Source organism: Blennius ocellaris (genome assembly GCF_963422515.1).
Source record: "Blennius ocellaris genome assembly, chromosome: 8".
NCBI classification, from domain to species: domain Eukaryota; kingdom Metazoa; phylum Chordata; class Actinopteri; order Blenniiformes; family Blenniidae; genus Blennius; species Blennius ocellaris.
Window position 1 is genome coordinate 18,222,369 of NC_137657.1, and position 114,474 is coordinate 18,336,842.

At 40.0% G+C, this 114,474-nt stretch overlaps 5 protein-coding genes across 6 annotated transcripts in view; 2 read left to right on the forward strand and 3 right to left on the reverse strand.

The window, feature by feature from the left end:
* triob (trio Rho guanine nucleotide exchange factor b) overlaps positions 1-23,368 on the forward strand; it is a 98,994-nt gene extending 75,626 nt beyond the window's left edge. For both annotated transcript variants that reach the window (XM_080500618.1, XM_080500617.1), the window contains exons 36-60: positions 85-337; positions 8,384-8,670; positions 8,777-8,947; positions 10,220-10,315; positions 10,760-10,908; positions 11,059-11,125; positions 11,226-11,329; positions 11,474-11,543; positions 12,248-12,337; positions 12,437-12,529; positions 12,663-12,713; positions 12,835-12,912; positions 13,153-13,344; positions 13,483-13,660; positions 14,256-15,130; positions 16,049-16,302; positions 16,454-16,583; positions 17,079-17,106; positions 17,279-17,441; positions 17,524-17,645; positions 18,424-18,502; positions 18,863-19,063; positions 19,146-19,284; positions 19,405-19,591; positions 20,593-23,368. In XM_080500618.1, coding sequence (XP_080356744.1) covers positions 85-337; positions 8,384-8,670; positions 8,777-8,947; positions 10,220-10,315; positions 10,760-10,908; positions 11,059-11,125; positions 11,226-11,329; positions 11,474-11,543; positions 12,248-12,337; positions 12,437-12,529; positions 12,663-12,713; positions 12,835-12,912; positions 13,153-13,344; positions 13,483-13,660; positions 14,256-15,130; positions 16,049-16,302; positions 16,454-16,583; positions 17,079-17,106; positions 17,279-17,441; positions 17,524-17,645; positions 18,424-18,502; positions 18,863-19,063; positions 19,146-19,284; positions 19,405-19,591; positions 20,593-20,993 — 4,458 coding nt within the window. In that variant the 3' untranslated portion in view covers positions 20,994-23,368. The remainder of the gene's footprint in view (positions 1-84; positions 338-8,383; positions 8,671-8,776; positions 8,948-10,219; positions 10,316-10,759; positions 10,909-11,058; positions 11,126-11,225; positions 11,330-11,473; positions 11,544-12,247; positions 12,338-12,436; positions 12,530-12,662; positions 12,714-12,834; positions 12,913-13,152; positions 13,345-13,482; positions 13,661-14,255; positions 15,131-16,048; positions 16,303-16,453; positions 16,584-17,078; positions 17,107-17,278; positions 17,442-17,523; positions 17,646-18,423; positions 18,503-18,862; positions 19,064-19,145; positions 19,285-19,404; positions 19,592-20,592) is intronic.
* A 9,015-nt stretch (positions 23,369-32,383) lies between these two features.
* On the reverse strand, positions 32,384-34,324 carry LOC308133095 (C-C chemokine receptor type 5-like; the record flags this gene model as incomplete). Its single annotated transcript, XM_080500373.1, has 2 exons — positions 34,250-34,324; positions 32,384-33,473 (listed from the first exon to the last, which is right to left on the reverse strand). Exons 1-2 carry the CDS (start codon positions 34,303-34,305, stop codon positions 32,384-32,386), a joined length of 1,146 nt encoding a protein of 381 aa, XP_080356499.1. The 5' UTR covers positions 34,306-34,324.
* A 1,942-nt stretch (positions 34,325-36,266) lies between these two features.
* Positions 36,267-37,909, reverse strand: LOC308133223 (C-C chemokine receptor type 4; the record flags this gene model as incomplete). The annotated part of the gene is made up of 2 exons (XM_080500524.1): positions 37,772-37,909; positions 36,267-36,974 (listed from the first exon to the last, which is right to left on the reverse strand). Exons 1-2 carry the CDS (start codon positions 37,892-37,894, stop codon positions 36,267-36,269), a joined length of 831 nt encoding a protein of 276 aa, XP_080356650.1. The 5' UTR covers positions 37,895-37,909.
* A 2,720-nt stretch (positions 37,910-40,629) lies between these two features.
* Positions 40,630-43,664, reverse strand: LOC308133224 (C-C chemokine receptor type 2-like; the record flags this gene model as incomplete). The annotated part of the gene is made up of 3 exons (XM_080500525.1): positions 40,630-41,507; positions 42,217-42,396; positions 43,658-43,664. The coding sequence occupies 3 exons, from the start codon at positions 43,662-43,664 to the stop codon at positions 40,630-40,632; spliced, it is 1,065 nt and encodes a 354-aa protein (XP_080356651.1).
* A 2,702-nt stretch (positions 43,665-46,366) lies between these two features.
* cobl (cordon-bleu WH2 repeat protein) lies at positions 46,367-100,079 on the forward strand. Its single transcript, XM_080500526.1, has 19 exons — positions 46,367-46,476; positions 46,677-46,820; positions 60,403-60,597; positions 63,577-63,787; positions 65,221-65,449; positions 66,897-66,941; positions 67,652-67,740; positions 67,997-68,065; positions 72,988-73,170; positions 83,658-84,258; positions 88,950-89,117; positions 92,426-92,738; positions 93,692-93,807; positions 94,425-94,616; positions 94,719-96,265; positions 96,364-96,597; positions 97,107-97,223; positions 97,858-98,160; positions 99,354-100,079. The coding sequence occupies exons 2-19, from the start codon at positions 46,792-46,794 to the stop codon at positions 99,432-99,434; spliced, it is 4,722 nt and encodes a 1,573-aa protein (XP_080356652.1). The 5' UTR covers positions 46,367-46,476; positions 46,677-46,791; the 3' UTR covers positions 99,435-100,079.
* Positions 100,080-114,474: the final 14,395 nt, after the last annotated feature.

The following is a 114,474-nucleotide window of genomic DNA, read 5'->3' on the forward strand; positions in this document are numbered from 1 at the left end:
ATGCCTAAATCCGAACACCGACTACTGACTGGAGGTGAGCTTGTTGGGAAAAAATAATTAACACCTGTCATGTTTGTGTTTTAGCTCTCCGGTGGCTGTGAGCTGACTGTGGTGATCCATGACTTTGTGGCCAGTAATGGCGGCAGCAACGGGGAGCTAACAGTCCGCCGGGGCCAGACTGTGGAGGTCCTGGAGCGACTCCATGACAAGCCGGACTGGTGCCTGGTTCGCACTACAGACCGCTCCCCGGCCCAGGAGGGCATTGTACCCTGCTCCATGCTCTGCATCGCTCACTCCAGGTCCTCCATGGAGATGGAGGGGCTCTTCAATCACAAAGGTACGAGCAGACTGCTTACTTGCGTCTAATTAACGCCACTATTTCTTTATTACGAGGCACATCTGAGCATTTGAACAACATAACATTTATGTTTGGAAATTAGTTTATTTAGGGGATGCTTGTCACATTCATGCACATATGGACACTTAAAAGAAGAGGTAAAGTTGATAAGATGTTTTTCTTGTTTGCAAACATAACATGGATGACCTGCAAAAACCCTCACTCCTCATTAAACAGCTGCTTCGGAAAGCAGGAATGTGTATTTCTAGGTGTTGCTATGCAACTGTGGAAAGTCCGCTTTGTGCAGAGCTCTCTTTTAATTACCTTGAAATAATTTTAACTTTCAAATTTCCTCCACTTTATACACGTACACAACTTAATAACGTCAGAAACCCTCAACAGCCAGCGCTGCCACTGTGACAATCATGAACTATGTGGGGGTTTTGTAAAGGTGCGCTGCTGGAGGATAAGATGCCAGAATATGCTTCTGTTGCTAAACCCAAAGGATGTTATTATGTGGAGTAAATAGTATGGCTCCCTTGGTTTTCCCCTCACTATGTGTGTGCTTTTTCACACCACACCAGCTCCGGCTGCAGACGAGGAAATATTGCTGAATCATGTCCTGCCACAGTACTAACCAATTACAGTGGAATTCCCCAAGAAAGATATAAAGACCTGAAAAAAATTTAGGGGCCGCACGGAGGTGCAGTGGTTAGACTCACAACAATATAATTTGGTTTGGATTTGGGGCTGTTCACTTGCTTTATGATGTTTCCATGTACGCTCTTCAGTTGCATGTTATTGTCCTGCTTCTCTCCACAGTCCCAAGTCACATGTTAAGTTTAATTAAGCCTGAAGCTTTTTTTGTCCAATGTGACCTCGGAGAGACTGCCACCCCAACAGGACGGTATTGAGTGTGTGACTGCCCCACATGTTAAAGCTCATTCAGTAGCAGCTATCATTCAATGCAATGTGTTCTTGTACTGTACTTGTACTTCCAAGGTGTGCACAGACCCTATCTGGCCTTTTTATCTTTAAATCTAGTAGTGGTCGCTCCTCCCGCTTTGGTTGTTTTTTTGCTGCTCTGACTATCATTGATGATAAGTGCCGAGTTTCATATGTTCTTTCTGGGTGATTCACTTTCAGAAATCTGATAGATCACTTTGTAATATCATTAATTTACATCTGCTATCTTATCGTGTGACTTGATACACAAAGGAAGCCTTGGACAATGTCCTTTTTATGAGAATTCCACAGGCCATGTGGGTTCTGGTTTATTCCTTAATCATAGCTGGATATTGTGACTGTTTTGGTAAAAATTATTTAAAATTAAGATGTGAATATTCAGCACAGTAAACAAAGAATGAAAATGGCTAAGAGATGAGAATTAAAGGAAAAGACTTTCTGCACCCGACTGTTTGACATGTCGTTGGTTGGTGTTATGAGTTGCTGTCGTGCCTTGACAGAAGTTTTTGCTTTCCTCTTTTAAATCTGGAAGAGTGGGTGAGAGTTCTCCTGCCTGTTTCTATGGTGATATACCATACAAATATTTAGCTGGCAGCCTCTTTGCACTCAGTTTGAGAAAGGTCTGTGTTTGTATTTAAAATTATAGGATGCGCCAAGTGCCACACAAGAACTACCCATTCTGACATTAACTGGATGATTTACTCGGAAAAAAAACAACAGTGCACTTTCCCAGCTGTGCTATTTTTCACGTTTGACTCCACTTTTTTGACGTTTCTCATCGCTCTTTTCCTCACAGACGCTTCTGTTCCTGCATGCGCATCTTTTTTTTCCCCCCCTTGCTGCACCTGACTGGTCAGCTTGTATCTGTGAGGCTGTGTGGCCAGAGTGAGTGATGAAAAGAAGTCTTTCACTGCAGGGGTTGCTTTAGTCAGGGGGAGGTTGATGCCGAGGAGGTGGAGGACAAGGATGACACAAACAATGTTTTTTTTTTTTCTATTTCGACCAACCGTGGAGACTGCTTTGTCTGAATTTATAGGGGGGTGACGGTTGAGAGGATTAAAGCCTTGTCCAGGAAATCTCCTTTTTTTTCCCCCACTCTGTTTGACAGCCAGAAATAATTGACTGTTAAGGGTTAATGTCTGTGTCTAGAATAGAGTAGAAATGTTCACATACTGAAGAATAACTCTCTGAGACTCTGTGCTTGGCAGCTGTTTCCTGCTCTGATTATAGGATGTATTGGTGTGAAATAACAGCCATTTTTATCGATGGTATGTATATATGTTTGTTGATTCACACCCTACTGGTGAACAAACCTGCACATTCCTGTCAAATCAGGCAGAGAGCACTCTCATCTTTACACTAATCACATTTTCCATGAATTACTTGAATTTAACTATTTACTAAATATGCAGCTTGGCTCTCGGTCGCTCTCTGAATTATACAAAATACAAAAGCACCGACTTAATGACAGTGTAATTGATAAAAGGAGTCTGTGAGGAGCAGAGAGTAAGTGTGGGCCAATTTGTGTGCATCTGTGAGGCTTCCCTGACAGGAAGGAGAGTGTTTAGAGCTCAGGAAGACACACACACACACGCAAACCAAACACACACTGCCGTACAGAGAAAGCTTTGTGCACTCAGCCGGCAAAGTTGCTTTTGGCTGCTCAGTGCACATAAGGACATTGTCTAATGAAGATGAGTTAGGTCGTTGATAAACCTAGTAGCATTCGCAAAATACCACTGAGGGTTTTGAAAAAGAATATGAAATGTGTGTGTGTGTGTGTGTGTGTGTGTGTGTGTGTGTGTGTGTGTGTGTGTGTGTGTGTGTGTGTGTGTGTGTGTGTGTGTGTGTGTGTGTGTGTGTGTGTGTGTGTGTGTGTGTGTGTGTGTGTGTGTGTGTGTGTGTGTGTGTGATTGCACCCACAGCCAAACACTCAATATGACAGATTTTCTCCAGTAAGCATTTTGCTGTTCATTTCTGTTGGATTTCAATACTACGTCCATATTTGTGAGCATACTGCACAACATGCATGCATCTTAATGCCTGAAAAATATGCGCCCGCCTACGTGAGCTGAGTGGGTGCCTCTACAAAGAGCAATACGGTAGATGTGCTGAATGTTTGTAGACGTCCCCTTGGAAGAGGAGAGGCACTGTGGAGGTTTGCCCAATATCCTTACAGCAGCCCACTCACGAGGGAGGGAGGGAGAGAGGGAGGAAGGAGAGGAGATACAAAGAAAAGAGAGAGAAAACATCCTACTCTCTAATGCTGCATTTGAGTTTTTCTTTCTGCTCTTCACACACGCTCTCTATGGAATTTCAACGACGCAGTGACTGCAGCATTATTTCTATTTATTCCTCTTGTGTAGTACAAGTCATTTTGCGAGCAATCTGACATTCTACATAAGATTTATAAGACTGCTGTCATCCCTGCAACGATGCTCTGAGGAATTATTTGAAGTTTAAAGAATCAGAAGATTGTTTTTTTTTTGGTTGTTGATTTTTTGTTTGTTGGTTTTTTGTTATCAACATGGCTCGTGGAATTGAATCTTTAGTGTCTTTAAACCCATTTTGCTCCATGGACTCTGCTCAGAGAGAACACTCTGACAACTGCAAGTTCTGGCTGTTGGATCTAGGTAGGTGCTTTGATCAGGTGCAACATCTGAGCAATAACATTATCTGTCGGCCACTTTAAAATCTGCCTTCAAATGCACTGTTTTCAATGTGGAGATAAGATTGCATCTCGTAACATAGCAGAAAATGTCAAGCTGACTATAATGATCATGGAGCACAAGCTAATGTGATACAGATTATTGTTGCACTACTACAGTGCCTTTCTATGTTTGCTGGTTTGTGTCTCTTTCATTTCTATTTGTTTGTAATTGTTCTATGCATTGGTCGCATCCATTAACTGCAGTTTATTTGGGAGCGTCACCACAGTGAAAGTAATTTAGTGATTGCACCGTTATGGGATGAATATTAAATCTACTGAAATCACATTGACAAGATTATGTCTTTGCGCCGACCTCAGTGCTGGGTCAGGCGAGCGGTAAGCAGATGTGTAAGACCCTGTGGTGGGAATAGATTATTAAGGTCAAATTCAGTAGTATGGAGGCATGAATAGGGTTGTTCTTTAGGGTCAGAGTTATAATACATTTACGTTTTGTGGTTTACTCTTGTTTGCTCTGTAAAGTCTGATTAAACCTAAAAAAAAATCATCAAAATGTTTGACTTGCTGTGATTAAATGTGTGGTCACATGTCCACACCCGCCCTATCAAGGGCCACTGGTGACAAGCCCCCCTCACATTTCTCCAGAATGGCTCGACAAAACACCTTCAGCTTTTCCCACATGTTGCACATGCGTGCGCCCCTAAAGTCCCATCTCCAAACACACCGTCAGACTTACTGGTATGTCTGACTCTGTGCATTTGTGAGCTCAGATTAGACCACATGAAAGATTCTCCCCTGGCGACACCACTGGAATCCCAGGCATGTATCTGTGGAGCTGCACAGACTTTTAGGACTACTGCAGTCGTACAACTCCACCCCACCCCCAGAACACAACCGCCACCGCTTCCTATTCGGAGACACACTAAGTTGTAAATCTCGCATGTTCTTTACAGCAGTGTGAACGAGCAGTGACTGAATTATGACGTAGCATTGGAAGGTCGCAGATGACTTCGCAAACATCTGAAGAGAACATCTGTTGGGTTTTGTTTTCTTTTTTTTCTCTTCACACGGTCCCAGTCCACACATTTAAAATGACTGATTTAATTTGGTGGTCTCACAAAAAATTGGTCTCCATATTCATTTTGACTAGTTGCGTTTGGTCGATGTGAATAATGGAAACAGTAGAGGGTTATTAAACGTCTGCACCTTCATGTGTACAATGAGTTTCAGATGTATTATATTACACAAGACCACTACAAGAAAATGTTCAGGTCATCATCAACAGAATTATGTTTAATTCATCCCACTGATGATTAAACCAAAATCACGCTTTTTTTGCGTAATTCTTATCGAGATGTCACAATACTAATGGAATTACAAAATGTTTTGCCTGACTGAATTACAGAGACAGGATGGATGATGGATGGATGACAGGATGACATGAAAGCATGATGCATATCAGAGGACAATGACATTAGTCCATTTAGGACTTTGTGACAATATGTGTTTAGATTTCTTTATTTATCAGAGGGACTGTGAAACTTACTGAAAATGCACATTTACTTTTGTAACATTAGATCCAAAGCTCACTCTCCTGTCCCATGGCAGGCCAGTGCCAGACACATACAACAACACACACACAAACGATTATGAAACCAGATCCCATGCAAATGCGAGGTTAGCAACAAAGTAAAAGTTTCTGACAAACCAACAAAACATATTCCCTTCTGTGACTTTTTGTTGTCCTTCATATAATTCCCAAGAGTAACAAGTCCTGACCAGCTGTTGAGGTGTTTCCACAATGAGAGGCTCCCTGTCGGCAGAAAGGGCAAAGATCATGACCTCTTGTGTGTGTGTGTGTCTCTAAAGTTATTTTCCTCTGAAGAGGAATGTGTCAAGGCTGCTGACCCCATGTTTCATCCATTCACACACTTGTTAACACGACCTCTTCAACCGAATCAGAACATGCAGATGCCACTGAATGGACATGACACTGAAATGTGAACACTCAAAATTAATGGATGGGTGAGAAACCTCCTTTACTTGTTTAGAAAAGCATTTTTTTAAATTTTTTTTATGCGACTCTTTAAGACCTCGGAAAACATTTCTGTTTCTCACTTGATAATTATTTTCTTTTTGGTAGAGTTTCTCCCTTTAGTGTGGCATATGCAGGATTTCATCTTTTCCCACATATTATTAGCAGCAGATCAGTGACAAACCTTTGAATTGATGGTTTGATCATTTTTTTAATGTCTTGTCCAACTCAAAAGAGAACAACACAGTTGATGTTGCATGTTTAAATGGGTTAATCACGGCAACTCACAAGCCGAGGTCAACATTTTCCAAATTAATTTACTAATGGTGATAATGTATGCTCGGTCATGGACTTGTGACCTGTTCAAGATGTACCCACCTTTGTCTCATGGATGGATGGATGGATGGATGGAGGGAAGAAGCAAACATGTAGTACATGCACCCTGATATTTTGGGTTTTTACTGAATTGCATCACTTTGAAATACAGGATTACATTACAGATCAGTATTTAGCTAAATCATTGGCCTCGTAGGCACCTGCAGTGCTTCCTTTCATTGGAAGTTATGGATAAAATGTACATGTTCATGGAAACACGTCAAACTCATAAACGAGTGATTTGATGATCTTCAGAGACCAACAAATGCGAGGGTCTCTGAGTCATCACAATTACGGCCTTAAATAGGATCCATGAACGCACCCATGACTAAAACATTCCTGAGCAGAAGCGTAACCAACAGTTGTGACTGGTTTTCATTAAGTTGCGCAGGGGAGATGTTGCACACAGCTTACACGGTATCCTTTTTAAAGAATGTACTTGTATGCAACATCTGGATCAACAAATTGGATTTCCCCCCAGCAAACCTTCTGCAACTCCTGTTATTAAATTGGTCTTATATGTGCAATATTATTTTTTAGAGCTGACAGAGCTTCTATTGTGTGGGAGAAGAAACTGCTTCTGCCTAACTAAAAAAACAATATGTAAAAACAAAATTGTAAGTAAAGCACATGTTCATGTTATTGTTCACCATCAAGTATTACAGGATCGCAGAGAGTTTTAGACTTTTCCCTCTGACACTCTACTGATGATCACTCAATTTGATCTTTTTGAGGAGTCTGAGGCAACACGGCCTCTGTGTCTTTGCAGTTCTGGAAGTGACAGATGCTTACTGTTAGAGCAACTTCTACTATCTTTATCCCATGTAGCTCTTCCACAACCGCCATCCGTAAGAGCAATTCATTTGAGTTATGTGTTTTAATTATTTTGGTACAAATGACTCAATGCAGAGGGATGACAAAAGAGATTATACTGTGAAGATGCATGTGAAGATGTTTAGGTTCTGTGTCTGCTATCACATCAGGCCTTTTTCTGAAATACTTTTGACTTACTTCCACACATTTACTACAGTGCCACTGTACGATTCGAGTTGTGTTTCATTCCTGTACTTCATGAAGAATTCAGTAGCATACGTAGATGACGTACAAGATCATGTTGCTGTTTTTGTGTGGTCAAACTCACTGTCATAGCCAAGTTTATAAAATCTATGTGACACAGTGTGGGAGGTTGTAGTCTTATGATAATTCTAAAACCATCTGCAGAAGTCTTTATCCGAGGTGAAAAGGTTTTGCCCAGGAGATGATATGTTACGTAAGAGTGTGAAAGCTCGCCGCGGACTCAAACCTCCTTGTGAAGACCACCCAGCCAGATAAATTGCTGAGCCACACAGGCTTTGTTTCCTCAACACCAGCATGTTTTGTGAACACTGAAGGGATGAATGAAGCGGTATTGATGAAAAGTGGAAGTGAAGGAGTGACTGAGCAGACAGGTGAGGCAGGCAGGTGAATGCCTTGTTGAAGCATTCACACGGAGCCTCAAGCATCCTGTTTTGTTTTCTTGCCACTTCATTTCTGATCGAAGAGAAGCTTTCCACCTACAGAGTCCCCGAGGAGCCTTCATCACTGTGAGGAGGAGGCCAGTCTGCCTACTGCATAGAACACACACAAAGCCCTAACAAACACACAAACAAACAAACATTAATCTTTATTTTATCACTGCTTTTTTCTTCTGTGTGTTAGTTGTTCTTGCTTCTGCATAGACAGCACATATGATATATTTGACAGTTTAATTTGATGCAGAAAAGCATCATTTTCTGGCATTTGTCATGAACTTGTGATATTTTTGATGAACAAAACAGATTTTGTTTTTACTTAAATGATAATTATGACTCTCAATACTTCTATTACCTGAAGAACCAATCAATGATGAACTGATAAGTTCAAATGTTGTGTTTTGCTTTTTGTTTGGATAACAGGAATGTCTGCTTTGGGAATGTTATAATGTATTGACCTCTTGTTCTTTTTTCCTTTCCTCTTGTTTCAGATACGCTGTCTGTGTCGAGCAATGACGCCCTGCAGCCAGGCTCCAGTCACACGCTGGGCCCTCACAGCTCGCCGGGTCCCAAACGTCCTGGGAACACTTTGAGAAAGTGGTTAACAAGCCCCGTCCGGCGACTCAGCTCCGGTAAAGCCGACGGCCACGTCAAGAAGCTCGCCCACAAGCACAAGAAGAACCGCGACGGCACAAGGAAGAACATGGACTCGATCCCTGGCTCACAGAAGGACTCTGACGATAGCGCCGCCACACCGCAGGACGAGACACTGGAGGAGGTAGGAACAGATGCCGAGTCCCTGTGGCTTACCATGACCCTGTGAAATTGTATTTTTATTGTTTTAAACTACCAGTTGACAGGCGTCGTTTCTTCTCTCTCGCCAGCGTATGCGTAATGAAGGACTGAGCAGTGGCACCCTGTCCAAGTCGTCCTCCTCAGGCATGCAGAGCTGTGGCGAAGAGGAAGGGGAAGAAGGGGCTGATGCTGTCCCTCTACCACCCCCTATGGCCATCCAACAGCACAGCCTGCTGCAGCCGGACTCGCAGGACGACAAGGTGGGTTTCATGGTGATCCACAGATATGCAGACAAATATAGTGCATAATTATACATGGTCAAATACAACAATATGCAAAACTGCACAATAGGCACAATAGGCACAATGCATGACCACAGACAAAAAAAGCTTTTCTGAATTTAAGCCTCACGACCATAACAGGAATAGATTCAATGTGTTTTTGTACCTTAGTTTGAATAAGATATGCATTGTTTTGCTTTTCTGGTACACAAGTACAGACTTTATGTCTATTATTTGGGGCACAGTTCCCCTGTGTTGGATTGGAAACTTGTCCGGACTGCCTTACAATCATTTGGCCGTATCAAGACAAAGTGGGTATAGCAGATGGATGGTAAACTACTTAATTAAATCAGTTTATCTCAAAATAATTAATACATTCTTCGACATGTCATATTAATAATTTCAGCAGCACTTTTTTTTTTCCATGGAGATATGTATAATTATGTATTTTCATCCACTCAAAGCTTACAAGAAAGCAAGCAAATATTTTTGGCACTAACATTTTTTTCTTTCTTTCTCTTTATTCTCATTATACTAAATGGTTGCATGTTCTTTCCTTCAGCATTATGTTGATTTCTGTTCTGCATCTCTTTTGTCCCAGTTTCCCTATCTTTCCATGTAAAACCACTTCATCTCACATCTGGACCCCTCTTTTTTTTGTACTTTTTCATTTTGTTTTCTTTTCACTTACCTAACATCATCATTCCTTTGGAATGATATTATTTTACCTTTGCAAAAAGTGAATACTCCATTCACATATGTCTGCAGCTCCGTGGTCGAAGTGGGTTGAACAGACGATCCTTTTGAATCTTACCCTCTTCCCTTTGACATGGCTGTGTTGCAAAAAACAAATGTCTGCCCCGTGGAGTCTTAAGCAACACTGTTTGCTACGCATTAGTGGTTTGACCAATCGGGATGCATGTGCCTGAGGAGCACTGCAATCCAACAAATTCTTTCCTGATCTGAACCTACCTCATAACCCCCCCCCACCCCGTCTCCCCAACACCAGCCTGTGATTGGCTCCAAACTTGACCCCCAATTAACCCCTCTATTAGGGACATCACCAAGTCCTTTTTGAGACATGTGGAATTTCGACACTACAATGGTGAGCCTGATTGCATATACAGCAGCAATCACTGAGAGTGTCTGACTCCTCAATGCATGTAGCACGCCAAGTTTCACGTCTGTCGCATTTCGTACGTCAACCATTTTTATTGTCTATCTCTTCCATTTTTCTCTGTCTTTTTTCAGTCTGCGTCTCGCCTGTCCGCTCGTCCCAGTAGCTCGGAGACACCCAGTGCTGCTGAACTGGTCAGTGCCATTGAAGAGCTGGTGAAGAGCAAGATGGTGAGCGAGAAAATAATCGAACACACTGACTGAGTACTTGCAAATGTGATGTGACACTCTTGTACACTTGTACACACAGCGCTCGGTAGATGCGCACACACACACACACACACACACACACACACACACACACACACACACACACACACACACACACACACACACACACACACACACACAGACATCATGGCCGACTAGTCATCTGTCAACACTGTGACTAAGTATGCCAGCTGTCCTCTGTTCCAACAAATGGGCGTTGCAAAAAATCTGCAGCATGTTGATCCCCACCGGCCTGCTCACATTATTTCAATGAACAAATGAAACATATGGCAGTTCTTTCTTTCCACCTCCTTATTATTCTCTTCTCATCTTTCCCACTTCTCTCTTGATCTCTTGATCTTCCTCTCCTTGCCTCCTCCTCCTGCACTCCTTCTATTTCTTTAGTCACTGGAGGACCGTCCAAGTTCTCTATCAGTGGAGCAAGGCGACAGCAGCTCACCCTCCTTCAACCCCTCTGATAACTCACTCCTGTCCTCCTCCTCGCCCATCGACGAGGTGGATGAACGCAAATCTGGCTTCCTCAAGAGAAGACAGTGAGTTATAAGCCTCTGGCTTGTCAAGCGTTTTTGACAAGCAAAGACTGCTTGACCTCAATCCGTTGCTCATGTTTGTCCTTATTTGTGTGCTTATAAGAAACATTTTTATGTCCCACAGCATCACAATTTCTGTTTTCTGTCTCCCAGTTATGTGCTTCTGGAGCTGGTCGAGACAGAGAGAGACTATGTCAGAGACTTGGGATCAGTAGTTGAGGTGAAAACAAATTTAAGATATTAAGCTGTCTTCAATGACTTTTTCCAGATGTGTTTTTTGTGACTGTTTTGTTTTACTTTTTTCATCTCTAATCTCTTAGGGCTACATGAGTAGAATGAAAGAGGAAGGAGTTCCAGATGACATGAGAGGAAAAGACAAGATTGTTTTTGGAAACATCCATCAGATCTACGACTGGCACAAAGAGTACGCTTGATGTTCATCTTTAGTAATTGATACCAAGTGAACACAAAACAGTTGCTCATAATTTGTTATACCTATGCCACAAAATATAACTAGCCCCTTTAGACTCCATAGATCATATTTTTTTCTGTCTTTATCTGTCCTCAGTTTATTCCTGGGAGAACTTGAACGGTGTTTGGAGGATCCTGACAGACTGGCTCCTTTATTTGTCAAACAGGTGAATAATTCTGTGACATTGTGGCTGCTGGTAAAGTGAAGACTGTCAACTACATTTTGGGGAATTTCACAGAAGAAAAGAAAAGCATGTATCATGACATAAGGACCATGTGCAAGGCTAGCTTTGCATAGTGTAAAATGTACATATAATATACGTATGACTGCAATTTGTTGCTGCTCCTGCGATTCATACTGTTCAACAGGTGAGAAGGCAACTGTTAGAGACACAGAACTGAAAAGTAAATTATACTAATGAAACAGTAAAACTGCAACTTATTGCTCGTGGAATAACATTAGCATAAAAATCATCCTGAGAGACAGTTTGTGAAAATGGGCTGCAGAACAAACTAATCAAGCTAGAGGCTGCAGAAATCATGCGGCCAAATAAGTGACATTCTTTGGCCAAAATTATACTCTGGAGAGAAAGATTGTGGGAGAACAGATTTTAGATGGCACTCATTTCTCTTAAAAGCTGTTTAGATCACACTGGGCTGTATATTATATATGTATAGTGTATACAGGACACTTTATGTCCTGCATTATATTCAGTGAGTGTGACCACACTCTTCATTTTAGCTCTCTAGGCCCCGATGGAAATTTGTATTGTGAAGTGTATTTTTTGTTTTTCTCAGTGTTTCCTGTGATTTTTTGAAAAAAAGAAAAAAAATTTGACGCCTGTGTTTTTTCCCCCCCCTCCCATTCTAGGAGCGGAGGCTGCACATGTATATCGTGTACTGCCAGAATAAGCCTAAATCTGAGCACATTGTGTCAGAGTATATCGACACTTACTTTGAAGTAAGATTTATATTTCTACTCTTTTTACCCAAAGCCTTTTCTTCATTCTTCATGTTATTAGTTGTTTTGAGCGGTAATATTGACTTTATCTTCCACCAGGACCTTAAGCAGCGATTAGGACACAGACTGCAAATCACCGACCTGCTAATCAAACCTGTGCAGCGCATCATGAAGTACCAGCTACTACTGAAGGTAACATTTTCATTCTTTATTACTTTATTGCTGGACTGAACTAGCCTAAAAATGCATTTTTATATACATCTCTTACATTGAATATGCGGTGTTAATTGGCACACAGTTTGAAACATTTGAAACTGTTTCACAGGATCTTCACAAGCTTTCTAAGAAAGCTGGAGTGGATACGACAGAGCTTGAGGTACAGTAGCAGTACAGTAACTAAAAAGGGTTTATTTGAAATTCTTGATCATATTATGTTATACTTGTCTTTCATTGTGACAGCACTTAGCCTCAAAGTGTTCTCTCATGTTCTTCTGTAGAAAGCTGTAGAAGTGATGTGCGTGGTCCCCAAACGCTGCAACGACATGATGAATGTTGGGCGCCTTCAAGGCTTTGAAGTAAGTCAGCTTTTTATACATTCAAAGTGACTTGGTGTGAATGTATATTAGTAGTGTAAGTAATTTCTAGTTTCTGCCACTAGGTGTCACTGTCCACTTAGGTTTTGTTTTTCTTTCAGCATTGGGCTTTCCCCTTGTCTGTTCCAGGAGTTTATCATAAAGGTTGTTTCTGAAAACTCACCTCCTCTGTCCTCATGCTTTTATTGATATGCTCTTTCACTGCTCTCCCTCCTGCTGCAGGGTAAGATTGTGGCTCAGGGCAGATTACTCCTCCAAGACACCTTCATGGTTTCGGACCAGGATGGAGGACTCCTGTCCAGGATGAAAGAGAGGAGAGTCTTTCTGTTTGAACAGATAGTTATCTTCAGTGAGCCCCTGGACAAGAAAAAGGGCTTCTCTACCCCTGGCTACCTCTTTAAAAACAACATAAAAGTGAGCACAATTCAATGAAATGACCACTGAACAGATAAAGTATAAACATGCCCAACTAAGAGAGTTCATGCTTATTTACTTCACAATACAGTCCCGAGGTTTTTCATATTATTTTGATTTCTCTCCATTTCACTCCAGGTGAGCTGGCTTGGTCTTGAAGAAAATGCAGATGATCCCTGCAAGTTCACACTGACCTCCAGATCATCCAGTGGAAACCTGGAGCGATACACACTCCATTCAACAAGCCCCGGAGTCAGTCAGGTCTGGGTCCACCAGGTCAGCCAGATCCTGGAGAACCAGCGCAATTTCCTCAATGGTGAGAAACAGCAGTGCTTATTGCTGTGCTTACAGTGATGCACGTATACAATCATAATTAATTTTCTGACCTGCTCTGAAACCTTTCAATCTCAAGACAGAAAATACAAAATGGATCATCTTTATAAACTCATTTGCCAGGTGTTTCGCCATTGATAATGTGGAAACTCAAAAGATTTCATGCATTTTGCATTGCATTTTTAAAGAGAAGGTTATATTGTCAGGAATGAAGCAGGTAATGCTTGCAATAGTTGGTTTATGTGTAAGAAGTGTAAAATATATTACGTGATGGAAAATGTTTCCATTGTGTTCTAACTTTTGGAGATGCAGCTGTAAAATGTATTTGTCTTAAAGAATCAGTGACAAAATGTCTTTTGCCATTTGATTTCCGTATATTTACATACTTCAGACCGAAGCATTTTAAAGTAGAGGAGACCTGTTCCAGATTTGATTGACAGTTTTTGGAAGTCAATCACTGTGGATGTTTTTCAAGTTCAAGCTGTTAACGGGAGCCGGCTGTTGACTGGTGAAATGGAAACAGCCGCAGTTGTTTTTTGACATAAGACCCTTTTTTTTTTTATTGTCTTCTCTCACAGCTTTGACCTCACCCATCGAGTACCAGAGGAACCACGTGGGTGGTGGCGGACCGAGTGGCCCACCCAGCAGTAGCAGTGGTAGTACTGCTGGCCTCTCTGGAGGCAGCAGCTCCAACAGTACCTCCAACATGGGAGGAGGAGGAGGTGGCGGTGGCTCCGGAGGATCGGGGGCCAGCTCCGCCTCTCTGTGTGGCCCTCGCTCTCGACCTTCCCGAATCCCTCAGCCATCCTCACGCCTCCCACAGCCTGTCCACCACCACCACCCCCCGGGCCCCGAGGGGCCCGACAGATCAGCAGGTATGTGGTTACCCTGCCACCCCCAGTCCCCTCAGTCCTTCCCTTGTAACTCCTACTTAGACAGCACAGCTAACGGAGACCTGTTAGCCCCGGAAGTCCCGAAGATGAGGATGCTGGATAATCCTCATGGAAGTAACAGTAATAACAGTAACAAGCCTTCAGGCAGCATGGACAGCAGCAGACAGGCTTCAGGTTCAAATGAAGAGATGGCCAAGCCACAGATGCCCGTGGCTCCTCTGAATTTTTCCTTTAAGAGCTCTCGAGTTGGGACAGTCACCCCCTTGATTTCCCCTCAGTCCCCTGGGGCAGGAGGGAAGGAAGTGTTTGCTCCATCCAGCCCGGCTCCCAAAGGCAACCCCTTCTGGGCTGTGGTCCCCCCTAGGCCTCCCTCCCCTGCCAGCAGGCCTGGCTCTTTTTCCTACCCCAGTGACAATGGCAGCGGAGGGGACTCTTTGGGCAGAGGGGGTCACGGAGTGTCCTCGCATCATCGGCACTCCAGCCACAGTAAGGACATTGACCGCATGAGCACCTGCTCCTCCACCAGCGAGCAGTCCATACACTCCACCCAGAGTAACGGGGTAAGATGTCAAGTTGACGCCTCAGGCTTCAGTGAGGATCTTCTCACTAGTCACTAACCCCGCCCTCCCTGACGAGCTGTCAGTCAGTCACCCTGCCGCTGGCTATAAGAATGGCTTGAACATGCAACGACTACTACTCCTGCTGAAACTGACCGAAGATTAACGGCCATCTTGAGTGCACTAACTTCACCGAGAGTATGTGTGAGAGAGAATTTTCTGGCTCTCCCTGAGTGCACTAACAGTGTGGCTTGACTCAGAGCAGCCATTGTTCCTGCTTTTTAAAAGGCTCTTTCTCTTTCTCTCTCGGAACTCACTGTGTTTGCTTTTCAACTGTCGCCAATAAACTCTTAACAGTTTTCAAATGGTATTAAAAAAAGCACCATTCTATTTTTCCATTAAATTTTCTTTAAATCATTTGCAATGATCTCTGATCTATGTTCACAACTTTGTGCGGCTCTTTCACTTGCACTTCTGTTCAACTTTTCACATTTTTCTTTTAGATGACTTTGTCTAAACATTGCAATTAAGTGTTTACATTCTTTCTATATTTCATCCGGAAATATTCTTTGTAATTAACGTCATTCCTTGGACGCATCAAATTGTGTGCTTTTCCCACTTGTAATTGTAGCTTCCCAACTTTGCAAAACTTCTCACAATATTGACACAAGAAACACTTGCAATGTGTCAATTGCTGCATGCATGAAGTATAATCACAACGTCATCTGTTTATGTGTTCCTATCTATCAGATCTCACGTTTGATTGGTGTAAAGTAACACTTCTGTACTTCCCTTTCAGAAATGTACAACTGTTTATTTGTGGTTGCTGTGTTGGTTTATGCTGGTATGTAGTGTTGTGTTGCAATGGGCTTTGTTTTTTGGTTATTTGTTTAAGTCTTTCTCAATTTTTCTCTCCGGCAGAGTGAAAGCAGTAGCAGCAGCAGCAGCGTGTCCACCATGTTGGTGACCCAGGACTATGTGGCAGTGAAGGAGGATGAGATCAGTGTGGTGCAGGGTGAGGTGGTCCAGATGCTAGCGAGCAACCAGCAGAACATGTTCCTGGTTTACCGAGCAGCCAATGAACATTCCCCCGCAGCTGAAGGCTGGATTCCTGGCTACGTATTAGGACACACCTCCTCCTCCATCACACCAGAGCTCCCCGAAGGAACCATCAAGTACGCATAAGTAACATTCCTCCTTTTTCTCACGCATACACAATCGCTTGCAAATAGCTGATTTCATCACCAATATATGGCATGTTATTATATTTAAACTAAAATAGAAATTAACTTTGCTGCTTCTTTTTTTTTTTCTTTCTTTGTTTAGAAAATCATTGTCATGGCACACAGCGCTTCGAATCCGACGAAAGTCTGAGAAAAGAGACAAAGAGGGCAGGAAATTAGAGAACGGCTACCGCAAGTCTCAGGACAGCCTGGCCAACAAAGTCTCTGTCAAGGTACAGAGAGTGAAGGTTATATTTAAGAGGAGAGGAGGAGAAGTTAAACGTTTTTCTAAATTTGACAACGTAATGAAATGGTTGCAAGAAGAACGTTACTCTGTGATGCCGAGCTCCAATGGGAGGGACCTGGACTTCCGTTTTTCTTAGACAGTACTTAAATGATATTTGTTATTATAAAGAAAAACGAAATGGTTAAACTTGGGATGTCATTCAAAATTCTAAAAAGATCTGAGAAGAAATTCAGTCTGAACAACAGTAAAGTCCTGAGTTGCTTACACAAAGCAGCAGTCTAATCGTTTTTAATAACACAAGTATTTCCAGGTGTGTTGATTTCATGCAGGAGTATCTCAGTAATTCAAAAATACAGTTTGACTGTACAGATTATTTTTACTTGTTGTATGTGTGAATGCAGTATGCTTCTGTTCTCTTCTCTTCATCATTTTCTCTTATGATTCATTCAAAGAAATGTAACGTCTTGCAATTTTTTTTCAGCTTCTGAATCCCAACTTCATCTATGATGGTAAGTACACATTGTTCTTCTAAATCAATCCATGATCAAGTGTGTGAATCTTTATGTAAATTAGGTGAAACAAATTTAACTTTATACTTAACATCACCATTCTGCACTTTCCATTTTGCCTTTCAGATTTTAGTGAAGAAGTTGTAATTCTCTGCCTACTGTTTTTCTCCAGCTCCTCCGGAGTTTCTTGTTCCTGTAAGCGATGTCGCGTGTGAGAGCGGCGACAATGTTACCGTGAGGTGTAAAGTGTGCGGTCGACCTCGGGCCAGCATCACTTGGCGAGGACCTGACAACAACACTCTGAGCAGCAACGGATGCTACAGCATGACATACAGGTACACGAACAACCTTGTATGCGTTTATCAAAAATTGTGTGCCGGGAATGCTAATTTTATGACACTGTTGCTGTTTCTTCAGTGAAACCGGAGAAGCTTCTCTGCGTATTTCAGGAGTGTCTGTAGACGACAGTGGTGTGTACACCTGTGTTGCCACAAATGTAGCCGGCACAGTCACGTCCTCTGCTAGCCTCAGAGTCTCAGGTGAGCATGTACTCTGAAAAGTAGAACACGTTAACTTTTAATTTGTTGGTGTGCTGCATACTCGCAATACCCTTGATTTTCATTCCAAAGTAAAATCAAATGTTAGTTTATATAAAGGCATAATAATATTTTAAAAAAAAGCCATAGAGAAGTAAAATAAAAACATACCAAAAATGTTAAGTATAGTGAATTAGTTGAGGGAATAACATTAAAGATATCAATCAAAAATTATGAGATTGTTTGATCGATTGAGAAGTGGTACATAGCTAGAAAATATTAGCAACCTGTCTCAGATTCTATTGGCGATAGTAGATGGTGGATGTGTGGAAAGCAGTAGTATCATCCAATGTTTTTGTTACTTTTAACAACAATTCAAAGTGACGAGGCAGAGGATATTCCACATAATCACAAATGGTGTCGTTTGTGTTTTTAGAACAAACAAGAATATAATCAGCTGTTTGCAATCTGCTACTATAATTATGTGTCTGAACATGGGACTTCACGTGTGTGCTGCAATAACTGTCACAATGACAAGCCATGACAAATAACCTATTTAATGAAAAATATCCACATTTATTGGAAAATTATTACATAGAGAGAGAAAAACAGATACATTTTGCATCTATCGCTACTTTTCAATGCGATCTCCTCCACCACATACCACAGTGGTCTAACATTAGTTTCACTCAATAACTTTGAGCCCATTTGCATAATTTCTTTATATATATTTGTTATAGTTGGTGTCCTTGACAGATTTTGAATCCATGTGTGTTCTCAGGACCCCCTGATGATGGCAGTGAAGTCTTCTGGAAAAACAACTTTGAGTCCCACTACACAGAGATCACTGAACTAGGAAGGTAAACATGTACCAATGAAATCATTTAAAAGATCATATCTCAAACATGTGGCAAACAGGCATTCAGTTGTATCAATGGTTGTGTGGTTGCATAGGACGATAGCTAAACAAAGAAGGATTACTTGGTTATTGCTTATTAAAAAAGAGCTAATGTTAATTAGTTAATGTAGATGGGTTTAAAAATGCATGAATCATTCACAGGTAAATTTGTCAGGTAAATCTGAATTAAGAAATGACATTGTATATCTACTCAATGTGTGGGAAAACAAGGCAACTCATTATTGATGAAATGCCCAAAACCTAAAGGTGTACCGCTTCTCTGTGAGTTTAAAAAAGTGACTCCCTTGTTCCTGCTCCTCAGGGGCCGGTTCTCCGTGACGAAGCGATGCGACCAGAGAGGGAGTAAACGCACGGTTGCTGCAAAACACGTCAACAAGAAGCTGTTGCGTCGAGAACAGGTGCTTCAGGAGATCAGACTCCTCCAGATGTTGGAGCACTCCAACCTGGTGAAGCTGCTAGACACGTATGAGACGGCCAACAGTTACGTCCTCATGCTGGAGATGTATGTAGACATTGTCTTCCATGGAGTTCTTCAGTTTTTCCGTCGCTAATGTCATGCTAATCCCTTGTGTTTGTGTTGTCAGGGCAGACCAGGGGCGTTTCCTGGATTATATAGTGAGCTGGGGCAACCTGACGGAGGAGAAGGTGGCTTTATACCTCAGAGATATTCTTGAAGCTATCCACTACCTGCACAGCTGGAGGATAGCACACCTGGATATCAAAGTAAGCAGGCATCCTTACATGTTGGTTGCCATATCACTATATGGTCTATTTAGGTTATTTGAATTAGATCTCTGTTTCAAGCACACGTTGCCATGTTGTTTTCTTTCCATGCTCCTGCAGCCTGAGAACATCGTGGTGGAACATGCATCCTCGCAGCCGATAATCAAGCTGACGGACTTTGGTGACGCTGTCCAACTGAGTCCTTCCTCCTCATATATCCATCCTCTTGTTGGGAGTCCAGAATTCTCTGCTCCTGAACTCGTTCTGGGTCAGCCAGCTTCACTCATGTCTGACCTCTGGAGCCTAGGTATGTGAAAAAAGTACTACCACCGTGTTTAATGTCATACATCACCTTTGTGTATTTGGCATTCTTACATTATAGATGTCCTTTCAAGTTATTATCACTTTAAAGCTGCTGTGTGTAACATTTGGAGTTTTTGAGGGGCTGAAAGTATGGAAAATCACATAAAATCACAAATAGCTGTTTTCTTTGCTGAATGTAAGCTCTTTATAATTAGATAAAAGGAAGAAAGAACAACTGAAATCATGACAAGAGATGGGTGGAGGGTAAAACTAGTAATTACATTTTAGGTGCTAAATGTTTAATAAATATAATAGAGCACATTTCAATGACAATTCTCGATTTAGGCAAAATCAGTTAGAACCACTTGGACCTCATCAAATCTCTGTGCATGGTCGCAAACTGGATATTGTGCTCACAGACACATGGTGAATTGGACTTGTGCACCACATTGTGCAAAACACTGAGATGAGTTCATGATAACAACATTATTTAGCAAGACAAATTGTGACTTACTCTGGCTCTGGTTTGTAGATTTAATTTTAAATTATTTTCTGTGGTGTACCCTTTCTAAGGAGTTATAATCTTTTCTGGATTTCTTCTGTTGATCTTCATTTTCCCCCAGCTTTAACTTTATAATAGATCATCTCCCATACTGCATTTTTCTTGTTCTTCTCAATGCAGATTCACTCACTGTTAAGCATGTCCTTCTCTAAAGTACCGGTATTACCCTGTTTTTTGTGCCTGTGGGGGCTCAGCGCTCCCGCCAATCACTCTGTGACAAACACTAGCAAACAAACAAGGACACAATATTCTTCCAGCAGATCGGTCTTATGTAAACAAGGTCTATTGCATTTGAATACTTTGTTTTGAGTCTCACATGGTATAGATTTATACAGGTTGAATATGAATTCCTAAATATTTGTGGAATGAAACGACCAGCCGTGTCTCACCTTGCCGACACCTAACCGACTGAGCGTCCTGTTCTTGTTCTTGATCATTCACAGGAGTGGTGACCTACGTGATACTGAGCGGTGCCTCTCCCTTTCTAGACGAGAGCCTGGAGGAGACCTGTCTGAACATTTGTCGCGTGGACTTCAGCTTCCCGGACGATTACTTCCAGGGTGTGAGCTCAGCTGCCAGGGACTTCGTCCGCCTGCTCCTGCAGGGCGAGCCGGCGCAGCGTCCCCCCGCGGTGTCTTGCCTGCAGGAGGCATGGCTCCAGCCTCGGGGGGTATTCGAGGAACATGCCACCTTGAATCACGCGCAGCCACAAAGTCCCTGCAGCAGTCATCTGGACACTTCCAGGCTCATTTCCTTCATTGAGAGACGCAAACACCAAAACGACGTTCGTCCTGTGGGCACCGTTAAAGCCTTCCTCCACAGCCGCCTCTATAACCACATCTGAGGAAAAATGACCCCGGTTGGCCAGAAGAAAGATTTGCCAGTGCTGCTCTTGATTTACTCGATCCTTGTTCACCAGCCGCACGTCCACTATGATCCCTTCCTCCTTCACGATGCCACAAAAGTCCTGCTGCTGCTGCTGACTGACTGCCCAATGCCTTTGAGACACCCTCTTCCCCCTTCCCTCCTTACCCTGGCATAATATTAACATTGTGCCTGCACAACACATGAACAGCTGGAATCTGTTTCAGATTTCAAACCTTGACTCAGCAGGGAGAAAACCAAGCTTTCTCAACAAGCCAGCGTGAGCAAGTCTTGCGTTTCGGACAGTGTTAAACAAAGAAAATGGAAAAAAAAAAAAAAACCCTGTAAAATAGGAATATTTCAGGCTGCTTTCGGTTGAACACAAGAAAATGATTTTTGTCCTTTTTTTTGTAACAAGAGATTACTTTTTGTAAATGAAACCGTGTACAGTGAGGAAACAGAGAATTGTCTTTATTCATACCTTTTGGGGAACAAAGGGTAGCTAATAGAAGTAGAACGCTTCACAGAGAGAGACGACATGTGCGGGGAAAGCGGCACCCATCAGCAGAGTGCTCTTTCTGTGGAACAAAACCTCCCAAACCATCTTTCTGCATAACCATCAAAGCTACACTCAGTGCAATAGTTTGTGTATCTTTATCCACCCACGTCATTTTGGAAAGGTTACATCGTTTCAGTTTGAATCCAAACAAACTTGAACAAGCCTTCGGGCAGAAAGCGTATTTGGCAGAACTTCTCAGATCTCTACCTGCATCCGCCTTATTTGTAAATAATGTTCCTTTTTTTCCCCCTGCTTTTCATTCTCTTTTTTGAAGACTTTTATCTGAAATGAACTAAAGCTGTTTCATTTTGCTGAGTATTAGTGAGTCCACGTGGTAAACGTGAGCCAACCCCTCGCGCCCCCCCCCCCCCCCCCTTGCAAGCCCCGAGGGGCTTAACTATGAACAAACCGCTACTAGAAATGCACTTGTAATTTGCATCAGTTCTCATGTGCAATGTTGCAGCTTTAACATTTATGCAACTATTTATGAAGACTTGTGTTGTAGCCGTATTCTTAAAAAGGCATGTACGTACATGGTACTGCAATAGATGTCTGTATTGTGTTCAATCTTATGTATTAAGTTCAGTATTAATATCAGCGTAAAACCCCAAAACAGACAAGGGTTTTCTGAAATAATGTATAAAAGTGTGTATCTATAAAATATAGGCACTTATGTTTTCATTTTGTCCTTGTTATATATTTTTTTTTCTTGTATCAATACCAAAGTTGGCTCTGCTTTCTTTTCCTGCTATGTGTCTATTTTTTTTTAATGATTTGTTACGTTAAGTTATAACATGCCACACTGATCCCAGACATAGGAAGTGTTTACAAAGGTTCAAGTGTGGCTTTATTTATTCTTGTAATGAGGAACTGTTTGGTGGTTTATTGCTAAAAAAAAAAAAGAAGAAGAAGAAGAAGATATTTCACTTGTCTTTTTTTTTCCGAGCTGTGCACAAAGTGGTTTTGCTGTGTGTTTGTTTGGCTTTTGTAGGTAGATACTGACGTATGTTGCTAGTTTTTTTTCCCCCTTGCATCTCAGTTCGACATCGTAAAAACAGAATTGGTTGGCATCTTCAACAAGCAATAGATCTGAAAGAAACTGCTCTTTGAGAATGCGTTGCACCTTTTTGGAGACGTTTCAGATACATCTCCTCAATGAATCTACATCAGCATTAAGAGCCGTGGAAGAGCTCTCTGTCTGTTTTCATTTCAGTGAGTCTTTAGGTGAAGACGTTGAAAACTTTCCTTTAAAGTGCCAGTTAAGTGAGTCAACCTAGCGAGGTGGGTGAAGCTAAAATTGTGCATTGTTTCTCCTTCGATTTGAAGGATGTTCTTGTTTCCGTCAAATAATCTGATTTATTGTCAAAGAAGTTGTCAATAACTTGTCTGTACATTGTGTGTGCGTGTGTCATTTTGTGTCCCTTTTATTTATTAGTGTTGATGTGGGTTTCCCAAAACCATGCTGTTAAATCTCCTCATCAGATTCTCCTATAGCCTGCTCACAGACGAACATGATGGAAGTGAAGAAATGCCTTTGGGGAATCCAGCTTACTCCTGATGTAAAGATGTACAGAGAGGGTCGGGCGCTTCGTCCACACCCAGGATGTAAACCTCATAACTCTCATATTTTGAATACACCTAGGATGAGACTGCAGCAATGTCATCTTGAATGTCTTATTATGACTTATTTTTATTTTTGCATGTATATTTCTTTGTACAGAAGATTGTGTTTACATGTTACTATGTGTTGTAAATAATTAATTTTGTCCTCTGTTATTTTGCCATTAAACGTACAAGGAACAATTTGTGTTGTTGAAACTTTGTATGTAAATACAGTAACACCGTACACACCCACATATTTAAATGATGTTTGTCTTAAAGATCTTATTTACCATAATAAGTGTGCAAAGACAAGAAGCTGAAAGACTTGGGGGGTGGAGGGGTGAAACCCTCAGCAGGTGAATCAAAATAAAAAAGAGAGTAAATCAAGGTGTCACATTTCTGATACGCTGTCAGCAGATTCCCCTCTACCCCTCCCCTCAGCAAAGCCTCAAGTCACTGTTATGTAAATGACCCTGTGTCATCACTGTGGGCCTGCAGGTTAGCTGCTGGTTAAAACTACTATCCTCTTTTGCCCCTGTTCACTGTTTTGATACTGCCGGTCCACTGTCCACTAGAGCGTGAATAGCAGTACGGACCAGTTTCATGGTAAATTGACGGCTCGACTTTTGCTTCATTACATTTATTTGGTAATATTTATTTCATTGTTTGCATTTTTTATTGTACAGGTGAGAGTTTATGTTTTCTGTCATTAAATTATACAAAATTTAGATAGTTTTGTCATACTGCTCAAAATTTGCTGAATATGTTGTAAACCAGAAAATTTATTTTAATGAGAAAGTCAGAAATGGATTATATTTTCTAAATCATTAACGAATGATTTTGTGGATGAGCTTTACATCACATATAAACGTCCAACTTTGACAATGATTGGTTGTTTATAATTCCAAAAATGATTCCTTCTTATTCTTTCTGGAAAATGTACAACCGATCCAAAATTCCCAGTATTGCCTCTCATCCAAAATGTTTGATTTCATGCTTATGTCTCACAGATTCTGATTATTTTATGGATAATATTAATACTGATAATGATAACATACACAACACAGTTCATTCATATTAGAGATTGACGAATTTCAGGGGCAGTTTATAATCTGCAGTTCCCCCTTGTGTCCAAAAGGTGTCCGTATTAAGCTGGACGTTGTTTGTGATCCCCCCCCTCCCAAAAAAACAAAACAAAACAAAACAACGAGAGAAGAAGAAGAAGAAGAAGAAGAAGCAGACAGTTTTTTTCTGAGCTTTTGGGACTGACTCATCTCCCGCAGCAACAATAAGTTCACGACAGGCTTTGAAATAGTTTAGCAACAAGCGACTAACAGCTGTTACTGGAAAAATATACACTATATTTGAGCTGTCGTCCGGTACGAGGACGAGATCGTTCCTCAGCGCAAATTGCTGGATATCGCCTGGATGCCTCAAATCAAGTTGCACAGAATCGGTATGTAAAACTCTGAATGAACACATCTCCGTTGCTGTGGCGGCGTTTGGTTCATCCACAGAAACAGGATTTGTGTCTGTTCATGTTTTTAGTATTTTAATCACCACCAGACTGGGAAATACGCTCACTCTTTTTCTCTTTCAACTCAACTACACAGCGCCCCCTCTGGTGAGAAAGTGTAATCACAACAACAGCAAAATATGGCACTTTATATCCCCAAGGCCTCAGGAAATATTCTTTTTCAACTCAACTGTAAATGCTTTCCACAAATTTAACAATGCACGCTCACTGTCTAAAATGTAGGTTAGACTCTAAATGTCTTTCACAGCATTTCGGTAATGATAGTATACAGTCTCACTGTTTATGAATGCAACTAACATATCAGGCATTTTCACTACCGCTTCGGCATTCTTTAATCTTGAGATTTCATTTAAGTTTTGAAATGTTTCCACGTCTATTCAATATTCGGGTGTGAAATAGCTTTTTTCTATATTCAACCAATTTTAAACGGTTTGCCTTTATGTTTTCTAACATTTTTTTGAGTTTACATTATGTTTGTATTACACGAGCTAGAGTGGAGAGGTAGTTGACTCACACACGTATAGTTGTATCAACAAACAACCACAAAGAGGGTTACTTTTGAACAATTTTTAAATGTAATTTTTTTTTTTTAACTTTTATACAGCTACAGATTATATAGTATAAGTCACAGTACGAAGTTGCTGCTTTATGCTAAATGAAAAAAACACAAAAACAAAACTTTTGAATCATCTTTTTGACATTGGACGTCCGATGTGTGGAAGCATTTCACAGTCTATATCCACTTTGCAGACAAGATGTTTTCTTTTGCCTTTGATGGCATGGAATTCAGGCATAATATGTTCACGTCAATCCTCCACACAAACTTAATATGAAATTCAACAAACTCTCGTTTCCACTCCACAGAGGTCAAAGGTTGACCCAGGTTGGAGACAATATGCACTCCCTACACTTTCCAAATTACAAACACGGAGCGTACATTGTCTGGAAAGTTCTGGAGAAAGCAACATTTGGTAAGATTAGAACTTCATACCCAGACATGTTCAGTGTTATACTGACACGGGTTTGGTCACTGATACTTACTCAGCATTAGCTATTTTTCCTGGAAATTTTACAAATGCTTGATTGTTGCCCTGTGAAACACAATATGTTGGCGAGTTGATGAGTGTTGTAGAATATCTAAGATCTGTTTGATTTCGGGCCTACGTATTCACTGATATTTATGCCATCTGTCAGGTCACTGCCACCCCAGGCCGGTTACGTTGTTGTTAGATTTGAGCCCCTTAATCAACGTTGTTTTACTGGTGGCGCCAGCAACTGGCCTCGAAGGATGGGATTACAGGGAAACGACTTTATATACAAGGGGGAAGAGTTTGTCGGGGGGGCAGATTGTGCATGCCTGTGTGTGTGAGAGGATGGTTTGGGGAATGTGTCTTTGTCTGTCAGGTGTGGGAGCGCTCCGGCTTTACGTCTGAATAAATTCCACTCTAAGCATCTCACCCTGTGTCTCACTTCATCTTTCCAAACCTCCGGCCGTCACTGAGGAGCAGAAATTATCCACTACAAATTGGCGTTGTCGGCAGGATTTCAAGAGAACAACAAGCATGGTAAGAGCAAAATGTTTTATTCTGCCTTGCCATGTTATTGTTTGACGAAATCAAACAGATCTTAGATATTCTACAACAAATAGGACAATGGGAAAAGTGGACCCGAGGCTTGCAGGCACATCTACCATAAAGACAGTTTACATCATTTAATGGTTCAAATCTTTCTCTTGACGGAGGTTTGGACATTTTTAACTGACTAGTTTTGTCAGCCTTGTGAGGGCTACATGACTGAAATCAATGAATGCAAGAGTGACTCATCAACATGAGCCACTGACTCATCCGTCTGTGGAAAGCAAACCTCCCCACCTTCTATCCCAGTTTTCTCAGAGCCATGAGGATCTCCACTTTCTGTTGTGTGAACACGTCCCGTAACAGCTTCCCCACCATCATGCTTCGTTCCATCCGCAGCAGAACATACCACACAGGCCAGACAATTTTCAGGCCGAACAGCACACAGATAAACAGATGAATCTACAGTGTGAAACAAGGAGCTGCTGTCCGAACCTCTCCGAGTCTGGTCCTCAAGCAGGCCAGGCTGCTTCTTGGCAAAAAGCCGGATCACCTCTGGGGTGAGGTGATCCGGGTGAGTGTGATCAGCCAAAAAAGTTTGGCTGATCACACTCACATTGGCATTTTGAGCATTGGACCAAAACATGTAAACAAAACACGTGAGCAATTTATATGTATTTCTCGTATCATTCTTTTCACACTGGTGTTGCTAAAGGCAACACATTGCATGTTTAATTATTTTAACAGTATCATTAACCAGCGAACAGATAAGGGACCATCTGTGGACCAAGACTCTCAGCAAAAGAACTCATTTCACTTTTGCTCACCAATCTCTTTTCAATCAACTGGCCACATGTTAGGTAATTTGTAGTCACCCCCCCAGGTACTCTAGAAAACTTGTAAATTTGGTCAAAAATTTACAAGTTTTCAAAATAGCCGACTTCCCGTTGTGTTTTGGGATCCGAACCCTCGACTTTTCTGTGCTTCTTGGGGTGTTACATATGTGCACCGAATGACTTAGCTCGAAGTGAAATGTGAAGCGGTTCATTTTCATACAATAGGTAATCAAAAACGCTCATTTGTGACAAAGAGTTTTTCAATTTCTCTTGAGGAATTTCAATATGTCTTCTCTGGCACTTTCAATGCTTGGACCCTAATAATAATTCCTTGCATTCTAATAGGGTCTCGCTCAGCTCTGCTTGGGCTCAGTCCCTAAAAATGAGTAAATAAAGAATAGAAATACAAGCGGGGATGTGTACAATGACGTGTGGGCTGTGATTAAGATCTGCTTGTGATAAACCTTTAAAGAATCAGAAAGGATGTGTTGCTGATCTTATCATTCTCCTGCAGATGCTACACAAATCAGCACATGTGGCTTCCCCCACCCACTGAAATCTGTTTCAATAATAGTCACACGTTTTAAACAGCGGAGTAGTTCCCATGAAGATTATTATTGCACAGCTATTTCTTCCAACAGGAGAGTCAGACTTTGTGTTGTTTTTACAACAGTCACCTCGTGGTTCAGAGTGTAACACATACATTATAGTTTCTATTTTATTCCTGCAAATTACATACAGAGTTTCGTAAGTCGGTTTGTGTGTGCATGGGGACTTCCCGCGTGATATTGCTTAATTGAAACACAACTCCATGTCTTCACACTGTTCTCACCAGGTGTTAAAGGCATTCAGAGGCAGTTGCAATGTGACTTTGCATAAGACAATTGTAGACATATCTGTGCTGTTTGTGCTGATCTTCTCATGATTAGAATTTCATGCAAGAGCTGTGAAGTGTGAAGGTGTTGCCCTCTGGAATTGTGTTTTGGCTTTTTTTTTGGATGTTTACAAATATTGAGCTGAACCACAAACAAACACGGTTAGAGTTTCATACCTGTCAATTGCGAGCAACTTTGAGTTTTATTTCTTTGTTTATGTACAATATATAAACAATGAATAGATTCAATAACAATAAATAATGAAGTTGTCAGTAGATGTAAGGAATTCAAAAAATTTTAATAACCCATTCGAAGCTGTGTTGACAAACCTGATATCTGCTGCCATACTTAATTTGGTAGTTTCCCGACATTGTCTTGTCTTTCCAGTATCATCTTGTCCACTGTAGCTTCGGGGCAACTTCCACCCACATCTTCAGTAATGCCTGGAACTGCCTGTCTGAGTGTGTATGTTAAACCAAAGGGGGGGCTACCTACTGTCAGTGTCATGTTTTAAAGGCCAAACCTTGTGTCTGAAAAGGGGTTTTCCTTGATAGATACCTAGAAGGTCTCACTTATCGCAGAGAAAGTGACGAGGTTTTGAAGTTCACACAGATCAGTGGTTGCCTCCACCTGTGTTCATCACATCATGTTGTATCAGAGAGCTTCGGCAGGCGCAGCCAGGAATAACGTTTAGAGAGTTTTATATGAAAAGTGCAAACTAAGCCATATAATGGATGACTGATTTATATTGGCTTCCAGATTTTCAATTAAAAACTTGTAACTTGCACTGGAAGCTTTCTATTTCCTGTGGATGTAGGCCAACATTGGTCATGATATTTAAAAAAAAAAAAAAAAAAAATGTGAGAACCAACATACATGTTCAGAGCTGTATCAGAAAGAGAGCTAGCTGTACTGCACCACTAGATGACACTGAAGAGTTTTGTTTTACATTCCACTGCTATGGTTCGTTCATGTGAAAAGCACAACAGCCAGATACAAATATTTTACAGTGTTATTGTCACAGTGCACGTTTTCTGTCTTGTCTGTTTTTTTGTTTTCGTTTGAAGTCTCGTCCTGTCTCTTGTTACAGGCTTTTTCCTCTTCCTCGTGTCTGATTGCTGCTCTCTGCCCTGGTGTGTTTCACCTATCCCTCAGTGTGATCGTCTGCACCTGCTGGCTGCACTATAAGTTGGGCTTCTTTTCTGTGTCTTGTTGCCAGTTTGTCTGCGTCTCTGCAATGTTTTACATGTGCTCTTTGTGATTCTGTGTTTTTCTGGGATTCACTTGACTCCTTGTGTTTCCCTGCTGCGGCTCGGCCGGGAGAGTGGTCATCTCTCAGTCAGAATGTTGTAGGTTTAAGTCCCCTTCTTCTCACATCCACATGCCGAGGTGTCCTTGAGCAAGACTGAACCCCAAATCGCTCCCAATGGATGGACTGAGTTCCTTGCATGGCAGCCGCCTCCAGTGACGTGTCAATGTGTGAATATGATTGACAGTGTAAAGCACTTTGGGGGCCGCAGGGATGTATAAGAGAAATCAATTTTCAATTTAGTTAATAAAAGGAGTAGCATTTTGAGTCCTTCCGCCACACATGATGGTTATAGCACTAGTTGTAAAAATTGAAGAGCAAAATTTTGCATGAACTGAAAAAAGAGCCGTGAGTGGCTTATAAAAAGTTAATCGTTCAGTTGAATGACTTCCTAATGCTTTTCACATAATATGGTATTGTTAATGACCCCTCAACTGGCATAACTTTAATGCCAGTTGAGGGGTTTTAATTACAACTGAAGTTTGAACTCTCTGGCGCTCCTTTTATAGGTGGGCATGGTTACATGTTTGGCATCACTGAAATGTTATAGAAATCACCTTAAGATGGGCACCTCATTTTTTTTTTATTTTTAGAGACTAAATGAGACTCTAAAAGAAAAAGAAAAAAAATGTGTCAAATCATTTTATTAAGAAAGATAATATAACACATGGAGAGCATTGTTTTCTTCAGAATGTACAGCCCTATTCACAAAAAAGTTAGGATATCTTGGAAATTCAAAAGAACATCCTCAGAACATTGTGAGGACATGAGAAGCTCACTATACGTCCTTCAACTTCTTCTGACGCTGACGGTGAAGACATTTTTCAACCAAGTGCCACGGTTCTCGAACTATAACCAGTTGTTCGGAACCTGTGTATCACCTTTTCCTCCTGGTTCTCACACTGCCTCTGCCACTCAGTGACAGGTGCAGAGCCTGTGTACTACCCAATGGGAACCGGGGGCATCGGTCGGCAGCAGATCGCAGGCGCAATAAAATTTCCTGCAGGAATTTTCTACTTTCATATATTGTTGCTCATGTTTCATAATCTGCATGAACAGCGGAATTCTGTGGTTAATTCTAGGAACATCATGTTGCATTTGAAGAGATGCCACACCTCAATATGTTGACAATTTCATGCGTTCAACTGACAGTGAAAAGCAGGAAATGTAATGTAAGACATTCATTCGAGATGATGCACCATAAGTACAACACAAAAAGAGAAGAAACTACTCAATGGGCTGGAAAATTACTGTTAAAAATACATTTAGAAATTTGATTTCAGGTTGTTACTATACAGCAAACTGAAAAGGAGCATTTAAATTTGCCATAATGTTTTACTTTATTCAGACTTTACAGGCACAGCATATCTGTTTGCAAGCTTTTTAAAAAAAATGTGCAAACAGATTGAATAACAAGGATTGATTAATTAACTTTAATCTCAGCTGCTGCAGCATTGACTCTTCACCTGGCATTTTCTTTTAAACAATCCATGGTACATTGAAGGACATTTTAGAATAAAGGGATATGATAGTTAAACATTTTATTTTCAAGTATGTCTTATTAAAGAATGAACAAAGTAAAGAACATCAGTACTGTATACAAAAACTAGTGCAACTGAAAGAATTCCCTATTCATTCATACTCTCAATTAGTAGGTCATGAAAAGTGTGAATTTAATCTTCTTCTTTTTTTTTTTAAGGGTTGTATTGTAGAATAGTGGTTCCAAATAATGTACAGCCAATCTTTAAGTGAGAATGGAATCCATTTGGAGAATTGTATCGCCAGAAATAGTTGAATATCGCAAGTTTTGTGCAGCTTTATGTCACTTTGCAAGAGATTTGATTGCTTATTCTGCTTTCATCATAGCTCATAGTTAATATTATACTGAGAGCCCTGTGAAAAGACAAAACTCTCTGAGATTTATTATCTGAAGTCTGTTGATATTTTCATTATACAAAAATAGACTATGCACAGACAGATGCACAAAAAGGTACAGTTAATAATAAACATCCTATCAGACAATGAATGTACTGTATGTGAGCATTCCTTATGTAAACCATGATAATTGATCTCACTCACACTTTCATTTCTTACATGCAACATAACTTGTTGCATTGTTCTGTGCAGAGTCATAGCCGAAGCAGGATGACTTCACTTGGCTGCAAAATGCTCCGATGTGCACAAGCGCTGCAAATATCCAACAGCTTGGTTACAGACTTCCTCTTTCAGATTGTGGTCTCTGTTGAGCAGGAGACTCTCTTCAGCATAAAGTGCAATGAAACCCACAAAACTAACACAGACGGGCTTAACCAAATAAACACAGAAGAAGTGCAAGACACTAATGTATTTTCAAATACAAAATATAGTTTGTCTCAGTCCGGACATCACAAAAAGGCATGCTGCAACTCAACATTCAAATAATGCACAGAAAAAAAATATTTTAAAAATGTAAAAAGTTTACACAGGCATACAAATAATGAATGTGGACATTTGTATTTGTGAAATTAACTTTTTTGATTGCGAATTTTTAAACTGAACAAAACATTCTACCTTTTAATCTTTCATGCCAGGTCAAGTCACACAAAAAGTGAGTAGAAGCTTAGCTACAAAACAACCTTTGTATAAAAGACAGAAACGCAAGAGGAGCAACAGTCATGATTGGATCAGTGCAACATAAAGGCTCCTGAACATGAACTTAAAAGCTTGAATGTGGTTGGTTATGATCCACTTTTTGCAGATGTGCTACTCTTTTTGGCTGCTGACACAGATAGAGACTATCCTTTACACAGATGTACATAATTGACCTTGAGATAAAAAAATATTTACTGCCGCAGGCCGCAGTTGCAAAAACAAGCTGTTTACTTCTTAATTCAGAGAAGCATCAATGTGTTCACAGTTCACAAATTATTAACAATAGAGCAAATGTGACTCTGACTGTTGTACTACATTAGCTTGTGTATTTAATTCTCAATACCTTAAACAGTTTTCAGTGTAATTCAATATGAGAATAAGTCAATTTTAAGGTTTTCATTTCAGAACTGACTGCAGAGATATGAGGGGAAAGCCATATAAACCAATTTACACAGCTGTCCTCCTTTCATCCACACTGGTGGTTTGTGAGTAGACCGATCCAGGGACTCTGTCCTGGGGTAGGAAGATCTTGATCACCTGGCACAGTCTGCAGGGTGCTCTGTTGATCAATCTCACAAGGTGCATTCTGAACTTCTCCCCAACAAACACATACAGGAAGGGATTAAGGCAGCTGTGAAAGTAGGAAATGGCCTCAGTGACTTGTAGGGCTAATCTGAGCCTCTTGCTACTCTCGCATTGTGTGTATTGCTGCAGGAGCTCCATTGCTTTGAAGAAGGAGACAACATTGTAGGGAAGCCAGCAGCAAAAGAATGCAGCTACCACTAAGAGAATAAGGCGGATGGCCTGTTTTTTGGTGGTTCTTGTGGATGCAAGTTTACAGATAATCTTGGAGTAACAGAAACTCAAAATGAAAATTGGAATAAACAGACCCAAAACATTCATTTTTAAAAGGCTAAAGACCTTCCAGAAATGGACACTGGAAGAATCCTCCTCTGAAGTGGCTGAGGGGTATTCAGGCAAGCAGACTTGAGACGAGCTACCATTTAACCTACTGATAGACTGCTGCTTGAGAAAGATCAAGTCCGGGATGGAGGCGAGAAATCCAGTCAACCATATGACTGCAGCTGCAATCATTCCGAAGGATCGTGTCCGTGCTTTCATCGCATAAATGGCATGCACTATGGCCAAATAGCGGTCAAGGCTCATTAAGCAAATAAAAAAGATTCCACAGTAAAAGACAATGTGATATATACCCAGGACCACCTTGCACATCCAGTCCCCAAAGAGCCACTGGTCCCGGGCTTGGTGAGCGAGGAATGGAAGGGTACACACCAGGAGCAGGTCTGCAAGGGCCAAGTTTAGGAGGCTCACATCGGTCATGCTGCGGAGTCGCACTCCACATGTAATGATCCAGATGACCAGAGAGTTACCCACAAACCCCAGGAGAAAGAAAATGGCATAGAGGACCGGAAGAAAACTGGCCCCGTGTGGTTCATATTTACAAGTCCCATAGTTATCAAAATCAAAGTCATAGTAATAGTCCGGAGTGGTGCTGAAGGAGGGCAGTGTTACAGGGCTAAGAAAAAACAAAAGCAACTAATTAGTAGGCAGATAATTTCATTGGAGGCAAAGACATAAAAATAGCTCAATAGCTCCATATCACCATTGTTATAAATTATATAAATGTCTTCATTGACATAAACAGTAGACATTGTAAAAAGTGAATAATAAGGAAAACGGAGCAAGAAATAAATACATACATTTTGATCAATTCAAGTACCGGTATGTCAAAACTATGAAGGCAGTACTTGCAACAGTAATAACAACAATACCAAATCTCGCCTTATTTCCCCTCTTTGTGCATTAAAGTCATTTCAGTCCTGCAGCCACATACAGCCAAGTTTAATCTCTGGTAAATAAATTTGAAACAACAGTTGTTGCATTTGGGAAAATTCCAGTCAATGGTTTTTAAAAAATTCTTATTCTTTCAGTGTGATGGAGCCAAATCGGACTGTCTCTGGCCAGTTTTGGTCTCCAGGCCATATGTTTCACATCCAGTCCAGACAACCTAAATCCTCCCACTGATGATCTGCAAGTCTCAACAAAACCACCTTCACGACTATAAACAAAGCTGCAGTATCACAATCATCTCAAACACAAAAACGCAATGTAAAATACACTGAAATCCCCACCTGAAACGTTCATCCAGCTGCTTATTCTTATCTGAGAGTGAGGACATGCCCCAAGGTTCAGCAACAAATTCCAAAACTAAACGATTCCCTACGTACACATAAACACAGGAAACTGTCCTGATGTGGCTGAATTGTGTGTCAGCTACACATGTAATCTTACCTCTCAGAGTCTCCTACAGCTCCAAAAGTCGAGACAGTTGGGGTGAGCGTCATCATGGTCAGACAAAACAGGACATAACTACTCTGAGAGAAAGAGGGGAGAAAAGAAATGTTTCACCACACCCAGTACATTCCACGCTACTCGTTCACTTCATTGAAACTGCACATCTGTGTTGTGTAAACCCTGCAGATTGGTCACATACTTACATGTTTTTGTCAATGTTCTGTTTCAAAAACAACAAAATCTGATGCTGAAGGGAATCATACTGAAGCATACATTATTACTATCACAATAAGAACCTGCAGTGTTGAGATCAGTTGACATGGTTTGTGATATTTGGAAAAATGTTGTTCAATTGTCAATTATTTAAAACTCAGCGGCAGAATTGAGAGAATTGTGCCTGGATATAATTGGAGAATGATTCAGTTTGAGAAAAATAGGCATGCCTGTCCCTGGAACGACATGTATAATATTGCAGAATCGTTCTGATACTTAAAGAAACTGGAAATAAAATACCATGGTACATTTCAATAGTCAATGTAGGGGATATTTTTGAAGTTGCAATAATATATAATACACTATAAGTCCCAGGTTGCCTAAATAGCCATCCAATGATTGTCCACCTCCACCAGTTGCCTCAAGTCCATTTTGATTTTGACTCTTTTTTTTTTTTGCAGCAAAATTAACGACTCACCGATGGATGTCTTTGTCACGCTTACAATACTACACATGCTACTTGGCCACTAATGCTCACGTCTTTAAATTGAAAAATGAACATTTACCTGTGAGTGTTGTCAATGATGTTGGTTTTCATTGTGGCCCTGAAAAGGCAGAAGTGGAATCCACGTGCAGTTAGAACATAACAGAATGATTGAGAAGTGAGAAATGGTTGCATAGCAGGGGAGAGAAGTCCTTAAAGGTTGCATAGACATGTACCCAACGCCAAGCCTGCGTAAGGGTGGGCTTGTGGTTTTTCTCAGATGAAGCCTGTGGTTGTTAAAGTTGTTTCCGAATTTCAAGTAGAAGATCACACTTTCCGGCATGGAAAGGAGTTGCAGAGCTCTGCAAGTTAAATGTGTGTGTATTGCTGCATGACTCAATGAAACATTGATACCAAAAGTCCCTTTCAATCAACTGAGCCATGGCTGCATCATAACACATTCCCCTAAAGGCCCACTATAAATTGCCCAACGATGAATCTTTACTCTAACACCCTGACCTGAAGTTTACATCAGCACGTAGAAATTCGACTCATTAAAACGTTCAGCAATTTACATTATTGGATTTTTTTTGCTGACTCTCAGCAGCATGAAAAAACACAACTGGCTGAAGTACAAACAACGGCTCACCAAACTTAACTACAATAAGTCCAAAAATACAAGCTCAATGGCATTTAAACACAAAACACCTCCATATCCTGTAACCTATTGCTTGTGTTTGTAACTTTTCACTTTGAGCTGTGCTCCTGACCATATATTTAGTTTATGAACACTTTTATTTGTATCTGCCTCATCTGTGTTGCACCTCCAGATGTAACGCAGCCACGTTCATTTTAATGGATCTAAAATGACAAAAGCACTTAATTGTTTTATTTTTATAACAAAGATGTATAACCTTAAAGGGCCTTGCTACAGTTTTAATATTGATGTCATCACAGTAATCATCAGTAATTATAATTTATAATTTGAATACATTGAAAGCTTTTCTTGTTATTTATAATATAAAGAAAGAAGTGCTTTTTTGTTTTATTATATTTTATTTAACAAACCTATATAGTTGCACATGTTAGCAAAACAGAGATATTTACTTTACGCCAACAAACTTTTTTTTTCCTTTATGTACTTTTAGAATTAATCACCTTCCTATTTCTGCAAATTGTGTCAGTGCCACAGCGTTTTTTTGCTTGCAGAATTATGAACTGCACACAAACACACCACACACACACACAATACAAAGTTTGCCATCTCTGTACACTGATATAAAAACATCTTTACATACAGAATTACATTACATGTTTTCAATAGTCTGATTGAACGGGCGTGTTGGAGGTCTCTCCCTCTGTGGTTTCTCTCTGGCTTACGGTGCCGGTGCTTCTGTATCTAATGCACAAGTATCGAGTGAGAATACCCTTCAATGGCTTCCTGAACTTTTCCCCAACAAATGCATAGATCACAGGATTTACACAACAATGAGACAACGCAATGATTTCAGCATAGCTCATGGCAGTGCTGATGGGTGCTGCAGCTGTACAATTGTTCATGATGTCAAACAGCTGCAGAGTCTGAAGGAGCACGAGAACATTGTAGGGGACCCAGCACACCACAAATACACACACAATGGTGAATATCAGTTTCATGGCTTTGTTTTTCTTAGAGTTTCTCGCCTTGGACAGCACCATGAGGATCATCACGTAGCAGAAAACAATGACTGGGAGGCACGTAACAAGGCCAATTGTGTTCTCAGTGAAATTTTTCTGCATCTTCCAAATCCGCTCACTCTCTGTCGGGTAGATGGGCTGGCACTGAATGTCCTCTTCATTTGTCTCCAGGGAGGCAAATACCACCGGAGGAAGTGCCATGATGATGGAAATAGCCCAGATAGCGATGCTGGCTATGATTCCATAACGAAGTGTCCGGGTTCGCATGGCTGTTACAGCGTGGACGATGGCCAGGTAGCAGTCCACACTCATCAGGGTCACAAACAGGGTCCCACTGTAGAAACCGAACTGTACATAGGCGCAGAGAGAGCAACTGAGTAAATACCACATACGGTTTTAATCAAGGTGAAAATCATAGGGTTATTTACTCAGCTGATATTATCTACTAACCAGCTGTTATCACTAAAACACACACATGACATTGTAGTGTCTACTTCCTGAGTAATTCCTAAAACCTAAACCCTACACTGTATTTGTTTCTTAAATAGTGTTATACAGTTAGTTCTGACAAAAGAATCTGATTGGACGAGACACACACTGTGACACTTTACAGCTGTATCAAATGTCTTCAGTGACACCAATAATAGAAACATTTTTGCTTGACACCATAAGACAAATGAAGTGGATGTTTTTCAAGTTGCATATTACATCTTTTGGACCTGTTAATCTTTTTGAATTTATTCCTTGCCCTATACAGAAATTGCACATGGAAACTCTACGCAGTCTGAGTTTAATGATTTGTTTTCTGCACACAGTCGATGGCTGTATGAAATGGAATGAAAACAGAAAAAAAAAAACATACACAGAAATGTCCATGATCAAGTGAGCAGACATGATGAAATGGGTAACTGCTTTGCTTCACAACAATCACATTATGGTTTACAGGCTGCACTATTTGTGGTTGTACAGACAAAAAAAATTGAACGAAAGATTGAATCATCTTGCCATTCATTGATTGCCATCAAAACGTGGCGTGTGTATGGAAATATTATCGCAGCTTGTGTTGTGGTATTAGATTTCAGATCAGCTGATAACACTCCAACATCAGTGAGGACAGTGAACTATTTCTAAAAAAAAAGCCTTACCTGATAGATTCCTGTTATTAGTTTGCATGATGGAAGGTTCTGTGAGCCGTAGGTCCAGAAAGGTAGGGAGGCAGCCAGTAAGAGATCAGACAGTGCCAGGTTGAGAAGACACACATCTGTCATGCTTTTCACCTTGATGTGCTGGAGGAGAAGCCATAAAACTGTGCTGTTGCCTAAATGAACAGATCAAAGTAGAGCCAAACACCAGAAAAGCTCAAGATCTCAATAATAGATTCAGTACGTTTTAAGCTTTAGGTAGTTTTAAGGTTTCATTTATGGTTTGGTGTGTCATGGTTCACTGAAAATTCTGGCTTTTTTCAACTTACCCAGGAGACCGAAACAAAACAGCACGTAGTAAAGAACCAGGAGAACCACTGATCCATTGGGAGATTCTGCACTGGTGTCCAAATTACAGTAATAATATTCATATTCATATCCTTCTGGATACAAAAGTGATTCATTATCTGATGCATTCATCTTGCTGTGTGAGACAGAGAAAATATATATTAGCCAGTAATACACAACAATATCAAAATATTAGGAATGATTCAATAATAAATAAAAAAGTTTCTATTATAAGTATATATATGTATAGATTTATAATATGATTTGTAGAAAAACAAATATTTTTCTATTGTGGTTGCTGTTTAAATCTTCAAAAGACATGCGCAATGTGGTATCAGTTCAAACCCCAGTCTAACTCTGAATTAATATAATGCTCATCTGTATTTTCCTTTAACGCTACACATAAATTAATAAGCAACAATATACTGATTGATCTTACAATTTCCATTGGGTATGTCAAAGTAACTTAGCCAACAAAGCTAAATATAATCTACTTACTTTCCAGTACAGTTGTGCCATTAAGAAAAACAAAAAACTAAACAAAAAAACACCATAATGATTTTTAAAAGCTAAATAATTTTACAAAGCTGAAAGAAGACTCAACAATAATTGCCACTGTGGAGGAAGTTCTGAAACAGGAAACATTAGTGACTGTCTTTACGCTATTGTAACATGTGACTGTAGATTCTCATTTATCTATGAATATCACAGACTTGTTCCTGCTCATAACGTGATCAAATGTATGTCATCATTTAAACCGCAACTCATTTATCACCCCCAACCCCCCCCACACCACAACCCCACACCCAGAACCACTTGCTTTGACACCCATCTATCGACCCTCACTTCCTGTGGCTGATAATGTTTCTGCATCTGCTCACAGTCTTTAAGCCTCTATTGGTGTGTGAGGTAAAAGAAAAAACAAAACAAAACAAGCAACAACAAAAAAAACGCAGTGAGTCTAGTATATGTCAGCTAAACGTTTCAAAAACAGTGTGACCATGCTCACCATATTCTTTGCCAGAATCACTCCTCCTGAACTCGTGTGCTGTTGTGTTCAGCTCAGGCGTTCATCTCATCCTGTCAGCTTGTATTTCTTACTTTTAGTGTCAAATCCTGCAGCAGAGCACATTTCTGGTAAGGCGAACTCCAGGCTGGGTTGTTTCCTCTGCATTCGATAAAAACCTGTACAGAGGTGTCAATGCGGTTTTCTCAGAAATCTCCCTGAATGCAATGACGTGAGGCAAAAAAAAAGTCTAAAGGTGAAAAGGCATTGAAATGAGGACTTTTGTTCTTCTTTGATCTCCTCAATAAACATCTTTACACAATCTTTTAAGAGCTTATGAAAATTCAACTCAGCAGTTCCCGCCCTCATTTTCTCTATATACTCAAAAGCTATAAAGATATACATACTATAGAAGAAAACAATCACCTGTTAATTCTATCTCAACATCATCAAACTTCATCAATGGATAAATTCAGCGTTACTCGTATATCTGCGCTTTTTCCAAAACTGCTTTATCTTACCGCACAACTGCAGTCAGTACTCATGTATGAAGTGAAGTATTAGGTGTAAAAAACTAATAAATGTAAAGCAATGTATACATCAACAGATTTAAAATCACATTCAAATTTATTGAGGCAAACAGAATAAAAACACACTAGTAACCGTACTGTACATTCATATAAATATGAAAGATTTGAAATGATGACATATAAACGTACCAGACATTTTTGCCTGTTTTCTTTTCCCATCAGTTTTCACAAATTGTTTGCTTTCATTACAATTAGCTTGTTCAACAAAGACATGTCAAATATAAGTTTTAAAAAAAAAGTGAGTTTGTGGTGTGAGGCTGTTACAAATAAGCAATTCACTTTGAAGTGACAGGTTTTCTTTAACCTTCGTGGATACAGTGTAGCAACTCGAGGACAGTGGTGTCAAACTCGGAAGATGATGACAGTCGTAGCTGCTGTTCTTCATATTCATATTCATTATTTTAGTATCTGTAGCAATCAAAAGAACATTGAGAGACAGCACTGAACAGCAGGCATTTGAGCAGTTGCACTGCTTGCCATATGATTTAGCACTAAAAGCTAGTTTTATTGTGAATAGCAAAAAGCATTGGCATCAAAGCCACACTGTGAGCATGGTTTCATGAGAACATGTACAGTGAAGGCTGCAGACTTCAAATGTTTTGAAGAGACAGACTTTGGCCCATACCATTTTGAAGACGGAAACTTTTTTCATGAAAAATGTGGAGTTTTTGTTATTTATTTATTTATTTATTTATTTGTCCTGTTCCTTGAGATGTGTGTGTGTGGAGTATAAAACGTTTAGCTTTTCAAGATTCTACAGTCGTAACTGGCACAGTCTGATCTGTACGATTCAAAATGGAAACATCAACAAAATATAATAAACAAAAATAATGATCATGGTAGGAGATGCTTTGATAACTAAGCTGATAGAAAGAAACCTTTCAAGTGATGTTCATGAAACTCGCCTCGTCCGCCCTCTACACGACAAAGGTAGAGGTGACTTCGGAAGATCTGGAAACAACAGAACTTTTCCATGATGTGCTGCCAGAGCCAGGGATCCAGTTTTTCAGCATCTGCAGGGCTCGATTCATGAACTTCTGTCCAACAAAGGCATAGATGATGGGGTTCAGGCAGCAGTGGGTGTAAGCGAGGGCTTCAGTTACTGTTACGGACAGCTGTAGGTTTTGTTCCCAGGTGCAGTCACTTGATGATTTTTTATCGGACAGAAACTTCAAGAAAATCGATATGTTATATGGAGCCCAGAACACAAAGAAGATGGCCATGATGGAGACGATCAGCTTCACCACACGGTGCTTCTTTGCCGTCTTCATGGTCACCAGTCTGGGGATGATCCTTGAGTAGCAGACTACCATCACCAAGAAGGGAATGATGAGGCCTAACACATTTGTAGTCAACAGATTGAAGTGATTCCAGGCCTCATTTTCGGGGAAATAGTCACACAAGTCTCTGTTTCCCTCATTCACTACCGACGTGAAGACGTAGGCTGGCAGAGAGACACACAGGCTCAGCATCCACACCAACACAGTCAGGATTATGCCAACCCTCATTGTGCGATAGCGTGCCACTTTGTGAGCATGCATGATGACCACGTAGCGGTCCAATGTCATCACAATCATGAAGAAGATGCTGCTGAAGAAGCCGGCATTGTACGAGCCGGAGACGAAGCGGCACATGAAATCTCCAAAGGTCCACCGTTTCGCCACAATGTAGCGAGTGTAGAAAGGCAGCGTGAGCACAAAGAGGAGGTCAGATAGGGCCAGATTGCAGAGGCAGATATCGGTCAGGTTTGTCTGTTTGTGGTACTTCACTAATACACATACCACAAGCCCATTACCTTTGTGGAAGAAAAAAAAAATCAGAAGTCAGATATATAAATAAACATGAAAAATCATAATCATATGATAATCTAAACTCAGTTTCACTTCCCCCCTTTCGTTTTTCAGACTGTACAAATCTTCATCCTTTATGTCTATGACAAGGATGTCATGAAACATGTTTTGTCGTTGCCCCAAACATTTCCGGTAAATTACCGGTAGCATGAATTGAATTATTTTAACAGTCAATAATGCACAAGTTTGAGTTTCAATTCTTTTTCCTTGTAGCTTTACCAGTGTCATTGTTAAAAATGTTCAGTCAGAAAAGTTAATCAAAGAAATGTGTTTTGGTTCTGATAACAAATGTATCTTACATTATTTATGGGATACTGGATCCAGGCAGTCTTGCATTTTTTTCTGCTTTGTTCAAACATGATGACCACAAAGTCCTATTTGTTTGCATACTCTCCTCATGCTTTGTTTTGTTTTTTTCTTTTGTTTGTTTTTTTTTCTAGTGAGTCCAGCTTCTTCCAACAGTCCAAAGACACATGTTGTGTTCATTCGGGATCGTGGTGGATATTTGTGTGATTGGTTTCCTGTGTATGCTCTATGTTGAATGGGTGACCAGGGGTGTGGCCTGCCTGTGTAGGTTGCAACAGGTTCAGTACTGAACTATCCTATTATGGACGGATGGATGGATGGATGCATGGATACAGTATAGACACCTACCAATGAAGCCCAAGATGAAAACCAGACTATAGAGCGTGGCCAGGAACACCGTACTAAAGTCCTTCATGGTGGTATTGTTGCATGGGGAGAATAATGAAATCTCGTTCTCGTAGGCTGAGTAGTCGTAGGCTGAGTAGTCATACAGCGCAGTGGCGGTGGCAGTGGCGGTAACCTCATTATCTGCAGACAGAGAATGTGCTCCAATCAAACAAGATCAAAACAGTATTTATTGTTTTCCTCATAGGTACTGACCTCAATCCTTCACAAAAAACCTGTGTTATTTTTAATCAGTAGTAAGACTTCACACTAACTCAAAATGTGCCCAGTGTTTCGGTTTAACCCAATTCATCAATCTTTTATAACACTTTAACCTGTTTAGGGGCACTTGAGCCAAGACCCAAACCTACGGCATTCACACTATGAGCAATCCACTTATATATATATATTTTTTTTTAAATTACAAATTATATGCTTGAACAATTTGACATGGGAAAGCGCACAAAATGAGATTCTGTCTATTTATAAGTCCAGTTTGTCAAGACTTAATTGGTTCTAGCATCACATAACTCCAAGCTCAGCTGCTGTCCTTTGGCCGCACTGACTCAACATTTCAGAAATTCTTCCCCCATGAGCTCATGTTCCGCTTTCGACTCTTAGGTGGGACTCTTCTGGTTGTTCATAATGAAGACTAAAAGTTGAATTTTACGCTGTCATTTAATGCTACCTATTATCCAATGTGTTGTTTTAGTGTGGGACTAAAAACCTTGTGACATTATTAAACCACAAGTTCATACTTAATAGCTTATCATTGTTTAAAGTGTTCTCTGTGCTGGGTGGATCGGTTTCATTCCGATCCACTGTATCAGTAAAGGCATCACTGGTGATTTGTTTGAAAGGCTCTCAGGGTTGAAGTTTAAGTAATTGCGCCCCCTTCTGTTTATCACTGGAAATGTAATACCCTAATTGAAAATAAATGCTTTCATCAAACAGCTTTGAGACAACAATTTTTAAGTTACACTAGCATTGCACTCCATGTCACCTTATGATAAACATCGTGTTCTGTATAGGTTTATGTTACAATGTTTTCTCTTTTCAAAGCAACCAGTTTATTCTAATTATCAATACTTATGAACACATTTTTGTTAATCACTGATGCGTTTTCTAGTTGAACCCATGAACAATTTTAAACTATAGTACAAACTAATTACAAAACATTGTGATCTTACATTTGTTTGTTTGTTTTTTCTTAAATACAGTTTTCCAAATGTTTCCGCAATAGGAAACATTATACATCTAAAAATAAAGTTGATTTACACTATTTTGGATTTTTAATCCTGACACCTGTGTGGTGAACATTAAACATCAGTCAATGCAACACAAATATAAGTCTAAAAGCAATCCAACAAATTTTCCAGAATATAAATTATTGAAATATACACACCTGGCATGATGTCTCAGAGATGCCTCTTCTCCACTTACAGAAAGCCAATAATATTATTTTCTCGCACCTGGATGTTTAGGTCCACAAATGTATAGAGTGAAGTGACTCACGTCTGCAACACCCTCTAAGAATGAGCAGTAGAAAAACAGAAGTGATCATAACATTTCCTGACTAAGATCTTTATCAGGATCAGAGTTCACACATTCACACTCGACGAACAACAACATCCCAGATGTTCACACTTTTCACTTTAGCTTCACTTACTGTAGATAATGCTTTATTTGTACATGTTTCTACATATGGACAGAAGTCAGCAAAAAAACAAACAAAGTGATGACAAGTATTGAGTTCTTTAATTGTGGTTTGTTTACAGATGTTTATTTTGTATAAGTTTCACATTTAACAGCAAAAACTGTAAAATTCAAATTAGAAGCTTGCAAATTCACAGGGTATTTTTTTTTGTCACATCATTCATACTCTATTCTGTATTAAATTTTACAGTACTGTGTTCATTAAATCGTTCATCCTGTTGATTATGTACCCCCTTCAATGTCATTTTGTTTATTTATGGAAATATGTATGTATGTATTTATTTAAATATTTATGTATCTATACTGGGAGAATGTCCACTCAACAGATGGTCCGAGGGGTGTCTTAATCTCTTTTATTTGGAAAAGTTGATAATCCAACAATTAGGAGCCCCATAATGGCAAAAAAGGTTCCCGCCTTTGTAGGATTTTGATGCAACAGGTGTACTATACATGTGCATGGAAACGTTAAACTTATAGCTTATAAGTACATTGTTAAAAATTAGTTTATTTAGCAAATATATTACAGAAAACGAATATGCACATCATTCAGTAAAACTGAACATAACGTTCTATGAAGGTTGCAATGCTGTCTACACATGCACATGTAAAAAATTTAAAACATTGTTTTTTAACACATTATAATGATAAGTGTGTATTCTTTATTATTGAAATACTTTTTTTTTTCTTTTTAGTTGTCTGATTAATTCATCCACCCGCAGCCCATTCTGTTGCGGTCTTTCACTGACCTCTTGTGGTAGAAAATCGCCAGTTCGGCGGCATGTGCGTTTGGCACAAAGCATGCCGGGAGTAAATTTTTGAATTCTCACAATAGAATTTTAATTAGGTATTATTAGATGCAGCCGGAACAAATCATGATCCAGTCCTTTTCTTCAGTGGATGCAACTTAACGTACATCTTCGGCATCATTGTGAGATTAATTATCAGCAACAGATACACAAATGCTTTATTTTTTAAGCCATTTTTTGCAGTAATACTCAAATGTGTCACCAGTTATGTCATTAATGGAAAACAGTCACATTAAACGATTTTTTTATTTTTTATTTTAAGGATCAACAGGAGTGAAATGTCAAAGAATCAAAAAGTGTATTTTTGATTATTTAAAATATATATTTTTTTCTTCCTAGAATATCCCACAATACCAGCTCTGGATTAGTCAATCTATGTTAGCAGGCCACTTGCTCTCCAACTGGTGAGGATGATTGACTGGAGGCCTGCTGACGAAGTCGCGCTGCGCGCTGCGGCTGCGTCAAGTTTAACATGCTCACATGCAAAATAATGTACATCCACTTCTAAATAAAAGCGTTTCACGTCTATTGCGTCCGCCCATGTTGACGAGGGTACGATGCATCACTTTCTGAATAAAGTCACATGGACTTGGTTATATATTGAAAGACGTTTCTGCACCTTATCCAGGTGGTCTTCTCTGTTCCTTCCACTAGACCTACGGTAATGAAATCAGAATTATTATTTTTTTTTTATGTTTGAATTGCAGAAAATAGATAATAACATCATAGAACCTCATCGTGCAGGAGACAAAATAAGCCTGAGGGGCTTATATGGATTCATCAAAATAAATAAACATAATACATATTAAAAGACAAAAAAAACAAAAAAACATCAAGGCACAACAAGCAGAGAAAACTAACAAAGAGTTTAATAAAAACATCTAAACCACACAACATATCAACTGAGAATACCGACAAGAGATAATTTAATATGCTAGCCTCACAAAGGAAGGCAGCAGTTTAAATGATTTGTCCAGAGTTGGGCCCCACGGAATCTGATGAAAGGTTGATGCTTGGAGGAACAACAAAGTGGCAAAAGAAAGTATTTTTGGTTCCAACAAAAGTTACAAAAGAGTAGTGAATCATCCACACGAAACAAAAAACAAGACAAGACTATGTTGTGGTACTTAGAATAGGTATACAATTGATAGGTGAGAGAATATGAAAAAGACACGTAAAAAGTAGTAATCATTAATATAATAAAACATTTTTTTTTAAATAGTATTGGATAATAATTTGAGGCAAGACGATGCAGCTTTATTTGTACATATTTAAGTAACAACGTAAATCAATGTGGTTTACATTAACAAACAAAATAAATGTGAATAAAAACCATGAAAGTTAAAAAAAAAAAATAGGAAGGAAAACTTGTGAGAATAAGAGATCACCAGTACAAGAGTTAAACATACAGCGCAAACTGGAATAAACTCTGTCACACACAGTTAATAAAAATAGTTCTACAGAAAATAGCAACTCTATAAGACTGGCACATAAACACAACCGAGTTTGAAAACTCTCCAGCTGCAGATTTTCCCCAAAACTATTTTGAAACAACTTCCCGGAAGTCGGATTATTATGAACGCAGACGAGACGGCGGCTGCAGGCAGAGTCCGCCTGGGCATACGAAGATTATATCAAGTGGATTTGACAAGTTCCTGTGTCCAGTTGGTGAAAATGATCCTTTAAATCTGCTCCAGTTTAAGTGAGTTCGTCTTTCCAGTTGCTTCACTTTTGCGCTTTTTGCGCGTTTCATGTCATGGTGGCCTTTGCGCACTGTCACTTGTTGAGTCCAAACGATTGAAACGAAAAAGAAAAACGATATATATATACTGAGTAGTAACTACTTCTTTTGGGAGCTGCTACTGTGATGAATGAGTTTATTTTGTGTGTGGACTCTCGCAGGTGGCAGGGTAATGGGGATCCACCGAGTTTAGGGGCGAGCGGCGGCGGAGGACTTGGGGAGCCCCACGGAAAGAAAGCACCGATAATCTGACCATCTGGGATATTAATCACTGCAATGACCGAGTCCTCAAAACCCCCTCCAGGGTAAGTCTGAGAAAACACAGTCACACTCTTAGAACAATCACTTGACATGAACTTTCAGAATGAATCGGAAAGAAATACGTTTTATTGGCTTCTGCGCATTTGTCTGACGCGTGGAAATCGATTAAAGCAGGTGCTGCTTCCATTAGATGTTTTCTTCATAACAGTATGTATACTGATCAACAAGAGAATGTCAGGATTATAAGACAACATATGATTTCTGTAGTTTTAGAGCAGAACATGTGGGAGATGAAAGGAGCAATACATTAAAGCTTTATTAATGGAACAGTTACAGCATTTTTCTTAAGTGTACAAATTACAACAATGTGTCATTATAAAGTAACATAACGTCACTAAAATACAGTACGTATTAGTACTAATACAGTACTCTTGCAGCTCATTCTCTGTCAATTCAACACAGTTAAGCTTATCCACTGCATCAGTTCAAAAAAAAAAAAAAAAAGCCTGCAGCCTATAGAGAGGACTGACAACAGCCAGAGTATTCCAGCAGCGTGCTGCATTCACCACGTCCTCGCACACAGAGGAAAACATTAGCAGTTCAGGAGCCAAACACACTTCTGTTCGGTTGCTACTGGTGGTGGAACAACAAATGCTTTCCACAGCGTTCTCTGAACTCTGTTGATTGGGTGTGGCTGCTATAGATAGTCTGAAGTTTCATCCACCCCAAAGTGTGAATTTAAAGAAGTGTAGCATCCATTGTCCATTGCCACTTAAGAATCAGTATTTGCATGTTGCTTCAGGGCATGATTTACTGTCCACTCATTATTATTTAATTCACACACCTCCTGCTATTGTCTCCTGTATAAATTACATTTAGTGTAATGAAGTATTAGTGTTGACCTTCTCCATCACTCTCGCTTCTTTATTGGTAGGAAGGCTTATATGTTCAAAGATTACTTGATCACCCCAACAAATGACTCCTTGTCATCGGTGGCAATTCAAAAGGCCAAAATGCGATGGTGTTAAAAGCAGTGCGCAAACAATCTGGGTGCAGGTTTTGTTCGGGTAAGTGTCCATCATGGCCTTGCATGTTCTTCTTATATAAAGATATAAAGCCAAGGATGCAAATTGCAGCAAATGTACACGTAAGACAAAGTGTGTTTTTTAGAATTATTCCTCGTGACGAGAGAAGAAATATGTAAAAGTTGAATTCCCCATGACGATCCACAATCATGTGGATGCATCTGGACTTGTTACTCTTTAAAAGCATGAGCAATGGCTCTCTACAGGTCAAATTTTCTTCAGAATGGAAAAAAAAAACCCAAACCTGACAAATGGGGCAAAAAACAAATAAAATAAATATAATAAAAATTAAATAAAATAAAAAAAAAACAGTTGTCGGCCTCTGTTTCGTTTACAGGAAATACAAACATTGAAAAAGCAAAGTACATTCATATTGTCCACTTGAATACAGCATATGGGATCTTTGTGATTTAACCTTTTCTTTATTTTAACAGTACCTCATTCCTAGAGAGCCCATTTGTGTTGATCTGAAAATTTGGAACTCTACAATAATACAATTGCAGAGTATCTTTCAAGTAATATGCATAACCTATTCAGTTTTTTGTTTTTTTTCTTCAATGAACGGTACATAATGCAGGTGTGCCGTAATCGCCTAGCAGATCTACGCTAAAACATTAATGTTCTTTCAGGGCTGATACAAGTAATGGTGTTGTCTTCTTCTCCTCTGATCTTTAAAGTAAAGGTCCCTTTAAACAGATATCTTTAATTACAGTGATTTCAGGCTCTCAAGGGCTATTTGGCCAAATTACAAAGCAGACTGGCCACAGAGTCGGCTGGCAGCGGGAACCAAAACACCTTTTTATCTGGTCACTGTGTGACATTTCTCTCCATGTGAATTACCATGACAACTCCTTTTGTGTAGCAGTCTTTCTCTCTCGTCATCACGCAGGGAGCAGCTCCTTTACTACATAGCACTGTCCAAATGAATCTGGACTCATAAAACCACATTAACTCACTTGCACACATTGTGGGATCTTCTGTAGAGTCGTGGCACACTATTTACCTGCATGGATGTTGAAACTTGAGCAGCAGGTTCATGTGTGTGCTTGCAAAGCTCAAGGATGTCCTTCAGAGGAGGTGAGAGAGACATCCCGAATGCAACTTTGGTTTGACTCTTTAAAACGCTGGCATCAGGCTCCTGTTACAGTTGATGACTTTCCACCATGGAGACCAAATGATTTGCTAAGATGCACTAATAACAACATAAAGAATGTCCAAATTAAAGAATGTAGCATGACTTCTGATTCAGTTTGCAGAGCACCATGTGTAGTTCTGGTTCTCTCTCTGCAACACAGGCAACAGCCTTATTCCACACACTGGGGATTTCCTCTGCAGGTTTGGACCTGGCGTGTGTGAGTGTGTGTGTGTGAGAGTGTATTTGCTCGTGTACCGAGTGTGGTTAGAAGTTTTTGATTAATGTGGCTTTGTTACCATTTGAGTATCCGCTCCCCACGGAAGCAATAAGGAAGCTGCAGACTCATTTAAATGAATAGCATTGAAGTTAAAGCGGAGCCACTTAATTGAGTTCGAAATTTACAACATGTTTTAAGTGTGTGTGGTTTTTTTTCCCCCCTGACCTTCAAAGTGTTTTACTGTGTTGTTATTGGTTTCACAGCACTTCTCTGTGTTTTTATGTTTGTCACATTCAGCCACAATCGGCAACATCATAGCCTTGTGACTTTACTTTGCTCACATGGTTGTCGTCGTCAGTCATGTTCATCCAACCACACCCTCACATTTGTTTCCACTTATCATCAGATATGCTCAGAGCATTTCCTATCTCCAGAGTTTGGTTCAAAGTGCCTCACAAAGTACAAAGAACAGAAAAAAACCAGTGTGGCCACCTGTGTTATACTGATCCACGCCGCTGTCTGATTCACTGCTGGTGGGTTTGACCTTTTTATTTTGTGGTGGCGGAATGGTTAGTCCTGTTTGCATGTTTTTTTTTTCTGTTTCAGCTTGAGCTTTCTCAAGGTTTTACTCTGGCTCCCTTGCATGGTCTAAAAACACACTTATCTTAGCCTCAGTCCTGTCCAGTGTATAATCTGACGTTTGCATTGAATTTACAGAGGCCTGCAGCATCGAATTGCAAAACTCTGTCCGTCTAACCTCAGCACACACCCAGAAATAATTACAAGCTGCCAAACCATCCTGCCTCTGTATGTGCGTTTGTGTGAAGAGAGATTATCGCTGGTTATTTGCTCTGGTGTAAATGATCTTTAATTCAAACCTGCGCCCACTTGGTCTTAAATGTTAGTATCGAAGTGCCACAGTTGTCTCTTAGTCTGAACGTTTGTTTTTTTTAAGTACTTGAAGGTATCCTGAGATAATATTATCCCATGCTACTGTCTGTTTTCCCAGGTGGGTTCTCAGAGAATTACATTTTTTTTTTTACACAGCTGCAGACAGGACCTCTCCAACCCACACGCCCTTCACAAAACTTTCTCCATTTGGAAGCTTAAGGTTCATGTGGTCAGCCACGAGATCAGCACTGCTGACTAAGGGAGTTCCCTCTTCTTCTTTTTTCTTTCTTTCACAGCAATGCTTCGCTTTGTGCAGTTTTGGCAAAGAGGAGCGTTTCTACTATGGTCTCGGAGAGATATTTAAAGTTATTTTTATGTCAAGTTAAACTTAACTCTTCTGAAAGCTGAGCTCCGCATAAGAGACTGTTTGAAGCTATGCGTTGTTGGCCGTGGTCCAGTTGGGCATCTGGTAATATCTCCCTTCATTTCACAGGCTGTCGTATTCTAAATAGAGAGGGTGTGGATGCAGTGGTGCAATAAGCTTGTTCTGTAACGATAACAGTGTGAGCAAAGCGCACACTAACCCTTTGTCACATAGATGTTAAAAATGCCTGTTCGATAGTTTACATATGCAATACATGCATAATTTCACTGTTTCAATATTGTTGGCTGTGGCTGGTGTTCCAATTAGGAGTTTGTTATGAACCCAGATGTAATAGGATTTACCGTGTACGAACAGCACGAGTGTTATGAATATGTTAACTCCATAGCTATGCCCCAGAATATCAGAAACGCGTGTGATATCTGGACTGGCTTTATTTATAGACGGTTGTGCTCTTCAGTTTGCTGCAACATTATCCAGTCGGCTATTTTCCCTGGTGAACAAAAGCAGCAGCAGTTGCCTCTTCCAACGAAGTACGGTGTGTTTGTCCATGTTGTGGATGTATAGTAGACTGTATCTGTGTGTCACACAGCTGCCACGAGCTGCTTCAATTTATTTCTGGAAGCCCGCTGTCATATGTTAGGCACCGCGGTATGTGTGTTTGTCAGAAAGGAAGACAGACGGTTTGCATGTGTGTGTGAGTGCAGATAGGATGGACTCCTTCCTCCTGAACTCCACTGAAGTGCTTCAGTGGTGGGATTGTCTGGACAAAGCAGAGGTGCTTGAGTGCAAATGTTTTGATAGCCTTAGACACTTCAAAGCCTTCACTGGCACTGCAAGCTTCTGTCTACGTAACCGAAAGAAAAACAGTTTCCACTTTTTATCACCAGGACAGTGACTTAGTAATGATAATAGTGGTTAGATCTCTTGTCTCAGTGTGTGCGCGTGGCTTTTCTCCAAGCATGTGAGGTTAATTATTGGATAAAATTGCCCTTAGGTGCGTGTGTCTTTGCGAGTGTGTGTCAACAAGGAGCACATGCTTATTCATGTTAGCATTACTGCCTTTTAAAGTACAATATATGAAATCAATATCATCACAAACAATAGTGTGAATGAGATGAAATGATAGTTGCGAGCTAAAATCAAGGACACTTTTGTGAGATATTGCAGGTATACCTACCAAAGTCAACAAATGTTCCAGCTTGCCACAGTTGGCAATACTACTACGTCCTACAAGGCTGTGTACTGGGTCCATCAAGGAAACTGCAGGGCAACAAAGTAATGGAACAATTGTCAAAGCTCTTGTCCACTACGTAATGGTGTAGCCCATTTTACCCACTGAACCCAAACTAGACCCTTGCAATGAGCAACAATGAAGCATAGCTCGGCGGAGGACATGGTCAACACACCCACCCAGTGAACAACAGAGGCTTGACTTATATTGTACGTTGGGCCATGGAGGTGTTTTCCTTACAATACCTGCGTTTTGACTAAACAAACATACAAGTACATCAGTGGATACTGGGTCTAAATTTAGTTCTGGGCTTAATATCTTTTTTCTTTTTACCTCTAAAAATGCTTTCTAAAGGTCTGCAATGTTGAACATATCCAACTAGGTGAGTACTTGACATTAGTATTTTACCCGCTATGTTGAAGAAGAAAAAAAATAGCAGTTGTGAGGCCAGTTGTTTGGCTTCTGAGCATTTCCGGTGTTTTAGGATCTCTCTCGTCTCAATCAACATGTTTACAGTGCAATCAAGCACCATTAACAACAAGACAAGTTATAAAGCCATTCTTTTTACAGCCCTTCAAACAAGGATGCTTCTCCAGTACGTATATTGTGTTATTGTTGTCGGACTTCAGTCTTCTTGTTATTGGTCCTCACTGGATTTGAAGTGTTGTGCATATACATTAATTGCCTTTCCTTGGTAGTCTGATTGGTGTAATACTGCTGGGAATTCAGACTGTGGTGGAAATGCAGCCAAGGATCCTATTTAGTTCCTTAAATAGAAGTACCGTGAACTAAATATCACAGGTTCTTTTTGTCCAGATATAGTTAATGAATACAATAATGTAATTTGTCACTTTAATGCATTGCCCCAGTTATACACAGACTGAAACACTACATTTATTTGTATTATATAATATTCAAAATCCAAGATTTGTACAGGGAGACTTTTGTACATTATTTCTACCACAACATCTCAAACATACTGTTGGCGTTTTTCTTTTAGTCTCCTGAGCAGGAGCTCTATCTAAATGAACAAGCTGCTTAGGGAATAGAGAACAGACTAATTATTATTTCCTGCTGTTCTGTTCCTACATTCCATCTCTTTCCTTTTTTCTCCTGCGTTGCACTCCACCCACCTACCCTTTCCTATTCCCCCTCTTCATGTTCTCCATTTATTTGTGCCACCTGAGATATGACAACCTATGATTATACCTATGATTGTCTTTCTTCATTGTATTAAATGTATGCATCTGTGGTTCTGTAACTTTTCATTACATTATCAAGGATCAAAGCTATTATTTATTTTTGCCATTAAATATGAACAAATTCCTCAAGTTAACCAGGAGGAAAAACGAACTGAACCCATAAAACCATTGCTAAGGAGTATTTCCAGAAATACTTGCCTCTTATATTTGTCTGAGTGAAGTCTCTAGTTGGAGGACAGACATGTTTTTTCCATCTGTGCAGACAGTGGGGTAAGTCTGTTTCCTGCTCCTATTTCTGGAGAATTATTGTTGCCTTGGAGCATGTTTTCAGTGTGACTGTAAGCCTCTGGTGTGTCATTGGTCACAAGAGCACAAGATGACTGCGTGTGTCACAAGTGAGATGATGACAATGAAAAGGATAAGATGAGAGTTGATTGATGTTTATTGTCGGTACATTTCACTCCTATAGCGCACCCTGAATTGGAAACTTGGAAGTAACTGTAAAGATGTGGAAGCAACATAATGACTCCCCATGAGTAACCAATCAATTAGCACCTGTGTTATGCCCTTTTTTTTAAATCTCCCACCGGTCATTTTGTTATTGCAGTTAATCTAGGGACACTGCTAAGCACTATGGGCGTTTTTTTTTAAGAGAGAGAGAGTGAGAGATACTTTTTTGGTAAAGCAGCATAATTGTGCAAATGTTTGACTTTATTCATATTAAATACAGTTTTATAGTTGCAGTTTTTATGTGGTTTCAGTGAAATACCTATATAATATAGAATTATTTGGGCCAAATCCTTTCAATCTACAATTCCATGATTAAAATCTTAGTCTGCAAATTGTTTCAATGCTGTGCCTGCAACCATAACCTTATAGCTTGGGTTATTCTTATTGGCAAACACTACAGTATAATATTGCTAATAGTTCAAGCAATTACATCACATTCATGTTCCATTTTCCTTGTGATAAAGTGTTTTATTTTTACAGGACATTAAGTTTCACGAGTTACTGCCTACTGTGTGTTTTGAAGAATTTAGATGTTCAACTCAGGATTTGATAAGTTTAATTTAAAAATGTTAAAGTTAACGACGGTAGTGCAAGGTAGTGATTAGATTTTATTTTTAATCCAAAAAGAAAAATGTACTGGTAGTATTAAAAGAACTGGAATTTCATCTATTATAATATTGATCTTATTTGGTTATTGTCACAAAAACATTTCAAAATCATGCACCTCTTTGCAAAGTATAATAAGAATTTTTCCAATTTTTGATGAAAAAGTAGCTGCAGTTACATAAGTATTCTAATTAAAAGCAAGTAAGATCTGGGATCATATGTGCATGTCATAAACATCACAATACAAAGCATTATAAGATCGATCCACAGAATAAATTGAAGTATTTACTTTAATCAGAGTTCAGATAAATGTAAACAAAGAAACTGAAATTTAACTGAGTGTGATCGTGTTGCCCTCAAGTTAGAAATAAATGAAATTATAGGAGAAAATCTTTTCCATTGCATAACAATGTTTTTGACATACATGTACAAGACATCAATACTTTTGTAGGTTTCATGACCTTTTCCACTGCTTTAATGATGGTGAATTTGCTAAAATTGTTACATTTTGCATACATAGATTCTGCAAGTACACATAATAAAGTTTTTTTTTAATATTAATTCAGTCTTGAAACAAAACAAGATTTTGTTCTCATTAAAATGCCCTATTTTAACTAAACAGTCATACCATACATACCTTTTTTTTTTTGTGTGTGTGATTTTAAAAGTGTATAATTCACGGTCCAGTCATAGGTTTTTCTGTGGCGTTGTGTCGTTGGGACAGTAGCAGAGGCAGTGTTCAGGCTGTGGATATCAGAGTCAGTTTACTTGGTATTACAGTGAGGTGGGGCTTTCAAGCACATGGGCAGTAATGTGAGCATCAAGGCATATGCTGAATTAGGAGGTTGTGTGCCTGGCAACAGCAAACAAATGCTTTCCCGGAGTCATGTGTCTCCATATGCTGGCCTCTAAATCCAAAAAGCGTTCAGCCTCTCCTTTCTCTTGTCTTCTGTCCTTGTTCATCTCGGTACCACTGATTCACTCCTTTGATTGCAACGCTTCCAAAATCCATAGCTGCCTCTAAACTCTGCTCTCTTCCACAGTCAAGTGGTGTAAATATCTGTATGTTGCCATGGGTACACCATGACACCCAGAGGGTATGCTGGCTACGTAGTGAGACAGTAAATGTGTGAAACGGGGGCCCGAGCATCCGGTATGTGTCATTCACAGTGTCCAGGGCACAATAGGAGGTGAAAACTCGAGCGTGGCTCTGACAGGTGTGGCTTCGGGTCTGTTTGCACTTGCATGTAAGTCTGTGTGGTGTGCCGTGGAAGTGGATGGGAACACACTTTCACCTTGTTCATATTTGAACTTGAACTGCTGATCAAAGTGCCATTGGGAGGAACAAACAGACTGTATTGTGTTTCTCAGGATGTTTGATGTTCATATTGTTTCTCTCGCGTATTTCATGGAATAACAACCCATTTAATTGGTCCCAGGTGCATGAAATGGTTACAGCGAACTTTAAGTGGAGACGGATACTTTTTGACTCCAGGCCATGAGGGGTTAAATGCTGTATATGCATTATTTCATTAGTTGTTTATATTCACAGAATGGCCTGTGGATGTCATAATGAATGTAGGTCAGTTGGTGTTTTTAGTCTATTAATCGGCTCCGTTCCCAGTCGGTGGTCTTCACGCCATTGTTCCAGTGATCCTGTTGTATACTACAGAGCTACTGTCAGGCTGTTTACGGTTGAGACTATCTGCAGCAGACTTGCTCTGACCCAGATAGTCACTGACTTTATGTGTTGATTTAACTCACTTAAGTACACAGTAATTTAATGTTGGGAGTAGGCAAATCAATTAATCTTGTATCTTTCCTGCTGACCCATTTATAACTTTCTTGAATAATTTGAGTAAATTGTTGTAGTTTGCTCTACATTTCTGTTTTAGCTGATTAGAAAAGTTATTTTTGAGCTGGAAAACTACCACAGAAAAGGGGAAGAATATAACAAACCATGTGGAATATTGAGGAAAATTATATAAAAGCTGACAAGACCACACTTCCATTTGTGAATGGAATTTTCTTTGGTGGAGCTGGTGCTGACAGAGCACAATTAAAGGCATAAACCAATATATTCCAATATTATTATAAAACCTCCGAGAGCAGGAACAATTTAGGCTGTGTTTCCATGGCTGGGATAAATACAGTCTATGACAGTTACTTCCTTCCGTGAGCAAAAAAAAAAAAGTCTCCAGTATGTCTGAGCAGCATTAAACAGTCTCAATTTTGAACAAACAGCGGTAATCTGACTGACGTGCACGGATCTACACGGTACACCCACATGCAAACTGTAATTTGAAGAGCTTTTCGCTGACATCCTGAAATTACCTCACATGTGCCGCCTCTCTGTGAGACCGTTTGCAGAATAGTTTTTTGTCTTCTCCTAAATTTGGATTTATTTTGCAACTGCACAGCTACAAAAAAGAGAGCGACCCATGGAGTGGCTTGATGGGGAGTGAACAGTTATATTTAGGTCATGGAGGAGACTGCCTGTCACACGTGGGGACTCAGACTAATCTGTTTAAGAGGCCAGCAAACAGACAACGAACTGTAATGAGGGGTGAGCTGTGTGTTGGCCTGAGCAGGTGCTTCTTCTGATGACACACTGTAGGTGAGGTTTGAAATACATCTTGGAAACAGGTTTGGAACAGATTATGTGTACTACGTGGCTAACGTCAATCTCATGGAATAACACTACTCGCCAGATGAATAAAACTGAATGCTTGACTTAACTGTTTTATTTTTAAGTTTAAATGTAATGTCTCGAGAGTAAAACATTGCAGTTAGCCACCTAATCATGTAGTCCAGAAGTATGGGACCATACAGATGGAACCACAGCTTGAATAAAGTAATTTACATTTGAATGATACACTTTAAACATAATGCGATTTTAAAAGCATCACTATCTTCATGATATTTTTATGCTTTTAATTTGAATTATCAGATAAGTATGTAGAGTATAATTTGTATTGATCATCACTGGTGCATTTATGAGTTTGAACAAAAGCTTATGTTGTCATTTTAATCATTTTTGGTTTGTGTCCTTTACACATACAGTAATTCAATTCTAATACTGTTTGGCTCATTCAAATCATTTATAGTTGTTCTATCTATTTACTCCTTTTCAACGCGATCCTTCAAAAAATTCCAACGGCAAAAATATGATGCGTAAAGGCATCAATCTGACCACAGATATTCAATTTTTCCCTCCGATGAAAATTATGTCAGAGCAAAAAAAAAAGGGGGGGGGGGGGCGATCTGGAATACCATGGCAAATTCCAATAGAGTTTGTCCTCACAGAAATTACCAAAATAGTCAGTTTCACTAAACATTACTATCCAACATTATGCTTATATGTAAGTACACAAATTTGGTAACATGGTAAATTTCTCTGCTCTCCATACAGTATTTAACATCCATTAGGGCTGCACAATATCTCACAAATGTATCTTTATCGCAAAATCAACATGCACAATATATGAATCACCAAAAATTGTCTTAACTGGCAAAAAAATTGTTTCCAGTGCCTGTGCTGTGCAAATTTAAGATCACAGAAATTTAAATATGAAGAAACATACTGCTTAATTGTGAAGAATTAACATGAGTTGTGCGATGAACTACCTGCTGGACACAGAAAAGAAGTCATAAGTACATACATTGAAACAAAAGGACTAAGGTGTTCTATAATTCTGCTGGTGGGCAGATCCATATGTGATGGAGGAAAAACGAGAATGAAGATTTGTCACAGTGTTTGTATTTATCATTACTTGACAACATCATCACACATTCATCTGATATGCAGCCCTAATCCACTGATTAAATTCAATCATTTTGGTGTATATACAGGCAAACAGATGAGTTAGGTGATATAGCAAAGTGAAGTTGTTATTGTGGGTAAAATAACTTTGATGTGTTTCCTATTTAATAGTAACTGACTTTATCGTCAGTCATGCGCGAAGGAATTTGCGAGGATGTATCAACACACAAATAGATACCCGACTTGTGTGCATGGTAACAGGAAGCCCTCTGGCGTTTGTTTTGTATTCAGTGTAAACTGTGAGTTTATTGTATTATGTTGCAGTTTATTGCTGCTCCGATATTCTGATTGTGGATGATAGTTTCAGACCAAGCCATAAGTGAACAGTTTGAGATAAATCCAGCCTCTGCTCATCTCCTTTAGATGACATATTTATTCATCACAGGGAATCTCGGCACATCTGAGAAAGTTGTTATTTTGATAGTCAAGAGAATCTTAATCCCCACTAAGCAAGTGTTGAAATAAAAACCTGTTTGAGAAAGGCTAAAGAAAAAAAAAAGAAAAAAACCTGAGTTCGTGCCATTTAGTCAAGTCGTGTGTGTGTGTGTGTGTGTGTGTGTGTGTGTGTGTGTGTGTGTGTGTGTGTGTGTGTGTGTGTGTGTGTGTGTGTGTGTGTGTGTGTGTGTGTGTGTGTGTGTGTGTGTGTGTGTGTGTGTGTGTGTGTGTGTGTGTGTGTGTGTGTGTGTGTGTGTCAAGAAGAGCGGGAGCCCATTTGTAACTCAGTCCCTGTAACAGCTCAGCACTTACTGCCCCCCTGTGCCGGAGCAGGGTTTCCTGCCTTTTCCTTCCCCACTCCTCCTTTGCTCTCCCTCTCTTTCCCTCTCTCTGTTTACACTCGTTCTCACTCTGTGGGAGACAAGGCTTGTCCTAAAGGAGTCTTTGTGCCCGTCAGAGGCAGGGAAGGAGAGCGAGAGTGAAATGTTAACGGTGAGACAAACGGCAAGCGAGGGAGAAAGCGAGGATACTGGCTGCCTGTGTCGAGCCTGGCCACTGCCCGTTTCCCACAGCTCCACAGAGGCCTGTTCTGTTTATCTTCAACGACACTGACTTACCACAAAAAGTCAAAGTCAAACGTGTCTTTCAACTGAGTAAAAGATCCATTTTAGTCTGTAATGCGATTTGACTCTGAACTAGACATAATCAGCACTGACAAACGGTTAGAGTTTATCGTTCTCTTGATGCATCTCTCGAAAACCACTCTGAGAGCGGTTATGTAATAATGTTAAGTCAATGACTCCGTGGCTGAGAGTCAGTTGATATCCAGCATAGCTGTTAATGGTTAACTTGAGGCAGGTTAGGGTCCGCTCACTGTGCATGTTCATGCGCTTTCTGTCATCAGAGTCCTACAGTGCTGTTTCTGCCTCTCCAGTGAGCAGGAGCACCTGGAGGAATACTTTATTTTACATCGCTCGATTGTACAATTATATACACGCACAAGTTTTCTTAGAGAGTGTGGTGAATCCTTGGAACAGGATTTGAAAGCCTACTGATAGATAATACTTTTGGAAAGGACTTCTTTTGACGTGAGTGTGCTGCTTTTCTCTTGTTATCTAAGGCTGATGTTTGCCGGAGGGAGCGTGTGCTGAAATGTGTGCCGTCAAATAGAGTGGATATTTGTCAGTGTGGAGAAAAGGAAAGGTCTGATATCTGGTTAATCAGCTGTCTTTGTCAGGCTGAGTACACTTACTGCCCAGGCAAGGTCAAACACATATACGCTGTGGCGTCTCGTCAACATGCCACCGACAACTGTCACATGACAAGAAGTGCACTTTCACATTATTTATTAATTTTATTTAACTGGATTATTGGCTACATGCTGGCTTAGAATTGCTTGAAAGTTACTATCATTTTAAAATAAATGTGTATTTAGGGACTGTGATTTTTATCTTTAATTTCACTGCCTCTCTTTAACAAACTTCTTTCATCTCAAGAAGTTCCTCAGCAAGCTGGGCTTTTCATTTGTTGCTTTTTTAAAAGTCGGTATTGATTATGTGACGGTATTGTTGTATTTTTATAGAAAGATGAGTTGAAGCGCTTAGGCGTGGTATCAGAGGGCGTTGTTGGGAAATATCGAATTATGATTCAGAGGAGTCTCAACAGATTGAGTAAACAGCTGGTAAAGGATTTGTTCATGACAGCATATCTTTCGATGGTTATCTAATCTGAACGAAGAGAAAGATTCTGTCACTGACAGAAATGGACAAAAAGAAGCTGTAGGTGTTCAGGCTGCTCCTCAGGAGGTAGCTGCGCGTTGTATTCATTAGGCTGTTGTGTAACTAAGAAATAAGTCGAGAAATAAAAACAGGAATGGCTCAGAGGAAATTATTTAATGATCTAACCAATTTAATTTGTTTGCATGAGAAATCATAGAAGAGTCAGTGTGTTGAGAAACTTCCATCAGATGAAAAACACGAAATTACAAACACAAAACTGAGACCATCGATCCATGTTAGATTGAGCCATTGTTGCAGAAAATCACATCTCAGAATGAGCTGAACTGTTAATGTTAATCCTTTTTGTGTGTATTTTTGTGTTTCCCAGGAGGAGAATGAAGGCGCATGCCCCTCCTCCACCGCAGGTTCCTCAACCTGCTCCTCGCCAGATTTTCAGAAACCCTGCACCTGACGGTGGAGGGACACCAGGCATGGATGCTAAGGAGGATGTGCTGAAGGCCACCGTGGAGTTGAAGTTAACACTACCACAGGGACACCAGACTTCTGTGATTGAGGATGGGAGGTAAGAGGATAGAAAGAGCCACGTCATGTATTTAATGTATTCAGTGAGCACATTTTAAACCATTTTTGTTCAGAATTTTTCCTCTTTGCATTTACTATAGATATGGTGTTGTGAATCAATGAAAGCCAATGAAACCATACAACCGCCATACATTTCTCTTTGTCTGCTTTGGGGTGAACTGTCTTTCTTGGAGAATTGTTTGTTGCTCCCGGCGCTGTTTTTTGGTTGCTGTGCCAGTGGGGCCTCATAGATTGGTCTCAGTCCCACTTTCAGCACAAGCTCTGTTACAGAGAGTCGAGCATTTCAGGCTCTCGGTCCCTAATAAGGGTCTCTCCTTGGAGGTGGAAAACTTGCGATGTCTCACTGATACAGAACACAAGATGCACTTTTAATGACCACAACAACATTTTATGTCAGCCGATGTCTCTGTAAAGCTTCTTGCAAGTTTCTAGAGCATACAATTCGTAAAAAAAACACACACAAAAAAACTTGGCAGCTAAAAGGTAGAATTTACCTGTGTTTGTTTCTCCGATGTGTGACAATAATATTATGGTCACAGTATTTATCTCGCTGCTTTGGAAGATCACCAGACGGTGACTATACATGAGGAAAACATGAGGTTGAAGTGTCATAAATGTACAACAGCATCATAAATTGCTGATACTAAATGTCCACTATCAGCTAGTGAGGTGATGGTGTGAAATACACACCCAAACTAATATTATGAGCTGCAATCCCATTCAAGTTTCAACATTATGAAACCAGTTCACACTTTTAATCTCTTAACAGACACTGCACCTCAACACAACTTGCATTTCTGACTTGATACTGTTTTCACTCACCTGTGATTTCCTTTTATGCTGCTCAATTGCAAATTTTTGAATTGTAGATGAAACTTAGGACGAATATTAATGCTTGAAGGGCAGGCTTTATTAAAAGCAAGAAAAAAGTCAATGGCCAGGGCGATGCCTTTTCTCAGCCTGATATGGGATAAATTAATTTTAAAAGAAATATGCAGAGCGTAAAACTCATTTAATTAAACCACACATTATTAAAAAAAAAAAACTAACTTGGAAGAGCGTAGTTAGGATTTTTAATAGCTTATGAATTCTAACAGCTGTTAACATGAACTCATACCTTAAAAACATTGATGTACATTTCCTTTGCATTTATTGAAAAGTGTTTGCGATATTCTTCAAATATGTCAAATAATCTTTATGTATGGACTCCATGGACTATTAGAAAATAAAAATAAAAATTATTTTGTTTTCCACTGCTTAAGCAGCCCCCAAAGTGCTTTAAAGAGATATAGAACATCTTGAATATATAAATATATCAGATTATAGTAATTTGTAAAGGTAAGTTCTTGCCATATTGTACTCATTGAGATCTGTGTAGAGATCAATAATTTTGTATACCTCACCATTAGGGTTAGGGTTAGTTTGAGGGTGATCTATATCGCTTAACAAATTAACATTTATAACACGAAAAAGCCCAAAATAATCAAACAAAAACTAGAGGAACAGCAACTATCAGAAAGGCAGCGGTTGTAGGATTCCTGCATCAGACGCTGTAAGCATGTAAACAAACCTCAAAGAAAACAATGCATTTATGCACATTTATTGGTTTGCTTTGCTCTGCGGTGTCGAATCAGGATATCAATCAAGCTCACAACTACAAAAGTGTGTTGGCCGAACCTGCTGCACAGTCCATCAGCAGTCCACAATCACCCCAAGTCCATTTGATTCACTGACGAGAAGTTTATAGTCTTAAATGATCCCCTTTGTAGGTGAACTTATGAGGTAAATGTGTTGGAATTGGATGATACGCCCGACTTTGACTGCTCTTAGTTTTTTTTAGTTGATCATGTGCTTACTGCTCTCCCAGTTCATTTAGGCACAGCAGCAGCAAAAACATCCCTTAAAAAGAGTGAAGTGGATGCCTTTTCACAAGAATGACCTTTAGAAAATAAACCATCATGATAAAAGTGCACAATTGATCAACTTATTATTTTATTGGAACACACAATTTTTCAAGCTTATTTTTTTTGTAATGGAAACAAGGTAGATTACAGTTGTGAAATATGCTTTAGTGCAAATTTAAAAATCTCTACATTGCAAAAATGAGTATAAGCTGTAGACTGTGTTCATGTGTTAGTGATGGTCAATGGTGCTCTTTGTGGTGGTATCGCTCTCAGTTCTGTCATTGGATCTGGCTGTTCCCAGAAAACATTGGAGAGTGTCTCTTGGTTTCTTTCTCTGAGGATTGACAGGTAGTACTATAGACCTCGTCATCAGCCCCCACCTCCTCAAAACACACGCACAAAGCAATGGACATAAGTAGATCGCGGAGGCATCATTCCTCTTAGCCACTGGGTTTTGTTCGTGCCAATTTGGAGATTTTGTGTTGGTTCACCTCCCAGATTAAATCTACACGATGAGACAAGACGCCTCTGTTTATACGTTGCCGTGTCTGGCTTTTGTTTGTAATCAATCGTGGAATCAATTGAAATCAAATTAGAAGATGCTAATGTTTATCACAATGTTTTTCATGTCATGATTGTTTTTGGGAGGTAATCAAGTACATAATGGAACCATGATGCTATTCACAGTGACCTTTAGCTTTTGTTAACGTTCAGTTTTTCTTGGTTTCCACACTTGTTTGGGACATTGTGAAACATACAATCACCAGTCATTAACGTCCTCATTTCTGTTTTTGAAATGCGTGTATTTTCCATTTACTTGATAGTTTGCACTACAACTGCCAAGTTATAGTGCATCAGGCGAGAGTGAACCGCGTTTTCTCTTTATTGGCGGTAAAGCTTGGAAGGCTTTGTAACCTTATCTTCTGTCCTTCTTTCCTCCCTTTCTTTCTCTCCCCATCTCCTCCTCCGGTGCTTTCTTCCAACACCCCCTCCGCCCCTACACTCACTTTCTCCTCTCACCCCTCACCCCCCCCCCCCCCCCCCCCCCCTCTCAGTAAAGCACTGATGGACCTGCTGGTCGAGCTGTGTAGTCGCTACCACCTCAACCCAGCGCTGCACACCCTGGAGCTGCTGACGCCCGAGGGCCACTCTTTGGGGTTCAAACCCAACGCCCTGCTCGGTTCGCTCAACGTGGCCTGTGTGCTCATCAAGGAGAAAGTCTGGGAGGAGAAAGTCGTGCGCAGACCAGCGCCCAAAGTGCCGGAGGTGAGTTATTGGCTGGATTGTGTTTGCGTCGTGCGTACTTCATTCAATTGAATTGAATTTGAAGCAGATATTTGGTTTACAAGGCATGACCTGCATCCTGCTGTGAGCTATTTGGAGAAATGTTAATTTAATATTTTTAGGTAATGTAAATATTGTTTTTTTTCCACATGAAACCAGGTACAGTTCAAACAGTGTTTCTCTAATAGAATTAAGTTTTGCAATGGGCAAATGCCAAGGGTTTTCATATTGTAGTCTTATGTAATGCCTGTCCCTCCCCTCTCTGCTGTTTTATCGTTGGCCATTGGCAGAAAGCAAGGCCAGTGAAACCTGTAAGGGCCCATGCTAAGGTAGGAAGCTGACTGGTAATGACTTGACTAGCGTATTGGATGAGTTTTGACTTTTCAAACCATTGAGTGTCTTTTCTGTTATGCATCCCCTCCAATCTGCCTGAGCCTTACCACTGGCCTATTTGAAGCCATCATTCCTTCATAATATCTGGATCTTTCTCTATTCTTTTCCTCTCCTTCTCCTTCACTCTCCTCCTACAGTTTGAATATTTGATGAGTGCCTTACCTTTAGTTACCATGCATTATTTCTCTGCTCTTCTCGGGGCTCACTGGCTGCTCTCTCTCTCTCTCTCTCTCCCTTTGACCCTACCGGGCCTCAGGCCAGAGACTGACACTGTTTCAGACACCACTGTCAGTCATTCCTCTACTTCGTCTTACCTCATGTAGCGCTCTATTACCGCTCTGATGTTCTTAAAGGTTATGTGGTTTAGCATTGTACCCGTTTAAGGATAGCACAGGTAAGGAATCCAAAGCCTTTCCTATGTGTCTCATCCTTGACGTGATGAGAATCGAACGAACATGAATTTCGTATCACTTGATTTTTGCATTGCATACAATTTGTCAATATTGTGTTTTTTATCATTTAAAGAAAGTTGGAAAACATACATTGTAGATCACATGCTCAGCCGCAGATATGGGGGCACAAGTCCTCCATTTCAGCCTATAAAACTTGCTTTTGAGTCAGCAAGCAAAGTCTAAGCTTAAGTTACTCATTATGGAAACGTCTAAACATGTCTTGTATCCTATGTTCTTGTTTTGCTCGGTTTTCTACATTGGTTACCTTTACAGAATAGGAATCTTTGACTAAATATGGTGACAGTGTGTCTTCAGACAGTTTTTCAATTGAGTTAAGGTCATGATGTTTGTACTCGGCCAGCTTGACAGTGTTTTTTCTCTACCAACTTTTGACTTTTTCACGTCAAAGAGCCAGTACAGAACTGTCCGGCTTCCTTTTAATTTCCAGTGTTTTCTGTCTGGGATCGTTTGAACTTCAGTCAGGATTCCCTTGGTGACCTCGACGCTTCTACACAATCGATCTCATTCTGTTACCAGAACTCAGTGTCATTTTGTATTTTCCCCTCCCAGAAATCTGTGCGTTTGATGGTGAACTTCCACGGCAGCCAGAAGGCTGTGGTACGGGTCAACCCGTTGGTGCCACTCAAAGCTTTGATACCAGTCATCTGTGATAAGTGTGAGTTTGAATCGTCACACGTGCTGCTCCTGAAGGACGGCATCAGTCGCTACGAACTGCCGCTGGACAAATCTCTGACAGACCTGGGCATCAAGGAGCTCTACGTACATGATCAAACTCTAGGTGAGCCCTGCCACCACAGCCTCTTTCTATATTTTCTGTGTTTGGGTTAAAAAAATATGTTTTGCTTAAATTTAATGTTAGAAAAAACTTTGAGTGAATAAATCAAACAAGTCGAAGTGAATAAAATATAAATTGAAGGTGCTAAAATTTACATAGTGAACCTGAAAATGTTGCTCAAGTTCACTTTCATATATTTTAGATTATTATAATTATTATTAGTATTATTTTATTGTTATTGTTATTATTTTAATACAAATTTAAATAAAGTGTCTGAAATATTCAAACCTTATTTAGAAAATGCTTTAGTTATTTTTCTTTTTTTATATAATGTTATTGGACTAATCATGGTGCTGCTATTTATTTCCATTAAAATTTTGAAAATGCATTTTAGTTCACAATGTGGGTAGTGTAGATACAACAGATAAAACACTTTACTGATAAAAAAAAAATTTCTTAGATGTTTACCAGTGACTTGAGATACGATCTAGCTCTGTTTATGCTTTGTGAACATTCTGACTTGTGTTAAAAAAAAGACTTTTGATGGTGTCGTCCACAAACAGTAACTCCATGATTCCGAACAGTTGCGTGTCCAATTTCCTGTCGCAGATACCGAACTAGATTCAATACAATGGCAAAATGCAAGATGCATCAAAATGCATCACTACCGTTTGTCAATTTCCTCCCGTGTACATCAGTCTTGAGAAACAAAGACAGCTCAGGTTGTCACTTGATGTCAGTGAGTTTATCAGTCACTCACTTGACCCTGATTGTGGAGCAAAAACTACACAGTAAAGTTTTCTCGTCACCCTCTGCCAGATTGCAAGGTCACTAAAGAAAGAAAAAACAGAAACATTGTATCTCAACAGGAAACTAAGAAAAGCAAAGAAAATCCTCACAAAGCTAACATGAGATGTTTAGTAATGCTGTGTGATGAGCATCAGAGTAAATGTTTACATTAAGTAGCAGTTTTAGTTAATCCAATAACAGGTATGACAAAGCAGAAACTAAACGCTAAATTTGTCCTGTTTACTGAAAGTTTAATCACCATTGGTTAATCTTGAGATGTCAAATGGCTACAATATTTCTCATATATCAGTGTTTATCTCATTATGTGACCCTGGATCACATATTAGGATTCATTACCATGTTGACATTCCACACCCACTGATATGAGGTTTCTTTTGAGCAAGGGTTATTATGAAGAGCAAAAGAATGTGGTTTACAGTCGGGAAGGAGAGCATGTAGTACATTTTTTATGGACAAAATCTTGTTGCGTAATGGTAAGATTTTATGATTCATAAAGGTTGTGCAAAGATGATTTAACTTTTAGAGCCATTAGTCTCAGTCAATGCATACAATTTCACTGGAGGATTGCCGGTTCTCTGAGAATCTGGCCCTTCGTCCATTATTGATCTTACATACCTTGAAACTTTGTCATGTCTTCCAGTTTTCCAGCCTAAAATGGCTTCAGCACCTGCTCTTAACTACTCAGGTATCAGTCATGTGTGTGTTGTTCATCCAATCCAATGTGTATAGTTGTTTAATAAAATGTACTCCTGCTTGCTTACTAACCTTTTTTTTTGTTGCTGCTGTGAATACATGTTAGCTTTTAGACTGCTTGGAGTTTGGAAATAATTTGCTTTTTTGAAGTAATTGATACCAATTCAAATTATGTCATAATTTCCTCATGCAGAGTATAATATGATTTTTTTTTTAAATGCTTTATTAACTTTCCTTCCTTGTCTGAGTAATATCCGCTAATAGTAGTCCCAATAGACATTTTTGCTTCATGCTTTACAAACTGAAGAGTTACTGTTGGTAGGACTTTAAAATTAAATGGCAGCGCCCTCTGCTGAATAAAACCAAGACATTGGACCTTTTGCATTTAATTCATATACTGTATGTAGTTCATACAATTTTGCAATGAAATGTGGTTAATGAGAATTTAAAAGGCCAACTAAAGATCAATCAAAATTTGATATATCATGTATATCCTAAAGTGATTGGATTTCAAGTCAAATACAGTTTATAATGGAGTATTATCTGCTAACAGTCACGAAAAACGCGACTGTGAATATAATTATTCGCATGGAGGAATTAGTCGTCATCAATCTGCTGTTTCACAGGATGATCTTAACACCCTCACTTGTAATTTGAGATACTGATGTTGTCCTTTTTCCAACATTCTTTGTCATCTTGAAGACTCCACTCACTCCAGTACAACCAGTTTAGGAAGACCGGAGAAAAAAAGCTTTCTGGGTGTCTTCCAGTTTGGCAGAAGGAAGTCAAAGGTAAGATTTCAGACATGTAATATCAGTGTTTTCCATTTTCTATTTGGAAAATAAAGATATGTCATTGAAATATTTAAATCAGGAGAAGCTTTAACACAATTTGACAAGTTCCACAGTGACTCAAAAGGTGAAGTCGCATGAAAAACATGAGGCAGTGGAATAACTAACAAACTATATTTAAACTGCAGGGTGTAACGAAGTAATTGCATGGCTGAATGTTTGAGTTTTGCATGTCCGCTGTGTCTTGCATTCGCAGACAGACTCAACTTCTAAGGACATGGATGACTGTGATGATAAAATAATCCAAAATACAGACATGCACTCTGTAAGTATTACTAACACAACTCACAATGTCCACTGATGAAAAATGCAATAGGGAGTTTCTTGTCATTTCAGCTTATGTCCTCTGTGTCAGTCATAGTCAGTATCAAAACATCAGTGGCACGAAAACTTGTACATACTTGCTTCCAGTACATGGTGAGCGACGTCACAGAAAAGTTTCTGTTATGTTAGGTGTTCCTGTTTTTTATGTTTCAGAGCTGCTTATAATCCAATATGGCATTCAGTCTGATCCATATGGGAAAAAAAGCAAAAAACTAAATGATAGATTGCAAACTGCAATGACTGAGGCTCCCTCAGCTAACCTAAATGTATTTAATTCACATGTACTTTTTTTTAATTGAGATTATTGTATAACTTTGCAAAGATGATAAATGCGAAATTAAAATGTTTAAAGTTAAAGGTAAATTTTCCATGTTTATATACAGAATCTTGTTTGTATACAAGATTTCAATTTAAGATCTGTGTTCTCAATATAATCCATCCATCTTCCACACTAGTGATTTTCACAGCAAAGAACTGAGTCACTGGTTTGTTTTCAGTGGGTTCAAGCCTTTGCCTGGGAGAAAAAAAACCTTGAGATGAAGATTTAAGTAGTGTCGTCTATTCCTTATAATCCATGTATGGTCAGTTGACAAACACTATAGAAGAAAAGCAAAGAAGTTTTGTTTGCATATGATCAAGACTATAACATATGATTTTCATCATATTAAGAAAAACGGACTAACAAACTAATACGTGTGCTTTGTGCAGTGAGCTGCTGGGTTGTTAAAGGATGAAGCATCCAAAAGTGAAGCAGCAATTGGATCAAAATTTTGAGAGCAATTGAGTTTTACTTTGTATTTGTGCATGAAAATATACTTGTGGGTGGGTATTTTTTTCCCCACACTCCACCCCATTTGCTGGTAATTTTTGGTTTATAAGTAACCTTTGTATGTTAGCATATTGGATATTATTTTAATGTTCACATTGCACTATGTCAATTCAGGGAATTTTCCGACCAGTTGGAAATGACTGCTCAGTCCAACGTAATCTCTGAGTTTGTATACTGCTGACCAGCAGGGGGCAGTATTTATCTCCTCAAGGTTAGCCAGCAGAATGTTTCAGGTCCAGTGTTTTGTATTTTACCTCCATGGTCCTCCTGATGTTTAGAAACTATGAGAACAAAATAACGATTGATAGAGTTATAGTTGTATCTGTCCCACTCACAGTACATGGAAGTACCAGCTTTGCTCTTGTGTAAATATCCACCAAGAATAAAACTTAGGTTATCTCACCCAGGGTGATGACATGTTAAGAGATTTAATACCGATTTTGAACCATGCCAAACTGAATCTGAACACATTATTCAACGTGTTAATACTGAAGCAAATACTAACATCTTCATGTAGTTGGTTTCTCTCCAACAAAATACCCTCCACCCCTCACCCAACAATCCCAGTGTAAACCAGACCCACATTAAGTTTCTGCGTTAGGCATTACTCTACCTGTTATGGCCATAACTCAATCACTATGGCCTATGATTAGATTAGCTTGAAAAACACCGGCTGGCTCCTTCTTTACTTCACTGTTACACTGAGCTCAAAGTCTCTCATTTCACTCCACCCTTTTTCTTTATTGTTTGCCGTTCGCTGCCTTTTATTCAGAATTATCTGCCAGGTCAGAGCTGTCGTTGTCTATTTTTCCCCCTCCTTCATTATGTTTATCTGATCAAAACCAGAATTTTAATTTCAATATTTTTTTTTACCACTTTAAAGTAAAGAAAAACACAATGATGAAGGTGGACCGGGAAGTGAGAAAGGCAGAACATTGTGACAGATGAGCATGAATTAAACAATAAAAGTGGTTGTAGTCACGGCTGAAGGCATTTTCTTTAAGTTTAACATTCAGAATATTAAAAGCATTTAAATGTTTCTAAGAAATGTTTTAAAGGAGCACAGTTTTATTTTTGTTCATCTTCTTGTTTTGTTTTTTTGTTGTTGGGTTTTTTTCAGTTACATCGCTCTTCGTAGTGCGATTTAATGCAGCTGGGCTTTTTCTCTCTGATATGATTGTCTCTCAGCCAGGAACTGTTATCAGACCACACACATGCACTTGTGCACACAAGAAAACACACAACCTTACACACACTGACGCATACATGCACAGTGTTATCTGGCTGAAGGCATCAGATTACCCTACCTTGGCTGTATTAGCACTAAAAGCCCAGCCTCTTATCTCTAATTGTTCATTAGAGGCTGAACTAGTGTGTGTGCGTGCGTGCGTGCATGGGTGAATGGGTGAATATAGTGCTTATTTGTTGCAGTCTTATACTGAATTTAAGGAATTTTCTCGTCTGTAAAGTTAAAGTAAAGTCCAAAAAGGTAAAATTTTTATTCATTCAGTTGCCTGTGGAACATCAGTTGCTATAACTCATCTGCTCCACCGAACACGGCTTAATAAGGCCGTGTATAAGAAAAACTGCAAACTTGCAAAAAGTTCAAACTAGAATAGGAATAAACTGAAAATCCCTGATGTGATGGGTTTCTTAAAATATAAAAAAATTCAGGCTGTCTTTGGGAAGTCTTAAAAAGAAAAAAGAAAAAGAAAAGAAATTTTCCTCAACATCTTTTGAAAACGCATTGCTTCAATGTGAGACTCATAACTGAATTCCCAGATGCATTAATGACTCATCAAGATTAGAACACTGTAGAATCTTACAAATAATTGTTGGTAGACAATCACAGTTGGATACAAGTGCAAAAGTGTATCACACACACACACACACACACACACACACACACACACACACACACACACACACACACACACACACACACACACACACACACACACACGTAAATGATCCAAGGTTTGGGGTTAATATATTATATGAATTACATTTAAATTTTCTCAATGACCTGAAAAAAAATGAAAAGTTACAACAACGTTTGATTTAGTGGATTTTTCACCTCGTAAAGTCCATGAAGTAATTGTTTTTATACTAGGTTGAAGTCGATTTGAAATCACGGAGAGGACACATGTTTGTATGAATAACAATAAAAAAATGTGCATATATGTTCTACAGTGGAATAACTTCCTCACTGCTCAACGGCATTCCCAGGAGAGAGAGTGCAGAAAGCATGTTTCGAGGCACTCTCAAGTTCAATAGGCTTCGTCAGGTTGTTAATATGAAGTTTGGGTTCCCCTTCAAATGCTGGAGTACATTTTGCTCTTTTTTTCCTTCGCTGGTTTGACAGATTTAAAATTGTTTACTGGGGCGAGAAAGTGAGACGTGACTAGGTGCAGAAGTCAGGCAGAGTTCATGTGATTTTTTTTGGGGGGGATTTTTTTTTTTTTTGCTTTGAACATCATATTTTTGGCGAGGTGAAGAAAACCATTTTTTGAGCACTCCGAATGGAAATCACATCAGTCATCTCTTTCAACCTTTCAGAGTTTTTTCTTTCTTTCTTTTTGTTCTTTGCGTCTCGCCTGGCGCAATCTGCCCCGCCTCCATCTTACCCTGCACTTACTGCTGTCAACCCATGGATGTGTCTGTCACGCAGCACCATGAAGCACTATAGATCAAAAGAAGTGTACCGAATTTTTTTTATCCTGTTGGTTTGTCGTGTATACTTTAGAGTTCTTCTCCTTGAATGTGCTCAATCCATTTTTGACATATCATACCCCAGACATGCATATTGTTGCCTGTTATACTGTATGTATATATATTATGCACTGGTGTTGGTGGTTATTGCACAAAGCTCTAAAACACAGTACAGACAGGGAAAGCGAGGAGCTAATATCCGCACTTTTGAAAATGACCATATACTGGTACATGGTATGACAGCACAGTGGTAACTGATATAATAGCTCCTACACCTGAGGGAGATTTCATATTTTTCCAGGTCTACTTTGCTCTCGTTACCTTCTTTTTTTCTAATATTAATGGAGTGTAGCAGGTCCCCCCCGAAAAAGTATTGCTCTGCATGCTGTGAGAATCAAAATGTCAACAGTTAACCCTTAATAAAGAATGTGGAACCAAAAAAAAAAAAAAAGCAAGTGTTGTGCTAACATATCTCTTCAAGGCATTTTCCCATCCCACCCCACTGTGAGATGTTCTAACCTTGGGCCCAATTAATTCCAATGACCTGAACTAAATGTTCCTTTTTTGCTCAGCTTTTATGTTGTTTCCAGGCATTGTCTGATCTCATCAATTAATCTCCTCTTAAAAAAATGTTTCTTTTCTCCTATCATGGGGGTGTTAGCTGTGGTTCGGTGCCCCCGTTGTACCAAGGTTCTGTACCAAGCTGAGCTACAGGACGGTTCAGATTTTCAGGAGCACTTTAAGCTTTCTTTGATCAGATATTGAAAACCATTGCCGTTTCAGAGCTTTAGTCAGGAGCAGCCACCCTTTAAAAATGTGGTTGCACTTTCGGCTTGATCAGATAAATGTTGCAGTAATTGTTATGACTGAAGAATGGACTGAAATCTCAGAAATGTGCCCACTATCGCATGCATGATGCTTACATTGATCGAGATTCAATACAATTATAAGTGTCCACGCTGATCTTAAGTCTCAGTGAAATGGGTTCTCTTAAAGTTTTTATTTCACAATTAGTCAGATGTTCTATTGTGTAATTAAATGTAGCTGGAAGATTTAAAAAAAACAAATCCATTTGGAAAGGGGATTGTTTTGATTTCTTGTTTTGATCGAATGAAGTTTAGGAGCATATTTGCAAATTTTTTAAGCCCTTCCACATGTCTTTCATGTGTTAGTTTCATCCAGGTATTTCATTAGATTTTCGATGAGATCAGCTCTTTTACCGGCAAATTATACATTTGTGGTCTTGTACTGAATTGCAAATTTCGTATTTACATCTGCATTTATCAATCTGACTTTACTGCCCTTTTACTGCTTGTATTCAGACTCTGTCCACAATATCTGGGATTCCCTGCCTCGAAGACCAGACTAGCACCTTGGGTCAGTCACAGTCGGAGATGAACATCCCCAGGATGTCCCCCAAGGCTGATAACAAGAAAAGGAGGGCCCCTGCACGACCGGGAGGTCCGGCACACAGCATGGAACACACCAGCTATGAGAGCTTTCAGGTAGGATGTTACAAATTACAGATTACAATTATTTACAACCACATGGGTACAACAAAACCCGACTCCTACTCCTCTAAAGTGTTTGACTCCTTCAGCTTTCATGAATAGAAGTTGCCTTCTTTCTCATTCAGACTTTCATTGGTGTTTTCACCTGGAAGTCTTAAGTGGCCTGTCTGGACTGCATTAGAGCAACAGTTCCCTGCAGTCTCATTATATTGTTGTGACGGCATGCTGGGCAATGTTGTTTAGCAACCAGCATCCGTCTTCCTTCCCTCTGCTAATAGGTTTTGTTTATTGTAAGGAGCCTGTTATTCAGTACAAATGTTTTCCATATAATGAGAGGGAAAATGGTGCGATTGTCTTAAGCTTAATGAACGAAGCAAAAAAAGAAAAAATTTCGATTCATAGAAATGTTTTGTACTGCAAATAGTACTAATAATACTGAATTGCCTGAAAGATAAACAAATCAATGGTCCGATTCACTTGTACTTCATTTGATGTCAGTTTGGTGATTTCATCACTAACTTGGGATGACTGCAGTATTTGGATGACTTTGTTTGCTATGACTGTGAATGTCCTCCATGCATTCAAAACGGAATATAAATGATTAATATGTCCTTTTGCGATTGGCTTGCATTGCGACTCCAACAAGAAAGTTCTTGTCCCTGTTTTGATTATTTTTAGTGCTGCAAATTGTATTTGTGCAGACAGAAATGGTCATTTGTCTGCCCACCTGTCAGATTAAGAGTCATGACGGACACCAGAGCTGAAATACTGAGGCACCACTGGGACGCACAAGGGCACCTGGTAGATTACGAGTTGGGAAGGTTATCTGAGGACTTGATGGCTGCTCTAATAATAGATTTCTTCACCTCACTCTTATGTGTACTCTGCACTGTTGCTCCATCTGAACACAATATCTCATGTATATTTATGCATGTCCAAACATTGCAAGGTCACACTCTGGTGCAGGGGTGTTGAGAGGACAAAATGGAAGCGAGCAGTCAAGGTGTTCAGCTGTTTTGTCGACAGTTCATCATAAGGTCACCAAGCAGCAGAGCTTTTCAAATATGAGTCTCTTTTACTAGTGATAAAGTGAAATCAATATATTGGCGAATGTGCATTTGTTTCATTGGCATGCAACTGGTTTGAAGTGAATAAAGATGTGGAGGGGTTTGATTATTGACTGATAGGAAATGTATATATATGATTAGCTCACATCACCCAAGGACGCGACACAAGTGTAAGGTGTTGGAAGATTAGCAGCATGCTTGTGAGTGTGATTAAAATGGATTTAGTTACATGACAGTGAGGAGTGTCACAGCAGCCAGGTCTTATCAGGACAGTTTTTGAATGCCTCGGGCATTATAGAGTCCTGCATGACTTAAATCTGTAGAACAATTGCGCAGTGTCGAATCACATCACATCACAATAAGAAGTAATACTTCCCCAGTAACGTGAGACTTGGCGTAGTCGTTGCCGGAGGCGATAATAAGCTGCACACATGAGGAAAAAAAACAACAAAAAAACCCCCAAAACTGGCGGACTGTCATTAAAGAAGCACACAATCTTTCAAAAGTTTCAACAAAAACAAATGTCACGCTATCACTTGTATTTGTGGAGAAAGTGACCCATTTTGCTTGGCAGAACATACACAAATGCAGACACTTAAACAGATTCCTGAAAAACAAACGGTTCTTTTGTTTTTCAATCTGTTCAACCTTGTGTTTGCATTCACAGTATAAGAATATGTACACAAGTGACAGGGGAGAAGGATTATGCACATGCTTGCAGGTCATCTGAGGGCAGCTCTGTTTGATGACAGCCCTCATTAGAGGCCTCCTTCTGTGCTAAATAAGCTTAGATGGCCAACTAATTATGACTTACAAGACATAGTAATGGGCACTGACGTCGCAATATAAGCTATAAGAATGATAAGATTGTTATAACGAAGCTACATGCCTTTAAATAGCCATTGCAGAGGCAGACATCACTGCGGACATCATTGTAGGGACACAATTGGATTAACGTCAATGACAAGATGAGGGAGGTCACATTGTCTTTATTGTTGACCCTGGAAATATTAGCTACGTCTTGACTAGATTGTAAATTGTCAGTGTTTTTCATTCTGTTTTTATCACAAATGTTACTTGAGGACATGTGCATTTCCGTGTATGTATTGTTGGGTGAGACTCTAGCATCCCGCCATGTTAGAAGTTGGATGGATAAAGGTTACAATGTCTTAAAGATCATGGAAAAAAAGGCCATTGAGTAGATTTTGTTGCGTCATACAGCTATTCAGGTGACTGAGGACCAAGTGTAATTTGCATGCCGCTTCTCTGCCTGTGGGGGTTTTGTTTTGTTTCCAGATCACCTCCAAAATGTAGTGGAGTCTTCCATGGCCTAATATCTATCGGTGGTGACAATTTCGACAAACTCTGTGCAGTAGTTTTGATGTAATCTTGCTGACAGACATACAAATAAATCTTTGCCATTGATTTTATTTAATCCTTGGCATAAAGATAAACATAAAAAACATAAAAATCTTCTCAACTTTGAGTTAGTGTGCAACATGAAACTGTGTTTTCATCAACTAGTTCTGGATAAAGACTTAAAATCAACGATTTTAATAAATATGAAAAGAAATATCCCCCACTTGTGTTGCAGTGAGAACTCCATTATCTTTTAGGAGCATTTTTTTTTAATTTACTGTAATTAAATTGAATTGTGATCCTTTCTGTGAGAGACAAGTTGCTATTTAAAGCATTGAGACTGAGAAGCGCTCTCATTAAAAACAAGATGACATAATATTCCTGGAAGAGCGTGAAGTCATCGCCGGCTGCAGGAGGGTCAGATGCTCCACGAAGTCTCCAGCATGAGGATTTAGAGACGTTTATAGTTGCTTCTTCAGCACAACAATCAGTCATTTTTGAGCTGTTTGTTTTTCTCCTGCAGTTTTTTAATTGAAGTTTGCGTTTGAACGTTGACTTCAGAGAAACACCGCCTTGCATTTGTGATCAGTGATGTGTAAACTGTCACTTGTGGGTCCTGTGCAAAGTGTACTATGTTCACCTCACTGCAGAGTAACAACAAGGCACTTCTTATGCAAGGGTTTGTCTCTTGTTGTGTGTAAACATGAAGATGACAGAGAGAATAACAGGCAGAAGAGAAAAGCCGAGTTTGAAAAACTGTTTCAGAGAGATCAAAGGTCAACATAAGATATCGTAGGTCTTCGGTCTAAAATGCAATACAGCTTGCAGGAGGAAGACACATCGGGGTAAGAGTTCAGCAGAGGACATGCGGTATTAAATAGCAAGGGTGAAGGAGTAATAGGATCAGCAGCAGTAAGCAGGCTGTTGTAAGTCGGCAGGGAAAAAAATGAGCAAAAGCTTTTAAAAAACTTTATCCATGGCTAATTATATACTTAACAGATTTCATTCCTCTTTTGTTAATCTCTTAATTTTTAGCTGATATTTTAGACTCCTGTCACCAACAAGAAAGCTAGTTTATTTTGAAGTGTTGTCTGCCTCACTGTCTACTATAGGCTGCCCTGGACTGAGCAGCATTATGTGCATTTATATCACATGAAATCCTCAGCCAGGAATCTCGGTTTTAAGAAAACTCCAGTGTGGAACTTCAAATCTGTAGACTGGCTCTCAGTTCGGGGTGTGCCATAAAATGCTGATAGAAACACTGATTAAATTTCCAGGGGCAAAACTGCTGACTGGATCCTTGTCCTTGCACTGTTCAGTACTTTGAGGGACCAATATAGAGTTAGTACTGTCTTTAGCAGGATGCATGTTTACATGTTTTGCGTTACTGGCATAGTAGCAATCTGGAGTTGAAGCATAAATGAGATAACATATGGTGTGTCACAACATTTGTCAAAGTGTTTTTTGTTTTGTGAGTAACATTTATACATGCTACATTTTAGCCAGTTTTTGGATTGACTTCGCCGGCTAAGAATCCCAATCATTGATCTGTCACTCCAAAACAGATTGCTGGCAGTAGCGGAATAGGTTGTCTTTTAGTATTTTTTTTTTTTTGCGCATCCATCAATCCATGTTTATCCACAAGGTGACGGAATATTTTGCTGCAATGCTTTAATTTAATCAGTTAGAGAAAAAAAGAAGTTACCACTGTGTTTGTGTGGGTACTATAGAGCTTTTCACAGGTCGGTCTCTCACTCTCTCTCTCTCTTCCTCTTGTTCTCTCGCTTTGCAAGACTCAGCTTTGGTCATGTGGGAGAGACCAACAAAGTAAAAGAAAGAGAAGTAAACGTTAAAAAAAACAAAAAAACAAGCAGGATTGTGATTGTTCAATGGTTTGGAAGTATGTACATAAAGCTCTGTTTTTCTTATGGACTTACATGGGGAATAAGATATCACTGATGCCAACTCTCATTGTTATTATCCCTTTAGAGTCTTTGATCTTTTTTTTCATTTGGAAAAGGGTACTATTGGTGGTTGGCCAAGAGGCAAGGAGAAGCAGACTTGGGATGAGGGTTTACAGGTTTCAATCCCATTGCCGTCAGTTTACCACAAGAAACCTGACCGCCACCAGCTCCCTGGGCAGCCCACTGCTCCTAGTATGTGTGCCTATGGTGCAGAGAGCTAATTGCTGCAAGGAGATCAATAAATTATACTTTCTTGCTTTGCGATTAGTTGTTTTTTTTTAAGTCAAATACAAAAATGTAATTGAAGCTGGCAAAAGCATCTATTACACCACAAGTATACTTGTCCATTTGTCACGTATAGGAGGCATGGAATAGCTATATTGTAATTAATGCCTTAGAAATAAAACTGAACTAACAGTAGAATTGAAGCAGAACATATCTGACGCCTTCAAGCACCCCCCCTGAATACAACAAACTGTATACAAGTCAGTTACACCAGAACACAATCAAAATTTGTCTAATCCTTTGAAATCAAACCTTTGATGGAGAGTGAATGTGTATAGTTGAATCAAATATTTTTTTCCACCTCATTTACTTTTAGATTTTGTCATGCAAGCCTGCTTTGTCGTCGGTGTCTTGTTTATTATATGTCAAATTGGCATTGTGGATGTGGTCATCGACTGCAGGAAGGCACTGTGTGGTTTCTGTTCTTACGCACTGACCTTGAAGATTGTCAAAGTGTGAGTTAGGGGCCATCACGAGGGGAACATGTCTCCCTGCCATGCTGCCTATGTAGGGCAGGATATGTTTGCACTTGAGACTGTCAAAACATCTTTGACATGAAACCAGCCGGCACAGTTTGGACAAACAAATGAAGCAGATCTATGTTTATGTCAGTCTTAGATCATGCGTGTCTGTATGTATGTCCTTGAAACATATGGAGATCTCCGGCCAACGCTTAATCAGGATAGATGTTCGAAATTGTTTCTCTTTGAACTATTAAAGTATACCAATTCTGATTTTGAAAAGTGGTTGTTTTTGATATTTTAGGGATTGTAATCAAGAAAGTTGATACATGTATGAATCAGTTAATAGAAAGTGCACCCATTAGAGTAGGTTAAATTGTAGATGGCTCTTAAGCAGAGTTGTTTTGAATTCTGTGTGCAACAGTGTGAGATTTCATTTATCGTCAGAAATGATCCATGACCGTATTAAATTGGTTTATAGTTCAATGAATGTAAAATTCATCAATTAAATTTTGTGCTGGAGTGTGAGTAACTCGCATTCGAATCCTTGTTTTGGCAGAAAGAACGTCCAATGTAAAAACCAGGCAAGCTTACAATGCAAGTTGCTGGGATGTCATTTGATTTACATTACAGTTAGATATTAATTACACGTATATGGACATATTTGAATTTTAAGTCTTTCAAAAACTGTTTAAAATACAGTTGATCTGATGATTGACTGGTACTCCTCTACAAGAAAAATTTTTTATGTAGGTATTATTCACAACAGAGCCACCGTTAACATTCTATCCAACAAACACCAGGTTGTTGCACAACCGTGGGATTAGCCATTATTGCAGGTGTGGTGGATTCCAGTTTCTAAGAATCACTGTTATCTTAGTGGAAATGTTACTCTTTATCTGTCAACTGGATGTAAAATATAAAAGGACATAATGGACAGAATTAGTGTGAGTTTTTTATGTCTAGGTTAATTCAGAACTCAGCATTTTTCCCCAAACATTTAGATTACTAAAACATTGTTAAGGAAAGGTTTTTCAGTGAACTGGAATACTGAGAAAAAACTTTGATGCCACCACACATGACTCCCCTCACCTCTTACACACATCAAGCCCCTGCCGTGTCAACTGTACCGATGAGTTGAATCTGTGACATGAAAATGCTATGTACTGTTGGAATACTGGTGGCCTGGATGGAAGCATAGCAACCTTCTAACAGGATTTCCACTGGTTCGGATACACCAGTCTCCATTGTGGCATTTGCGTTGGCTCATCCAGAGCAAAAACGTTAATCCCCGCTCAGGTTGCCTCTAGAAGGGCTTCTGGTGTAAATGTGTGCCTAATCAAACAAGATCCGCTCTTATGACCCCGGAAGGAACCAGCCGAAACACACTGACACTATGTCAAATTTCGTCACTTATTAATACGGCACTTTCAAAGGGTGACAACCCCGTTTTGACAGGAAAAAACAGAAGCTCGACTATGTAGACTGACTTCAGGTAAAAGGGAAAAGCTCAATAGCACAACATGGGAATGATGGACACCAACAAATGTTCCATTTAATAATGATGAAATACTTATTTATACTGTACATTTAAAAACCATTACATGGTACCTTACAACAAAATATAAAGTGAAGAATGAAACAAGAATTCAAAATGATAAAAACAAGACAGTTTCGACTTTTACCAGTACTACTCTCGTGCCGTCAGTCCGGCACTGATTCGTCCGTCTGCTGCCCGACGACAAGCTGTGCATAAGAACTTAACAGAGACTAGGCGAAGAAAACATTTAATTTCAGTGGGTTAGTGGGACATAGAGGACGACAATGGAATTGGGTCAGCCATGTGTCTCCTCATCCTGTTCCACACCCCCCTACCACACCCTCCTTCACACACATTGTTCAGACTTTTAACATAAAACTCTTTTCTTCATGTATGCACATCCACACATGTTCATTATAACGCATGCACAATACCCCTAACACACGCTAACTGTCCTCCAGTCTACTGTTAGGATGTTTTTGACCTCTTTGCCCTCGCAGTTGAGGCAGTTCAGCTGCTATTATTATCCCCCCCTACATGCACATACATACACATAGGTTTGTGCACACACATGCATCTGTGAATGGACTCATGCATGTTGACATGCACATGCACACACACATATACAGTGTTTCACACACACACACACCCCATACATGCACATACTCCATTTCACATTCCACATTAGCACTGTAATGTTGCCCTGTTACAAAGCCCCTCACCCATCAAGAGTCCTTCAAAACAACTGATGAATGGTCACGCCACCAGGTTGAAGGCTCCATGGGTGGCCCTATCTGATCAACATGCTCCAACATGGGGCCCTTTGCCTCTCAAACCATAGAGTGGAAAATTTAATGGACACACCAGACTGTCCTGGTATGGCCTTCTGTGTGCCATTGTGTAAAGATACCGTCCCCTTACAACATGCCCATGTCCACATATGCCATGTTGTTCCTTTAAAAAGTATTCAACGTGTGAATAAAACACCCAATAAATAAGGATGAAAGTTAAAGCAAAGTTGAAAATTGAATATAAGTTTAATGTATGAACCAGTTTGTTGCTCAGTCCTGATCAGTGTGAGAAAGTTTGGCAAGAATTTCTGAACAAATCCTTTCTTTCATTCTTGTCTGTGGGAGTTTTCTCCCTTAATAACATAATACTGATCTCCAAATACCATTAGTGACACAAAAACTCCACAGGCAAGAGGGAGGCTCTGAATGGTAGTAATCAAGTTATTTATGTGGAACATTTTATTATTATTACTGTAGAAAAACAAAAGCTCATTAATGTAGAAGGGAGAAAGTAAGATAATTAGAAGGTGGTTGATGATGTTTAGACCTCATTGGACATGTTTTAAAAAAAAGATTTAATTAAATATCTTTTAGCATCTGCTTTCACTTGCATTGATCTAAAAAAAATATGTTTTACTCACAGCAGCAATTCTGCATTGATTTAGTTTAACATTGTTTAAGCTTGTGATCTAATGCAGTATGGAGTTGCCGTAGTGGATTTTGAAGCTCTTGGGTAATTTGATTTGGTTTATTATAATGTGACTTTGGTTGTCTGTAGCTTTTATCAACATAGTAAGCAACTCGGTCTTTTCAGTGTAACATACGTTTAAAGAATAAATAAATAAAAATTGCAAGCACTCCGTCTACAAGTACTAAAAATGAAAAACTGTAAACAACAGACATAAACCTGATTTGAACATAATCGTATTATATAGTTGACTTAACTTAATGTACAGTGTGACCTTGAATGTGGCATGATGTTGAGTCTTGAGTCTTCAGACTCTAACAATCTTAAGTACATGCTGTGTTCCCCATCATGGCGCCAATAAGCTCATGAGAGCAACCCTACAACCCTCAACAACCCCCTAATCTATATACCCCAGCTCAGCCTGGGGTATGAGATATACTCTTCCCTCTGATGTGCATGTACACTTGTGTGCTTACTAGTGTGTGTATGTGCAAGCTTGTACATTTGAACAAGAAGTGTATGTGCATTTCCTTGTATGCTGAGGCCAGTGATCCTTTCATAGTAGGGGACTGGCTGGAGTCTTATGTTTCACTCTGCAGGGAAGACACATGCACGCACACACATGTACACACACACACACACACACACACACACACACACACACACACACACACACACACACACACACACACACACACACACACACACACACACACACACACACACACACACACACACACACACACACACATCTTCATTGGCAAGTCAGTCATCCATTGCAGCTTCAACTTTGGCCCACTTCCAGAGCTATGTCTGTATTCACATACGTATATATGAATGCCAGGGAGGGAGAAGCTGTAGACCAAGAAGGAGAAAGACGACCAGTTGGGGGGCCATTTGGATTTCCATAGCCTGCCATGCACTGAGTTCATTGAGTTCATATGTGTGAACCAAGTCTCCCTGCAGAAAAGCAAGGCTGTTCTCTTCTCACATCCCTTTGCATGATGCAATACTGCCTGCAGTTCAGGACATGTTCTCTGTTGAGTGAAGGAAAATTGGAAGCACAAGCATTAGATGGCATTTCTTGAAAATCAGGATATCTTCACCGTTACAACGAGCTCATGAAAATTGATTCTTTGAAATGAGACTTCTTAGATTGACATTAAACTGTAGAAGGTGTGTGTGATGCTCTCTTCCCCACATATTATCATAGATTTTCCCACCATCCACTTTATGAGTGCTTCATGGTTATGGCTTTTCTCTTCTTTCTTTTTCTTCAACTCACTTTCTTTGTCAGATGCTGCATGTATATCAACTAGTTTGTGTGCGTGTGTGCGTGTGTGCGTGCGTTTTGCCATTACAGTAATTATTGAAACCATTCAATACTATTATTTTCCTAAATGTTCTAATAATACATATTATAGAGATGTCTTTAGGGAAACATTAAGGTTACTTGAAATAATTTTGACTTTCTGTGACATTTTTTCCAAACTCCATCCGTGTGCGAACTAAACAGAAATGACACAAACATGCATGGACACAATTTCTGAAAAATGTTCTGGCCATTGCACGCACAGTGAACATAATTGCATCATTTGGCAGACATCTAAGCTGTCAGTGGGCTTCAATATGTGAGAATTCAGCAGTGCTACAGTGTTATATTTGAATGATGGCGAGTTATCTAAATGAAGAGCTATGAGAATTGCCACAGTGAGATATAGGTATTAGTGTACTACCATCCCACCGTGCTGTATCATATCATATTAAATGTGTTCCTGCCAAAACTTATGTCTCTCGTTGTAAGATAATTTAAAAGGAATGTTGGCACCCTTGTGCTTTTAAAGGCTGTGATCCCTGCCAGGACTTCACTTGATTTAATTACTTGGTAGTAAACTGTACTTCAGTCCTGGCAAACTGAATTTACAGGCTACTTTATAGTTAAAACACACACACACACACACACACACACACACACACACACACACACACACACACACACACACACACACACACACACACACACACACACACACACACACACACACACACACACACACACACACACACACACAGAGGCTCACATGAATCCTTTCTGTAACCCTTAATCTTACTTAAATTTGTAATAGCCATAAACTATTTCTCAACGCATAGAGATTCATTCACAGCTTCAGTTATTTGGTCCTTGTAAGTTAGATTTGACCCCAAAAATGTAGTGATGAGTTCCTTTAAAATGAATAAAGTCAGTGTGATGACACATCTGTAAAAAGTGACAATGGAAATGAATTTTCTGCCTTTATCCTCTTTTCCTTTCACCTCTTGTTCTCAGATGGGCCTGGGTTCAGAAAGCCAGCAGAGGAAAAGAAAGGCTCCAGCTCCTCCTCCCACACCCACATCTGTCACCCGAGGCTCAGATGATGCTTCAGCATCTGGTGCTCCCACTCCTGATGGCTACGAGGCTGAAACACCTACCCCAGCTCTCTTCGTCAGAGTGGCACAGTCAGCCGGTGTCTCCGCTCCCACTGCGGTAATGCAAACGGCAAAACCGACCCCCATCAAAGTCGCAGTAAAGCCTCTGCGTGTGTACGACGCCGCCCCGGCCCGCAGCTCCCCGACTCCAAGCAGCAGCACCGCTGACAGCCTGACAGTGCAGGATTCAAGCTCTGAGCTCAGCCACAGCCTGGATGACTCAGATGCCGACCTGGACCAGGACAGCTCCCACTGCAGCACCCTCACAAGTAGCTCAGCCAGCGAGTCTGTGCAGGTCGTCACCATTGAACGACTCAGCACCAAGGTGGGGAAATCAGTCAGCGGCATGACTGCTCAGTCAAATGAGGAAGAGGCATCTGACAGCAGCTCCAGGTCGGAGACTGAGTCAGCCCTCAATCTGAAGCTGGAAGAGATGGAGAACAACAGACACAGCACAATAGGTAAATATCTGTAACATAAGAAAACACTCGACACAGTTAGCAAAAGCATATATATATGTATATATATCTTCTTCTCTTCTTCTTTTTAATCCCTTACATGATTATTTTTGAAAATGAAATTAAACTTTTTGCTTTTTTGAATAGTGGAAAGGTGACATGTGTTGCCAAATGACAACTACAGGTTTGAAAATCAGCAGGTTTGGACTGTGCAACACGAGTGAACAAGCTCTTTGCTTTTCATCTCTCAACGCTTTACAGTGATGATACGTCCAGTATCTGTATGATAAATGAACGAGACAACCGGTAGTTGTTGTAGACTTTTTCCACCACCTGGCAAGCTGAGCTGTCAAACTACAGCAACACCTGACACTTAAACTTTCAATAGTGACGCACAAAACCTGTTGAAAGTGTTCGTTGGTGTGTGATTGCGTCTGTGCACACGCATGTTACGGTTGAAGGACAGGAACTAGTGGAGCTGGTTTTCATTTTAGCTCATGAGACAATACAGCCCTTGTCTCTCCCTCATTGTCAATCCCTCACATGTCTTCTTTCTTTTTTTTTTATCTTCCTCCATTTCCCCCTCTCTATTTGTCTCTTTATTCCCTCCTTCCTCTCTCACAGGCATACAGACACCCACAAAACCTTCAAAGCTGCCATTTACAAAGGCAGAACAGATCCATCACAGATTTAAACAGGATCTACATGAACTTCAGATGGCCTCATATTGATCTCTGCACAGCGCAGATCTTTCTCTGTGGCACAGTGAGAATGCGGCAGAGGGTTGTCGTGTCTGACAGGGGCACAGATGAGAGAGCAGTAGACCTCAAAAGGGATGAGAAAGGTGAGAGTGCCAGGATGAAGTTGAGAGAATAGAGCATGGGAAGGTTTTGACAGGGGGATGACAGGGTAGCGAGGTAGAAACAGGGGGACGAGAGTGTTTTAAGGAGAGGGGGTTGATTGACAGGCAGATCAAAGCAAGAGCAAGGATGAAGTATAAGGAGGTTAGTGTAATAGACACGGTAGAACAGACAGCACGGAGTTCATTAATAAATTTATAGACGCAGCTTCTTCTCTTCTTCTCTGTCCTGACACTCTGCTGACAGTGCACCACCATCTGTCTTCTCTCTTGCTTTGACTCGCAGACTATTTTCAATCTTTTTTTTTTCTCCTATTCAAACAACTTGTTGCACTTAAATCACTCGGATGCATTCTATTTGTATTGAAATGGTTGTTTTCCAAAAACCAAACTCCCAACAGCTGATCATTGCTTGTTTTTTTTGTTTTTTTGCATTTTCGTATCGACACTGAATCATTATGTATATCATAAGAACTGTAGTTACAAACAGGCCTGTGAAAAGTGTATACTCTGTATAGGCTAATGCTCAAAAGTTTTAAAACTTCAATTTTTCCAGTTTTTTTTTTTCTATTGATAAATATTCCAAGTTGAGTTGAAAAACAAATCATGCAATCAATTTATAAACCAACATGCATTCTAAGGTTTTGACGCATCAAAGCAGCAAACTTTGGCAGAATTAACAGCTAAACGGACTCTTGGCTTTTTTTCGACAATGGAAATCAAAGTTCTTCCAACTCTGTTGCAGAAGTTCCCATCAATGTATGGAACCTGTGTTTAAGTCTGGATACTGTGCTGGCCACTCATGTTTTCAAGCTTGTCATCTTTTTCCCTGATGTAGTTTCTGCATAACTTGGACTTATGTTCTCGGCCAATCGCCTTGCTGTAAGATGAACTCCCTGACCAACTCCTCTATACCAAGAGGCATGGAATGGCAGTGGTGGTTGTTTTGGTTCAGGTTGTGTCACTCTGTCCAAGTTAAATCTGAGACTTTCTCACTACGGCCACTATTTAACTGTGCTTGAAGCTATTGTCCTGTGAGCCGCCAATCACACAAGCTGTTAACGCTCAGAAACTTGTCTTGTGATTGTGTTATCGCTTTGGTCTGCCAGACCTCTTCCTGTCAGAGTTTCAGGTTCTGAGTTCCTCTTGATGCTGAAGGAAACTGTACGAAGTGACACCTTGCCTCTCTTTGAATTTCTGAGTAGGAAAGACCTGCATTTTTCTATGTTTTGATGGCCTTCTCTTTTCCAATGCTAATTCCTTTTTTTCCTCTACATTTTATAGCACAGTACTCTTCAAATGATGTTCACATTTCAGCACTGCTTTTATGCAGGGACAGGGGGTTTTAAGTAATCCAAAAAAGTTGGGACGCCAAGAATGTATGAGTTAGAAATAGCCACCTGTGCCTTTCATGTGCAATAATCTGTCAAATAGGTTTGAATTAGCATGTTGAACATTCATCTATCTCCTTTACTGCTTGATGGGAGTCAGAGTCACAAGGGACTGGAGCTGATCCCAGTGCACACTGGAGAAAGGCACATGCCAGTCAGTGTTAAAGATACACTGTATAATGTTAAAGCAACAGAGCTGGAGCTGGAAGCAATACCTAACTACAAATTATTATCAGTATGTTATTCAAAGTGTGTGGAATGGTTGGCACAGCCTGCCTGTCAACACAATAACAAGAAATGCTCTGAATTTGACCAAAAAAAAAAAAAAAAGAAACAAAAGCAGCAAGTAAAATGTGTAAATTCTCTTTTCACAACCTTAAGCTCAATTCATAGAGGTTAGCCAGAATATGTTAGTATTCATTTGAATCTAATCTGCACCAGCTCCACTTTTGGGTACTCATGCCACCGTTTCTGAGAGTGAATACACCTCCAGTGATGAATAAGCACAGCACAGTTTGTATGTCTTTATCCATGATGTACAAATGTTGGTCAAACAGAATAAATTGTTACGTTCAGAATTAGGGAGCATTTTTTGGATATGCCTGTGTGCATGCTGGTGGCTGTCAAGGTGTAGTTGTAATGGTGTAGTTTATTATGTTAGACACACATGCTGCTTCCGTTCATTCCAGTTGTCCACTAGCAGAAACAAAAAAGTAAGATATTGACGGCCCCTGCTGACTAAGACATCACATGCTGACGATTCACAAGTCTTTGAATGGAATTTTAGGGAGATTAATTTCAACACTGCTCGTTCTCCAGCAGTTGTGCATTTGTCCTTTTCACGCAGCATGCTGTCCAGTCTGGCTTTGTTCTGTAAAATCCATGCTTGCTCAATGTCATTTACTGTCCGTATTACACATTTGTACTAGACTATTTCTTAATTCTTCTGCAGGTTTATCAACTTTAAAAGTTCAAAATGGGCTCGTGACTTTGATTCCGAGAAAAGTACACATCTTTACAAGTATTCATCCAAGATCATGCAAAGCGTATAGTTTAAAATCTTATGATGCGTGAGGAAAAAATTCAACACTTGCAGTCTTGGTGACAGTGTGTGCAGCCAGGAAACCTATCTACAGCTTTACCTGGAAGACACATTCTCACTATTTAACAATTTATAGATTTAAATTTTTTGTTCTAATTAACTCTGAGGGTAATATCAGAGAATGTTGGTTTCACTTTTCTTAAAATGTGAACTTAGACTTTAGAGACCCCCATTTCCACAACATTTTGAAACGTTATCAGTATTTCTATTCCCTTAAACTTTTTTTTTTTTTTAATAGAGTAGCAGCTTCATGTGATGGCGTTACAACCTCAGATTGCAAAGTCCATAAACGCAGTGTACCCTCAAAGTAAACTGGTCCCCTGTAACTAATATCAAGCATGACTGAAAATGCTAGTGCCAAATAATCCTGTCTGTTATTGCTTTCTTTAAAATAAAATAAAAAAATGTGTTCTTTGTCTACTGGTATTTTAATGCAGTAGGAACTAAATAATGCCTTTTATATTTTAAGGTTAGATTTATTTTAAGGCTGACCGACTTTGACTGAAGAGACAAATACATTTCCCGAGATATTTCTGTATTTAGTTTTTTTAATACTTTGTCAAAAGACACTGTTGATTTTTTATTTTATTTTTTTTAAACCTTTCCCAGGAGCAAGTCATTGGTTCAAAGTTGTCAAGGTCGCATCAAGTCACTCTTCAGCAGTCTTATACATACGTCCTCATACATCGGAGAAGTGTCACTGAGAGACCCCCACAGTTACAGTATGACAGAAAGCAAAGAATGAAAAAAGGCATACGTTATTGATCCCCTTGAGAATTGCTTCTCTGCATTCCCTCCATCCTATTCATAGTTAACCTTAACATACTTGAAGCAGTGGGGTTGAAGGTCTTGCTTGGTGGCCCACTGTAGCATTCAAACATGTGAACTTCTGATCCCAAGTCCGCTTCTCTAACCTCTAGGCCATTATAAGCATAATTACCCCTAAGGTGGCAGTCATGGTCAGTTATACATCTGCACACTAACCTCACTAAGTCACCGGCTTCAGGTTGCGTTAGTGCAGCGGTTGTTTAGTTTTAGGGGTCTCCCGATGTCAAATTCTCAAGGGTATGAGTTGTTTTGCCAAAAGAAGTAAATTCAGTGTGACACTTCGTCGATCCCTGAAAGCCACTGAGCGTAGAGATATTCAAGACGTAAAGATAGGTTCTCAGCAGTACATAACACAGAATACCAGTGTATTACCGTGACAAGTAAAAAAGTGTTTGGGATTTTCTTTTTCTTTTCTATTTGTGGTTTAACAAGAAACAAGTGTATAAGATGTGTCACATACCTCATTTTACAAGTGTAACCATCCTGCCCTGCCTGCATGCCGTTTTCCCCTCAGGAAACATTGATCGACCAGTTCCACCTAAACCTCGCCGCTCCCCAGCCCAGGAGTCACCACAGCATGTTACACCCCCCACCATGTCCATCGCTCTCCCACCCTTCACCCCCATTGAGTCCACAGAAACCCCACAGAAGTCGATGGAGGTGGAGGAAGCGGCTCCCCAGTGTAGGTCCACATGGAAAGCCTCTGCCTGTACCTTGACTCCTGTCTTCCTACACTCTTCTAGATGCTACTAACCTGGTTTTTCAACTTGTACTTCATCAGAATTTGTACCTGACTTTGCTTCCAAACCTGTGTGCATGTGTGTCTGTTTGAGAGTTGAACTCTTGTCTCAACATGCTTTTCGTCTCTCCATCAGTGACATGGACAGCCGAGTTCTTTAGCATTACCAGGTCCACGTGCGGTCAAGGCATTTCATATCTATAAATGTCAATCCCTTAACCTTGTTATTTCTTCTGGGTCTAAAAGGTCATTGCTGGGAGGAACCCCAATCAACCAGAGTGCCTTTTATGTTTCACTGTACCAGAACATGGGAGCAGATTAGAAGAGTGATGCTATTTTCTACATAAATCTCCCTGTTTTTATTCATTTGTTCTCAGGGCTATAACTCCCTATTATTGTCACATTGTATTTATGATTTCTTATTGCATTTGCATGTGTTGATGATCTATCCTTCTCGTATCTTATGTGTTCTTTTCTTTGCTCCCTCTCCCTCTCCCTCCCCCTGCAAACCCCCTTTCCAGTGTACTGCTGTGGGCCTGTACGCCTGCGTCCTAAACACTCCTGAAGCTGCTCTCTCTGGCTTGAACCTTCCTACGTCACCAGCTCCTCTTGCTTCTGTGTTGCACCTTTTTTTCCTCCTCTCATTCCTTTTAGAACTGTTTTTGTTTGTTTGTTCATTCTCCACTCGTTTTTGCTGTTGTTTTAATTTGTCACATTTCAACCCGTTTGTTGCTTTTAGTTCTCATCACAGAAGCTAGCCTCACTGCATTTTTATTCTTGACAAAAGTAAAGTCGATGCTATCCTGTTTCAATCTCAAAGTAATGGTACTCAATACTGCGTTTTGGGTTTTTTTGTTGTTTTGGTTGGGTTTTTTTTTTTTACAAATAACTATGTACATACTGTGCATGGTTTTGTATTTCAGTTTAATACACTGGTTGTCATTGATTATGCATGAGACTGGAGCCGAGTTAAAAGTGGATACAGAAAGTGGTCAGAAGACGATGAGGCAAGGCCATGTGATATCTGTCAGCCAATATTTTGGTGATGTGATAGCTGCAGATCGATCGCTGGATAGTGTATGTTTCTCCGACTGTGCCTGGCGTTGGTTTAGAAATTTAAAACCCGAATGCATGCTGACTTTTGCAATGGTATGGGCAGTGTGATCTATCAATGACATGTTACCTTTAAGTGGTAATGACTCGTCTGTTTTATAAAGAAGGCCGTATGTAATCCAAGGCCTGTTCTCAAAGAAAGACCTGTTTAAAAACAAGAGATTATTATTGCATGCTGACTTGTTGTTGAACTGATGTTTTTATTGTGGAACCTTAAAATTGAATCAGGGCCTTATAGCTTCTTTTTGTTGGATTGGTCCAAGTATAAACATCACAGCGATTGTGAGAGAAACCATTTGATTATTATTATTTTGTTTGTCATTAAAAGAGAATAAAAAAATGAATGAAAAGTATAAGTAAATGTCCAAGACCTTGTTAAAGACATGAAAACTATTTCATAGTATTTAGCTTCCGATTATGAAACCTACTGTATATCACAAAATACAACGCATCTTTTCAGTGCAAGATTAAACATATTAAGCCATTACGACCTTGCTGTTATCGTGCGACTTGTTCCGTTGCTTATGAATGCAACTCTTGTATCTTAAAATTTATTAAAAAGTACAATTTTACATTTACAAAATCAGAACAGCTAATTTCAGATTGATTACTATGCAGTAGGAACATTTGATTACATTTCATTTTCCAAGTAATCCAATTTAAGTTGAATGCAATTATTATAAATATGCAACTTGCCACTGAGTTATGACGCTAGTGTATACTTGCCTAAGAGAATGTGTGCTCACTGAGCCTGTGGAGTTGCAATAACAGATGTTCTTTTGTGATCCAGAAAGTTCAATTAAAGGATTAAGGTTTTTTTCTATGGTCTTTTGAGTTTGATTTGGCCTTGGCTGTGGGTTGTTGTGATTGGATTCTAACAAGTAACATGTATTGGAAGCACTGGAATGGGCATTTTGTTTGACTTTAACAAAAGCAAGAACAATGTCATGCTACTTTAGCGGTTATGAAAACTGTGTAGGTGGTTACTTGTTTGCAAGCATATACTGCATACGAGCATGATACAGTGTGTGTGTGTGTGTGTGTGTGTATAATAGACTTTGCATGCGTTTGTGAATGTGTGCTGATTGTGGCTGTAGCTGGCATGACTAAGCTGTTGCTGGGAAAGAGTTGGGAGGACTGCCCTATGAGTCATCACCACATCTCCTGGAACTGACTGTTCTCTCCACACTATTAGGACCAGATCCAAAACTGACAGGGCACACACACACACACACGCGCGCGCGGACACGAGCACAGCACCGATACTGACATGATCTACGTACACGTAGGAGGGCTTATTGGTGCCCAGTGCATGCACACTCTCACCAACACCTGGTATTACAAACAAGGTCACTCACTGTTAAGCTCATTTTAAAGAATCTACTGTTGAACTGCCAGTACTGGTTCAAGTTGGCTCGACTGCTCGAAACCTAACAAATGCTACATTGATTTTTATTCTCTTGGCTTGAAGTTCAAGAGATCAGCGACAGACTAAATAAGTTCTCCCAAACCCACAGACTGACCAGGGCATGAGTGTACTGAAAAGATGAGAGGGTATGAAGCAATAGTATCTTTCCCCGGAATCTTAAACAGAACTATGAAAACCAAATTTAAAGGGTTTGTTTACAGTAAGTCCACCGACATGTCATTAAAGATGCTTTATCAATCCACAAGTGAATGTGTTCCGGGCTTGAGTTTTTTTTTGGTGTTTCTTTGGTGTTTTTGATTTGTGTTTGCTGGTTTGTCTGTGCCTGTGTGGCATCAAAACCAATGTTGAAACTAACACGATACATTTACCCATCTTCCTACATTTCTTGATCATTTGCTCACTCTACATGATGTGATTCTTGTCAAATTAGTTTTTCTGTCTATTACAGCATTTGTGCCAAATTGAGGGAGATCAGGTCTTTTCCAGAAATGCCTTCACGAACATCCTAATTTTTCATTTCACTGACGCATAACGTAATTTGCGTTTTTTGGGGGGGTTTCTTTTCTTGAGTCTTTTGCTTACCGCAGTGTATATTATTGGGAACACTTTGAGTTGCATCTGGAAATGTTTCCTTTCTAACAGTTGCTAACACTTGAACATTAGTAAAAGCGCCCAGCACCGATTCAACACTTTCTTCTGTTCTTTCCAGCTTGGCTCCACTCTGCACAGAGCTCTGCGGCCGAAGGCCAGAAACCAGCAACTGAGGATGAGACTGTCTCTCTGAGCAGCAGTAGTGGTAGCAGCAGTCTGCCTGACCAAGGTTACGCCGCTTCTGAAGGTATGGCCGAGGGTGAGGACTCGGGCGTGGTCAGCTCTCTCTCCGACACCCAGCCCGCCTCCCCAGAGGGGAGTTTGTCTCTGGAGGGAAGTGGTGTGAGCAAAGGAGAAAAATTGCCAGGACCTCCTCGGGACAGTTTCAATGACAGTGATGAGGGGTGTGCCACCTGGGGATCAATACACAGGTAAACACTAGAAGAACTGAAGAAAAAAGATGTTCTGCTCTAAACCATCTTATGCCTTCGCTGTCACTTTTCTTTTTGCATGTGTGCATGTTTCATTTTAATTTAATTTCTAATTTTCGGATGGGAAAATGAAATCTACCACTCTTCTCAGTGTCACCCAAATATTTCCACACAAAATGGTTACTATTTCAGATAACTTTTTTTTTTAATCCATATTTTATTAAGCCAAGCTAGTAACTTTTTATGTTGGGCTTTCCTTGGCATATTTCTAGATTCTTAATCTCAGGCCTCCTTTTAAAATAAATGCTGCTCCACAACACTTTTAACCTTTTATGTTGTAAAATGTGTATGGTGACCTGCCCAGACCAAGGATGTTGGATGGATGCCTTCAAAAAGTCTGGCATGATGTTGCTGGCTTCCTGGTATTCCAGGAAAGCATTATAACCTCATTTTCACAGAGGAGTTGAGGAAAAGAGGACCAATCCAAGTCTCTTAAAAGGAAAAATCTATTTAGTTTGGCCTTCTTGGTGCAATTTGTTATGGCTAATTTGCCACTTACTCATGAGAATTGTCCGGTAAACCCTTGAGGAGTGTGAAGGAAGTTTGAATTGCGGTAATAATATATTTACAGCTGCATGTTTCAAAGCAAGCAGTCTCCCAAAAAAAAAAAAAAAAAAAAAAAATCAACTTTGGACAGCCGAAAATATTTGACGAACTGATACCCCCCACCCCCCCCACCCCCTTCACATCTGCATTAACCACATCTGTGGGGCGTATTACTAACTGGAAAGTTGCTCAAGTGCAACAGCATCTGAAAAAGTTCAAGCCATGTTTGAATGTGCACGTGAAAATTACATCCTCTTTTGCAGCATAATTTTTGATGAACATGGACATGCTTTTTATTACTTTTGCAAAGACCCGTCTTTTACTGTAAGTCTATGTACTGTTTCCAGGCACAATGACGTCAGCCTACAGGCAGAGTCAGTCGGATTAAAAAACAACTATGATGACCACGAGCTTACTGCTCAGCTCCATCGGACTTTGGCAGACTTTGAAGCAGACCTTGCTGGTGAGTTGCTACTGACCAGTGTGAATGTATATGCGCACACAAGGTGCGGTATATGGAGGAGGACGCATCCTTCCGATCCCTCCTCTCTGCATAATTATTTTGACTTCAGAGGGAGATTGAATTTATTTTCTAGTGCATAAAGTATGAAGCTAAAGCAAATACATGTCTTTCAAAACCTAACGAGAATATTTCCCCTATAAAGATCAGAGTGATACGATTAACCCTTAACTCAAACTTGTATAAGATACTACAAATGGTGCATCCATAGGCAATGAAAAATGTGCTGTATGGTGCTAGTTGAAGGCTTTTAGTTTAAAAATAAAATTTGCTGAAAGTGTAAGGGATGGACTCACCTGTAGCATTAGTTTTGGTCTTACCGTAAGGCATGAGTATTTGCAAATTATTCATAAAAACTATTTAAATGCTGTTTAAATCTGGTCTTTAATCTATATTGTAAAAAAAAAAACCCACACACACTTTAGTATATGTCACACAATAACACTGCTCATTTAAGTAAATTAAGATACTGTTGATAGTATTACAAAAAACTAAAAAAATCTATATTAACTCAGAATGCTGAAAATGTAATGTATTAAACCTCGTATTTTGTTTCCCAGGTCATTTAGATAACGTCTCAACAAAAGACACTACTTACACCACTTTCATGGAGAGCAATGAAGTGCCAGTGTCTGTCGTAGACATGGACGTGCCAGTCACAGCCATTGATGAAGTACTTGAGGAGTATGAGCGTCATACTGTTGAACACAAAGTGAAATCACTGACCAGGGCAGAGTCGGCTGACAGTAAAGGTAGAAAGAAGATCTTTTTGAACACGATCGAGTTAAAAAAAACATGTTATTCCAGTTTATTTTTAATGTAAATTTGACTTTTCTCACCCCATTTTGTCACAGGCTCCAACTCTCATCGAAAGTCAAATGTGGAGCCACAGAACAAAAACAACAACGCTTATACAGCTGCAGTTAGTGATAAGAAAAGCACCGTAAGTGCAAAACAGTTGTCCCAATCAGAGCATTACAGTAAACGGCAGGAGAACAAGTCTGTCAGTGTTGAAAGAGAAGAAAAAGGTATTAAGACAAAAACAAATAAAAGCACTCCTGCTCATGCCAAGAAAGTGAAAGAAGATATACAAACATCGGCAGCAAAATCAAACGTTGACATGCAGAAAAACCACCAGAGCACCGAGTACCGTCCTCATCCCATGAAAAGCAGCGCTCAGAAAAAATCTGATCTCCCTCCTCAGATCCAGAGATCAGTGTCTGCAAAAAAAGATGAAAATATCTCTCAAAATGCCTCCAGTTTGAGCAGTGCACAGAGTAAAATCACACGCAATGTCACATCCAGATTTGGTATGAAGACGTTCACTGTGGTTCCGCCCAAACCCGCCATCGTTCAAACTGATCCCACCGAGTCAGCGGCCAGATTATCCACCGGTGCCATTAGGATTGATGATCAAGGAAACATGGTGACAGCTGGGAGCTGCTGGAATAAGAGTCGCGGTTCGTCAGAGTCTGAGAATACTTCAAGCAAGGATTCTGCTCTTGGAAAGGCCAAAACATTTTGGAGCTCAAGTGAAAGACAAGAAAGTGTCCCTAGCAAAGGTCTGTTTGAGAAGCCCAAGGAGAGCACAAACGACATGAGAACGGCTCCCACTGCAGTTGTGGAAACATCTTTGAAGACGTTTGGCACAGAGCAGTATAGGACAACACAGAGAGTCCAGTCTGAAAAGATAGTAAAAGAAGTAGCTAAAGTGCCAGTGGAAGATGTCAGAGTTGCAAAGAAGGAGCAGTTTGAGGCAGAAAGCAAGATTTCAGTGTCCAAAAGCGTTCAGCCGCCAAGTAATAAGCCTGTCGTTCCTCCAACTCAACTTCCAGACCTTTCAAGAGACCTGTCCTTCCTTAAACCACCCAGGCGAACCTCGAGCCAGTATGTGGCGTCTGCCATTAGTAAATACGCCCCAACAAGCGCGGGGAAGTCCGGCAGCCTTCCTAAGTCCCCAGACTACTCTACCGGCTTCCAGAGATCAGGCCGGTCCATTCAAGTAAATCCACACCAATCTTCCCAGTCCTTTCTTTCAGATAATAAGGAGAATGTCTCTGTTTTTACATCACAATCTCTTGGTCCAAAGAGATCTATGAGCTTTCCAGAGTTCATGTCAGAAAGCCAGAGAGACTTTGGTGAAGCGAGTAGGGACAGGGCTGAGTTAGAGGATCGAGTCGTATCCACCAAAGAAACTTCTCAAAGGATGGAAACGGATGGAGCCAAAAATATTCACATTCAGTTCAATGGAGCCACCCAAATAAAAGTAACCAACCATAATGATAGAGATAATATCAAACACATTCGCCATCGAAGCCCGAGTCCAGCAGGAATTGGTTTCCTTCATTCATCCACCAAACCACCCACAGCCCCAAAGATCACACACCAAGGCCAGACAAATGTAAGTACACTCAGGATTAGACATGTTGCATCACATTTATCTGTTTAAGTGCCCTCAAAAAAGAATATTTACAACGAAATCTTTACTTTATATTATAGAGCTTGTATAACACGGCCACGATCGCACCTCACCTGAGCTCTGATGTGAAACCGCAGCCTTCAGTCACTGGGTCGGACAGCGGTGTGACCTCTGGACCTCCAGCTGTGACACTGTTTGGGCCAATTTCAAAGTTCAGGCCAGTGATCCATAAAGCTGTTGAGAAGGAGACATCTTTGCACGGCAACCTAATGGAGGCCATCCAGACGGGTGGAGGCAGGGAGCGGCTGAAGAAGGTGAGATGGATGAGATGAAGAAAGGAAGCTATCGTGATGCTTATTATAGGAGCAATGAGGTATAATTTACCTCCCTACACGTAATAAAAATGCAGGAGTTTCAGGACAGGGTAGGGGTCGTACCTTATTTGATATTATGTGGCTTCTCACAGGTGGGCAGGACCTTATAATGTGCCCTGATAGCACTTTGTCCATGCTGCATTTTATATCTGATGTGCTGTTGGAGACGACCTGTTTTAATTTATTTTACAATTCTGTTTTTTTTCCTGCTACTGATGTTGTCTCCACACACTGTAGTATCTGTATCTCTTGGATTTTTAAGTTTTGTTTGCCATGTATGTCTTTGTGTGCCATGGACTTGCGTATATGTTCTTTATGTTTTATACTTTGCTGCCACACTAATTGCCCAACAAGGTGCAAATAAAAACTCAACTGAACATAAACATACTTTAAAGTTTGTTTGTTTTTGGTTCCAAGTTCTGATATTTCTCCTTTTGTTGTGTTACTAGATATCCACCTCTGGCCCCAGCAGCCTGAAGAAAGGGCCCTACGTGGAAGAGGAGAATGAAAGGTCTGCTCTTCTGGCAGCCATTAGAGTACAGAACAGCACCAGCAGGTTGACGAAGGTAAAACACAAATTTTCAGCAAAGCTGTTTGCTAGCATAGTTACTGTACACAAACCCACATTGAATGCAGTTTTAGGAAGTATGTATGTTTTCTATACATAAGTGACACTGCTATTAACTCATTAGCAGCTTGCACAGCCATGCAGGGACCAAGTTATGTTAGCACGGGTGTCTATTTTCATCCCTCTGTGTGGACTGTGAGTTGTGGTTCGCTGTCATATACGGAGCCATGTGGAATGAAAGAGGCAGAAAATGTGCTGCTGTTGCAGAAACATCTGCGGTTCTATTCTTGAAGTTCCTCACTAGAAGCGGAATGTCAGGAATGCTGCATGACTAAATCTGACTCAAAAATGAAGTGCTTTGGTAAAAAAAATGTTTTTTTAACTAAATTAAAAAAAATCCATCCAAAAGATTAGAATAATGAAAAAAGTCAGGGCAATATGATTGTGTCTCACTTTCACACAAATGAGATCTTTTCTTTGCTCTGCAGTTAAAGTATCTCTACTACTGTGTGTGTGTGCGCGCACATGTGTTTGTGTCTGAAGCGCGAGGGCACATATGTGAGAGCAGCTGGCCCTCCACATGTGATCTTGTGTCTGGAGTTACCATTGTCTCACACTTTTGTGTCCCACAGACTAAATCTGAGGCCGCCAGTGAGCTTGAAAAGTTCAGGAAGGTTGCCTCCGAAGAGGAGAGGCATCTGGGCCCTTCTTCCTCCTCCTCCTCCTCTTCTTTGACCCGCACTTCTCTTGTCTTTAACTCACCACCTCCTCCTGCACCCATGACCGCACCTCCACCTCCTCCCCTCGTCTTGCCCCAGGCTAAGCCGAGCTCTGTGGCATATCCAAACACTAACACCTCCTTGAACCCTGCCTTGGCCAGAGAGGCCATGCTCGAGGCCATCCGGTCTGGATCGGCTGCCGACAGGCTAAAAAAGGTATAAATACAAAACAAAAGTGCAGCCTTTGATATCATTTGATATCATTGAGTATCTTGGTATTACCTGTGATAAATAAGCAATTAAGTAGATAGTTTTGATTAACCTGTGCTTTTCAGATTTGTCATTCCACATATCAGTGTTGTATGCCTTTTGGCAACCAATTTTACCTTGATGCAACTCTCAGATGGATTTTTTTTCCTTTCTTTTTTTAATCAGAAGACTACTTCCCCAAAGTAATTAACTTGTCTATGCTCAGAGGAAAGAAAAATGCACAAACTGGACCAACCCAAAGGTTGAAATAACAATAATGGTAGTAGTAATAATAGTAATAATAATAATGAGAGAAAGGGGAAATATATATATATATTTATTTATTATATATATTTATTATATATAAAACTCTGTTTGAAGCCTTGGTAAAAGAGGCAGAGGGACCCAACTCAGCAGTCACTTCTTTTCTTATACCATTTGTTTGTGGGTATTTTTTTAAATTTATTTTCTTTACCCTCCTTTTAATTTTCCCTGTCCGGATCTCCTTTTCAGCCTCTGAGCCACCGCCAGACCATTTTAGGAGACAGATTTCCTTTTTTTTCTCCTTTTTTTGATGATGATAATGCTTTACCCAGATGCGCTATTGTCAAATAATAGGAAGTGTGCGAAACCAAAGACAAATACAAAAAGAATCAGATTTCAAAAAGACATAAAAAGTTGAACCAGTGGTTTTTGCTTCTTGCATCTTCAGTCTCGTCTCATACGTCTTGCTTTGCTGGAAGACATCATTGGGGAACAAAGATCTCCTGTGGTTGAGCAAGTCAGGGAACTGGAAATGAACTGCAGATTGACAGATTAATCTTTTGCATGTGGTACAGTCATATAGCAGTACTGCATGGGTATTTTCAAGAGGATAAAGTTCAGTTTTAGGCCAGCAGCTGTTGAGAATAAAGTTTCCCATAATCTGAGTGATTGCATTTATACCATTTAAACCGGTTTACTGACACATGAAGAAAATCAAAAAGAACACATAAGATTTTATATAAAAGTGCATAATGAAATCTTTTCAACGTTGCTTTTTTGTTTCCAGCGAGAGACTTCACACAACCACAGACCAAAATGTTTTCTATTGCTACTGCTGTGATTCCTATCATCACCAGTGGAGCGAAATCTAAATCTGCTGTGTTTCTGCCGACTAGGTGGCGGGGCCCACAAAGACAGTCCAAGTGAACGGCAGACTGGGAACGATCCAGGCAACTTCCTCGACCATCCCGCAGTAATAAAAGGGGAAGCCCACATCACTGCAGAAAGGAATAATTCATCAGTTTGTTTTTAGCTTTTGCAGCGAACGTTTGCAATGATGCACGTCGTCACATTGGCTCGATTTTGCCCTGCAGTCAAAGGGGGTTTCTCATCACAGATTTGAGGCCTTATACTTAATTCAATGCAATTAGTGACGGACCAGCATTCAAATGGATGTCATGATTTTTTTTTTTTTTTTTTTTTCTGCTGCTGCTGAAAAGAAAATAGGAATGGTTTGAAATGGGTTTTTTTTTTTCTGTTAAAAGCCAAACATGTGGTTCCTAAGTGAAGGATTTGTAGTTAATGCCACTCATAAAATCAGATACGTCAGCTTCTGACGATAACTCGCGAGAGAGTTTTTATGTTCATCCTTTTCAGATGTTGTTTCTGAGTGTATTTTGCCATCTGCACTTGAACTTAGTAGTTCTACCTGAATTGTGCCAATGAAAGCAAATTTCAGTTGCATATCAGACTTTGAGGTCATCGTTTTGATCTTTTTTTTTTATTTTACCTTAACCACATTGAGTTATGGAGGCCTTAAACTGCTGCTCAGTCAGTGTTATGTATATGATGTTTGCTACAAAATTTATATACTGGGGTGCAATAAGGCGCACGTGATTATATTTGCAGATTTGAACAACTTAATATTTTGTCTTAACTGATTATGACTATTTAAAACACATGTTCACTTTAGTTTTACAATGGATAGATCCATTGTCCATGCTTTCAGTGTATTATTTTATCGAGATCTGCTCCATAATGCCAACCTCATGCTGTTCTTGGCTCTGAGGAGGACTAAGATGGTGGTGACTGGCTTGTGCCTGTCATAATGTTTGCTCGTTATGTTGTCTTTTTACCCTCCAACCTTTATCTGTGCTGCTGTCAAAACATAGTCATGTATGGTTGGTGCCCTGCAGAAACACGCTGCATGTTGGCTATCACCTTCCATTTGCCATACAGAGGCTAAAAGGTTGACCTTAATATATATATTATATTATATAGTAAAAAAAAACTCAGTTAAATTGTTCTTTTTTTTGACATTTCAATATTTTGAAGCACTGTAATGTAAGTTCAAATGGTGACTTATCGCCAACAGTATCAGAGATTAGGTTTTTCCACCAGTAAGCCATTACTAGAATGTAATGGTTACTTTATATTACGAGCACTTGTAGTGGTCATGTAGATGTTGTGTGTGGCCTTAATTTAAGCATCATTGTTTTTCATTCTGCTGCTTCATTGTTCAAATTTGTAGTTTGAAGTAGCTCGGAGGAAAAGTGAATGCTGCCATTAGATGGTATGACAGTAGTTAATGATTGTAGTTAAAGAAACTTAAAGCATCTACATTCAGGTACAAATGTTTGCTGCTGTGTATTCTGATATACATTTGAGGAATAGAGAAAGAAATCAGTTTTATAGAGAATTATTTGAACAACAAAATAATATATTTTTACTGTATTTTACCTTGAAGAGCTTTTCTGTTTTGTTTTGGGGTTTTTTCTTTCTTTAATGCAATAACTGGAATTATTTCTTTTCCATGACCATCGACTCACAGAAGCCTACAGCACAGTGTAGCACTGTATATTTTGTAAAATGAAGGAATCGTGATGGATTTGATTTATTCCAATTGCGTGAACATTTTATAAGCTATTGCTTTTTAAGTTTTAAGTGCAATTTTTTCTGTTCATTGGAAGGTGTTATTTTTGTTTACCTAATTTTCAATTCAATAAATAATTTTGTAATCAAGCAAACACTGGACTACAGCCTTACTCATTTATACCTTTCTCTGAAACTACATTATCTGTAAAGAAACTAAAAATGTTGTTTTCCCACTTCAAATTGTTAAACAGATTTTGGGAGCAGTAGGCAGTGTGAACCTTGCCCTGGATAGTGTTGCCATTCCTGGCTCTGGTCATCCTGCTGTCCTTATAAAACAAACAAAATATATTGTAACCTCTGCCTCACCACAGATGAGCTACTATTCCGGGCAGCTGCTCATGGACCTGACTCATCACTGTGTGGTCACACAAAATTACTTCCAAAGAACTCGAAGTGAGCCTACATTCCTGATTCCTGAAACATTAGTCAGTATGCCACTCTACATTCCCCCAGTGTGCAAGAGCTATTTGTGAATGTCCCCCTTTTGTGGCAAAATCAGATGGAAATCCACAGTGTGTGTATATTAACCTGTAAGTGAGGTGAACATATTGTTTATGGACTTTAAGAGCTCAGTAGAGTGCATGAGCGCAGAGTTCGATGAAGACGTGACAAGAAACTGCACAGCACTGATGGAAGGTTGTCCCAAGGTCGTTCTTTTACTCTTGGATTTGATTGAGCAGGACAATGTTGAGTAAAGTGCACAGAGACAATCTGGCTCCACTGACCGGAGAGAGCTGTAAATTCCTGAAGGGACCACAGGCTCTTTTTGTGGGTTCGAATTCATGCTCACTCAATAGCCATTTTAATCTGCCTTGCAAATATGTGACGGGTGTGTATGGGTGGGTGGATGTCTCTCAGCATGTGTGGGTGGGTGTGAGTGAGTGAGTTAGCCAGGGATATTTTTGTTGTATCATTATGGCTCCAAACCATTTTAACCACCGTGCCAACGTAAACAGGCTCCGAATTGAGAATTACCAGAAGGGTCACACCACATAATATAAGAGACGTTTACCGATTCAGGTTTGGCCTCGGTTACGCCTTTTGCTGACCTCACTGGTTGGTTTGTGTTTGAAGCCATAACAGTTTTTTACATGTTGGGGAAAGCCTGTTAAGCATGTCGCCACACTAACCACCATGTTGCCTAATAAAAATCAAGATCACATTAACTGCTTTGTGCATGTTGTTTAGATGTGGATGTGGGGAGAATAAATTGCAAAGTTTATGTTTTGCAATGTTTTTTTTTTTGTTGTCTTGTTTTTTTTACACATCAATAAGCAGAGCATGGTTTAAAAAAAAAAAAAAAAGCCCTTCTGTGGTAGATTTTACTAAAAGCTTATTCATCAACAGTCCTGTGAGACATTTTAATGGAAGCCATTCACCAAATGCCTGGCCTTGTATTACTCAGCTTTGTTAAGTCTTGACTGACTGGCTTATGAGTGATGGACACAGTGACGACAAACAGCAGGGGTTGCACTGACTTTGTTTTCTGATCTTGACGGGTCTGTTGTGTATCTGATCAATCAATCTGAACAAAAGCCCTGTATGATATTGCATGTCTGATGAGATGAAATCAACACAAAGGGTGTTTATGTCACAGTGCCAGTCATGATAAACAATGCTTGCACCCCGAGTATGAGCGAGGTGATTTGTGTTTGTATGTGTCAGTTTGTGTGTGTTGGTGGCTGCACTATGTCTGCTCCTTCAGCCTGTGTATTATGCTGTGTGACCCCCCCCCGTTGTCCCGATCCAGACGCATATACATGGCTCAGGATTGATGACCTTTTGCACTTCAGACTCCTATTGTGTTTTCCCATCATTTCAGTTTATCTCAGTATTGCAGGCAGTTATAAAGGAGCATAAAGTGATAGAGAAATAAAATTAACGCTGTCTTATCCCTGGTGTCTCTTCAGCCTGAGGCAGAACTTTATATTTGACAGTACTGTCAGGTTCAATTCAGGCAACTTCCCTCGTGCATGCCACGCTTTCCAAAACAACCAGTATGTTTTAAAGTAGCTAATGGCCTAAATTACACAAACACACTGGGTGAATGTACACCTCTGACATTGCTCTCGGCCATATAAACATCAGATCATCTTATGCAATACAGTAGGGCTCAGAGGGATAAAAACAGCAGTGTGGGAGAGGTAACTCTGGTGCAATGAGATTTGACCCCCAGTTGTGCAATTTACATACCTCCAAGCTCCTGGTGTTTTTATTTTAGACTGCTTGTCAGAGCTTTTTTTTCAGAAAATGTTGTCCTTTTAATTGAGGTTCCTGGTATCAAAGTCCTGAAATTTTTTTTTTTTTTTAGCAATTGACTGTAAAATATAATTAACGAAAAGGCAAAAGTGAATTATGGAAACAATACGTGCATTGTGTTAACAGTTTAACATGGGTATTAAAGTTACAGAATGAATTGACAGAAAGTTCAATTGCCTGAATGAAGTTGAGGTGAAAACTATATTTAGTATTTGTTGACAGAAAAGATCACTATGGAAATACAAGATTAATACACACAATGTCCAGAGACCTATAATACATGTACAATGATCTGCATGCATTTGTGTGACCATTTTTTTTTCTTATCTTAAGATACGATTTATTTTCTCAGTGTAGTTTAGATTGTCTACCTGTTCTATCTTGGATTTTAAGGGCCAAAATGCATCTTCTTGTTGATAATCAAGTTTGTGTGTCTAATAGTTTTCTTGTTTTATTAAATGGATAAAATGACCATAAAAGCAATAAACTGGACAGACCAGCATCAGGGGCTTCAAAGATTTTCCACATTGAAGTTTATCCTCATTTTTTTGTCTTTTTTTAATCATGATTCCTGATCAATATATATATATATATTGCCAGACACCTTTTTTCCCATCTGCTGTGATCTCTGACAGCCCCCTACTTTTTAAACTATGGTAGGATGATATGATGAAATGATTTTTACTTTTGCTTTTGTACATCCATCCCTATCTATATTGAAACATATCTCGAGTTTTTCCACAACAACAAACTTCAAACTGTAGTTAATATGTTCTAATTATGCAACACAACAGGGTAATTGTATTGACTTTGGATAATCTTGAATGTTGTAACAGCAATCCCAAATTGCCTTTTGACAATATTGGGTAACTTCCATATGTCTTCTCGTTTTATTAAGTTTTTTTTCCAAAAAAACTTGCAGTAATTTAGGGACAGTCACAGAATACATGGGGGGAAATAAATTAACCACTGAGATGGCTGCTTCTGGAACGCTGGTATGTGTGAGTTCTAAGAATTGTAGTATGTGAGAGTTCTAGGATGTTCCAGAATCCTGAATTATGTCATAATTGCACTGAGTCAGAGTTTGAAGATGTGTCAGTGTTGTAGAATGTGAGAGTTCTGCGATATATTGCTGTGGTAGAATGTACAGTATGAGAGGACCTGTTCAAATTCTAGAAAGTGCAACAGTCCTAGAATTTCTGACTTCTCGAATGTGTCAGAATTGTGGAACGCCTGAGAGTTTCAGAGACTTCTGGAACATGTGATAATTCTACAATATCTGGGAGTTCTGCAATGATTCAGAGACCTGGAAAGAAACAAACCCCCAGAATAGAAATGCTCATCCTCAGATCCTTATTTGAGTACCCGATCAAGACATTACTTTTTTTTTTTTTTTAGAGAAAGACAGAAAGAAAGAAAACCAGTGGAATCCTCTGAACACGCCCTTTCCCCATAAGACCTGAAGGGCGCATTAATCGGGCCCCTCGTGTGGGCGTGGCCTCCTTAAAGGGGGAGGAGTTGTTTCCGCGTGTGTTTGCACGCGCGCGTGTGTGTATGTGTGTGTCCTCCACAGCCGCATGAGATGAGCTGCCTGCAGTCTTTGCAGCCACTGTTTTCGCCTCACCCTCCTCCTCCTCCTCCTCCTCCTCCTCCTCCTCTTTCTCCTTCACCTCCTCTCTTTGCCTCTATCTTGCTTCTGTCCAGTTCGGGAATGTTGACCACCGCGTCCTGATCCAGACGCTGCAGAGCGCCGCTTCGTCTCCAGCCTGCCACGCTTCCCCCTTCATTTTATTTTCTTTATTCTGAGACGGTCCACACTCTGCCTGATCTGGCTGAAAGGTGAGTGCATGTTACCGGGATGAAGAGGGTGCTCCTCCTGTGCTGCCTGTGAAAGTGTGCGGAGGTGGAGAGAGAGCGAGAGAGAGAGAGAGAGGCTATTAAAGGGAAAAAGAAGTCGGTGCGCGCGGCAGTAAAAGTTTAACGCGCTGCTGTTGATGGCACATGCTGCGTGCGGATCCTGCCGCCCTCTCCTGACAACGTCCAGCGTCCAGTCATTGAACTTTGGGAACAACTTTGTCCACCGCAGCGGGGCTGTTGCACGCAGCTATATTTATCTCGACTGTATTCCTACTGGTGGAGAGCTTCCGCTGGAGAGGAGACACCCCCCTCTCTGTTCTGGGGTCTGGACGCATGCCGATAAGCTGTGTGCGCTTTTCTGCACCCTCCTCAACATATACCGTGGCTCAAGCCTCTCCGGGACTATTTTAATCCCAATGCCCTGCTTTGTTTACAGTTGTTTCACAGCAGTCCACAGTAGCCCCGGAGCTCACTTTCTTCGTGTTGCGCCCCCCCCCCCCCTCCCCTCTTCCTCCTCCTCTTCCTCTTCCTCCTCCTCCTCCTCCTCCTTTTCCCCGCACCTCGATTCTGTGAGAGTTTCGCTAGTCTCGCCTTATCGCCTTAGCCTTTTGGCAGCATTTGCTTTGGGGGTGGGGAAGGGGGAGAACCAAGCTGTTTTCTTCTTCTTCCCAGGAATACTCGGTAGCCTCTGCTGCAGTGGTTCCTAAAGCTCCGGGGACCCACAGCAGGCCTTTGGATGACTTCCCCCACCCCAAATAAATCGAGGTGTAGAATTGAATTGAATAAGCTCTGGAGCCTCCACAGTCAACAATCTAGAAAGGGTTTTTAATGACTGTTGTGCAAAAACAGAAATAGTGTAAAATTCTATACATCCATAAAATGAGTTAGTCCATGTGAGCATCCTTAATGACGAGATGATCCTGAATGTTCTCACCTTTATGACACAGTGCTTTATGAGTTTGGTGTCTATAAGCCTATTGTAACACAGGTATCGCCAAGTCAATACTTTGTTGTACAGTTCTTCCTCTATGTGCTTACTCATAGTAAAAACAAGAGCGTGGCCATTAATTAATCTAAATTTATGTGCAAACATCTTAACAAAGCAAGTCTTGATGGATCATCTAATCTGTCCTGTCATTTGGGCACTCTTCCAAATCAATTTCTTTATTGGCTGCATGTGGTCTCTGCAGAAAGTTGCATAACCACCCAAATGTATGATTCTGGGAACTATTGAGGTTGGCCTGTGTGTTTTGAATGCAGACCAGTGTTGACTGGGTATGTGGAGCAAGATTAAAAAAAAGGTGCCCAGGGATTGATGCACACGTGAAGATATTTCACAGTCTAACCTTGTTGGTGAACAAAAAAAACCAAAACAAAACTGAATAGTGTTTTACCTGAATCTTGAAGCTTTTAAATATAGGGAAGCAAAACAATGTCAGCAACTCATGATTCATGGAACTGAGCTATCCAGTGCTGTTTCACCAAACTTTCTTGCACCAAGCACATCTGCATGTTTCTCTCTTGTCTGGTGGAATATGAAGTAGTCTGATCTCATGCTCGCAGCTCCACCAACAAGCTGTATTTGTTTCTTTTCAAGCACATGCTTTTTGTTGAGACTCTCCCATTCCTCACCAAAGAGGACCCCCCCCCCCCGCCCCTGCCTATTATTTCCTGCTTTCTTTCATTTGATTATGTTGTGGTCACATCACTGTGCACATGACAACCGCTCAAGCTGCAGTTACTTCCACCCCCCCACCCCACCCCTCCCCTCCAGTCCTGCTATTTCAAGTCCATGCTAAGTAAGCACAGGCATGATGGGGCATGAACTCTGCAAGACTCCAGGTTGCCAAAGGGGTGCTGACTGCACATATTGCAAACAATTGTACAATAAACTGTACTCACTCTACGATTCAGACATATGTCACTTGAGAATGTGAAGTATGCTCACTCTGTTGCATGTTACCCTCAAATATTGTACGCTTACCTGTAATCTCTTTGAGAATTGGCTCCACAAACAAAACCTGAATCTTGTTTTCAATGATATTAGTTGTTATCTATATTTATTTGGGTATGTCCACTTGTCCTGTTTGTCTGCGTATAGTTTCAGCTGCTATCCATGGGGAAAAGTGGCCGAGATATCCTATTAGCTGGTATTGGTGGTATAAGAGCTTGTGGTCGTGCTCGAGGCAGCATTCCATCGAGTCTTGCGTCAGCCAGCAGTCATTCAGCACTGGTTAGTCTAGGCTTATACACTGTTAATACCCTCTCCCTAATGTCATGACACCATTAACCCAAGCCTGCTGGGGGACCACAGCACAGTTCATGTCATTCCACGGACTCTGCCTGGATCTAAGAGCAGAGTAAATTCACTTCCCTGCAGTTATATGTTGTAGGGAAATTAGTTTTTGAATGTTAGATATGAAAGAAATTCTCTCAGGTTAAAATTGGCTGGGTTTCCATTTACCTGAGCTTAAAAAAAAAAATACCTTTCAAATTCCTAGAACTTGTGCTTTCAGGTTAGCAGCTCCTAAGGCATGTTGTTGACATTAGAGCTCAACTGAAGTGTTATGTGTTTCACATTGCAATTGAAGCTGCCGAGCAATCATGATGGGCTTTGTGAAAAGTAATTTCTCAGAATCTAAACTCTTGCCAAAGTGGAAAAAAAAAGTTGTAATATTATTCTTCCCCTTTCTCCTTGTCCATATTGAAAATATAGACTTACAAACTTGATTCTCAACACTTTCCACTTGTGACATAAGCTGATGTAATTCGTGTTTGTCTAACGACAAGGGATTAAGTTTCTGTCTGGTGTTGGTCCAAATGTTGGTGAGAGGCAAGAATGTTGCCTTTATTCTGAAGGTAACTGAACACCTGAGGGAGTGCAGGATCGGGTGGGTGTAGGTAATTTGGTGTGGATGCACAGTGATGATAAAATGATCTCACACATGCAGAAGTCCACTGTGTTTCTCCCCCCCCCTTGTCTCCCAGTGGTCCTTTGAGGAAAAAGAAACCGGGGAGACGGATGAACTGACAGCGCCTCTCTTCTGGTTTCGCCATCTTTATCAGTGTCTCTCTCCAGTGAGCTGTGTCACACTGCACTAGATCAAATCTGCATTGCAAAATCAAAACAAGCCACGGTTTGTTGACTTTGCTAGATGTACCATACGATTTTTTGTCTTTTGTCTCTTTTTTTGTTGTTGTTTTTTTTAACTTGTATGAAATCTCTGAGCAGTTACAAGTATTTTCTTTGTTCTTGAGCTATCAGGTCTTTCTCTGTCTTGCTCGTGACTGTTGAGCATATTTTCTGCTTCGGGTCATCTGGAATTATTCTCAAACTTAGACGCAAATAGGGATTAATGTTGGTGTATGTAGTTATTTATGAAAAGTCCTTGTTAATATGATGTTTGTTAGCATTCCTAAGCGAAAGTAGGTATAATAAATCTTGTTCCCTTTCACCCTCAATTAGTCACAATACTGAGGCGCCACTCTGACAGGAATGAATTGTTTTGGTTTAAAGGTCAAGTTTTATTTTTGGTTTGCATTTGCACAAGGTTGATAAATGGTTTGATCAGCATTTACACTTTGTTTTTAATGTGACAGTTGTGAATATTTCCCACCATTTCTCGAGAAAAGATGTTATGCGCTTCCAGATAAGACGGTGTCATGAGACAGCGACTCATCTCATGTCCCTCCCTGGGACCACCAGCCAACTGGTGCTGAAGCATCACTGCTCCCAAGGCTCGGACCATTCATCTGAGCCATTGCATAAGACTAGTTCTCCCAAGCAGCCAAATGAAATCCTCATCCAATTAGGCACTGTCCACGTTTCCAAAAGGCCTTTCTCTCATGGACTGGTGCTATTCAGCCTCCCCCGGCATGACATCAGGCCCTCTCTTATAGCCCCACTTTACGCTGCTGCTCACAGATAATGAAAGCTGCCAATTAATGACTAATCAACATGTGCAACAAGCACATCCAGTGAGTGACTACCATCTAATCTGCTGATTAAAACAGAAGACAGAGATGCTCTGTTCGACTCTCGCTTCCTATCTTTCAGTGTTGCATCGCTGCAGAAAGGAGCAAGTGCTGACGACCTGACTGGAGATGTTTTAAAAGTCAATCATTGAATGTTTTTGCACTTTTAATTTTAGTTTTATTGGGGGAGTAAAGATAAACTTTTTAAACAGTTTTCGGTGTTAATGTGAGATCATTAATCCCGATAGGAGATTGGAATTGCTTGATTCATTTCAAAATTAGTCGTAAAATAAGTTAATATATGTATATACTGTATATATGTGTGTATGTGTATATATATATATATATATATATATATATATATTTGTTGTTTTTTTTATGATTATTTTTTAAATGCATAGATTTTTCAGAGTAGCAGAGATATTGAGTAGTGAGAACCAGAGGGGGAATCTCCAGCCTACGGCAGTACAATGCAGTAGTAGTGGATCACTGGGCTCCCTTCCTGTACCACTCTCTGTCAGACAAACGGCACATTTTTATGAATTGCTCCGTTGCTGGAAGTTTTGATAACTCTCAGCGTCAGGCTAAATATTAGCCCTTCAGGTGCCTGGCTAGTTTAAACATATACAGTACAATAATTGACTTCCTCTCTCGAGGGGTTGGGTTGCTGTCAGTACATTCACCATAATGGGTCCTCCGCCAGTCCCCAGACACGGAGTTGGAGCTGTGCCATTTCTTGAATTAAGACGCTGTTTATGTTCTGGATTGGAGCGCAGCAGGTTAAGAGGAGGGGTTTGGGGTGTGTGATTGCGACGGAGGGCTGGGGCTGGGGCTGGAGGGGAGGTTGGAGGAAGGGGGAGGTGGCTGGTGCGTCACAGTGCAGCATTGGTTGACCGAGGGGGACGAGGTGAAGAGTAGGCTTGGCCGCATTTGGTGGGTGTGGCACTTGTAAAAAGGGTGGGACAAGGGTTTTTCAGCTTCATTTCTGAATGTCAGGGACCTTCCACATTTCTTTGTCCCTCCGTGTAGAAATTTGAGTTTAACATAATGCATTCAGTGTCAATATCTGATGAGTAGTATAAAGGAAGTTATATTCTGAAGGCCTTTACAAGGACATGGAGATTTGTATTAACACCAACATGTGGATTCATTTTCTGGTTTTGATTTCTATATTTTTGGCATATCCTACAACTCTCATTCTGGTGTCTGTTACCTGCACAATGACTTGTGGGCAGAAGCAATGTGGCATAAAATAGATATCTGGGAGATGATCTCAAGCTGCTCAACATGATATACAGTAAGTTACCTCATTGCATGATCCTATTGAGTCACTACTGACTTAGATCATTGTTTAGAGCAAGGGAGGGTAATAAATATTTGTAGAGGAAGCCACATGAAAACTAGGTTGGCATTTTGGGTTACATTTTGAAAATATCTCTTAACTAAAAGCAGATATTACGATATATGTGGTGTTGCTGCTTTCCTTCTGATAGGTTCTTCTAAATCTTTGTCATTAATGCTCATTCACATTTTAAAAGGTTTTACACGCCAGTGTAGGTAAAGCAACTCTCACGAGCATGAAAAATATACATTATATAAATCAGTCTGCCACAGTCAAAATGAAAGCAAATCAGTTGGATTTCATGCGTCATGTGTACTTCTTGTCATTGGATTCAGAATGTGCAGTCTGGGACAACCAAAGGGCCACACAAAACCGAGGTTTAGAGCAATGGTTGGTGTTGCGAGAAACAACACAATGGTTCAAAATGGAGAAGTTGACAAGTGCTGCTCTGTCCTGTCCCAAGGCCGTCCTGAATCGTACTTTACATCTTGTTCCTCCCTTTGACTGGTCTGTCAAGCCTTTAGGACAGAGTGTGTGTGTATGTGTGCATAAAAGATTGTATATGGGTGTGTGTGTGTGTGTCTAAAAAAAAAAAAAAATCAAATTTGTAGTTAGAGTTGCTGTGACCCTAAAGCACCAGCTGCCAGCCAAATAGCCATCTGCCTGATTGAGATACAATTTACCCCGTCCCCTTTAAATCAAAACAACCTTCTCTTTTTTTGTGAAGTTTTATAGTTGAACTCCCTCATTACAATCTCATGAAGCTTCTCCTTGTTAATTCTCTTGAGCTCTTCTTTTTGCCACAGGCATTCTTTAACCAGCTACTTTTCTCTGTGCACTGGGTGCAGTAAGCTGCGTCTGTTCAGGCCCCTAACACTGATTGAAATTTAAGTCATGTCAAGCTTTTACCAGCCGCGCTGTCTGTGTTGGTGATGCCCCAGGGCTGCTGCAGGACTCCCCAGATCACGAGAGACGCAACATAAGAGTTGAGGCTGTGAGACATTACAGTGAATATTCTTGCATAGCTTCATAATCACAAGATCAATCATCATATGCTAAATTAAGAGGAGCAGTTTAAAGAAAAAAAAACCCAAAAAACCATTGGTTTCAGCTTGTGTCATGTCGTGCTAACGATATGCAGCCTTTTATCTTCAAACATCCTAATATGTGTCATAAAGTGGTGTGATTTCTTTTTCATTACTTTTACCTTAGGAAACTGAAATGTGTCAATGACTTCATTCATCTATCCAACTTTCATCCGGCTTATGATCCTCAGAAGCTGGAGGTGCTCCTAGAAGGCTCTGAGCAAAAGGCTTAGGGAGTGCCGGTAAACTCCTCACAAAAAAATTAAATCAAACTATGGGACGAGCAGTGAGAGAGTTAACCACTACACTGCTGTGCAGCCTTAATTGTTTGCTATATTATTTATATCCAACACTTTTTGCCCAGTAGTAGCAACTATTCGGCAACGCCGAGCAGAGAAATATTTTTGCCGCACAACGTGATCAAGGAGCGGTCGATGACTGACCGGATTCTGTAAAGCTTCTCCTGTAATGGCGAGTGAGAGGTGATGGTTGGAAAACCCGCAAGAACAGTTGGGTGTCTGATGGACAAAGCAGTGCCGTGCAGACCTCTGCACCACAGTGTTGAAAATAAAGCACTTTGTTCCTTGACACTTCATGACCCCTGAAAGCATAAAATCTACCCTTTTGACCTTATGATACCTAAGAAGGCAGCTTACTGTGTGTGTGTGTGTGTGCGTGTGCGTGTGCGTGCGTGTGTGCGTGTGTGTGTGTCACATCTTTTGTGGCCATTCACTGTATCCCTCGCTGGCCCACAAATCAGTGTGTGCTGTTCAGTGGGTTCAGAGTTCACTGTATTGCATGTGTTTTTTCACTCACTAGTCTATATGGAAAGAATGTGCTCTCTGCGTTCCAAAGATGACTGAGCGCAGCTAAACAGCCTCCTGTTAAGCTGTGTCCAGTCCAATCAGCTGAAAGTAAGCTGACTGAGGTGAACACATTTCACAATTATATACACAGGAAGAAGTAGTTGACACAGCTGAACGTACAGATCCCAGAACTGAACACTCTGCTTTTGGTCTATGTCTCTTTGAACGTGGTGCTGCAGGTTCATTTGTGGGAGAGGTGTAATTAATTCCAAAAGTTAAACCTGGAAGGCTGTTTGCTGGCTTGTAGGTTTGATGTTTGATAATTAATGACTTTTCCTTTAGCTGTTTTTTGCCAAAAGGCTGAGAAGGAGGACTGGTGCTGTGATTTAGCATATGCTACAGTGTATTTGAAGCCCTCATTTGTTAATTACTTTTACTGCTATTCCACTGACAGGACATAGATAATGCAATCCAGCCTTTCTATGGTCTCTGGAGAATATTCTTCGTGGGTGCAGTAGTTCAGTGTATATACTGCTTTTCATTTGCCTTCGATATTGAGAATTAATAATTTAGAAGGATGTCACATCCTTAGAAAAGCTTGGTTGTAGCATTGAGGTTAAGGTGGTACACATCCAGTCAAGCTGTTTTTGTGCAAGCTCTTCCCAAATAGTCTATTTTGTCTATTTGTATGCCCATGTGTCGCTATGACCAGCCAGCCAAACATTTTTTTTTGTGAACCATGAAGGCATGTGTTCCCATGTGACATTGTTCCAGCCCATGGTGCTCTGTTGAGTGTGAGGTACGAGTAAGGCTGGTCTCAGAACAGTGACCATGATTGGCTGTGACCAGCCAGGACAGTCAAGAGACACATTCATGCAGCACATCTATGAGTTGTGGCTGCTGCTGATGATATGCCATGGATCTACTTCATACAAATGTGCTTAAAGGATGGCATTAAACAAGTTGAGTATTTATTTTTGTTGCTTTTATGAATGGTGTGGAACTCCCCCCCCCCATAATTCAATGATTTGGTATTTCCCAGCAGACAACACTGTATAGCCTCATCATTCCAACTGTTATCATCACCATTTTATCATTATTGAACCCTTTTTCAGGCAAGTGGCCATATTGGCTAACTTCCTCATTTCTACATTTTTATTTTTTATCCATTCAATTGCTGAGCTATTCATTGAGATTTGTATAGCTACGTATATGATTTTGGGACTCTATGAAAATGATTTAAAAGATACTTTAAATGATCAGAAAATGTTCAATTCTATAACAGCATATTTGTGTTTGTCCACTATGATGCTTTGAATAATAGATATGCTTGTCGAGAGTCATGAATATCACTGAATCAAGTGGGCTTCTGGTCCATTATACAGATTGAATTTGTTATATATTAATGACCTAAAATATTTCTTTACCAACTTCAAGAATGAAAAAATACAGGAGTGATTGGAAAAAAACAGCGGGATTGAAAATGTTATTCTCAGGGTTAATTTGAGGACTTTATTAGAGCTTTTCCAACATGAAGTTCATACAGTGGCATTGCAAAGCTGATGCCGGAGAATTTTTTCCATATTCGCTGTTCACAACCCCGCCTCTAAGGATAGCATTGAGCTCCCCGCTGCCGTGCACAGGAAGCATCAAGAAGGCTTTGACCAGACAAGTGAAAGAGATGGAGCAAAGTAGGCAGAGATGCTGACAAAGGGCCAAGCAGGAAAAACAGCGAAGCAGGAACACAACCTGCACAGACAGTTTGACAGTTATTATAGACAAACCAGACCAACTGGCAGGAAAACAGGTTTGTAGTATAAAAAAAAAAAAGAAGAAACCCCCAAAATAAGCTGTCTTAGTATTTAACAAGGCATGTTTAGTAGTTTTGACTCATTCATTGGATCAATATTTAATCAATATATCATTATATCAATATATTTTATTTCTATTTGTGATTTTCCTCCGCAGTGGCATTTCAAATGTTTTGTAACATCCTACATATATAATGTCATCATCATAGGGTCTCACACTAATCCAG

What these genes read in the sequence shown, in the direction of transcription:
- cobl (XM_080500526.1), top strand. Translation starts at nt 46,792, where the DNA reads ATGACCGAGTCCTCAAAACCCCCTCCAGG. An exon ending in AGAGTCGGCTGACAGTAAAG is followed by an intron (nt 94,617 to 94,718) that starts GTAGAAAGAAGA and finishes ATTTTGTCACAG; the next exon opens with GCTCCAACTCTCATCGAAAG. An exon ending in CTGCCGACAGGCTAAAAAAG is followed by an intron (nt 98,161 to 99,353) that starts GTATAAATACAA and finishes TCTGCCGACTAG; the next exon opens with GTGGCGGGGCCCACAAAGAC.